General features: G+C 38.9%; 5 protein-coding genes across 9 annotated transcripts in view; 3 read left to right on the forward strand and 2 right to left on the reverse strand.

Moving 5' to 3' along the window:
- The window catches only part of mapk8ip2 (mitogen-activated protein kinase 8 interacting protein 2), a 61,682-nt gene extending 57,477 nt beyond the window's left edge, over positions 1-4,205 (reverse strand). Inside the window, exon 1 of one of the 3 annotated variants that reach the window (XM_061969143.2) lies at positions 3,912-4,205. In XM_061969143.2, coding sequence (XP_061825127.1) covers positions 3,912-3,976 — 65 coding nt within the window. In that variant the 5' untranslated portion in view covers positions 3,977-4,205. The remainder of the gene's footprint in view (positions 1-3,911) is intronic. The other 2 variants (XM_061969144.2, XM_061969145.2) reach the window with 2 other exon arrangements.
- A 4,714-nt stretch (positions 4,206-8,919) lies between these two features.
- On the reverse strand, positions 8,920-18,682 carry LOC133611956 (zona pellucida sperm-binding protein 3-like). Of its 3 annotated transcripts, none has more exons than XM_072913726.1 (8): positions 18,221-18,682; positions 18,019-18,137; positions 17,800-17,903; positions 17,546-17,720; positions 10,108-10,356; positions 9,711-10,033; positions 9,273-9,419; positions 8,920-9,150 (listed from the first exon to the last, which is right to left on the reverse strand). In XM_072913726.1, the coding sequence occupies exons 1-8, from the start codon at positions 18,626-18,628 to the stop codon at positions 9,089-9,091; spliced, it is 1,587 nt and encodes a 528-aa protein (XP_072769827.1). In that variant the 5' UTR covers positions 18,629-18,682; the 3' UTR covers positions 8,920-9,088. The 3 variants fall into 3 exon arrangements, with proteins under 3 accessions (XP_072769827.1, XP_072769826.1, XP_072769825.1); XM_072913725.1 differs by having other exon boundaries at positions 9,273-9,503; positions 9,651-10,033; XM_072913724.1 differs by having other exon boundaries at positions 9,273-10,033.
- A 16,257-nt stretch (positions 18,683-34,939) lies between these two features.
- Positions 34,940-50,424, forward strand: LOC133612018 (zona pellucida sperm-binding protein 4-like). The gene is made up of 8 exons (XM_061969234.2): positions 34,940-34,961; positions 35,032-35,216; positions 35,285-35,382; positions 44,597-44,754; positions 44,825-45,017; positions 45,089-45,275; positions 50,121-50,196; positions 50,322-50,424. Exons 1-8 carry the CDS (start codon positions 34,940-34,942, stop codon positions 50,414-50,416), a joined length of 1,014 nt encoding a protein of 337 aa, XP_061825218.1. The 3' UTR covers positions 50,417-50,424.
- Positions 50,425-61,184: 10,760 nt separating this feature from the next.
- Positions 61,185-82,035, forward strand: LOC133611332 (axonemal dynein light intermediate polypeptide 1-like). The gene is made up of 6 exons (XM_061968036.1): positions 61,185-61,620; positions 68,494-68,630; positions 68,702-68,871; positions 78,719-78,897; positions 79,063-79,227; positions 81,915-82,035. Exons 1-6 carry the CDS (start codon positions 61,540-61,542, stop codon positions 81,945-81,947), a joined length of 765 nt encoding a protein of 254 aa, XP_061824020.1. The 5' UTR covers positions 61,185-61,539; the 3' UTR covers positions 81,948-82,035.
- An 8,300-nt stretch (positions 82,036-90,335) lies between these two features.
- Positions 90,336-120,000, forward strand: part of chkb (choline kinase beta) — a 35,550-nt gene continuing 5,885 nt past the window's right edge. Inside the window, exons 1-8 of the mRNA XM_061969149.2 lie at positions 90,336-90,820; positions 101,124-101,232; positions 101,311-101,424; positions 103,291-103,424; positions 103,493-103,597; positions 114,082-114,140; positions 114,225-114,312; positions 119,759-119,867. Coding sequence (XP_061825133.1) covers positions 90,495-90,820; positions 101,124-101,232; positions 101,311-101,424; positions 103,291-103,424; positions 103,493-103,597; positions 114,082-114,140; positions 114,225-114,312; positions 119,759-119,867 — 1,044 coding nt within the window. The 5' untranslated portion in view covers positions 90,336-90,494. The remainder of the gene's footprint in view (positions 90,821-101,123; positions 101,233-101,310; positions 101,425-103,290; positions 103,425-103,492; positions 103,598-114,081; positions 114,141-114,224; positions 114,313-119,758; positions 119,868-120,000) is intronic.

Genomic DNA, 120,000 nt, shown 5'->3' on the forward strand with positions numbered 1-120,000 from the left:
GCCAGAGGTGTCACTGAGGGCCACATGGCAGTTATGTTTGGCCCCAGAGGGCCGCTTCTAACAGTCAATACTTTTATTACACCTTTTTTTGATGCATTTTATTAGTAGATTTTTAAAAAAAAACTAAAATGTAAAAAAAAATAAGTTGCAATAATGTCACCTGAAAATGTAGTGTATATTACTGTACATGTAGTGTATATTACTGTACATGTAGTGTATATTACTGTACATGCAGTGTATATTACTGTAAATGTAGTGTATATTACTGTACATGTAGTGTATATTACTGTACATGTAGTGTATATTACTGTAAATATAGTGTATATTACTGTACATGTAGTGTATATTACTGTACATGTAGTGTATATAACTGTACATGCAGTGTATATTACTGTACATGTAGTGTATATAACTGTAAATGTAGTGTATATTACTGTACATGTAGTGTATATTACTGTACATGTAGTGTATATGACTGTACATGTAGTGTATATTACTGTACATGCAGTGTATATTACTGTATATGTAGTGTATATTACTGTACATGTAGTGTATATAACTGTACATGCAGTGTATATTACTGTACATGTAGTGTATATGACTGTACATGTAGTGTATATTACTGTACATGTAGTGTATATTACTGTAAATGTAGTGTATATTACGGTAAATGTAGTGTATATTACTGTAATGTAGTGTATATAACTGTACAGGTAGTGTATATTACTGTACATGTAATTATATAACTGTACATGTAGTGTATATAACTGTAAATGTAGTGTATATTACTGTACATGCAGTGTATATTACTGTAAATGTAGTGTATATGACTGTACATGTAGTGTATATTACTGTACATGTAGTGTATATTACTGTGAATGTAGTGTATATGACTGTACATGTAGTGTATATTACTGTAAATGTAGTGTATATGACTGTAAATGTCGTGTATATTACTGTAATGTAGTGTATATAACTGTACATGTAGTGTATATTACTGTACATGTAGTATATATTACTGTAAATGTAGTGTATGTTACTGTACATGTAGTGTATATTACTGTACATGCAGTGTATATTACTGTAAATGTAGTGTATATTACCGTAAATGTAGTTTTTATGACTGTAAATGTAGTGTATATTACTGTACATGTAGTGTATATGACTGTAAATGTAGTGTATATTACTGTACATGTAGTGTATATTACTTTAAATGTATATTACTGTACATGTAGTGTATATTACTGTACATGTAGTGTATATTACTGTAACTGTAGTGTATATTACTGTGCATGTAGTGTATATAACTGTAAATGTTGTGTATATTACTGTAAATGTAGTATATATAACTGTAAATGTAGTGTATATTACTGTACATGTAGTATGTATTACTGTACATGTAGTGTATATTACTGTAAATGTAGTGTGTATATAACTGTAAATGTAGTGTATATTACTGTAACTGTAGTGTATATTACTGTACATGTAGTGTATATTACTGTAAATGTAGTGTATGTTACTGTACATGTAGTGTATATTACTGTACATGCAGTGTATATTACTGTAAATGTAGTGTATATGACTGTAAATGTAGTGTATATTACTGTAATGTAGTGTATATAACTTTACATGTAGTGTATATTACTGTACATGTAGTATATATTACTGTAAATGTAGTGTATGTTACTGTACATGTAGTGTATATTACTGTACATGCAGTGTATATTACTGTAAATGTAGTGTATATTACTGTAAATGTAGTTTTTATGACTGTAAATGTAGTGTATATTACTGTAAATGTAGTGTATATTACTGTACATGTAGTGTATATTACTTTAAATGTATATTACTGTACATGTAGTGTATATTACTGTAAATGTAGTGTATATTACTGTACATGTAGTGTATATAACTGTAAATGTTGTGTATATTACTGTAAATGTAGTATATATAACTGTAAATGTAGTGTATATTACTGTACATGTAGTATATATTACTGTACATGTAGTGTATATTACTGTAAATGTAGTGTATATTACTGTACATGTAGTGTATATTACTGTAAATGTAGTATATATAACTGTAAATGTAGTGTATATTACTGTACATGTAGTGTATATGACTGTACATGTAGTGTATATTACTGTAAATGTAGTATATATAACTGTAAATGTAGTGTATATTACTGTGCATGTAGTGTATATTACTGTAACTGTAGTGTATATTACTGTACATGTAGTGTATATGACTGTACATGTAGTGTATATTACTGTAAATGTTGTGTATATTACTGTGAATGTAGTGTGTATTACTGTACATGTAGTGTATATTACTGTAAATGGAAAAACAGTACTGCTGTTTTTATGGTTAAAAAAAAAGAAAAAGGCAGCTCAGTTGCCAGAATTTTACTGTAAAATGTACATTTGTTTTTTTTTTACTGTAAATAAAAAAAAAACTGCAATTTTACAGTAAAATGTTAGCACCTGAGCTGACAGTTTGTTTGTTACTTTTTTACCACAAATCAACAAGTGTATATTTTTGGGTGTATTACTGTAAATGCCAAAACGGTACCACAGTTTATTACAGTAAAAAAAAAAGTACAGGGTTTGTTTTTTTTCATTTAGAGAAAAATGGTGTAAAAAAGCACAGTAAATGTCACAATTTGAGCATGAAATCTATTGCTACTTTTACATTGCACTATTTGATGGATAACTTGCTTGGAAATCATGATTATTAGTATTTATTTCTATTTAAAACATGGTTTTGAATGTTTGATCATATATAATTAGACAATATCAACATCATTTATGCAGTACATATATATAATAATAATAATAATAATAATAATAATAATAGTAATAATAATAATAATAACAATAATAATAGATTTTATTTGTAAAAAGCACTTTACATTGAGTAAACAACCTCAAAGTGCTACAGTGTATTAAAAAATAAAATAAAAAGATAATAAAAAAATAAAATAAAAACTAGAACAGCCAAATAGCTACAACTAGTATGCATATATCTAAAATTAAAAAAAGTTTTAAAAAAAAAAGAAGGGTTTTTAAGCTTTTTTTTTAAAGCATCCACAGTCTGTGGTGCCCTCAGGTGGTCAGGGAGAGCGTTCCACACAGACTGGGAGCGGCGGAGCAGAAAGCCCCGGTCTCCCATTGTTCGTAGCTTTGTCCTCACTATTATTAGTATTAATTTCTATTTTAAAACATGGTTTGAATGTTTGATCATATATAATTAGACAATATTTAAGTTAACATCATTTACGGAGTACATATATTTATATAATTTTTTCTCTCCCAAAATAGAAAGAAAGAATACATTTAGTAAAAAAAAAGTGGCTTTCTGCTCCGCCGCTCCCAGTCTGTGGAACGCTCTCCCTGACCACCTGAGGGCACCACAGACTGTGGATGCTTTTAAAAAAGGCTTAAAAACCCTTCTTTTTTTTAAAAAAAAACATTTTTATAGATATATGCATACTAGTTCTAGCTATCAGGCTGTTCTAGTTTTTATTTTATTTATTTTTTTCAATACACTGTAGCACTTTGAGGTTGTTTGCTCAAAGTAAAGTGCTTTTACAAATAAAATCTATTATTATTATGATAAAAGTACTTAATTGATGCATATTATTTCCAGGGGCCAAATCTGGCCCCCGGGCCTTGACTTTGACACCTGTGCTTTAAGCGATGTTGTATGATAAATCCCCTCTGGCATCAATCACAATCAGGGCGTGGCCTGTTCGGCAACAACAACAACCATCACTTCCGGTCACATCTGCTGTGTTTATGGCAATATATTGTTCCTATTAATGATCGAAACCATTGTTTCCCGTCACATGACGTGGATGCTTAATCCACGAGCGTGAAAAGCCGCCCCATCCCCCCCACCCAGCGTGTTACCTGCAGCCCGGGGGGGAGAGGGAGTGGAAGGTGGAGAGGGAGAACATCTCAGCCCGGTCCGCCATCTTCTGACTCACAGCCGCTGCAGACAATCAAGAGCAGTCCATCCACGGCACGGCGGGTATCTCCTCCACGCACACGATCCACGGATCTTCAAAGCAGTGACCAGGGCCGCTCGGATCAGACCAGCTCGCTGGGCGTCATCGAGTCGTGCAGACGGGAGGAGGATTACGGCCGGAAACTGGGTGCAGCAGGTCCGCTGGGAAAAAACACGTCCGACACGGCGTCTGTGGATGCTGCGTGGGTCGGCAGTGCGGCGACAGGGAGGAGAGGAGAGGAGAGGAGAGGAGAGGAGAGGAGAGCGTCACAGAGTGGGATGCAGGAAGAGGGAGGAGAGGGATGCTCCACCGCCGGTGACGTCATCCAAAAATAAAGAGCACTGCGCGTTAAAATGTTGTTATTTATATATTTACAAACTTATTTGTTGTGTACATGAATATGTTTATATTCATTACAATTTATTTGTTCATTATATAATAGTATAGTACACACAGTGCAGTTACCCACATGTGCCACTAGAGGTCACTCACTGCCTAGCAATGTCCAGGCAGGAAGTTGTTGACGTGACGCCTCAATTCTACTTCCGCTAAGTAGCAGTGATGACAACAATAATAATAACAATAGTTGTCAACTTTTTTTCACTAAGTACCACCTCAGAAAAAAAATATATATATATATCTATTAGAGATGCGCGGTTTGCGGGCACAACCGCGGAGTCCGCGGATTATCCGCGGATCGGGCAGATGAAATTTTAAAAAATTTGATTTAATCCGCGGGTCAGGTCGGGCGGTTGAAAAAAAAAAAAAAAGATTTTAAATAGATTCAGGCGGGTGGCAGTTAAACCAATTGGGAAATATATATACATAGTTAAATGTTGTTACCCACATACGAAAAACGAGCAGGCACCTGCAGCATATGCCACAACAGAAGAAGAAAAAAAAAGAAGAGATGGACACTTTTACGGAGCGGAGAAGGGACGCCTCGCCGGGGTCCGGGACCGAGGCCCCTTCCCCCGAGAGGGCCCCACCGGGAGCCGTAGCTGAGGCGATCCGCGAGAAGGGCCCGACGCACGTCCAGGGTCACCACCGCGCCCACCGCACCGACACCCCGCCTCGTCCGCCTTCGCCGCGGCCGGCGTCACGCGCAGCAGGTAAGCAGCTTACCTGCCCGCCACCCCCGTGGCCGGGGGCTCGTAACAGGGGTCACTCCGCGCGCTCCGCCCGCGCAGCTTACCTGCCCGCCACCCCCGTTGCCGGGGGCGCGTAACAGGGGTCACTCCGCGCGCAGTGCGCTCACGAAAGGGGTGGGGCTCACCCTGGTTGATATAGACAGCAGGACGGTGGCCATGGAAGTCGGAACCCGCTAAGGAGTGTGTAACAACCCACCTGCCGAATCAACTAGCCCTGAAAATGGATGGCGCTGGAGCGTCGGCACCATACCCGGCCGTCGCCGGCAGCGAGACGCGCTTGGAGGTGCGCTCAGCGCGGCTCCCATATGATTGCGCACTGGTGTGCGTCTGGGCCGTGACAGCGTGGCACGCGAATGTCTGTGCTGCATTGGATCAGTCTCCTTTCTTTAACAGGCAAAAGCTTTATAACCTCACTAATGCCTTGCATCGTCTATATTAGATATATAACAACGGGCGGGTGCGGGCGGATGCGGTTCTGATTAAATGTTAGGTCGGGTGGATGGCGGATGGTTGACGACTTTCTGATGCGGTTGCGGATGAAATAATTGCCTATCCGCGCATCTCTAATATACATATATATACATATATATATATATATATATATATATATATATATATATATATATATATATATACATATACATATATATATATATATATACATATATATATATATATACATATACATATATATATATATACACATATATATATATATATATATATATATATATATATATATATATATATATATATATATATATATATATATATATATATATCTACATCCTGAAAAACTGTGTTTAGATAATTGATACTTCAAACTTGCATAAATAAATCTTAAGGAATATAAAATAACTTGGCTTCTGAGAGCTTCAAAATGTGATGAATAAAATGCTAAAGTTGTTGATAAACAAGCAATTATTTTAATAATTAAATATGGTCATTTTAAATGAATTATTAAGATAATTTAATTATTAATTATTTCCAATATGTCTATTTTAATGTGTAATTCTATGGTAAATATAGTAAAAATGTATTTAGTTTAAAAAAAAAAATATATATATATATATATTTATTTTTAGGTAAGATAAACATAATAATACAGTTTATCTCTAGTCTGGATGATTTAGTTCTTGTCACCCTGTTGTCCTCCCTTCATAAAAAAAGGCTGTCCTCACTCAGGTCCGCATAAAGCTGGAGGGGGCGTGGCCTCCAGCTCCAGCTGAAAATCGGGAGATTTTCGGGAGAATATTTGTCCCGGGAGGTTTTCGGGAGAGGTGCTGAATTTCGGGAGTCTCCCGGAAAATTCGGGAGGGTTGGCAAGTATGACTTAAACAAGTTGAAAAACTTATTTGGGTGTTACCATTTAGTGGTCGATTGTACGGAATATGTACTTCACTGTGCAACCTACCAGAGGTGTGGACTCGAGTCACATGACTTGGACTCGAGTCAGACTCGAGTCATGAATTTGATGACTTTAGACTCGACTTGACAAAATGTAAAAAGACTTGCAACTCGACTTAGACTTTAACATCAATGACTTGTGACTTCACTTGGACTTGAGCCTTTTGAATTGACATGACTTGACATGACTTGCTACTTTCCCCAAAACCCAAAGATGAAAAAGTTATTCGGGAGCGCTCCGTATTTTTCATTGTGTACTTGTCTATCAGCGTTGCGTGTGTCAGCTGGTGTGCGCTCAGTACAACAGCCAATCAAATTAGATCTACTTTGTTTTCATCACACAGCATTCATCCAATCAAATTGCAGGAAGAAGACATGTCCAAACCACACACCAGTGAACAAAAAATGATACCTAAAATAAATTCGTTTGGGTATAAAAATTACGTGGTGGTCAACACAAAACGGTTTGCAGTATGCAACACATGCGGTTCGAAAATTACTGATGATGAAGAGGCAACAACTTCCAACTTCGTCCGGCATTTGAAGTTGCACAAAGAACGGTAAGTTTTGAATGTAAGATAACGTTTATTGGCTAAGTAACGTGACTTTTATTTTCTGTGTAGTTAAATCAGTGAGGCTGTAAACTCACTGCTAACGTTATAACGTTATTGCAAACACGGGAATCTGTTGCAGTTCACTACCTTATTCATACTTTTTGTTCAGTGATTTTTTTCAAGCAGGGTTACGTTAGTTAATATATCACACGTAACGTTAGACGGCGGTCAGCAGCACCGCGTATTTTAGCCACCTAAAAAAAAGACAAAAATAGTCAAATAAAGGTCAGTTAAAATGTATACTATATTATGAATATGTGTACCGTTTTAGCTAGCTTTCTGACATACTGTTGGTTGTTTACCTCAGTGGTCCCCAACCACCGGGCCACGGCCCGGTACTGGTCCGTGGATCGATTGGTATCGGGCCGCACAAGAAATAATTTCTTTTTTTTTTCTTTTTTTAATTAAACCAACATAAAAAACACAAGATACACTTACAAGTAGTGCACCAACCCAAAACAACTCTCTCCCCCCTTTTGTTCTGGGCATTGAACATGAAGACTCTTCCTTCACTGTTCCGAGTGGCCATGAGAGTCTTGGCAGTGCCTGCCTCCAGTGCTCCAGTGGAGCGAGTTTTCAGCCATGGTGGCATCATACTACGCCCCCATCGTGCACAAATGACTGACAGACTCTTGGCTAATTTGGTCTTTTGCAAATGCAATGCAGCATAGGGCCCTGACATATAAAAAGTACAACTTTTTTGTTATGTTCACGTATATGTCATGTTTTTTCAATGTTAACACTTTTGTACAAATAAGTACATTTGCACTTTATTTTTCAATGTGTTTGTTCTGTAAAGGAATGAGTTAATGTTTAAAATGACTGGTTAATAGTGCTATTATAAAGTGCAATGTCAGCAGAATATTCTTTCCTGCAATTTAAAATGCACTTGTTTTAATAAATAAATACAGCGTTTGAAAAGCATACACAATCTGTGTTAATATATTAGTCTGTGGTTAAAAGGACTTGAAAGGACTCGAAACTCAAAATGCAGGACTTAGGACTTGTTGAGACTTTCCAGTCTTGACTTTGGACTTGACTCGGGGCTTGCCTGTCTTTACTCGGGACTTGACTCGGACTTGAGGGCAAAGACTTGAGACTTACTTGTGACTTGCAAAACAATGACTTGGTCCCACCTCTGCAACCTACTAATAAAAGTCTCAATCAATCAATCAAAACACATAGAATCATCATACTGCTGTGATTATATGCATCAAGTGTTCATTCAAGGCTGAGGCAAAATATCGAGATATATATCGTGTATCGCAATATGGCCTTAAAATATCGCAATATTAAAAAAAGGCCATATCGCCCAGCCCTAGTTTCAATGATGCCATTTCTGTTTGTCATGTATAATTTTGTCTATTTTGTGTTTATCCTTGAATAAACAGGTCAGTTTCTTGTTACCAACCATTGTGTATTATTCAAACTCCCCTAATTCAGCTGGCTAGTTGTTATCAAGAGTACTAAAACCCTTTTCAACATGATTCTGACAACTAAGTAGGCTAAATAACTTTAAACTTTAATACATGCTCGGATAGGCCAGTATCGGTATCGGATCGGAAGTGCAAAAACCTGGATCGGGACATCCCTAATGCAGATCACGACACCAGCGTTTCAAACAAACAATAGCAATTTTATTTCCATCAAATGGAAACATTTACAATCTGACTTGGGAAAAAAAAAAGTGGCTTTTATTAAATATTCATGTCATTACAAAGCGACAATGCAACAGAAGTGGCAATTTGAAAAGGTTTTATTCTTTGGGACACTGAATATTTTAACTGTTTTTTTTTCCCCCTCTTTCTTTTTGTTGAAACAGAGGTCATAGCGTTGTGCAGGGAATAACATCCAGTCAGTCATCAACAAATGAGAAGGTTTATTTGGATTTCCATGGAATGTTGGCTTTATTGCTGCTCTCCAATGGCGATGGGACCCAGCGTGACCGCACCTCTCCAGACTATCTCCTCTGAGAAAGAAAGACATGTTATCATTAATATATATTCTCTTATAAAAAAATATCTTAATATATATTTATATATAATACATTATCATAGCAATGATAACGAGCTGTCTAGAAATAGGACATACCTTCTGTCACGGAACGGCCCTTCCTTGAACCGCCGCCGGAGACCCAGGCACTGAGGGTTTTTTTAACCGGAGAGCTGACTGTTACACCGCCGCCAGTGCTCCAGCTACCTTGGCCTTGTTGTTGGCTGGGGGTCCAAGGTTTGCCACCTCCAGTGGTGGTTGAGCCCCCGGTGCCCCAGGTAGTGCCTGTTCCGCCCCCTGTGCTCCAAGAAGTGCTGCCACCCGAAGAACCTTGTTGTTGTTGGCTGGGGGTCCAGGGTTTGCCACCTCCAGTGCTGGTTGAGCCACCTCCAGTGGTGGTTGAGCCACCTCCCCCGGTGCCCCAGGTAGTGACTGTTCCGCCCCCTGTGCTCCAAGAAGTGCTGCCACCCGAAGAACCTTGTTGTTGTTGTTTGCTGGGGGTCCAGGGTTTGCCACCTCCAGTGGTGGTTGAGCCACCTCCAGTGGTGGTTGAGCCACCGCCCCCGGTTCCCCCGGTGCCCCAGGAACCGCCTGTTCCGCCCCCTGTGCTCCAAGAAGTGCTGCCACCCGAAGAGCCTTGTTGTTGTTGTTGGCGGGGTGGGATCCAGGGTTTCCCGCCTCCGGTGGTGGTTGAGCCACCGCCCCCGGTGCCCCAGGTAGTGCCTGTTCCGCCCCCTGTACCCGTAGAAGGATTCCAACCCGTGTTGCCACCGCTGTTCACTACACCTTGACCAGTAGACTGGTGTCCACCGCTACTACACGTGCTGCAAGCTGTATCCACTCCGCTGGCCTCCCTCCAGCTGCTCAGGAAAGGGTGACACAAGGAGTCGCTAGCACCTGTGCTCAAGGAAGTGTCTTGCTTTCGATCACTCACCCGTCGATGTAGGAGCAGGCCCTGTGCTCAGAATCAATGCTGTGGCTGGTGGACGTGGCTCTCAGGTAGCAGGTAATGTAGATCCTATTGGAGTAGTCAATGTCACCTTGTTTCCCCTTTCCACCTCCGCCTCCACCTCCGTCAGTGCCCAGGAACCTAAAGGCCTCCAACAAGAACCGAAGCTTGTTCTCGTCTGTGCGCTGCATGAATCTGGAGTTCGATCCCGTGATGCTGGCATCAACTAAACATCTGCAGGCAAGACAGTCCAGCAATGAGAAGCCATTGGAGAGAAAAACAAGCGACATCTTTTTTTGAACGTCCCAATGACTGCAAACTGGTTTTCTTGGTGATCTGCAGCCGTTTAGTCGCGTGCATCGAAGACTCAAAATGCATTTCTTTCAATATGCGTCATAACAAAAACGATAATATTAAAAAAAAAATGAATAGATGCTGATAGTCCAACTCATACTGACTGGTATACAAACATAATAAATACTGACTGGTATACACACATAATAAATACTGACTGGTATACACACGTAATAAATACTCACTAGTATACACACGTAATAAATACTCACTAGTATACACACGTAATAAATACTGACTGAAATGCACACATAATACATACTGACTGGTATACACACATAATAAATACTGACTGAAATGCACACATAATACATACTGACTGGTATACACACATGATAAATACTGACTGGTATACACACGTAATAAATACTGACTGTTATACACGTAATAAATACTGACTGGTATATACGTAATAAATACTGACTGGTATACACACATAATTAATACTGACTGAAATGCACACATAATACATACTGACTGATATACACACATGATAAATACTGACTGGTATACACACGTAATAAATACTGACTGTTATACACGTAATAAATACTGACTGGTATACACACGTAATTAATACTAACTGTATACACACGTAATTAATACTGACTGGTATACGCACGTAATTAATACTGACTGGTATATACATATAATAAATACTGACTGGTGTACACACGTAATTAATACTGACTAGTATACACACATAATTAATACTGACTGTATACACACGTAATTAATACTGACTGGTATACGCACGTAATTAATACTGACTGGTATATACATATAATAAATACTGACTGGTATACACACGTAATTAATACTGACTGGTATACGCACGTAATAAATACTGACTGGTATATACATATAATAAATACTGACTGGTATACACACGTAATAAATACTGACTGAAATGCACACATAATAAATACTGACTGTTATACACGTAATAAATACTGACTGGTATATACACGTAATTAATACTGACTGGTATACACACGTAATTAATACTGACTAGTATACACACGTAATTAATACTGACTGTATACACACGTAATTAATACTGACTGGTATACGCACGTAAATAATACTGACTGGTATACACACGTAATAAATACTGACTGGTATACACATGTAATAAATACTCACTAGTATACACACGTAATAAATACTGACTGATATACACACATAATAAATACTGACTGGTATACACACGTAATTAATACTAACTGGTATACACACGTAATAAATACTGACTAGTATACACACATAATAAATACTGACTAGTATACACACGTAATAAATACTGACTAGTATAGACACGTAATAAATACTGACTGGTATACGCACGTAATTAATACTGACTGGTATATACATATAATAAATACTGACTGGTATACACACGTAATAAATACTCACTAGTATACACACGTAATAAATACTGACTGTTATACACGTAATAAATACTGACTGGTATGAACATGTAATAAATACTGACTGGTATACGCACGTAATTAATACTGACTGGTATATACATATAATAAATATTGACTGGTATACACACGTAATTAATACTGACTGGTATACGCACGTAATTAATACTGACTGGTATATACATATAATAAATACTGACTGGTATAAACACGTAATAAATACTCACTAGTATACACACGTAATAAATACTGACTGAAATGCACACATAATAAATACTGACTGATATACCCACATAATAAATACTGACTGGTATACCCACATAATAAATACTGACTGGTATACACACGTAATAAATACTCACTAGTATACACACGGAATAAATACTGACTGAAATGCACACATAATAAATACTGACTAGTATACACACGTAATAAATACTGACTAGCATACACACATAATAAATACTGACTGGTATACACACGTAATAAATACTCACTAGTATACACACGTAATAAATACTGACTGGTATACACACGTAATAAATACTCACTAGTATACACACGTAATAAATACTGACTAGTATACACACGTAATAAATACTGACTGAAATGCACACATAATAAATACTGACTGGTATACACACATAATTAATACTGACTGGTAAACACACATAATACATACTGACTGATATACACAAATAGTAAATACTGACTGGTATACACAAATAGTACATACTGACTGGTATACACACATAATACATACTGACTGGTATACACACATAATACATACTGACTGGTATACACAAGCTATGGAGATGATATCAGTAGAAAAAACTGCATTTAGTTGAGATAATAATGAGTCATATATTGGAATATAGGATCCATTATTGAAATGAGTTTTAACTATTAAATGAACCTAAAATATGACTTATTTTATCTTTGTGGTAAATATTGGACACAATGTGTTGTCAAGCTTATGAGATGTGATGCAAATGTAAGCCACTGTGACACTATTGTTCTTTTTTTTAAATGTTTTAATTACATTATTTTATAAATGGCTGTGACGATAATGTCAATGAGGGATTTCTAATTGGACTTTTTATTAATATTGATACTGTTGTTGATATTATTCATTTTTGTTTGACGACATTTGGATTGTTTTGTGTCATGTGTGTGTGTCCTCTCAATTGATTGCTAGTCTGAATGTTGCTGGCCTGGGTTTGGTTTTGCAATTGGAATTGTATTATTATTGTGTTGTTGTGTATTATTTTGTTGGACTGATTAATTTAAAAAAATAAAAAAGTTCCTAAGCCAAAAAGAAAAATGTGTCTGCTATTTCGTTAAAAGATGCTGACACCGTGCATAGTGTGAATCAGTGAAATATTTTGTTTCATTATCTTGAAATTTCTCTAATGCCTTAAAATCCATTTTAAATGAAATGATTGCAAAGTCTGTGATACAGAAAGCGGCACTATCTACAACGCTAAATGGTTCATTTTTTTGGTGTCATTCCACTGACTAAAAGAAGAAAACATTCTTGAAGGGGCCCGATTATACATAACCAACATTTTATACCAGTTGGTACCTTTTGTGTATTGGAAATTAAACCATGGAGATATGTATAAAACAAACCAGCCATTCGGAATTGGAAACTAGTGACTTATTTTGCCTTTGTTATGTCAGCGGATATCTCCATATATGGTCGAGATTTACCCCAAGTCTACCATTTTTTATTAAGTTGTAGTCACTAAGTTCCTTCTTTTTCTCTGTCCTCTTGTTGTGGGGCAGACTGGCTCCTACATGCACATGCATACTAAAATCTTCTGATAAAAAGTAGCGTGTACTGTATTTTTCACTTTAGATGTGTAACATGTATTTGCCATTTTGTCATAGATCAAATATCTGTATATTCAGTGTTGAAGGATTACTTTCTACAACGTTCATAGTACTGTAGGACCCTGAAATTAATATTACTAATTCATATGATTTTACTTGTATTGTCATCACTTTAGATGTGTAACATGTATATGCCATTTTGTCATGGATCAAATATCTGTATATTCAGTTTTGAAGGATTACTTTCTACAACGTTCATAGTACCGTAGGACCCTGAAATTAATATTACTAATTAATAATATTTTACTTGATTGTCATCAGACTCATCACTTTAGATGTGTAACATGTATATGCCATTTTGCCATGGATCAAATATCTGTATATTCAGTGTTGAAGGATTACTTTCTCCAATGTTCACAGTACTGTAGGACCCTGAAATTAATATTACTAATTAATATGATTTTACTTGTATTGTCATCACTCTAGATGTGTAACATGTATTTGCCATTTTGTCATGGATCAAATATCTGTATATTCAACAGTGTTGGGTTAGTCACTGAAAACCAGTACGTAGTTAGAGTTACTAGTTACTTTATTTCAAAAGTAACTCAGTTACTTACACCAAAAAGTAATGCGTTACTGTGTAAAGTAAGTTTGCTGAAGGATTACTTTCTACAACGTTCATAGTACTGTAGGACCCTGAAATTAATATTACCGTATTTTTTGGAGTATAAGTCGCACCTGCCGAAAATGCATAATAAAGAAGGAAAAAAACATACATAAGTCGCACTGGAGCCCGGCCAAACTATGAAAAAAACTGCGACTTATAGTCCGAAAAATACGGTAGTTCTAACTTATATATCGGGTCAGTCGGTTTGATACGACAGCGCTAAAAACTACCAAATGGCTGACGAGGTTGAGACACGGTCGAAGGGGGGCTTGGCACGTAAATAAGACGGATCATTCTGAAGAGACGGTCGGAAAGTCGTCTGTAAAATAAAATCTACGCAAAATGTTGACCAAAGATGCACGGTTACATGTTACGCAGACCACAAGGAAGTGTTTTGAATGTAGAAACAGAAATCATAATATCCATCCATTTTCTTCAGCTTATTCGAGGTCGGGTCTTCCCTACGTGTCCTGGGCATACTTGCCAACCTTGAGACCTCTGATTTCGGGTATATTGACAGCTAGAATTCACCAAGTCAAGTATGTCATACATACCGTATTTTCTGCACTATAAGGTGCACCGGATTATAAGGCGCACCTTCAATGAATGGCCTATTTTAAAACGTCGTTCATATATAAGGCGCACCGCATTATAAGGCGCATAGAATAGAAGCTACAGGAGAGGCTGGGGTTACGTTATGCATCCCGTAGTTGCGAGACCTGTTGTGGCTCAATATTGGTCCATATATAAGGCGCACCGGATTATAAGGCGCACTGTCAGCTTTTGAGAAAATTGGGAGGTTTTTAGGTGCACCTTATAGTGCGGAAAATACGGTATATATGCATATATATATATATATATATATATATATATATATATATATATATATATATATATATATATATATATATATATATACATCCTGAAAATATGCAAACAAAACTGTGTTTAGATAATTGATACTTCAAACTTGCATAAATAAATCTTAAGGAATATAACATAACTTGGCTTCTGAGAGCTTCAAAATGTAATAAATAAAATGCTAAAGTTGTTGATAAACAAGCAATTATTTTAATAATTAAATATGGTCATTTTAAATGAATTATTATGATCATTTAAAATTAATTATTTCAAATATGTTTATTTTAATGTGTAAATTCTAAGGCTGGATGTAATAAGGAGTCAGAAAAAATACAAATAAAAATACAATTAATTTTGATGTTTTTAGCAAAATATAATAAAAATTTATTTATTTATTTTAAAAAATTTAATTAATAAATATATGTATTTTTAGGTAAGATAAACATAATAATACAATTTATCTTTAGTCTGGATGATTTAGTTCTTGTCACCCTGTTGTCCTTCCGTCGTGAAAAAAAGGCTGTCCTCACTCAGGTCCGCATGGAGCTGGAGGAGGCGTGGCCTCCAGCTCCGGCTGAAAATCGGGAGATTTTCGGGAGAATATTTGTCCCGGGAGGTTTTCGGGAGAGGCGCTGAATTTCGAGAGCCTCCCGGAAAATTCGGGATGGTTGGCAAGTATGGTCCTGGGTCTTCCCCGTGGCCTCCTGCCGGTCAGACGTGCCCTAAACACCTCCCTAGGGAGGCGTTCGGGTGGCATCCTGACCAGATGCCCGAACCACCTCATCTGGCTCCTCTCCTTGTGGAGGAGCAGCGGCTTTACTTTGAGCTCCTCCCGGATGACAGAGCTTCTCACCCTATCTCTAAGGGTGAGAAGCTCTGTCAGATACCTGCCATCTTTTCTTGGATGCTAGTTCATTAATGTTGGGGCTCAGGCTTTGAGCTGAGGCAACCTTCATTATCGAACGAAGGTGTTCATCAGTCATTATATCTCGTAGTCCACCCGGACCACAGTCTTTAACGTCCTCTACGAGCTGTCGTCACATCCGCTTTTCATCCATTCTAACAACGTGCTGGCCCAGTCACAAGATATGTGTGGCTTCTGTACGAACACACACGTGAATGCAACGCATACTTGATCAACAGCAATACAGGGTACACTGAGGGTGGCCGTATAAACAACTTTAACACTGTTAGAAATATACGCCACACTGTGAATCCACACCAAACAAGAATGACAAACACATTTCGGGAGAACATCCGCACCGTAACACAACAGAACAAATACCCAGAACCCTCAACCCGGCGGAGGAAACTCATTTTGGGCCGCTTGTACCCGTGATCTTGTCCTTTCGGTCATAACCCAAAGCTCATGACCATAGGTGAGGATAGGAACGTAGATCGACCGGTAAATTGAGAGCTTTGCCTTCCGGCTCAGCTCCTTCTTCACCACAACAGATCCATACAGCGTCCGCATTACTGAAGACGCCGCACCGATCCGCCTGTCGATCTCACCATCCACTCTTCCCTCACTCGTGAACAAGACTCCGAGGTACTTGAACTCCTCCACTTGGGGCAAGATCTCCTCCCCAACCCGGAGATGGCACTCCACCTTTTTACGGGAGAGAACCATGGACTCGGACTTGGAGGTGCTGATTCCCATCCCAGTCGCTTCACACTCGGCTGCGAACCGATCCAGTGAGAGCTGAAGATCTTGGCCGGAGGAAGCCATCAGGACCACATCATCTGCAAATAGCAGAGACCTAATCCTGCAGCCACCAAACCAAATACCCTCAACGCCCTGACTGCGCCTAGAAATTCTGTCCATAAAGGTTATGAACAGAATCGATGACAAAGGGCAGCCTTGGCGGAGTCCAACCCTCACTGGAAACGTGTCCGACTTACGGCCGGCAATGCGGACCAAGCTTTGACACCGATTATACAGGGAGCGGACCGCCACAATCAGACAGTCCGTTACCCCATACTCTCTGAGCACTCCCCACAGGACTTCCCGGGGTACACGGTCGAATGCCTTCTCCAAGTCCAATATTACAAACAGCACACAATTAAAGTGTGACTATGTGGATCAAATCCTCTGAAGAAGGACTACAAGGAGCTCTAATACAACCTGATCTACAGCAACCTTGTTGTATTGTGTTTGAATGTGTTCTACCCGTGGGGACCGTACGTCTGCACTGATTGGCACATAGATCAATCCAACTCAATTCCGGAATTCATATCAACATAAAGTTCTTTCAAGTGTGATCTTCCTTACCCGTCCTGAATGAAGCCATATCTGGGGTTGGAGTTAATATCAGGTGAGAGCGTAGCCACACAGCTGTCCACATAAACACGGAGGGGCACGTGGTAGAACTGCTTGACGGACGCCTCGATGAAAATCATGTCACCCAGGAAGTATTCAAAGCGAGGCCTCTCATACATCCAGTCGGCTGTTGGTCAAAATAGCAGAAGAGAGGTTAGAAGAAGTCTCCAAAAAGTACGCAGTAGGGACAATGGAAAAGCACTCACTGGTCATGAGGGTCAGACTGAAGTACAAGAACTCCTCGGACACCTTGATGGCAGAGTACGGAACCCAGTGTGGGTCGAGAGGTAGGCTGCTCACGTTGTGATTCCTAAAGATTTCATAAACAGAAAGGTCACACAAGGTAAAGCGGGATGTGTCGAGTCAAATGTTCCAACTACGGAGGCATGTGAAGGTAAGAATCTACAAGTCTAGTTTAGGCGCACCTCGGGTAGTGGCATTCTACAATCACAACAGCTTTGGGAGTCCTCACAATAGGGGTCCCCACTAACTGGCTGGGGCTGTAAAAGAGCTTGAATTGGTAGATGAGGGAGTCGTCGGTCATCTACGAGTCAAAACAAAAAAGAAAGTATGATTACAAACTACGGTCTTTAAAATCGTCCCACAATGGGTAAGAGTTTGGCTTACCCTTAACTCACTGCCGCAATTGTGCAGCTCAGACTCGTAAATCAGCACTTGAGCATTTGTGTCTTCCCCCACGGCACCGCAGTTTCCCAGGGTGAGGTCCTCAGGGTTGACTGCCTGGCCTATTCCAAAGAAGTCCTTCTTGACCTCCACATGTGCGTCCCTCTCCCGGCAGTCCACAGCGACGGTCGTAGGGGAGACGGGGTGCCTGATCTCAATGGTCACATCAACCTTGGGCGGAGGCTGAGGATCTTCAGGGTAAATCCAGGTGACCGGCTTTTCAAATGGGTTTTTTGACTGCTGGGAACCGGCATCGTCTTGTCTCCGATTTTGCATCGGGTACTGAGCGTCGCAGAAGCTGCCGACGAAGGCCAGTGCCAGGAGGCACACAGCGGTGCACTTCATCACCATGGCTTCGCAACAACAAGTGATCCTCACGAGGTGCTGCAAGGACGGAGGAAGGGTTCGCCTACTTTTATAAGCCCAACGGCCAGTCTGCTTCTGTTTGCTTCCCGCCCCTTTTGTTGGACCTTTCCCATGTGAGCTGATAAGCCAAAGTGTCCGCCATCATCCCCGCTTGGGTCCGTATCAAAACGCTACCATAGGTCCATGCCGTTCTCGAACACAAAAACACAAGGTGGATTCATAGACTCACAGAGCTCACTACAGAAAACACAAACGCAAAGAAACCAAATAAAACAAAAACAAGAATAAATAAGAGCAAGACACGTGTTTTCTCACGGCAATCCACAAAGAAAAGTAATGATAATAACAACAAATTACAATTACAAATAAGGTGTAAAAAATGCTCAAGTTAAAAAAACGAATGTACTGCAAAAGAATATAAGATTCTCTCCAGTATTAAAAAAAAAGGATACCAAGAAGACAGCGGTCACCAAAAGGTTATGTTGACAGTAGGTTAGGGTCACCTGCCCTCAACAGGACATGTCACACTCCTGATTTTTGCCAAAGTACATTTTTATAAAAAAATCAATAGTGGACCCAACCACTGTTGACTGGTGGAGGTTGCAAAACATCAGACCAGACTCAAAGTCACTCACACGTATAAAAGGGAACACCTGTTGGGTGCTGTGCCGTAACATCAACATTACAGTACCAGTGTATTAGCTATACCAACAAATGGCAGCTTTATCTGGGAATGTGCACACATACACTATACATTTATTACCAGAATTGGAACAGGACATGTTTTTAGGTATGCAGGGATGGAAACATCAGGACTAACATGAAGACTGGCTTATGGTCAGAAAACGTGTGCTCTTATCATTTTGGTGACTAAATCAACTTGACAATTCAACAACCCATTAATCGGAAAATATTCATTTCAATATTATTTGTAACTAGATGGGCAAATCTCAGCGTTCTGAGCTCCTGTTTTCAGGCCAGTGTTGTGCAGAGCTGAATCATTCTCTTTGGCAGGTTTAGTTCATCTTCCCATAGCTGACATCGGTCTTCTCAAGGCCTTCAATCGATTGCAACTGACCTGTTAAGATTGTCTTAGAAGACCTTTCACCTCTCATTTGAACAGGCGTCATTAGTTCATGATCACAGACTTACATAGGACAGATCTAGTCAGAGTGCTTAGTGGACCCCGACTTACCATGAATTGATTTACGTGGACCCCGACTTAAACAAGTTGAAAAACTTATACGGGTGTTACCATTTAGCTGTCAATTGTACGGAATATGTACTGAACTGTGCAATCTACTAATAAAAGTTTCAATCAATCATTCAATGCAGGATCCAAAGTATTTGACCTTCTGCAACAGACCTGGGCAAATGAAGGCCCGGGGGCCACATGTTAAGCTTTTCAATCTGGCCTGCCGGACATTCCAAAATATTTTTTTTTAGATGTTTAAGATGGAAAGTGTAGCTGCCATTATCAAGGTTCAAGGTTCAACTTTATTGTCCCCGCGGGTAAATTTGTCTTGGGCACAGTGCATCATTGCTTTCTTAACATACCCAAAAACAACAGAACAAAAACACAAGCACAGACACAACCACAACCATACAACTAACATTTAAACATCAGAACATGGAGCTTGATAGACATAGGTGGCACTTTGATGTAGGCATAAAATCTACAGTATGGAGATAAAGATAAAGTACCAATGTGCATTGCACTAGAGCTCATGGATAAAGTGCTGTGTGCTAAAGTGCTTAGTTCTAAAGTGCTATGTGCTAAAGTGCTATGGGCTAAAAAAGTGCTAACCTATGTATTAAAATTCTATTGCACATTGTTGGTCAGCTTAATGGAGGCTGGGACAAATGATAATTTAAGGCGGTTAAATTTGCATAGTGGGACCCGGAGTCTTCTCCCTGATGGCAGGGTTCCATATTCAGGAAAGAGTGGATGTTGTGAGTTGGAAATAATTTTCTTAGCTTTTTTCCTAACTGCCTGCTCATAGATGCTCTGTATAGGCTCATATTCTTTCCTCCCTACGATTTTCATTGCCGTTTTATGCATGCCGGCCAGTTTGCTTTTTAGCTTAACGGTTAGGTTGCCAAACCATGAGGTGATTCCGTATCTAATGATGCTCTCTACAATGGCACGGTAGAAAATCATCATGATGTGGCTGCTTACGCCGTACAATCTTAATCTTCGCAAAAAATATAGCCTCTGTTGCAGTCTATTGCACAGTTTGTCAATATGTGTCTTCCAGCAGAGAAGATTATCAATATGAACCCCTAAATATTTATATGAGGATACCTGGGTGATTTCCTGATTTTTGATGACCACTGGCTCATGGTGAGTCACTTTCCTCGGATCCAAAACCATTTCCTGTGTCTTGGTCACATTTAAAATGTGACCAATATGATGTGCAGTGATGTTTTCTAATGACCGTAAGTCTTTAACTATACTAAGTCTTTCAATGCTTGGAATCTGCGCTTTTGCATGATATTTTATTGACTAGTGTTGTCCTGATACCAATATTATTTCCATACTTTGATACTTTTCTAAATAAAGGGGACCAGAAAAAATTGCATTATTGGCTTTATTTTAAGCAAAAATCTTAGGGTGTGGCCCATTGGCGTTGTTAGGCCTATTTTAGGTTGAGCCCCCCTAAATAATTTGGCGTTTTTTGGGTTTTTTTTACAAATAAATGCCGACATATTCATTATAAAGTGGCCCAAATATGAGTTTAAATAAATAATCATATAACCTGTTATTATTCACTCAGTTTCCCCTCACTTCGTAGCGTAAGGTAGAGAGCCCTTTTCGTGCGTCGGTATCCAATCCATTCCACTTGTTCATATAGAAAATACCCACATCACTCAAATTCCAGCCCGCATTTTCTCTGCGACCTTGCTTGCGGTCCTGCAGGTGTACGAAGCACATTATCTTCCTTTACAATGAGTGAAGCTGCACAAAACCTTGTGTGTGCAATTGTAAATCATTTATTTTTTTAAGTTTTGTGTTTCTTGTAGAATCTATATAAAGTAATATACATAAGCCTATTGTTAAAATAATGGAAAAAACATCATTAAATATATTTGTTTTATTGTATTGTTACATTAATAGCTGTTGTATTATTATAGGATGGCTTGTTAAACATTTAATAGGATTTTCAGAGGGAGGAAAAACCAAGACATTTAATATAAAATGTAAAATTAATAAATACATAAAAAGAAAATATATGGTTAAAAGCCATCGTCCCGGGGAGCATTTCATTTCGTCCCGTGCATTTTTTTAAATAATAATAATAACAATGAATAATTTCTAAGTCTTTGTTAGCCGTTTGTGAAGTTTTGTGCTCGTGCGTAACATTCGGCTCGCATTCTGTGCATCTCCTGGAGGCAAAGCCCCCCCTGTCCTTAAAAGATAGTGACGCCCCTGGTACTTTTCAGAGGAGGTATGATTCATTAGTATTGCGGTACTATACTATTACCTGTATACCGTAGAAACCCTACTAGTTACTATGGTAATCTACGTCACAGCAGGTCAGACGAGGCACCAAGCAGTGTGGGTGGGGAGCGTTTCCACAGAGTGTTCCCAGAGCCTGAAATGTGGGTGTCAGGGACAGACGCGGAAGGAGATTTTTACAACAAAGTTCTAAAGCTTAGTGATATATCACATATATCAGATTGTAGATGTTTTTTTACCCTTCACGTTCATATTTCGCTGTGTTTGTTGCATTTTTGTTGCATTTGGCTTGATTGTAAAATATGTGGATAGAGAGGGGGTGTGACGTTCATATGTTGTCAATATTCATGTTTTATCCTTCATAGTTAATATTGTAACGTTCTTTATTTTCATGTACATTCTGGGTGTCTCATTCAGTAAAAAAAAATGTAAAATGTCATTCCGTTTTAAGGGGTGTGACCGTTCATATGTTCTCAATATTCAGGGTTTTATCGTTCATAGAAAAAAAAATTCCATTCCGTTTTTAAGGCAGTTTGTCATAACATTTTTTAGCATTCAATCAGACTTTATTTTTTTGTCACTCTCGCTATAAGTAAATAATTGTTTTTAAATCATATTTATTTTATTGTGTCTTCTGACCAGTAAGCATGTAGACCAGGGGTGTCAAAACTCAAATACAGAGTGGGCCAAAATGTAAACTGAACAAAGCCGCGGGCCAAGGTTGAACAAATGAACCTTTAATAGGGACCCAAACAAGTTTTGCATTGAATATTGAACAAGCAAGGCTTATATAAACGTTATAGTGACATGCAAAATCCAGTTTCAAATAATAATAATAATAATTAAAAAATATCAATGGCATATCAAATACAATTTAAATAACAATTGAATACCTCTTTTCTATTTGCAGCCTTCTGAGGTAAATATCAACATTAACTTTTTCCACAGGCTAATACATTTGAAAATAAAATAACGATGAATAAACCAACCATTCAGGACTTTAAACTGCTCAGTTTGCAACACACTGATCTAATCTGATGTGCCCAAGCCAGATACCTGCCATCTTTTCTTGGATGCTTGTTCATTAATGTTGGGGCTCAGGCTTTGAGCTGAGGCAACCTTCATTATCGAACGAAGGTGTTCATCAGTCATTATATCTCGTAGTCCACCCGGACCACGGTCTTTAACGTCCTCTACGAGCTGTCGTCACATCCGCTTTTCATCCATTCTAACAACGTGCTGGCCCAGTCACAAGATATGTGCGGCTTCTGTACGAACACACACGTGAATGCAATGCATACTTGATCAACAGCGATACAGGGTACACTGAGGGTGGCCGTATAAACAACTTTAACACTGTTAGAAATATACGCCACACTGTGAATCCACACCAAACAAGAATGACAAACACATTTCGGGAGAACATCCGCACCGTAACACAACAGAACAAATAGCCAGAACCCTTTTCAGCACTAACTCTTCGGGACGCTACAAGGTGTGTGGGGCGCGTGGGGGGTGTATTTTGTAGCGCGTTATGCTAACTATTATTAGGATGGACCAAGAGGCAGAGATTTGTCTTCCTTCCATCTTAACGACACAATGCTAACAAGGGTGATTGAATCCTAATGGCTGTTGTGCTGGCAGAGTTCCTTTTTCTTTGCATCTTAACAGCTTTAGATTATGAACCACAATAGACCAAAACCATTCTTGTTTGGGAACGCCCAAATCCTGTAGAACAGGCCTGGGCAATTATTTTGACTCGGGGGCCAAATTTAGAGAAAAAAATGTGTCTGGGGCCTGGTATATCTATTTTTAGGAAAACTAATACAAAACCTCACAATAAAGTCTGATTGAATGCTAAAAATGTTATGACAGACTGCCTTAAAAACGGAATGGATTTTTTTTCTTCTATGAACGATAAAACCTTGAATATTGAGAACATATGAACGGTCACACCCCTTAAAACGGAATGACATTTAACATTTTTTTACTGAATGAGACACCCAAAATGTACATGAAAATAAAGAACGTTACAATATTAACTATGAAGGATAAAACACTGTATATTGACAACATATGAACGTCACACAACCTCTCTATCCACATATTTTACAATCAAGCCAAATGCAAAATACACCCCCCCCCCCCCCCCCCCCCCCCACGCCCTCCACACACCTTGTAGCGTCCCGGAAGAGTTAGTGCTGCAAAGGGTTCTGGGTATTTGTTCTGTTGTGTTTATGTTGTGTTACGGTGCGGATGTTCTCCCGAAATGTGTTTGTCATTCTTGTTTGGTGTGGGTTCACGTGTGGCGTATATTTCTAAAAGTGTTCAAGTTGTTTATACGGCCACCCTCAGTGTGACCTGTATGGCTGTTGATCAAGTATGCGTTGCACTCACTTGTGTGTGCATGCAGAAGCAGCACATATTATGTGACTGGGCCAGCACTCGTTGGACTGGATGAAAAGCGGACGTGACGATTTTCGGGAAAAGCACTGAAATTTGGGAGTCTCCCGGGAGGGTTGGCAACTATGAGAATTAGCGGTGTTACCGCGGCACCGTCACTGTATATAATCGGCGGGCCAGCTCTAGTGTTAATTTGATATCGCCTCAAGGGCCAATTGAAATTACAATTGGCCCGCGGGCCAGAGTTTGACACCCATGATGTAGACACTTACAGCATGAGGAAGTTCACATTGACGCGATAATGGTAGCCTACATTTTCATTTTTATTACCGTTGTTTAAACAGTAATAGCAACTACTGGTAGCTATTGTAGACGAAGCAGCTCATTTCGACGGAACAATCTAAAAGTCTATGAGCATGAACTAATTTTGCTCGAATTAAAGGCGAAACGTCTTCTAAGACAATCTTAATAGTCCAATTCCATTTGATTCAACTCCCGGAGAAGACATTATCAATTTCAACCATAACTATAAAACAAGTGATTCTTAACCTGGGTTCGATCGAACCCTAGGGGTTCGGTCAAGACACACCCGACTCATCGTGTAAATAAAAACTTCTCCCTATCGGCGTATTACGGATACGGCAACAGCAGAAGTCAGACTGATTTGCAGGTGTGTAATTTGTTGTGAGTTTATGCACTGTGTTGGTTTTGTTCTTTGAACAAGGTGATGTTCATGCACGGTTCATTAGTTGCTTATTAACATGCAAATTAGTAACATATTGGCTCTTAACTAGTCATTATTAAGTACTTATTAATGTCAGGACTAGGACTATGGCGTGGTTTGTTCTCCCGTGGTGCAAATGAACATTTGGACCAAACATGGCGTGAAGGTGAAGACATTATTTATTTAAACACTATAACTACAAAAAGAACAAACTAAAGGTGCGCACAAGGCGGAAGTACAAACTTGACAAATGAAACCAAATACTTGCACGTGGGCAAAAAAACTAAGGACATGAACAAAAGTCGCTAACTGTGGCATGAATAGAAACAACTTACTTGGACATGGCATGAAGTGCGCAGAGGTAAACAAAGTGTGAAGCAGAGAGTCAGCGGTATGATGTCGCCAGGGAGACTTCCTGGCAACAATGGGTTTAAATAATAGTGACATGATTAAAGACAGGGCAGGTGAAAACTAATGGGTTGCTATGGTGACAAACAAGAGTGCACAATGAGTCCAAACGTGGAACAGGTGAAACTGATGGGTAACCATGGAAACAAGACAAGGGAGTGAAAAGCCAGAAACTAAAGAGTCCAATAACTAAACTAAACAAAACATGATTACACAGACAAGACAGAGCCCCTCCCTTAAGGACAGATACCAGATGTCCATAAAAAAAAAACAAAAAAAACAATGATCACTAGTCACGGGACATGACAATTAATGCCTTATTCGACATGGGCTTATTATAACCCTAACCCTTTAACCCTGGCCCTAACCCTCTAATCCTAACCCTAACCTCACCAAATAACTCTAAGTCTTTGTTACTTAGAATATGTTCCCCTAGTGTCCAAATAACTCTAAATTAAGTCTTTGTTGCTTAGAATATGTTCCCCGAGTGTCCAAATAACTCTAAATTAAGTCTTTGTTACTTAGAATATGTTCCCCTAGTGTCCAAATAACTCTAAATGTAGTCTTTGTTGCTTAAAATATGTTCCCCGAGTGTCCAAATAACTCTAAATTTAGTCTTTGTTACTTAGAATATGTTCCCCTAGTGTCCAAATAACTCTAAATTAAGTCTTTGTTACTTAGAATATGTTCCCCTAGTGTCCAAATAACTCTAAATTTAGTCTTTGTTGCTTAAAATATGTTCCCCGAGTGTCCAAATAACTCTAAATTAAGTCTTTGTTGCTTAGAATATGTTCCCCGAGTGTCCAAATAACTCTAAATTTAGTCTTTGTTGCTTAGAATATGTTCCCCTAGTGTCCAAATAACTCTAAATTTAGTCTTTGTTGCTTAGAATATGTTCCCCGAGTGTCCAAATAACTCTAAATTAAGTCTTTGTTGCTTAGAATATGTTCCCCTAGTGTCCAAATAACTCTAAATTAAGTCTTTGTTACTTAGAATATGTTCCCCTTGTGTCCAAATAACTCTAAATGTAGTCTTTGTTGCTTAGAATATGTTCCCCGAGTGTCCAAATAACTCTAAATTAAGTCTTTGTTGCTTAGAATATGTTCCCCGAGTGTCCAAATAACTCTGAATTAAGTCTTTGTTACTTAGAATATGTTCCCCGAGTGTCCAAATAACTCTAAATTAAGTCTTTGTTGCTTAGAATATGTTCCCCGAGTGTCCAAATAACTCAAAATTAAGTCTTTGTTACTTAGAATATGTTCCCCTAGTGTCCAAATAACTTTAAATTTAGTCTTTGTTGCTTAGAATATGTTCCCCGAGTGTCCAAATAACTCTAAATTAAGTCTTTGTTGCTTAGAATATGTTCCCCGAGTGTCCAAATAACTCTAAATTAAGTCTTTGTTACTTAGAATATGTTCCCCTAGTGTCCAAATAACTCAAAATGTAGTCTTTGTTACTTAGAATATGTTCCCCTAGTGTCCAAATAACTCTAAATTTAGTCTTTGTTACTTAGAATATGTTCCCCTAGTGTCCAAATAACTCTAAATTCAGTCTTTGTTACTTAGAATATGTTCCCCTACTGTCCAAATAACTCTAAATTAAGTCTTTGTTGCTTAGAATATGTTCCCCGAGTGTCCAAATAACTCTAAATTTAGTCTTTGTTACTTAGAATATGTTCCCCTAGTGTCCAAATAACTCTAAATTAAGTCTTTGTTACTTAGAATATGTTCCCCTAGTGTCCAAATAACTCTAAATTAAGTCTTTGTTGCTTAGAATATGTTCCCCGAGTGTCCAAATAAGTCTAAATTAAGTCTTTATTACTTAGAATATGTTCCCCTAGTGTCCAAATAACTCTAAATTAAGTCTTTGTTACTTAGAATATGTTCCCCGAGTGTCCAAATAACTCTAAATTAAGTCTTTGTTGCTTAGAATATGTTCTCCGAGTGTCCAAATAACTCTAAATTAAGTCTTTGTTGCTTAGAATATGTTCCCCTAGTGTCCAAATAACTCTAAATTAAGTCTTTGTTACTTAGAATATGTTCCCCGAGTGTCCAAATAACTCTAAATTTAGTCTTTGTTACTTAGAATATGTTCCCCTAGTGTCCAAATAACTCAAAATTTAGTCTTTGTTGCTTAGAATATGTTCCCCGAGTGTCCAAATAACTCTAAATTAAGTCTTTGTTACTTAGAATATGTTCCCCTAGTGTCCAAATAACTCTAAATTTAGTCTTTGTTGCTTAGAATATATTCCCCGAATGTCCAAATAACTCTAAATTAAGTCTTTGTTGCTTAGAATATGTTACCCTAGTGTCCAAATAACTCTAAATTAAGTCTTTGTTGCTTAGAATATGTTCCCCTAGTGTCCAAATAACTCTAAATTTAGTCTTTGTTGCTTAGAATATGTTCCCCGAGTGTCTAAATAACTCTAAATTAAGTCTTTGTTGCTTAGAATATGTTCTGCGAGTGTCCAAATAACTCTAAATTTAGTCTTTGTTGCTTAGAATATGTTCCCCGAGTGTCCAAATAACTCTAAATTAAGTCTTTGTTACTTAGAATATGTTCCCCTAGTGTCCAAATAACTCTAAATTAAGTCTTTGTTACTTAGAATATGTTCCCCTAGTGTCCAAATAACTCTAAATTAAGTCTTTGTTGCTTAGAATATGTTCCCCGAGTGTCCAAATAACTCTAAATTAAGTCTTTGTTACTTAGAATATGTTCCCCTAGTGTCCAAATAACTCTAAATTAAGTCTTTGTTACTTAGAATATGTTCCCCTAGTGTCCAAATAACTCTAAATTAAGTCTTTGTTGCTTAGAATATGTTCCCCGAGTGTCCAAATAACTCTAAATTAAGTCTTTGTTACTTAGAATATGTTCCCCTAGTGTCCAAATAACTCTAAATTTAGTCTTTGTTACTTAGAATATGTTCCCCTAGTGTCCAAATAACTCTAAATTTAGTCTTTGTTGCTTAGAATATGTTCCCCGAGTGTCCAAATAACTCTAAATTAAGTCTTTGTTGCTTAGAATATGTTCCCCGAGTGTCCAAATAACTCTAAATTAAGTCTTTGTTACTTAGAATATAATCCCCTAGTGTCCAAATAACTCAAAATTTAGTCTTTGTTGCTTAGAATATGTTCCCCGAGTGTCCAAATAACTCTAAATTTAGTCTTTGTTGCTTAGAATATGTTCCCCTAGTGTCCAAATAACTAAATTTAGTCTTTGTTGCTTAGAATATGTTCCCCGAGTGTCCAAATAACTCTAAATTAAGTCTTTGTTGCTTAGAATATGTTCCCCTAGTGTCCAAATAACTCTAAATTAAGTCTTTGTTACTTAGAATATGTTCCCCTAGTGTCCAAATAACTCTAAATGTAGTCTTTGTTGCTTAGAATATGTTCCCCGAGTGTCCAAATAACTCTAAATTAAGTCTTTGTTGCTTAGAATATGTTCCCAGAGTGTCCAAATAACTCTGAATAAGTCTTTGTTACTTAAAATGTTCCCCGAGTGTCCAAATAAATCTAAATTAAGTCTTTGTTGCTTAGAATATGTTCCCCGAGTGTCCAAATAACTCTAAATTAAGTCTTTGTTACTTAGAATATGTTCCCCTAGTGTCCAAATAACTCTAAATTTAGTCTTTGTTGCTTAGAATATGTTCCCCGAGTGTCCAAATAACTCTAAATTAAGTCTTTGTTGCTTAGAATATGTTCCCCGAGTGTCCAAATAACTCTAAATTAAGTCTTTGTTACTTAGAATATGTTCCCCTAGTGTCCAAATAACTCAAAATTTAGTCTTTGTTACTTAGAATATGTTCCCCTAGTGTCCAAATAACTCTAAATTTAGTCTTTGTTACTTAGAATATGTTCCCCTAGTGTCCAAATAACTCTAAATTAAGTCTTTGTTGCTTAGAATATGTTCCCCGAGTGTCCAAATAAGTCTAAATTAAGTCTTTATTACTTAGAATATGTTCCCCTAGTGTCCAAATAACTCTAAATTAAGTCTTTGTTACTTAGAATATGTTCTCCGAGTGTCCAGATAACTCTAAATTAAGTCTTTGTTGCTTAGAATATGTTCTCCGAGTGTCCAAATAACTCTAAATTAAGTCTTTGTTGCTTAGAATATGTTCCCCTAGTGTCCAAATAACTCTAAATTAAGTCTTTGTTACTTAGAATATGTTCCCCTAGTGTCCAAATAACTCTAAATTAAGTCTTTGTTACTTAGAATATGTTCCCCTAGTGTCCAAATAACTCTAAATTAAGTCTTTGTTACTTAGAATATGTTCCCCGAGTGTCCAAATAAGTCTAAATTAAGTCTTTATTACTTAGAATATGTTCCCCTAGTGTCCAAATAACTCTAAATTAAGTCTTTGTTACTTAGAATATGTTCTCCGAGTGTCCAGATAACTCTAAATTAAGTCTTTGTTGCTTAGAATATGTTCTCCGAGTGTCCAAATAACTCTAAATTTAGTCTTTGTTACTTAGAATATGTTCCCCTAGTGTCCAAATAACTCTAAATTTAGTCTTTGTTGCTTAGAATATGTTCCCCGAGTGTCCAAATAACTCTAAATTAAGTCTTTGTTGCTTAGAATATGTTCCCCGAGTGTCCAAATAACTCTAAATTAAGTCTTTGTTACTTAGAATATAATCCCCTAGTGTCCAAATAACTCAAAATTTAGTCTTTGTTGCTTAGAATATGTTCCCCGAGTGTCCAAATAACTCTAAATTTAGTCTTTGTTGCTTAGAATATGTTCCCCTAGTGTCCAAATAACTAAATTTAGTCTTTGTTGCTTAGAATATGTTCCCCGAGTGTCCAAATAACTCTAAATTAAGTCTTTGTTGCTTAGAATATGTTCCCCTAGTGTCCAAATAACTCTAAATTAAGTCTTTGTTACTTAGAATATGTTCCCCTAGTGTCCAAATAACTCTAAATGTAGTCTTTGTTGCTTAGAATATGTTCCCCGAGTGTCCAAATAACTCTAAATTAAGTCTTTGTTGCTTAGAATATGTTCCCAGAGTGTCCAAATAACTCTGAATAAGTCTTTGTTACTTAAAATGTTCCCCGAGTGTCCAAATAAATCTAAATTAAGTCTTTGTTGCTTAGAATATGTTCCCCGAGTGTCCAAATAACTCTAAATTAAGTCTTTGTTACTTAGAATATGTTCCCCTAGTGTCCAAATAACTCTAAATTTAGTCTTTGTTGCTTAGAATATGTTCCCCGAGTGTCCAAATAACTCTAAATTAAGTCTTTGTTGCTTAGAATATGTTCCCCGAGTGTCCAAATAACTCTAAATTAAGTCTTTGTTACTTAGAATATGTTCCCCTAGTGTCCAAATAACTCAAAATTTAGTCTTTGTTACTTAGAATATGTTCCCCTAGTGTCCAAATAACTCTAAATTTAGTCTTTGTTACTTAGAATATGTTCCCCTAGTGTCCAAATAACTCTAAATTAAGTCTTTGTTGCTTAGAATATGTTCCCCGAGTGTCCAAATAAGTCTAAATTAAGTCTTTATTACTTAGAATATGTTCCCCTAGTGTCCAAATAACTCTAAATTAAGTCTTTGTTACTTAGAATATGTTCTCCGAGTGTCCAGATAACTCTAAATTAAGTCTTTGTTGCTTAGAATATGTTCTCCGAGTGTCCAAATAACTCTAAATTAAGTCTTTGTTGCTTAGAATATGTTCCCCTAGTGTCCAAATAACTCTAAATTAAGTCTTTGTTACTTAGAATATGTTCCCCTAGTGTCCAAATAACTCTAAATTAAGTCTTTGTTACTTAGAATATGTTCCCCTAGTGTCCAAATAACTCTAAATTTAGTCTTTGTTACTTAGAATATGTTCCCCATACTAAAGTGTTACCAAAAACATATAACTTTGTCTTGAATTTGGAAAAAAAAACCATTTTATTTTTCACTAAAGAAGGGTTCGGTGAATGCGCATATGAGACTGGTGGTGTTCGGTACCTCCAACAAGGTTAAGAACCACTGCTATAAAAGGCTACCAGGTCACACTAAAACTCAGCAAAAACACTTTCCAGTTCTCTCTCTACTACTTGTTGTTTAAAAGGTGAGTCATTTTGTTTCATTTGATTTGGTCATACATTGGTTAAACTTCTCTTTGTATTTGTATGATAGTAAAGAATGCTCAAATGATAACCTAAAACATTGCCTGCGCGGTTGGTCGACCACACAATTCTTTTAGATCGCCTGAGAGACTGTGTGGGTGTCAGGGGGACTGCATTAGAGTGGTTCAGATCCTACCTGTCAGAAAGGTCCTTCTCTGTCAGGCTGGGGGACGCCACTTCTTCTTCTGCTTCGCTTTACTGTGGTGTCCCCCAGGGATCTATTCTAAGCCCCATCCTGTTCGCTCTATATCTCCTCCCTCTTGGAGAGATTTTTAAGAGGCATGGAGTGTCTTATCACTTTTATGCAGACGACTGCCAAATTTATATGCCTATTTCAAAAGGCCACGGCCCCCTGACACCCCTTCTCAACTGTCTATGCGACGTCAAGGCTTGGTTAGCCCAGAATTTTTTAATAATGAATGAGGGAAAAACGGAAATTTTAGTTTTTGGTCCGGCCCTCGCTGACTTGGGACCATTGCAAAATGATGTGCGTCCCAAAGTTACCAGCCTTGGCGTCAATATAGACAGCGATTTTAAACCTGACAAACAAGTCAATGGCGTTTTAAAATCGTGTTTTTATCATCTTTGTCTTTTAGCAAAGGTAAAACCGTTTTTATCTTTTAACCTTTTTGAACAAGTCGTGCGTGCTTTTATTTCAAGTGGCCTGGACTACTTTATGCTGGCATTAGCCAAAAAGCTCTCTCCCGGTTGCAGTTAGTCCAGAATGCGGCAGCACGACTTTTAACAGGGGCCAGGAGACGCCAGCATATAACCCCAATCCTTGAGGGTTTGCACTGGCTCCCTGTTCATTTTAGAATTGATTTTAAAACCTTGCTGTTTGTTTTTAAAGCTTTACATGGACTGGCACCTCAGTATATCTCGGACCTCATCCAAATTTACAATCCTGCGCGCGCTCTGAGGTCCGAGAGCCAGCTCCAGCTCGTGGTGCCCAAGACCAGACTTAAAACCAGGGGAGACAGGGCCTTCTCTGTGGTCGGCCCTAAGCTCTGGAACACTCTGCCCCTCCATGTTCCAACTGCTCCCACAGTGGCCTAGTGGTTAGAGTGTCCGTCCTGAGATCGGTAGGTTGTGAGTTCAAACCCCGGCCGAGTCATACCAAAGACTATAAAAATGGGACCCATTACCTCCCTGCTTGGCACTCAGCATCAAGGGTTGGAATTGGGGGTTAAATCACCAAAATGATTCCCGGGCGCGGCCACCGCTGCTGCCCACTGCTCCCCTCACCTCCCAGGGGGTGATCAAGGGTGATGGGTCAAATGCAGAGAATAATTTCGCCACACCTAGTGTGTGTGTGACAATCATTGGTACTTTAAATTTAACTTTAACTTTAAGTCTCGTCTTAAGACCCACTTTTATTCTCTGGCTTTTAACACTACGTGAGTTGTGTGGTCCTCTGTTGTCCTCTGTGTTTTTAAAATGTTGATTTCTATTGTGTTGTGTTGCCCGGAAAAGGGTGGAGTGCCATCTCCGGGTTGGGGAGGAGATCTTGCCCCAAGTGGAGGAGTTCAAGTACCTCGGAGTCTTGTTCACGAGTGAGGGAAGAGTGGATCGTGAGATCGACAGGCGGATCGGTGCGGCGTCTTCAGTAATGCGGACGCTGTATCGATCCGTTGTGGTGAAGAAGGAGCTGAGCCGGAAGGCAAAGCTCTCAATTTACCGCTCGATCTACGTTCCCATCCTCACCTATGGTCATGAGCTTTGGGTCATGACCGAAAGGACAAGATCACGGGTACAAGCGGCCGAAATTAGTTTCCTCCGTCGGGTGGCGGGGCTCTCCCTTAGAGATAGGGTGAGAAGCTCTGCCATCCGGGGGGAGCTCAAAGTAAAGCCGCTGCTCCTCCACATGGAGAGGAGCCAGATGAGGTGGTTCGGGCATCTGGTCAGGATGCCACCCGAACGCCTCGCTAGGGAGGTGTTTAGGGCACGTCCGACTGGTAGGAGGCCGCGGGGAAGACCCAGGACACGTTGGGAAGACTATGTTTCCCGGCTGGCCTGGGAACGCCTCGGGGTCCCACAGGAAGAGCTGGACGAAGTGGCTGGGGAGAGGGAAGTCTGGGCTTCCCTGCTTAGGCTGCTGCCCCCGCGACCCGACCTCAGATAAGCGGAAGAAGATGGATGGATGGATGGATGATTTCTATTTACTGTTTTAATTGGTTTTACCCTTTAAAATTGTTTTTAATCATATTTATTTTATATTGTTTTTAATTGTGTTTAATATTGTTGTGCAGCACTTTGGAAACATTTTGTTGTTTAAATGTGCTATATAAATAAAGTGGATTGGATTGGTAAGGGTTTTATTGATGATAACAGTTTGAGCCTGCAACAAGATACACTACTTCCTATGAGACATTATTTCATTAAAATATAGAAGTCACAGAACAGATTGTTTAACTTTAAAAGCTCAAAGTAGGCCACTTCTGTTTGTTTATGAATTATACTTGAACTATTTCAAACCCGGCAACTCGCCCCCTCAATACTGCCAGTGCACATTAGTTGTTATTCCATCGAACGTTTGGCAAAAGGTAGCCCATCAGGCTTCATTGTGCTGTACATTTCTGTCAAAGGCACCTGAGTGAAGATTGGACAATGTGTTTATTTTGTCAAGACCTGGATAGAAGACAGCATGACCGCCACAGCTGTGGGTCATCCAGACCTTGTGAAGGTTTTCATAGTGTCACAGCTCAAACAAGTCGGGATTGTATTCATACGAGGCCCAGGTTAACAATGAGCGCAAATTCCAATTCATGTCTACCAACAAGGCTGTGATTTTTCAAACAGGATCTTTAATGTTGTCTGGATACATCCCAACTTGTATCTCCAGCATTTAACTTGCACTTGAGTGGTCAGTGTGCGTAGGGAAAAAAAAATATGTCAACATGACCCATGCATGCCAGATAAAAGTCAGGGTGTTGTTGCTACGTTTTCTTACAGCGGGAGTGTTCACTGTGAATCCCTGGCAATGAAGTTGATCTGTCTGCAAACGCTCTCCCTGCTCATGGGCTGTCTGTCCGGAGCTCAAAAGTCCACTGACCAATGGCCTATGATGCCAACCGACCACAAAAATCCGGCAGAACTTTGTGAGGTGGAAGCCCGTCACAAGATAGCGTGCGGCTCTGCAAGCATCTCCCCTTCTGATTGTCACAACATTGACTGCTGCCACGATGGCCACATGTGCTATTATAGAAAATGTGGTAGGTACACGATCTTGCTTGTGTGACTGCTTACTGTATATAGTCAAGTCAATAAAATTGCTCTCTTCAGTCACTCTTCAGTGCACCAAGGACGGCCAGATGATAGTGGTGGTGGCCAGAGAAGTCACCCTGCCAAATATCGACCTAGAGTCCATCTCATTCAATGAAAACGGGCTAGGATGCGGCACAGTTGACACCACTTCAGCTTTTGCCATCTACCAGTTCCCCATCACTGCCTGTGGCACTGTCGTGACGGTGAGGCAGATTTGATCTATCACTTTCATTCGGAAAAAACTTGTAATGCTGCAAACCTTCTGTAGGAGGAGGCTCAAGATGTGGTAATATATAAGAACCGGATGTCGGCCTCCTTTGAAGTTGCTGTTGGACTGCGGGGAGCGATTACCAGGGACAGCCAATACCAGTATGTGGGTCTTTTATGACTATACTTATTAGACACTGCTTTAGGTGGGCATTTGGAAAATATTACAAATATTCAACTGCTACAAATACTAAGGAAAGTGTTTTCATGCAACAAAAAGCAAAACTGATTCTTTAAACAGAAAACTAGTTGAATTCACAGCACTTCTGCTGTTGCAGCCTTCATTTTCCCTCAGTTCTTATCCATCAACCAATCTTTTATCGTTCCAAATCCCGGATACTACATAACAATTCAACGTCATAAGACATTGACCAGGGGTCGGCAACCCAACATGTTGAAAGAGCCATATTGGACCAAAAATACAAAAACAAATCTGTCTGGAGCCGCAAAAAATTAAAAGCCATATAGGGCAGGGCCGACATCCGGGCAACTGAGCTACATACGGGTTCTTCGAGCCATAGCAACCTGACTGGCGTTGAAAACAAACCGTCGCCATTACTCTTTAACCTGTCGACCTGCGCTGATTAAACCCGTCATTCTGCCTCCAAAATGCCAAAAAACTGTGTTGTTTTTGGTTGTGCAAACCACAACTGGAAACAGGGAAAACAAAGGTCGTATTTTGTTCTGCCAAAGCGTGCTAAAAGCCCACAGAGACGAGACAAATGGCTCGCAGCTTTACACCGGGAAAACGAGGACGGTTCTCACTGGAGTCCCCCAAAATCCCGGGTCGTGTGTTCGGATCACTTCGTTTCTGGTAAATATAAGGAACAAAAATCCACCTTCTTAACCACAACTTGGCTATACCGTCCATGCTAATGTTGAACCCGTTGAATTTTTACTGAATAGCTGAAGTTGTTGTTGTTGCACAACAATAACATACGGTATAAAGGCTATTTCCAGTAATTCAGCAAATAATAAATCATAATACTGAACTGAATTTGAATGAGCTCTCTACAGATATAATAAATATACAGATACTGGTAGCCACCGTGTCATCCTTATTATCATTTATCAACATACCTTGGGTGATTTAACAATTTTTATGTGATTTATTCGTTATATAACAACCGAAGCTAACAACCGACCTGGTGCGCTTGTGAGGTAGACATAAAGATTTCCAAATTCCATGTCCGGCCATTGTGTAGGATTATCAGTCCACGCATCTGCTGGAAGGCGGTAAGGGCAATCGTTTAATCCAACTACAGAACATTTTAACTCGTATCTTAACCTAGCCTCACTGGAAAGACTATTTACATAATCATACGCCATTTAGAACAGTTTAAAATGCCGTGAAAACCTCGTTAAATGCCTTTTCTGTCAATGCTGTGTTCGCTGTGAGCTGGTTTGTTTTCAACGAATTCAATATGGCGACCGGTTTCTTCGGGGATTGGCAGGCGGAAGTGACGTAGGTCCGCCCTCGCCTATTACATACAGATAGTGTGTCATGAGATATAAATTGAATTAAGATGACTTAAAGGAAACTAAATGACCTCAAATATAGCTACAAATGAGGCATAATGATGCAATATGTACATATAGCTAGCCTAAATAGCATGTTAGCATCGATTAGCTTGCAGTCATGCAGTGACCAAATATGTCTGATTAGCACTCCACACAAGTCAATAACATCAACAAAACTCACCTTTGCGCATTCATGCACAACATTAAAAGTTTGGTAGACAAAATGAAACAGAAAAAGAAGTGGCATAAAACACGTCCTAGAAAGTCGGAGAAAGTTATATATGTAAACAAACTACGGTGAGTTCAAGGACCGCCAAAATTAGTAGGACAAAACGGCGCTCGCCAAATACTCGAATCAGTGAGGCATGTTTAATATAAACAGTGTGCTTTAAAACAATTAGGGAGGTTTGCGTCATGTTTGCCCTTCTACGGAAACCATATTAAAACAATTTTTCATACATTTTTGAAAAGGCTCCAGAGAGCCACTAGGGCGGCGCTAAAGAGCCGCGGGTTGCCGACCCCTGACATAGACGGTCAGAATAAGTAAGGGCAACTTATTTATATGGCACATTTCACAAAAGCCACAAAGTGCTTTACATATTTGGTCTCAAATACTCAGAAAGCACTGAAAATACTATGCTACAAATCAGGAGAATACAAGAAAAGTAGTCGGAAAAATATAAGCTATAGGTTAAAAAGTTCGTTTTAGCTTTATCTTCAATGACCTGCTAAAGTTCATAGTGTCTATGGCAGTGGTTTTTAACCTTGTTGGAGGTACCGAACCCCAACAGTTTCATATGCGCATTCACCGAACCCTTCTTTAGTGAAAAATAAAATGTTTTTCTTTTTCAAATTCAAGACAAAGTTATATGTTTTTGGTAACACTTTAGTAAGGGGAACATATTCTAAGTAACAAAGACTTAATTTAGAGTTATTTGAACACTCGGGGAACATATTCTAAGCAACAAAGACTAAATTTAGAGTTATTTGGACACCAGGGGAACATATTCTAAGTAACAAAGACTACATTTAGAGTTATTTGGACACTAGGGGAACATATTCCCCTAAATTTAGAGTTATTTGGTCACTCAGGGAACATATTCTAAGCAACAAAGACTTAATTTAGAGTTATTTGGACACTAGGGGAACATATTCTAAGTAACAAAGACTAAATTTAGATTTATTTGGACACTAGGGGAACATATTCTAAGCAACAAAGACTAAATTTAGAGTTATTTGGACACTAGGGGAACATATTCTAAGCAACAAACACTAAATTTAGAGTTATTTGGACACTAGGGGAACATATTCTAAGTAACAAAGACTAAATTTAGAGTTATTTGGACACTAGGGGAACATATTCTAAGTAACAAAGACTTAATTTAGAGTTATTTGGACAATAGGGGAACATATTCTAAGCAACAAAGACTTAATTTAGAGTTATTTGGACACTAGGGGAATGTATTCTAAGTAAAAAAGACTTAATTTAGAGTTATTTGGACACTAGGGGAACATATTCTAAGCAACAAAGACTTAATTTAGAGTTATTTGGACACTAGGGGAACATATTCTAAGTAAAAGAGACTACATTTAGAGTTATTTGGACACTAGGGGAACATATTCTAAGTAACAAAGACTTAATTTAGAGTTATTTGGACACTAGGGGAACATATTCTAAGTAACAAAGACTACATTTAGAGTTATTTGGACACTCGGGGAACATATTCTAAGCAACAAAGACTTAATTTAGAGTTATTTGGACACTAGGGGAACATATTCTAAGTAAAAAAGACTTAATTTAGAGTTATTTGGACACTAGGGGAACATATTCTAAGTAACAAAGACTAAATTTAGAGTTATTTGGACACTCGGGGAACCTATTCTAAGTAACAAAGACTAAATTTAGAGTTATTTGGACACTAGGGGAACATATTCTAAGTAACAAAGACTTAATTTAGAGTTATTTGGACACTAGGGGAACATATTGTAAGTAACAAAGACTAAATTTAGAGTTATACATGGAAACAAACTACGGTGAGTTCAAGGACCGCCAAAATTAGTGGGACAAAACGGCGCTCGCCAAATACTCGAATCAGTGAAGCATGTTTAATACAAACAGTGTGCTTTATAACAATTGGGGAGGTTTGTGTCATGTTTGTCCTCCTTCAGAAACCATATTAACACAAAAAATGTATTTTTTTCCCCTCATCTTTTTTCATACATTTTCGAAAAAGCTCCAGAGAGCCACTAGGGCGGCGCTAAAGAGCCGCATGCGGCTCTAGAGCCGCGGGTTGCCGACCCCTGCTAAATTTAGAGTTATTTGGACACTAGGGGAACATATTCTAAGTAACAAAGACTTAATTTAGAGTTATTTGGACACTAGAGGAACATATTCTAAGTACAAAAGACTTAATTTAGAGTTATTTGGACACTAGGGGAACATATTCTAAGTAACAAAGACTTAATTTAGAGTTATTTGGACACTAGGGGAACATATTCTAAGTAACAAAGACTAAATTTAGAGTTATTTGGACACTAGGGGAACATATTCTGAGCAACAAAGACTAAATTTAGAGTTATTTGGACACTAGGGGAACATATTCTAAGCAACAAAGACTTAATTTAGAGTTATTTGGACACTAGGGGAACATATTCTAAGCAACAAAGACTTAATTTAGAGTTATTTGGACACGAGGGGAACATATTCTAAGTAACAAAGACTAAATTTAGAGTTATTTGGACACTAGAGGAACATATTCTAAGTAACAAAGACTTAATTTAGAGTTATTTGGACACTAGGGGAACATATTCTAAGTAACAAAGACTACATTTAGAGTTATTTGGACACAAGGGGAACATTCTAAGCAACAAAGACTTAATTTAGAGTTATTTGGACACTCGGGGAACATATTGTAAGTAACAAAGACTAAATTTAGAGTTATTTGGACACTAGGGGAACATATTCTAAGCAACAAAGACTTAATTTAGAGTTATTTGGACACTCGGGGAACATATTCTAAGTAACAAAGACTTAATTTAGAGTTATTTGGACACTAGGGGAAAATATTCTAAGTAACAAAGACTTAATTTAGAGTTATTTGGACACTAGGGGAACATATTCTAAGCAACAAAGACTTAATTTAGAGTTATTTGGACACTCGGGGAACATATTCTAAGTAACAAAGACTAAATTTAGAGTTATTTGGACACTAGGGAACATATTCTAAGCAACAAAGACTTAATTTAGAGTTATTTGGACACTAGGGGAATATATTCTAAGTAACAAAGACTTAATTTAGAGTTATTTGGACACTAGGGGAACATATTCTAAGTAACAAAGACTTAATTTAGAGTTATTTGGACACTAGGGGAAAATATTCTAAGTAACAAAGACTTAATTTAGAGTTATTTGGACACTAGGGGAACATATTCTAAGCAACAAAGACTTAATTTAGAGTTATTTGGACACTCGGGGAACATATTCTAAGTAACAAAGACTAAATTTAGAGTTATTTGGACACTAGGGAACATATTCTAAGCAACAAAGACTTAATTTAGAGTTATTTGGACACTAGGGGAATATATTCTAAGTAACAAAGACTTAATTTAGAGTTATTTGGACACTAGGGGAACATATTCGAAGTAACAAAGACTAAATTTAGAGTTATTTGGACACTCGGGGAACATATTCTAAGCAACAAAAACTAAATTTAGAGTTATTTGGACACTAGGGGAACGTATTCTAAGCAACAAAGACTTAATTTAGAGTTATTTGGACAATAGGGGAACATATTGTAAGTAACAAAGACTAAATTTAGAGTTATTTGGACACTAGGGGAACATATACTAAGTAACAAAGACTACATTTAGAGTTATTTGGACACTAGGGGAACATATTCTAAGTTACAAAGACTTAATTTAGAGTTATTTGGACACTAGGGGAACATATTCTAAGTAACAAAGACTTAATTTAGAGTTATTTGGACACTCGAGGAACATATTCTAAGCAACAAAGACTACATTTAGAGTTATTTGGACACTAGGGGAACATATTCTAAGTAACAAAGATTTAATTTAGAGTTATTTGGACACTAGGGGAACATATTCTAAGCAACAAAGACTTAATTTAGAGTTATTTGGACACTAGGGGAACATATTCTAAGTAACAAAGACTAAATTTAGAGTTATTTGGACACTAGGGGAACATATTCTAAGCAACAAAGACTTAATTTAGAGTTATTTGGACACTAGGGGAACATATTCTAAGTAACAAAGACTTAATTTAGAGTTATTTGGATACTCAGGGAACATATTCTAAGTAACAAAGACTAAATTTAGAGTTATTTGGACACTAGGGGAACATAATCTAAGCAACAAATACTTAATTTAGAGTTATTTGGACACTAGGGGAACATATTCTAAGTAACAAAGACTACATTTAGAGTTATTTGGACACTAGGGGAACATATTCTAAGTAACAAAGACTACATTTAGAGTTATTTGGACACGAGGGGAACACATTCTAAGTAACAAAGACTACATTTAGAGTTATTTGGACACCAGGGGAACATATTCTAAGCAACAAAGACTTAATTTAGAGTTATTTGGACACTCAGGGAACATATTCTAAGTAACAAAGACTTAATTTAGAGTTATTTGGACACTAGGGGAACATATTCTAAGCAACAAAGACTAAATTTAGAGTTATTTGGACACTCGGGGAACATATTCTAAGCAACAAAGACTTAATTTAGAGTTATTTGGACACTAGGGGAACATATTCTAAGTAACAAAGACTAAATTTAGAGTTATTTGGACACTAGGGGAACATATTCTAAGCAACAAAGACTTAATTTAGAGTTATTTGGACACTAGGGGAACATATTCTAAGCAACAAAGACTAAATTTAGAGTTATTTGGACACTCGGGGAACATATTCTAAGTAACAAAGACTTAATTTAGAGTTATTTGGACACTAGGGGAACATATTCTAAGCAACAAAGACTTAATTTAGAGTTATTTGGACACTAGGGGAACATATTCTAAGTAACAAAGACTTAATTTAGAGTTATTTGGACACTAGGAGAACATATTCTAAGTAACAAAGACTTAATTTAGAGTTATTTGGACACTAGGGGAACATATTCTAAGTAACAAAGACTAAATTTAGAGTTATTTGGACACTCGGGGAATATATTCTAAGCAACAAAGACTAAATTCAGAGTTATTTGGACACTCGGGGAACATATTCTAAGCAACAAAGACTTAATTTAGAGTTATTTGGACACTCGGGGAACATAGTCTAAGCAACAAAAACTAAATTTAGAGTTATTTGGACACTAGGGGAACGTATTCTAAGCAACAAAGACTTAATTTAGAGTTATTTGGACACTAGGGGAACATATTGTAAGTAACAAAGACTAAATTTAGAGTTATTTGGACACTAGGGGAACATATTCTAAGTAACAAAGACTTAATTTAGAGTTATTTGGACACTAGGGGAACATATTCTAAGTAACAAAGACTAAATTTAGAGTTATTTGGACACTAGGGGAACATATTCTAAGTAACAAAGACTTAATTTAGAGTTATTTGGACACTCGGGGAACATATTCTAAGCAACAAAGACTTAATTTAGAGTTATTTGGACACTAGAGGAACATATTCTAAGTAACAAAGACTAAATTTAGAGTTATTTGGACACGAGGGGAACATATTCTAAGCAAAAAAGACTTAATTTAGAGTTATTTGGACACTAGGGGAACATATTCTAAGCAACAAAGACTAAATTTAGAGTTATTTGGACACTAGGGGAACATATTTTAAGCAACAAAGACTAAATTTAGAGTTATTTGGACACTCGGGGAACATATTCTAAGTAACAAAGACTAAATTTAGAGTTATTTGGACACTCGGGGAACATGTTCTAAGCAACAAAGACTAAATTCAGAGTTATTTGGACACTAGGGGAACATATTCTAAGCAACAAAGACTTAATTTAGAGTTATTTGGACACTAGGGGAACATATTCTAAGTAACAAAGACTTAATTTAGAGTTATTTGGACACGAGGGGAACATATTCTAAGTAACAAAGACTTAATTTAGAGTTATTTGGACACTAGGGGAACATATTGTAAGTAACAAAGACTACATTTAGAGTTATTTGGACACTAGGGGAACATATTCTAAGTTACAAAGACGTATTTAAGAGTTATTTGGACACTAGGGGAACATATTCTAAGTAACAAAGACTTAATTTAGAGTTATTTGGACACTAGGGGAACATATTCTAAGTAACAAAGACTTAATTTAGAGGTATTTGGACACTAGGGGAACATATACTAAGTAACAAAGACTACATTTAGAGTTATTTGGACACTAGGGGAACATATTCTAAGCAACAAAGACTTAATTTAGAGTTATTTGGACACTAGGGGAACATATTCTAAGTAACAAAGACTTAATTTAGAGTTATTTGGACACAAGGGGAACCTATTCTAAGTAACAAAGACTAAATTTAGAGTTATTTGGACACGAGGGGAACATATTCTAAGTAACAAAGACTAAATTTAGAGTTATTTGGACACTAGGGGAACATATTCTAAGCAACAAAGACTAAATTTAGAGTTATTTGGACACTAGGGGAACATATTCTAAGTAACAAAGACTTAATTTAGAGTTATTTGGACACTCGGGGAACATATTCTAAGCAACAAAGACTAAATTTAGAGTTATTTGGACACTAGGGGAACATATTCTAAGCAACAAAGACTTAATTTAGAGTTATTTGGACACTAGGGGAACATATTCTAAGTAACAAAGACCTAATTTAGAGTTATTTGGACACTAGGGGAACATATTCTAAGTAACAAAGACTTAATTTAGAGTTATTTGGACACTAGGGGAACATATCCTAAGTAACAAAGACTTAATTTAGAGTTATTTGGACACTAGGGGAACATATACTAAGTAACAAAGACTTAATTTAGTTATTTGGTGCTTGTTAGGGCCAGGGTTAAAGGGTTAGAGTTATAATAAGGCATTAATAAGTACTTAATAATGACTAGTTAAGAGCCAATATGTTACTAATTTGCATGTTAACAAACAAGTAATTAATGGTGAATATGTTCCCCATACTAAAGTGTTACCATGTTTTTTTTACTGGTGCACAAAATGAACCGTGCATGAACATCACCTTGTTCAAAGAACAAAACCAACACAGTGCATAAACTCACAACAAATTACACACCTGCAAACCAGTCAGCTGTTGCCGTATCCGTAATACGCCGATAGGGAGAAGATTGTATTTTCACGATGAGTCGGGTGTGTTTTGACCTCCGCCGAACCCCTAGGTCGACTCACCGAACCCCTAGGGTTCCATCGAACCCAGGTTAAGAACCACTGGTCTATGGATATTGTCTTTCATCCAGGTCATTGTATTCTCAGGATCAATCCATCGCAACTGGTTTGTCGTAGAAAACGTTTTGCCTTCTCATCCAAGAAGGCTTCATCAGTTCATGTTGCTATCGATTGAATAAAGTTCATAGTGTTATTTCTTAAATCAAATACTGGTACACATGCATAATTTAATGACCTCTATGGAAAAATTGTATTTTGCAAAAATGATATTGCAAACAAAGGGATAGGTGGTTCAATTATGATTACCACAAGACCGTCCAAATTGACCATTTGTACCTTGCAACCTTGTATTGGATTGCAGGTGTGCCCTAAAGTGGCCAGCGAGCATGTACTGTATATTCTAAGAAAAACATGAATTGTCCTGGTTCCTCGAAGGGTGCTTTTGCAGTGTAAATATGCGGGCTTGTCCACTGAAGCGCTGGTCGTTGAGGTGGACCAGCTTCCTCAACCGAATCCAGCTGCAGCTCCTGGGCCCTTAAATGTGGAGCTCCGGCTGGGCAGTGGAGTGTGCACAACCAAGGGTTGTGTTGAAGGTGAGCATAAAGGTGTTAGTCCGCATTGGAAATGACTTTGATTTAAGCGTTGACATTTTTCCGTACACAGAGGACGTGGCCTACAATTCTTTCTATGAGGACAGTGACTACCCGCTGGTAAAAGTGCTCAGAGAGCCGGTGTATGTTGAGGTCAGAATGCTGGCAAGGACTGACCCCAACCTGATGTTGACTCTTGGGCGATGCTGGGCCACTGCTGCCCCCCAGCCTCATAGCGTGCCTCAGTGGGACTTGCTGATTGATGGGTAAGAGTATGTTGAAGTCCTCACCTGATTTTGTAGATTTACTGTATGATCTCTTATCTCTCTGTGATCAGATGCCCTTACGTGAATGACAATTACCAGACCACTCAGGTTCCAGTTGGCCCCTCTTCAGGCCTCATGTACCCCACCCACCATAGGAGATTTATCTTCAAGATGTTCCATTTCTTGTCCACTGTGGTAAATTATTCCGGCAAGGGCGGAGTCAAAGATCCTGAAGTTACAAATCCTCTCAAGCGAAAGGTGGGTGATGCAAAAATAGGGATATATAATAGCTTTTCACAGACATCGTATCTTAATTAATCTCCCGGCACCACCGTTTCACCCTAAGGGGCATGTGATCTCAGTGTTTCCCACACATTCATTTATTTGTGGCGGCCCGCCACGAAAGAATTACGTCCGCCACAAATGGATTTTTCGTCTTTTGACTCGCTCGACCGCTCATAAAAGCAATGGGACTGTCTGTGAATGTTGCTTGTAGTTACAACTCCGGTGCAGTAGGTGGCGGTAGCCTACTATGCATTGTAACTCCGCCAATAGCACTTAATTCACCTGGTGGGCCAGAAGAAGAAGAAGAAGAGGGACGGACGGACGGACGAACGGGATCAAAATACGAGGGTAATATAGGTTATAGGTAGATAGGTTATAGCTGCATTGCTCGCGGCTCGTCATATATTTAACGTTAATCCGCGATTTCACCGAGCGTTTCACTGACGGTGAGCAGCCTGACGCTGCTTCATTAACACCGCCGCTGTTTGACTCGGGGGCCGGGGCAGACGCACGTAGTAACAGTCACCTGTTTTCATACCGACGAGCTAACGTGTCCAGGTTATAACCCTGTTGTCAATAAACACACGTGGACTGAAGCTAAATTGTCCACTGTCCACTGCAGCATGTGAATGCAATGAAAATAATACAATCTGAGCCAACCAGCTGTTAAAATGTTGTCCAGGTTAATGTTTTGGCCATTAAAGGCCCTTCATTTCAAGATTTCAACTGTGATCGGGCTTTAAACAGGTGGCTGACCTGTTCAGATGGGTGTAACTGCTACTGGTCAAATAATAAGAAATAGCATTTAATTTTACACGTATGCAATGCCATTTAAATGTAATTATAGATAATAATAAGAAATACTGTGTAGTGTTGTAAATAGTCAACGGGAAGAATTTTAGTAAGATATAAGCCATGAGCACTACACAGCCAGAAAAAAACCTAGGCAGGACAAGTAAAAATATTGGGGCAAGTAGATTTGAGAAGTCGGGCAAGTAGAAAAAAACCTTAACGTTGAACCCTGCATGTGTTGAGCTGCTGCCGCTTAAGGTTAGACGGCACTGTACATAGAGCGGTTCTGCTCGTTAGTAATAAATTCTATTGTTGGATGTTCACTCCTTCACACAGATGAGTATAGAAAAATATTTTCAACGGCCGAAAAGGGCTCGACTTGGAGAGGAGGTAGGCCTACAGTCCGGACCACAGGTGCGACCTGTTCAGCAGCAGCAGGAGGAGGAGGAGGAGGTTGACTGACTGTGGCAGGACACCTCTGCCTCTGTTTCACTTCATGTTGCTGGTAAATAATATGGTTGTAGTAGTAGGCTAAAGTTAAATTATTTAGTATTCACTAATTAAAGGGGCAGAGCTTTAAGAGACATTTTAGCTTTTATATTTTATAAGATGTATTTTTTGTAAGAACCACAATTAATAAATATATTTCAGTGAATCACTAATTGTTCAAATCTGTATATAAATATGTACATAAAATGTTGTAATTATATTCCAACTCCGCGTTCTTCTTGGTCATCGCCGCTACCCCCCGACCACACCACCACAAATAGATGCCTGTCCTGTGGGAAACACTGGATCTCACTAGTAAGTAAGTACATTTTATTTATAAAGCGCTTTTCACAGATAAAATTCCAAAGCGCTGTATAAAACAGAGGTGAAGTAAAACAACAATTAAATTAAAACAACAGGGGCAACATCATAAAAATGATTTAAAAAAAGTGGATTCAAAATGATACTTAAAAGGTGCATTAACTAAAAGCCTTACTAAAAAGAGAAGTCTTCAAATCTTTCTTAAAAGTGTCAACACAGTCAAGATCACAGAGGGACCGGTGCATGTTGTTCCAGAGTCTGGGAGCTATAGCCTGGAATGCCAGGTCTTCACGGGTTTTAGAATGAGTTTTTTGGGATCTTTAGAAGACCCTAGCCTGAAGAACGGAGGCTGCGCCCTGAAGAGTAGGGGCTAGAGATGCGCGGATAGGCAATTATTTAATCCGCAACCGCATCACAAAAGTCGTCAACCATCCGCATCCACCCGAACTAACATTTAATCAAAACCGCACCCGCCCGCACCCGCCCGTTGTTATATATCTAATATAGACGATGCAAGGCATTAGTGAGGTTATAAAGCTTTTGCCTGTTAAAGAAAGGAGACTGATCCAATGCAGCAGAGACATTCAATGCGTGCCACGCTGTCACGGCCCAGACGCACACCAGTGCGCAATCATCTGGGAGCCGCGCTGAGCGCACCTCCAAGCGCGCTCGCGCCACTCAAACTGCTGCAGGCAGCTGCGTTCTATCTTGTTTTAACATCCTGTGGCACTCTTCTGGGATCACGGCGGACGAAACTGCTCATGCTCAGGGTGTTTGTGGAGATTCGGGGTTTTGCACAAATGTGATGCACCATGTTAGATGTCCCGGTTTTGTGACTGTCGTAGACATAAACAGCGTCGCAGCTCTTGCAAATCACGTAGCCAGCATTACTATCATCCTGATTTACAACCTCATAAAAAAAGAGTCCACGCTGAACTTTTCTGGCCTTTTTTTCCCCTGGTCTTTAGTATTCCTTTTTTTAGTTTGTCGCGTACCACGTTTGCTGCCGGCGTTGCCATCTCTTTTTTTTTTTTCTTCTTCTGTTGTGGCATGCTGCAGGTGCCTGCTCGTTTTTCGTATGTGGGTAACAACATTTAACTATGTATATATATTTCCGAATTGGTTTAACTGCCACCCGCCTGAATCTATTTAAAATCTTTTTTTTTTTAATTTCAACCGCCCGACCCGACCCGCGGATAAAATCTAATTTTTTTTTATTTCAACCGCCCGACCCGCGGATAATCCGCGGATAATCCGTGGACTCCGCGGTTGTGTCCGCAAACCGCGCATCTCTAGTAGGGGCATAACAAGTCAGTGATGTACTGAGGGGCCCCACCATGCAACTGAAGAGTACGGAAAGTCAGGACTAAAATCTTAAACTCAATGTCAAATTTGACTGGAAGCCAACAAAGACTGGATAAATATGGGCTGTTCTGGGTGCACCTGTCAAAAGTCTGGCAGCTGCATTTTGTACCGTCCGAAGTCTCTTTAGCGTTGACTTGTTGAAAAGGGTGAAGAGAGAATTGCAATAGTCAATACCAGATGAAATGAACGTGTGAATGATAATTTCCAGATCCAATTTTGACAGCAAATTTCTCACTTTAGAAATATTTCTGAGGTGATAAAAACAGTTTTTGGTCAGTTGACGGCAGTGACCCTCCAAATGACCCTCTAAGAGGCTATAATTACTTTTTTAATGGCTGATACCACCAGGTATCGCACAAGACATTTTTATCACACTACGCACTGCCCACAAAAACAGATGTGGCATCGGTAAAGCTGACTTACAGTTGCATCTAAACCAAATGTGTTGTGTATTCATAGTTATTACTTTCCTAAAACGCATTTGTGCAAATAAACGACTCCTCTGCTACCCATCCATCCATCCATCTTCTTCCGCTTATCCGAGGTCGGGTCGCGGGGGCAGCAGCCTAAGCAGGGAAGTCCAGACTTCCCTCTCCCCAGCCACTTCGTCCAGCTCTTCCTGTGGGACCCCGAGGCCTTCCCAGGCCAGCCGGGAGACACAGTCTTCCCAACGTGTCCTGGGTCTTCCCCGCGGCCTCCTACCGGTCGGACGTGCCCTAAACCCCTCCCTAGGGAGGCGTTCGGGTGGCATCCTGACCAGATGCCCGAACCACCTCACCTGGCTCCTCTCCATGTGGAGGAGCAGCGGCTTTACTTTGAGCTCCCCCCGCATGGCAGAGCTTCTCACCCTATCTCTAAGGGAGAGCCCCGCCACCCGGCGGAGGAAACTCATTTCGGCCGCTTGTACCCGTGATCTTGTCCTTTCGGTCATAACCCAAAGCTCATGACCATAGGTGAGGATGGGAATGTAGATCGACCGGTAAATTGAGAGCTTTGCCTTCCGGCTCAGCTCCTTCTTCACCACAACGGATCGATACAGCGTCCGCATTACTGAAGACGCCGCACCGATCCGCCTGTCGATCTCACGATCCACTCTTCCCTCACTCGTGAACAAGACTCCGAAGTACTTGAACTCCTCCACTTGGGGCAAGATCTCCTCCCCAACCCGGAGATGGCACTCCACCCTTTTCCGGGCGAGAACCATGGACTCGGACTTGGAGGTGCTGATTCTCATCCCAGTCGCTTCACACTCAGCTGCGAACCGATCCAGTGAGAGCTGAAGATCCTGGCCAGATGAAGCCATCAGGACCACATCATCTGCAAAAAGCAGAGACCTAATTCTGCAGCCACCAAACCAGATCCCCTCAACGCCTTGACTGCGCCTACAAATTCTGTCCATAAAAGTTATGAACAGAATCGGTGACAAAGGGCAGCCTTGGCGGAGTCCAACCCTCACTGGAAACGTGTCCGACTTACTACCGGCAATGCGGACCAAGCTCTGACACTGATCATACAGGGAGCGGACTGCCACAATCAGACAGTCCGATACCCCGTACTCTGAGCACTCCCCACAGGACTTCCCGAGGGACACGGTCGAATGCCTTCTCCAAGTCCACAAAAAACATGTAGACTGGTTGGGCAAACTCCCGTGCACCCTCAAGGACCCTGCCGAGAGTATAGAGCTGGTCCACAGTTCCACGACCAGGACGAAAACCACACTGTTCCTCCTGAATCCGAGGTTCGACCATCCGGCGTAGCCTCCTCTCCAGTACACCTGAATAGACCTTACCGGGAAGGCTGAGGAGCTACTGTGCAGGAGCAAAAAAAAAACATATTTTTACTCTCCTCCAGGTGTACATCCACTGCTACGCATCTGTGTGTCAGCCGTCAGCCGAAAACACCTGTCATCCCAGGTGCTTCCGGACGCGTAAGTGCAAATCATTTAGAATATACACGAGTTCAGATATGATATATGATGTGTTATGTATTTGTGGACCTCAAAACTAACGGTAAAGGTGACACGCAATTACATGCGTCTTGTTTCCTACACAGTCAGGGACCTCGGCAGCGCCACTTTCCAAAAGACCAATGAGCAGGACAGCGCTTTGGTTACCAGTTTGGAGATTCAGTATATTGAGAGGAACTGAAGTGTGGCGTCGCATAACAACAAATATTTGCTCCTTGTTTGAAATAAACATCAATGTTACCAAAGGTGTTGTCATGAAAAGTTGATTTTTATTAAAAAGTTACACACAGGGAGAATGTATTAGACTGCATGATTTCATGTATCTGTTTACTTCCATTTGGTCTTCATCATGCCAAAGCCCTTTTTTTTGTGATTCTTTGTGCCGATGGCACAAATCTGTAAAAGAATAATACAGGTTACCCATTCAGTCAATAGCTTGATAATGGTGAGACACTTTCATATGATCCATCAATACACATATCCAAGACATCCATCCATCCGTTTTCTACCGCTTATTCCTTTCAGGGTCGTGGGGGGCACTGGAGCCTATCTCAGCTACAATCGGGCGGAAGGCGGGGTACACCCTGGACAAGTCGCCACCTCATCACAGGGACAACACAGATAGACAGACAACATTCACACGCTAGAGCCAATTTTAGTGTTGCCAATCAACCTATCCCCAGGTGCATGTCTTTGGAAGTGGGAGGAAGCCGGAGTACCCGGAGGGAACCCACGCAGTCACGGGGAGAACATGCAAACTCCACACAGAAAGATCCAGAGCGCAGGATCGAACCCAGGACCTTCGTATTGTGGGACAAACACACTTTATAAACGCAACATTTGGTAGTTTCGGGATTTTTTTGGTCAGTTAATAGAATATTGGATATAATCAGTTGTAGAAGTAATGGGCAGCACGGCAAACTATTTTGGCAGAGATGTTCATAGTGGCCTTGAAAAACGGAATTGTCCCATTTCTAGAAACCAAAGTACGTGTTCCATATTGAGCTGTCAAGGAACACACTTTGTCCTGTATTTTTAGTACTTTAGAATAAAAAAAATAGTCTGTACAGTATCAATATATGTCATCGACTACAGCTTTGACAAGAGTTTGAATCAGGCAAAGTAGAGTAGAGTAAAACAACTTGCACTGAGCCTAGTCTATAAAATTCGCTACACCTCCCTGATACCGAAGTACTTGTCAAACTACTTCCTACCGCCATAACTACAACACCAGGGGGAGCTCCACAAACCATGTTAAACCCAGATTCCGATCTAACAAAGGTCTTAACTCATTCTCCTTCTATGCCACATCAGTATGGAATGCACTCCCAACAGGTAAGGTCTATTCAGGTGTACTGGAGAGGAGGCTACGCCGGATAGTCGAACCTCGGATTCAGGAGGAACAGTGTGGTTTTAAACATATACGTAGTGAGTCCAGCTTCATGATAGTCACACTACACTTTATAATAGTGACACTATATTTAATATAATGACACTAAAGGGGTCTCCAACAGTGAGCTAATGATACAGTGACTCACCAAAGAGTCAAATATATGTGTTAAATTGAGACATTGTGCTTTTTTTTAATGATAAACTATCACAATATAGCATGAAGACCATGGCCACAGGTGATTTATTGAAATGTAACCACTCATATACATAAAAGGCAGATATCTCATATTTTCTTTTAGTAGTTCACAAAAGCTGGCTTGCAATGCGCGCTACATTTAGTCAATTTTCATTTAGTTAGTTGAGGTAAAAGCTGGCTTGCAATGCGCGCTATATTTAGTTAATTTTCATTTAGTTAGTTGAGGTAAAAGCTGGCTTGCAATGCGCGCTATATTTAGTTAATTTTCATTTAGTTAGTTGAGGTAAAAGCTGGCTTGCAATGCACGCTACATTTAGTCAATTTTCATTTAGTTAGTTGAGGTAAAAGCTGGCTTGCAATGCGCGCTATATTTAGTTAATTTTCATTTAGTTAGTTAAGGTAAAAGCTGGCTTGCAATGTGCGCTACATTTAGTTAATTTTCATTTAGTTAGTTAAGGTACAAGCTGGCTTGCAATACACGCTACATTTAGTTAATTTTCATTTAGTTAGTTGAGGTAAAAGCTGGCTTGCAATGCGCGCTACATTTAGTCAATTTTCATTTAGTTAGTTAAGGTAAAAGCTGGCTTGCAATGCGCGCTACATTTAGTTAAATTTCAATTAGTTAGTTAAGGTACAAGCTGGCTTGCAATGCACGCTACATTTAGTTAATTTTCATTTAGTTAGTTAAGGTAAAAGCTGGCTTGCAATGCACGCTACATTTAGTTAATTTTCATTTAGTTAATTAAGGTAAAAACTGGCTTGCAATGCGCGCTACATTTAGTTAATTTTCAATTAGTTAGTTAAGGTACAAGCTGGCTTGCAATGCGTGTTACATTTAGTTAATTTTCATTTAGTTAATTAAGGTAAAAACTGGCTTGCAATGCGTGTTACATTTAGTTAATTTTCATTTAGATAGTTAAGGTAAAAGCTGGCTTGCAATGCGCGCTACATTTAGTTCATTTTCTTTTACTTAATTTTCATTTAGTTAATTTTCATTTAGTTAATTAAGGTAAAAGCTGGCTTGCAATGTGCGCTACATTTAGTTAATTTTCAATTAGATAGTTAAGGTACAAGCTGGCTTGCAATGCGCGCTACATTTAGTTCATTTTCATTTAGTTAGTTGAGGTAAAAGCTGCCTTGCAATGCGCGCTACATTTAGTTAATTTTCATTTAGTTAATTTTTATTTAGTTAGTTAAGGTAAAAGCTGGCTTGCAATGTGCGCTACATTTAGTCAATTTTCATTTAGTTATTTAAGGTAAAAGCTGGCTTGCAATGTGCGCTACATTTAGTCAATTTTCATTTAGTTAGTTAAGGTAAAAGCTGGCTTGCAATGTGCGCTACATTTAGTTAATTTTCATTTAGTTAGTTAAGGTCAAAGCTGGCTTTCAATACGCGCTACATTTAATTAATTTTCATTTAGTTAGTTTAGGTAAAAGCTGGCTTGCAATGCGCGCTACATTTAGTTAAATTTCAATTAGTTAGTTAAGGTACAAGCTGGCTTGCAATGCACGCTACATTTAGTTAATTTTCATTTAGTTAGTTAAGGTAAAAGCTGGCTTGCAATGCACGCTACATTTAGTTAATTTTCATTTAGTTAATTAAGGTAAAAACTGGCTTGCAATGCGCGCTACATTTAGTTAATTTTCAATTAGTTAGTTAAGGTACAAGCTGGCTTGCAATGCGCGCTACATTTAGTTAATTTTCATTTAGTTAAGGTAAAAACTGGCTTGCAATGCGCGCTACATTTAGTTAATTTTCAATTAGTTAGTTAAGGTAAAAGCTGGCTTGCAATGCGCGCTACATTTAGTTAATTTTCATTTAGTTAGTTAAGGTAAAAGCTGGCTTGCAATGTGCGCTATATTTAGTTAATTTTCATTTAGTTAGTTAAGGTAAAAGCTGGCTTGCAATGCGCGCTACATTTAGTTAATTTTCAATTAGTTGGTTAAGGTACAAGCTGGCTTGCAATGCGTGTTACATTTAGTTAATTTTCATTTAGTTAATTAAGGTAAAAGCTGGCTTGCAATGCGCGCTACATTTAGTTAAATTTCAATTAGTTAGTTAAGGTACAAGCTGGCTTGCAATGCACGCTACATTTAGTCAATTTTCATTTAGTTAGTTAAGGTAAAAGCTGCCTTGCAATGCGCGCTACATTTAGTTAATTTTCATTTAGTTAGTTAAGGTAAAAGCTGGCTTGCAATGCGCGCTATATTTAGTTAATTTTCATTTAGTTAGTTAAGGTAAAAGCTGGCTGGCAATGCGCGCTACATTTAGTTAATTTTCAATTAGTTAGTTAAGGTACAAGCTGGCTTGCAACGCACACTACATTTAGTTAATTTTCATTTAGTTAATTAAGGTAAAAGCTGGCTTGCAATGCGCGCTACATTTAGTTAATTTTCATTTCGTTAATTTTCATTTAGTTAATTAAGGTAAAAACTGGCTTGCAATGCGCGCTACATTTAGTTAATTTTCATTTAGTTATTTAAGTTAAAAGCTGGCTTGCAATTCACGCTACATTTAGTCAATTTTCATTTAGTTAGTTAAGGTAAAAGCTGGCTTGCAATGCGCGCTACATTTAGTTAAATTTCAATTAGTTAGTTAAGGTACAAGCTGGCTTGCAATGCACGCTACATTTAGTAAATTTTCATTTAGTTAGTTAAGGTAAAAGCTGCCTTGCAATGCGCGCTACATTTAGTTAAATTTCAATTAGTTAGTTAAGGTACAAGCTGGCTTGCAATGCACGCTACATTTAGTCAATTTTCATTTAGTTAATTAAGGTAAAAGCTGGCTTGCAATGCGCGCTACATTTAGTTAAATTTCAATTAGTTAGTTAAGGTACAAGCTGGCTTGCAATGCACGCTACATTTAGTCAATTTTCATTTAGTTAGTTAAGGTAAAAGCTGCCTTGCAATGCGCGCTACATTTAGTTAATTTTCATTTAGTTAGTTAAGGTAAAAGCTGGCTTGCAATGCGCGCTATATTTAGTTAATTTTCATTTAGTTAGTTAAGGTAAAAGCTGGCTGGCAAAGCGCGCTACATTTAGTTAATTTTCAATTAGTTAGTTAAGGTAAAAGCTGGCTTGCAATGCGCGCTACATTTAGTTAATTTTCATTTAGTTAGTTAAGGTAAAAGCTGGCTTGCAATGTGCGCTACATTTAGTTAATTTTCAATTAGTTAAGGTAAAAGCTGGCTTGCAATGCGCGCTACATTTAGTTAATTTTCATTTAGTTAGTTAAGGTAAAAGCTGGCTTGCAATGTGCGCTATATTTAGTTAATTTTCATTTAGTTAGTTAAGGTAAAAGCTGGCTTGCAATGTCCGCTACATTTAGTCAATTTTCATTTAGTTATTTAAGGTAAAAGCTGGCTTGCAATGCGCGCTACATTTAGTTAATTTTCAATTAGTTGGTTAAGGTACAAGCTGGCTTGCAATGCGTGTTACATTTAGTTAATTTTCATTTAGTTAATTAAGGTAAAAGCTGGCTTGCAATGCGCGCTACATTTAGTTAAATTTCAATTAGTTAGTTAAGGTACAAGCTGGCTTGCAATGCACGCTACATTTAGTCAATTTTCATTTAGTTAGTTAAGGTAAAAGCTGCCTTGCAATGCGCGCTACATTTAGTTAATTTTCATTTAGTTAGTTAAGGTAAAAGCTGGCTTGCAATGCGCGCTATATTTAGTTAATTTTCATTTAGTTAGTTAAGGTAAAAGCTGGCTGGCAATGCGCGCTACATTTAGTTAATTTTCAATTAGTTAGTTAAGGTACAAGCTGGCTTGCAACGCACACTACATTTAGTTAATTTTCATTTAGTTAATTAAGGTAAAAGCTGGCTTGCAATGCGCGCTACATTTAGTTAATTTTCATTTCGTTAATTTTCATTTAGTTAATTAAGGTAAAAACTGGCTTGCAATGCGCGCTACATTTAGTTAATTTTCATTTAGTTATTTAAGTTAAAAGCTGGCTTGCAATTCACGCTACATTTAGTCAATTTTCATTTAGTTAGTTAAGGTAAAAGCTGGCTTGCAATGCGCGCTACATTTAGTTAAATTTCAATTAGTTAGTTAAGGTACAAGCTGGCTTGCAATGCACGCTACATTTAGTCAATTTTCATTTAGTTAGTTAAGGTAAAAGCTGCCTTGCAATGCGCGCTACATTTAGTTAAATTTCAATTAGTTAGTTAAGGTACAAGCTGGCTTGCAATGCACGCTACATTTAGTCAATTTTCATTTAGTTAATTAAGGTAAAAGCTGGCTTGCAATGCGCGCTACATTTAGTTAAATTTCAATTAGTTAGTTAAGGTACAAGCTGGCTTGCAATGCACGCTACATTTAGTCAATTTTCATTTAGTTAGTTAAGGTAAAAGCTGCCTTGCAATGCGCGCTACATTTAGTTAATTTTCATTTAGTTAGTTAAGGTAAAAGCTGGCTTGCAATGCGCGCTATATTTAGTTAATTTTCATTTAGTTAGTTAAGGTAAAAGCTGGCTGGCAATGCGCGCTACATTTAGTTAATTTTCAATTAGTTAGTTAAGGTAAAAGCTGGCTTGCAATGCGCGCTACATTTAGTTAATTTTCATTTAGTTAGTTAAGGTAAAAGCTGGCTTGCAATGTGCGCTACATTTAGTTAATTTTCAATTAGTTAAGGTAAAAGCTGGCTTGCAATGCGCGCTACATTTAGTTAATTTTCATTTAGTTAGTTAAGGTAAAAGCTGGCTTGCAATGTGCGCTATATTTAGTTAATTTTCATTTAGTTAGTTAAGGTAAAAGCTGGCTTGCAATGTCCGCTACATTTAGTCAATTTTCATTTAGTTATTTAAGGTAAAAGCTGGCTTGCAATGCGCGCTACATTTAGTTAATTTTCAATTAGTTGGTTAAGGTACAAGCTGGCTTGCAATGCGTGTTACATTTAGTTAATTTTCATTTAGTTAATTAAGGTAAAAGCTGGCTTGCAATGCGCGCTACATTTAGTTAAATTTCAATTAGTTAGTTAAGGTACAAGCTGGCTTGCAATGCACGCTACATTTAGTCAATTTTCATTTAGTTAGTTAAGGTAAAAGCTGCCTTGCAATGCGCGCTACATTTAGTTAATTTTCATTTAGTTAGTTAAGGTAAAAGCTGGCTTGCAATGCGCGCTATATTTAGTTAATTTTCATTTAGTTAGTTAAGGTAAAAGCTGGCTGGCAATGCGCGCTACATTTAGTTAATTTTCAATTAGTTAGTTAAGGTACAAGCTGGCTTGCAATGCACGCTACATTTAGTCAATTTTCATTTAGTTAGTTAAGGTAAAAGCTGCCTTGCAATGCGCGCTACATTTAGTTAATTTTCATTTAGTTAGTTAAGGTAAAAGCTGGCTTGCAATGCGCGCTATATTTAGTTAATTTTCATTTAGTTAATTAAGGTAAAAGCTGGCTTGCAATGCGCGCTATATTTAGTTAATTTTCATTTAGTTAATTAAGGTAAAAGCTGGCTTGCAATGCGCGCTACATTTAGTTAATTTTCATTTCGTTAATTTTCATTTAGTTAATTAAGGTAAAAACTGGCTTGCAATGCGCGCTACATTTAGTTAATTTTCATTTAGTTATTTAAGTTAAAAGCTGGCTTGCAATTCACGCTACATTTAGTCAATTTTCATTTAGTTAGTTAAGGTAAAAGCTGGCTTGCAATGCGCGCTACATTTAGTTAAATTTCAATTAGTTAGTTAAGGTACAAGCTGGCTTGCAATGCACGCTACATTTAGTCAATTTTCATTTAGTTAGTTAAGGTAAAAGCTGCCTTGCAATGCGCGCTACATTTAGTTAAATTTCAATTAGTTAGTTAAGGTACAAGCTGGCTTGCAATGCACGCTACATTTAGTCAATTTTCATTTAGTTAATTAAGGTAAAAGCTGGCTTGCAATGCGCGCTACATTTAGTTAAATTTCAATTAGTTAGTTAAGGTACAAGCTGGCTTGCAATGCACGCTACATTTAGTCAATTTTCATTTAGTTAGTTAAGGTAAAAGCTGGCTTGCAATGCGCGCTACATTTAGTTAATTTTCATTTAGTTAGTTAAGGTAAAAGCTGGCTTGCAATGCGCGCTATATTTAGTTAATTTTCATTTAGTTAGTTAAGGTAAAAGCTGGCTGGCAATGCGTGCTACATTTAGTTAATTTTCAATTAGTTAGTTAAGGTACAAGCTGGCTTGCAATGCACGCTACATTTAGTTAATTTTCATTTAGTTAATTTTCATTTAGTTAATTAAGGTAAAAGCTGGCTTGCAATGCGCGCTACATTTAGTTAATTTTCATTTCGTTAATTTTCATTTAGTTAATTAAGGTAAAAACTGGCTTGCAATGCGCGCTACATTTAGTTAATTTTCATTTAGTTATTTAAGTTAAAAGCTGGCTTGCAATTCACGCTACATTTAGTCAATTTTCATTTAGTTAGTTAAGGTAAAAGCTGGCTTGCAATGCGCGCTACATTTAGTTAATTTTCATTTAGTTAGTTAAGGTAAAAACTGGCTTGCAATGTGCGCTACATTTAGTCAATTTTCATTTAGTTATTTAAGGTAAAAGCTCGCTTGCAATGCGCGCTACATTTAGTTAATTTTCATTTAGTTAGTTAAGGTAAAAGCTGGCTTGCAATGTGCGCTACATTTAGTCAATTTTCATTTAGTTATTTAAGGTAAAGCTGGCTTGCAATGCGCGCTACATTTAGTTAATTTTCAATAAGTTAATTTTCATTTAGTTAATTAAGGTAAAAACTGGCTTGCAATGCGCGCTACATTTAGTTAATTTTCATTTAGTTAGTTAAGGTAAACGCTGGCTTGCAATGTGCGCTACATTTAGTCAATTTTCATTTAGTTTTTTAAGGTAAAAGCTGGCTTGCAATGCGCGCTACATTTAGTTAATTTTCATTTAGTTAGTTAAGGTAAAAGCTGGCTTGCAATGCGCGCTACATTTAGTTAATTTTCAATAAGTTAATTTTCATTTAGTTAATTAAGGTAAAAACTGGCTTGCAATGCGCGCTACATTTAGTTAAATTTCAATTAGTTAGTTAAGGTACAAGCTGGCTTGCAATGGACGTTACATTTAGTTAATTTTCATTTAGTTAATTAAGGTAAAAACTGGCTTGCAATGTGCGCTACATTTATTTAGTTTTCATTTAGTTAGTTAAGGTAAAAGCTGGCTTGCAATGCGCATGACATTTAGTTAATTTTCATTTAGTTAGTTAAGGTAAAAGCTGGCTTGCAATGTGCGCTACATTTAGTCAATTTTCATTTAGTTATTTAAAGTAAAAGCTGGCTTGCAATGCGCGCTACATTTAGTCAATTTTCATTTAGTTATTTAAAGTAAAAGCTGGCTTGCAATGCGCGCTACATTTAGTTAATTTTCATTTAGTTAGTTAAGGTAAAAGCTGGCTTGCAATGCGCGCTACATTTAGTTAATTTTCAATAAGTTAATTTTCATTTAGTTAATCTTCATTTAGTTAATTAAGGTAAAAACTGGCTTGCAATGCGCGCTACATTTAGTTAATTTTCCTTTAGTTAGTTAAGGTAAACGCTGGCTTGCAATGTGCGCTACATTTAGTCAATTTTCATTTAGTTATTTAAGGTAAAAGCTGGCTTGCAATGCGCGCTACATTTAGTTAATTTTCAATTAGTTAGTTAAGGTACAAGCTGGCTTGCAATGCGCGCTACATCTAATTAATTTTCATTTAGTTAATTAAGGTAAAAGCTGGCTTGCAATGCGCGCTACATTTAGTCAATTGTCATTTAGTTAGTTAAGGTAAAAGCTGGCTTGCAATGCGCGCTATATTTAGTTAATTTTCATTTAGTTAGTTAAAGTAAAAGCTGGCTTGCAATGCGCGCTACATTTAGTTAATTTTCATTTAGTTAGTTAAGGTAAAAGCTGGCTTGCAATGCGCACTACATTTAGTTAAATTTCAATTAGTTAGTTAAGGTACAAGCTGGCTTGCAATGCACGCTACATTTAGTTAATTTTCATTTAGTTAGTTAAGGTAAAAGCTGGCTTGCAATGCACGCTACATTTAGTTAATTTTCATTTAGGTAATTTTCATTTTGTTAATTAAGGTAAAAACTGGCTTGCAATGCGCGCTACATTTAGTTAATTTTCCTTTAGTTAGTTAAGGTAAACGCTGGCTTGCAATGTGCGCTACATTTAGTCAATTTTCATTTAGTTTTTTAAGGTAAAAGCTGGCTTGCAATGCGCGCTACATTTAGTTAATTTTCATTTAGTTAGTTAAGGTAAAAGCTGGCTTGCAATGCGCGCTACATTTAGTTAATTTTCATTTAGTTAATTAAGGTAAAAACTGGCTTGCAATGCGCGCTACATTTAGTTAATTTTCATTTAGTTAGTTAAGGTAAAAGCTGGCTTGCAATGCGCACTACATTTAGTTAAATTTCAATTAGTTAGTTAAGGTACAAGCTGGCTTGCAATGCACGCTACATTTAGTTAATTTTCATTTAGTTAGTTAAGGTAAAAGCTGGCTTGCAATGCACGCTACATTTAGTTAATTTTCATTTAGGTAAATTTCATTTTGTTAATTAAGGTAAAAACTGGCTTGCAATGCGCGCTACATTTAGTTAATTTTCCTTTAGTTAGTTAAGGTAAACGCTGGCTTGCAATGTGCGCTACATTTAGTCAATTTTCATTTAGTTTTTTAAGGTAAAAGCTGGCTTGCAATGCGCGCTACATTTAGTTAATTTTCATTTAGTTAGTTAAGGTAAAAGCTGGCTTGCAATGCGCGCTACATTTAGTTAATTTTCATTTAGTTAATTAAGGTAAAAACTGGCTTGCAATGCGCGCTACATTTAGTTAATTTTCATTTAGTTAGTTAAGGTAAAAGCTGGCTTGCAATGTGCAATTTAGTCAATTTTTATTTAGTTATTTAAGGTAAAAACTGGCTTGCAATGCGCGCTACATTTAGTTAATTTTCCTTTAGTTAGTTAAGGTAAAAGCTGGCTAGCAATGTGCGCTACATTTAGTCCATTTTCATTTAGTTATTTAAGGTAAAAGCTGGCTTGCAATGCGCGCTACATTTAGTTAATTTTCAATTAGTTAGTTAAGGTACAAGCTGGCTTGCAATGCGTGCTACATTTAGTTAATTTTCATTTAGTTAATTAAGGTAAAAACTGGCTTGCAATGCGTGTTACATTTAGTTAATTTTCATTTAGATAGTTCAGGTAAAAGCTGGCTTGCAATGCGCGCTACGACCACACGGGGCGCTGCCTCAGCTAGCATGACGTGTGCTAGCGTGGCTAACTACGACAAAACGTGTTGGCGGTAAATACCCCAAAGTGTTCCGTTACCGTCACCAGATGGCGTCTTTATCATCTTTATTTTCAGACTTGTGTTCGGCTTGCGGGAGAAAGCCCGCCATGAGGTTATAAACATCGCTAGTAAGAAGAAGCTAGGTTTGGGGGAAACGCTTCGTCGCGTCGAATGACGCCGTCGATTAGTAATGACGTCGTCAAATAGTAATGACGTCAGAGTCACCGCCGCTTTGTATGATCTCATATTTCAAACACTTCACTCTCGAGCTGCCGACAAGGGCGACTGACGCCTTCAAACGAGTGGAAGCTGTCAAAAATGAGACATTTTAATGGACATTTTGTCTTTATGAGTTGCGAAGTCGGAACCAACTTGCTGCACCTTCCGCTTTAGATGTTTTTTAGATGTATTATTGATGTTTTTAGATGTGTTATTGATGTTTTTAGGGCACCATGTTCGAACCCCCCGAGACGCTCCTCAAATATGAGACCCCAGTTTTAATCAGCAAAACCACAGACAAGAAATCTTCAAAGGTGAGTTGACTATGTTTAGTTGTGATGCCGACACTTGTTATTTAAAAGGGCTCCATACGCCAATAAGGATATTGTTATTGTAACCTATTTTTATGGACTTGCCTCTTTGTGATATTAAGTTATAAGCTGTTATACGGTACATGCTTTGAGCTCTTATTTTGAAAGCGCGAAGAGCGGAAGTGGTGACACGTTGTGGTGGAGCGGAGTTTTGAAAACAAACGAAATAAAGTGGTCCTGGTGTATAACTTCGTGTTTGTTATTTTGTAGTTGTATACAGTATAGGCGACACATATAAACCCTAGGTTATAGAGATGCGCGGATAGGCAATTATTTCATCCGCAACCGCATCAGAAAGTCGTCAACCATCCGCAATCCACCCGATCTAACATTTGATCAGAACCGCATCCGCCCGCACCCGCCCGTTGTTATATATCTAATATAGACGATGCAAGGCATTAGTGAGGTTATAAAGCTTTTGCCTGTTAAAGAAAGGAGACTGATCCAATGCAGCACAGACATTCGCGTGCCACGCTGTCACGGCCCAGACGCACACCAGTGCGCAATCATATGGGAGCCGCGCTGAGCGCACCTCCAAGCGCGTCTCGCTGCCGGCGACGGCCGGGTATGTGCCCAACGCTCCAGCGCCATCCATTTTCAGGGCTAGTTGATTCGGCAGGTGGGTTGTTACACACTCCTTAGCGGGTTCCGACGTCCATGGCCACCGTCCTAGCTGCTGTCTATATCAACCAGGGTGAGCCCCACCCCTTTCGTGAGCGCACTGCGCGCGGAGTGACCCCTGTTACGCGCCCCCGGCAACAGGGGTGGCGGGCAGGTAAGCTGCGCGGGCGGAGCGCGCGGAGTGACCCCTGTTACGAGCCCTCGGCCACGGGGGTGGCGAGCAGGTAAGCTGCTTACCTGCTGCGCGTGACGCCGGCCGCGGCGAAGGCGGACGAGGCGGGGTGTCGGTGCGGTGGCCGCGGTGGTGACTCTGGACGTGCGTCGGGCCCTTCTCGCGGATCGCCTCAGCTACGGCTCCCGGTGGGGCCCTCTCGGGGGAAGGGGCCTCGGTCCCGGACCCCGGCGAGGCCTCGGGGGCCTTCTCCGCTCCGTAAAAGTGTCCATCTCTTTTTTTTTTTTTTCTTCTGTTGTGGCATATGCAGCAGGTGCCTGCTCGTTTTTCGTATGTGGGTAACAACATTTAACTATGTATATATATTTCCGAATTGGTTTAACTTCCACCCGCCTGAATCTATTTAAAATCTAATTTTTTCTATTTCAACCGCCCGACCCGACCCGACCCGCGGATAAAATCTAATGTTTTTAAATTTCATCCGCCCGATCCGCGATAATCCGCGGACTCCGCGGTTGTGCCCGCAAACCGCACATCTCTACTAGGTTACATGACCCGCAAAAGAAAGACGTGTAATTACCGTAATGTTCGGAAAGTCCGCTAGCTTCATCTCAGTTAGCCGCAGCTAGCAACGGCGGAGCTTCCGTCTTGTCAGAAAACGCGAAGACTTCTTTCATCTTGCTGCTGTCTTCTGATTTATGTGGAATAAAGACGAGAACAACTTTATTTAGTTTGTTTTCAAAACGCCGCTCCGCCACAACGTGTCACCACTTCCGCTCCCAGCGCCTTCAAAATAAGAGCTCAAGGCATTTCCTGTATAACACAGACCTGGGCATTTATTTTGACTCGGGGGCCACATTTAGAGAAAAAAAAACGTGTCTGGGGGCCGGTAAATCTATCTTTCTATGTATATCTGGGGCGGCATGGCGTAGTGGGTAGAGCAACCGTGCCAGAAACCTGAGGGTTGCAGGTTCGCTCCCCGCCTCTTACCACAAAAAATCGCTGCCGTTGTGTCCTTGGGCGGGACACTTCACCCTTTGCCCCCGGTGCCACTCACACCGGTGAATTGAAGGATAGGTGGTGGTCGGAGGGGCCGTTGGCGCAAATTGCAGCCACGCTTCCGTCAGTTTACCCCAGGGCAGCTGTGGCTATGAAAGTAGCTTACCACCACCAGGTGTGAATGATTGATGGGTTCGACATGTAAAGCGACTTTGGGTACTTAGAAAAGCGCTATGTAAATCCCAGTTATTATTATTATTATTATTATATATACTGTGTGTATATATTAGAGATGCGCGGATAGGCAATTATTTCATCCGCAACCGCATCACAAAAGTCGTCAACCATCCGCCATCCACCCGAACTAACATTTAATCAAAACCGCACCCGCCCGCCCATTGTTATATATCTAATATAGACGATGCAAGGCATTAGTGAGGTTATAAAGCTTTTGCCTGTTAAAGAAAGGAGACTGATCCAATGCCGCAGAGACATTCAATGCGTGCCACGCTGTCACGGCCCAGACGCACACCAGTGCGCAATCATCTGGGAGCCGCGCTGAGCGCACCTCCAAGCGCGCTCGCGCCACTCAAACTGCTGCAGGCAGCTGCGTTCTATCTTGTTTTAACATCCTGTGGCACTCTTCTGGGATCACGGCGGATGAAACTGCTCATGCTCAGGGTGTTTGTGGAGGTTTGGGGTTTTGCACAAATGTGATGCACCATGTTAGACGTCCCGGTTTTGTGACTATCGTAGACATAAACAGCGTCGCTGATTTTCAACCTCATAAAAACGAGTCCACGCTGAACTTTTCTGGCCTTTTTTTCCCCTGGTCTTTAGTATTCCCTTTTTTAGTTTGTCGCGTACCACGTTTGCTGCCGGCGTTGCCATCTCTTTTTTTTTTTCTTCTTCTGTTGTGGCATATGCTGCAGGTGCCTGCTCGTTTTTCGTATGTGGGTAACAACATTTAACTATGTATATATATTTCCGAATTGGTTTAACTGCCACCCGCCTGAATCTATTTAAAATCTAATTTTTTTTCATTTCAACCGCCCGACCCGACCCGCGGATAAAATCTTTTTTTTTTTTTTTCTTCAACCGCCCAACCCGCGGATAATCCGCGGACTCCGCGGTTGTGTCCGCAAACCGCGCATCTCTAGTATATATATATATATATATATATATATATATATATATATATATATATATATATATATATATATATATATATCCATCCATCCATTTTCTACCGCTTATTCCCTTCGGGGTCGCGGGGGGTGCTGGAGCCTAACTCAGCTACAATCGGGCGGAAGGCGGGGTACACCCTGGACAAGTCGCCACCTCAACGCAGGGCCAACACAGATAGACAGACAACATTCACACTCACATTCACACACTAGGGCCAATATATATTAATATATAAATATGCACACACACACACACACACACACACACACATAAGCTGTGAAAATGTGCTGTACAGTATGTGTGTTTGGGTCCTAATACAAATACAAAACCTCACAATAATGTCTGATTGAATGCTAAAAACACTATGACAGACCGCCTTAAAAAACGGGATGGAATTTTACATTTTCTACTGAATGAGACACCCAGAAAGTACATGACAATAATGTGGGATTTACAATATTAATAACTATGAAGCATAAAACACTGAATATTGACAACATATGAACGTCGATCCTCTTTTACTTCTCACACCCCTTCTCGATCTACAATATTTACAAACAAGCGAAACACAACGAAAATGCAACAATATGAACGTGAAGAGTAAAAACACCCGCCTACAATCTGATATGATATCACTTTTATTGCAGAACTTTGTTGTCAAAATCTCCTTCCGCGTCTGTCCCTGACACCCACATTTCAGGTTCTAGAAACACTCTGTGGAAGCACTCCCCACCCACACTGCTTGGGGCCTCGTGGCTGACATTACCATAGAAACTAATTAGATGACCATAGTAACTAACTAGATGACCATATTAACTAATTAGATTACCATAGTAACTAAGTAAATGACCATAGTAACTAATTAGATTACCATAGTAACTAGTATATCATGCAAAAGCGCTCATTCCAACCATTGAAATACTTAGTATAGTTGAAGACTTACGGCCATTAGAAAACATCACTGCACATCATAATGGCAGCTACACTTTCCATCTTAAAGATCTAAAAAAATTATTTCGGAATGTCAGGCGGACCAGATTGAAAAGCTCAACGGGCCACATGTGGCCCCGGGCCTTAGTTTGCCTGGATCTGGTATAACAGCTTATAACAGGAACTTAACACCACAAAGAGGAAAGTCCATAAAAATAGGTTACATAATTTACTTAACCCTTGTGTGGTGTTCGGGTCTGCGGGACCCGTTTTCATTTTTGTATTAAAAGAAAAATGATACAATTAATTAACTTTTCAAACTGAGACTCACTGACTTTGGCTCATTTTCTGTGAAGAACATATATCAGAATACATATTTAATGACCACACACTATACACCCCACCTACACATTTCTATTACATATAAGATGTCCGGGTCCACTGGACCCGGGGCTAATAGAAGTGTGGAAATTGATGTTCTGTGTACCACACACTAGGGATGTCCCGATCCAGGTTTTTGCACTTCCGATCCGATACCGATATTGTTTTTGCATTTCCGATCCGATACCGATACTGACCGATACTGGCCTATCCGAGCATGTATTAAAGTTTAAAGTTATTTAGCCTACTTAGTTGTCAGAATCATGTTGAAAAGGGTTTTAGTACTCTTGATAACAACTAGCCAGCTGAATTAGGGGAGTTTGAATAATACACAACGGTTGGTAACAAGAAACTGACCTGTTTATTCAAGGATAAACACAAAATAGACAAAATTATACATGACAAACAGAAATGGCATCATTGAACTAGGGCTGGGCGATATGGCCTTTTTTTAATATTGCGATATTTTAAGGCCATATAGCGATACACAATATATATCTCGATATTTTGCCTTAGCCTTGAATGAACACTTGATGCATATAATCACAGCAGTATGATGATTCTATGTGTTTTGATTGATTGATTGAGACTTTTATTAGTAGGTTGCACAGTGAAGTACATATTCCGTACAATTGACCACTAAATGGTAACACCCCAATAAGTTTTTCAACTTGTTTAAGTCGGGGTCCACTTAAATTGATTCATGATACAGATATATACTATCAGATATATACTATCATCATAATACAGTCATCACACAAGATAATCACATTGAATTATTTACATTATTTATAATCCAGGGTGTGGAGGGGGGCGCCGGATGTAAGTGTCAAAAAGACAGCCAAAAGAGTTTGATATGAGAATAAATCTAAAGTTAAAATATAGGGTAGGAAATGTAGTCTTGATTTTCAACATTTTCTTTCAAGGCTTGCATGTCTACATTAAAACATTCTTCTTCATACTGCATTAATATATGCTACTTTTAAACTTTCATGCAGAGAAGGAAATCACAACTAAAAAAAATCACAAATTTTTTCATACGGTGTTGATGTGGAAATTTTTGCCTCGGCATTTTGATGGTGTGGGCGTGTGACACCGAATGGAGATAAGCGTCTCGACAGACGTCACAATATTTGAACAATGATGACGAAAACTGTTTTCTCTGTCGTGTCCGTGTGTCGAAAATTGTTATGCGCTTATTTTTTTATTTGATTTTGTGCGTGGCATAGATTTGCTATGCGCAGAGGACGCTTAAACAGTGCGCAATTGCACAGGCGAGCACCTTTAGAGGGAGCGTTGCTCGCACGGCTGCGCTAGCATCACAGCTAACGTTAGCCATGCTGCTACCTCTCTGCTCGGGGAGGACGTATGCGTATGTGACGTATGACGTGACAGTATGTGACGTGTGTAAGAAGGTGCACTTGCTGTCTGTGAGAGGGAGACACAGGAAAGAGTGAGAAGAGCCTGTCGTGTAATGCCAGCAGCTAAAAGCAACTACGTGAGAATCCACAGACCTGTGGATGTGTTGAAGGTGTGCAGGAAAATGCGGAACGAAAAATGGGGAGCAGCAGAAAAGTGGAATGTATTATTTAAATAGGTGCGTTGGAAAACACGGACCGGAGTTTTTTTTAAAACTGGATCTGGATCGGCATTTTCTCATGCCTTGCCGATACGCAATTTTTGGCAAATATCGGCAGCCGATCCGATCCAAATATCGGATCGGGACATCCCTACCACACACACACACACACACACACACACACAGCAGGCCTAAACAGGAGGAGGACAGAGTGTAGGTACACAGAACATCAGAGGGTCAAATGTGCGAGAAAATGAGAGCAGACAGTGTTGACAAACAATGTTGTGTGTGAACCGCAGGTGCAGAAGCACAAAAGAAGAATCCCTGTGGGATGCAGAAACTGGCAGAGAAATTTTCCGTGCAACGTTCATATTGTTGTTACTCAGCCAGCGTTTGTGGGTCTGATGGACCCGTTGCATTTTGTGGCTTTTAATGCCTCACAATCAAACACTTTTATGTTAAAATACTGGGATACGGTAAACATCTGTTCAGTATTTTAACATAAAAGTGTTTGATTGTGAGGCATTAGAAGCCACAAAATGCAACGGGTCCATCAGACCCACAAACGCTGGCTGAGTAACAGCAATATGAACATTACACAAGGGTTAACAAGCACAATTTGTGCCAACGTACCTGAAAAGTACACAAAAAAAACAAATTCTACCCACCCAGCCTACTTACAATACAGCAACACGTAGAAATCAAGTTCAATAAAACTACAAAAACAATGCAATCTGACTCTTTAGGCTACAAAACAGCATGCCTTTTAAAATGTACAGCAGATGACAGAAATAAACAAACACCTCTTCAGTTAAGTTTGAAGGTAAAACTGATTTTTATTTCCTACAGCGAGTCTGGAGTGAGCAGAAAACACCGCAAAATATGCAGTAGTTTTCCCCACCTGGTTTAAAAAGCCTGTTTAACGATAAAAAAAATATTCACATAGGGGGGCCGACCTTTTAAAGTGAGCTCTCAGCCGCACGCTGACTCCCCCGTGCCGCCCCCTCCTAAAGCCAAGTCATCTGCAGCGGAAGCCACCAGGCAACAAAATGAGGACATACTCAACCTCATCTTCCCACCCAGGTACTGTGTACAAACATTCCATAGCATATGCAGCCATTCCACACGCAATATCTCACTCTTGTGCGCTGCAGGGAATGGATGGAGGGAAACCAACTGTGGGTGCAGCAGGTGTCCAGTGCGCCGTGCACCCGAGCGGACGTGGTCAACCTTGAGGAACTGTTGGACAGGAAGCTGCAGCAACGGCGTGCCATAGAGACCGGAATCTGCCCTGTGCGAAGAGAGCTTTATACACAGTGCTTTGGTAAGGATCAAGCTGTGTCCTACTGCAAACTATGTCCGTGAAAATGTATAAAAATAGACAATTTCATCCTGACAACAATTTAAAAATAAACCCTGTCTTTTTTAAAAAGTCCGAAAATTATGTGACACGATTCAATAAAGTAAAGTCCAACACTCGTGCCAGGCGGACAACCTCCGCTCAAGCGGAAGCTTGTCCCTTCTTTAGACCGCCCACAAGCTCATTGATTGGCTTTTGGGCGCCGCTTTCCTGCCGACGTGACAATGATTGACAGCATGCGGCAGCTGACCAATCGGCGGTCAGATGCGAGAAAACAGAAAGTCGTGATAGAATACAGTTTTATTGTCATTATTACAGTGAACAGGTTCAAAGAACAACGAAATTGGAGCAGATCCCCTAAGGTGCATACACAATAATTTAGTAATATAAATAGTAAAAAAGAAGATATGTATCTATATATACAGTATATGTATATATCCACACACATGCATATATCCATACATATGCATATATATACATATACACATATATATATACATACATATACATACACACACATATATATATACATACACATATATTTATATACATATACATACACACATATATATATATATACACACATATACATATATATACACACATATATACACATACATACATATACATATATACACATATACACATACATATATACACACATATATACACATACATATATATACATATACATACATATGTAGTTTGCCAGAAAGACTCATGTCAGAGCCATCAAAGCAAAAATGCCAAAGTAATGTGTAAATAATGTCAATAAGTAAATGAACCATCTGTGGTTGTGAAGTGAACACTAGTAAGGTTGTAAATACTGTATAGAGTAGGCTAACCCATGTGGTTCCTGTGGATGTGAACATAAATACTGTAGAGACTAAATAACATAGTGACTGAAACAGACAAAAATAATGTGTATATAATGTCAATAAGTAGATGAACCATCTGTGGCTGTGAAGTGAACACTAGTAAGGTTGTAAATACTGTATAGAGTAGGCTAACCCATGTGGTTCCTGTGGATGTGAACACAAGTTGTAGTGACTAAATAACATAGTGACTGAAACAGACATAGTAATGTGTATATAATGTCAATAAGTAGATGAACCATCTGTGGCTGTGGAGTGAACACTAGTAAGGTTGTAAATACTGTATAGAGTAGGCTAACCCATGTGGTTCCTGTGGATGTGAACACAAGTTGTAGTGACTAAATAACATAGTGACTGAAACAAACATAGTAATGTGTAAATAATGTCAATAAGTAGATGAACCATCTGTGGCTGTGGAGTGAACACTAGTAAGGTTGTAAATACTGTATAGAGTAGGCTAACCCATGTGGTTCCTGTGGATGTGAACATAACTACTGTAGTGACTAAATAACATAGTGACTGAAACAGACAAAAATAATGTGTATATAATGTCAATAAGTAGATGAACCATCTGTGGCTGTAAAGTGAACACTAGTAAAGTTGTAAATACTGTATAGAGTAGGCTAACCCATGTGGTTCCTGTGGATGTGAACATAACTACTGTTGTGACTAAATAACATAGTGACTGAAACAGACAAAAGTAATGTGTATATAATGTCAATAAGTAGATGAACCATCTGTGGCTGTGAAGTGTACACTACTAAGGTTGTAAATACTGTATAGAGTAGGCTAACCCATGTGGTTCCTGTGGATGTGAACATAACTACTGTAGTGACTAAATAACATAGTGATTGAAACAGACAAAAGTAATGTGTAAATAATGTCAATAAGTAGATGAACCATCTGTGGCTGTGAAGTGAACACTAGTAAGGTTGTAAATACTGTATAGAGTAGGCTGACCCATGTGGTTCCTGTGGATGTGAACACAAGTTGTAGTGACTAAATAACATAGTGACTGAAACAGAGAAAGTAATGTGTAAATAATGTCAATAAGTAGATGAACCATCTGTGGCGGTGAAGTGAACGCTCGTAAGGTTGTAAATACTGTATAGAGTAGGCTAACCCATGTGGTTCCTGTGGATGTGAACATAACTACTGTAGAGACTAAATAACATAGTGACTGAAACAGACAAAGTAATGTGTATATAATGTCAATAAGTAGATGAACCATCTGTGGCTGTGAAGTGAACACTAGTAAGGTTGTAAATACTGTATAGAGTAGGCTAACCCATGTGGTTCCTGTGGATGTGAACACTAGTTGCAATTACTGTAGCCACTAAATAACTTAGTGACTGAAACAGACATAGTAATGTGTAAATAATGTCAATAAGTAGATGAACCATCTGTGGCTGTGAAGTGAACACTAGTAAGGTTGTAAATACTGTATAGAGAAGCCTAACCCATGTGGTTCCTGTGGATGTGAACAGTAGTTGTAATTACTGTAGTCACTAAATAACTTAGTGACTGAAACAGACATAGTAATGTGTAAATAATGTCAATAAGTAGATGAACCCTCTGTGACTGTGAAGTGAACACTCGTAAGGTTGTAAATACTGTATAGAGTAGGCTAACCCATGTGGTTCCTGTGGATGTGAACATAACTACTGTAGAGACTAAATAACATAGTGACTGAAACAGACAAAGTAATGTGTATATAATGTCAATAAGTAGATTAACCATCTGTGGCTATGAAGTGAACACTAGTAAGGTTGTAAATACTGTATAGAGTAGGCTAACCCATGTGTGGTTCCTGTGGATGTGAACACAAGTTGTAGTGACTAAATAACATAGTGACTGAAACAGACAAAGTAATGTGTAAATAATGTCAATAAGTAGATGAACCATCTGTGGCTGTGAAGTGAACACTAGTAAGGTTGTAAATACTGTATAGAGTAGACTAACCCATGTGGTTCCTGTGGATGTGAACAGAAGTTGTAATTACTGTAGTCACTAAATAACTTAGTGACTGAAACAGACATAGTAATGTGTAAATAATGTTAATAAGTAGATGAACCATCTGTGGCTGTGAAGTGAACACTAGTAAGGTTGTAAATACTGTATAGAGTAGGCTAACACATGTGGTTCCTGTGGATGTGAACACAAGTTGTAGTGACTAAATAACATAGTGACTGAAACAGACAAAAGTGATGTGTAAATAATGTCAATAAGTAGATGAACCATCTGTGGCTGTGAAGTGAACACTAGTAAGGTTGTAAATACTGTATAGAGTAGACTAACCCATGTGGTTCCTGTGGATGTGAACACAAGTTGTAGTCACTAAATAACATAGTGACTGAAACAGACAAAGTAATGTGTAAATAATGTCAATAAGTAGATGAACCATCTGTGGCTGTGAAGTGAACACTAGTAAGGTTGTAAATACTGTATAGAGTAGGCTAACCCATGTGGTTCCTGTGGATGTGAACACAAGTTGTAGTGACAAAATAACACAGTGACTGAAACAGACATAGTAATGTGTAAATAATGTCAATAAGTAGATGAACCATCTGTGGCTGTGAAGTGAACACTAGTAAGGTTGTAAATACTGTATAGAGTAGGCTAACCCATGTGGTTCCTGTGGATGTGAACACAAGTTTTAGTGACTAAATAACATAGAAACAGACATAATGATTCATTTGGATGAATGGGATATGTATTTATGTCAAGTCTGTCCATCATTTTTCAATTCTTTGAACACTAAAACAGCCACCGCCCCTGTTGTCACCCCACCAGGACACCGTCCGAGACCCCCGGCTTTATTTCCAGTCTTTTTCCATTCAGTTCAAATCACATGATGTTTAGTAGATGTTTAGGCGTCTCGTACTGGCAGTTTTTCCAAATGTAGAATTGACAGAATGGAGAAAGTCTTGCCTCACAAAAGGGTTGTGAGTGAAGGGGAAAATTCCTCAAAATGTGCAGTTTCCCTTTTTATGAAACTCTATTAGCGTGTAAAATGTCTATGACTAAACTAAAGGGTGCTTAACCGGACAGACATATGAATGATATATTTATGATGGCAGCAGTCATGTCAGACATTATTCGTGCGGGGTCTTTATGCGGAGAGTGGGGAGAAGGGAGTCTGATTCTTGTCCAAGTTGGGCAAATATTTAAGTAGGGGATAGCCCACTATTGTTTTGTCATTTTGTTATTTTGCATTAAGAAAATAAATAATTTATCCTGTAGTCTTAAAGGGGAACATTATCACCAGACCTATGTAAGCGTCAATATATACCTTGATGTTGCAGGAAAAAAGACCATATATAATTTTTTAACAGATTTCCGAACTCTAAATGGGTGAATTTTGGCGAATTAAACGCCTTTCTAATATTCGCTCTCGGAGCGATGACGTCACATCGGGAAGCAATCCGCCATTTTCTCAAACACCGAGTCAAATCAGCTTTGTTATTTTCCGTTTTTTCGACTGTTTTCCGTACCTTGGAGACATCATGCCTCGTCGGTGTGTTGTCGGAGGGTGTAACAACACGAACAGGGACGGATTCAAGTTGCACCAGTGGCCCAAAGATGCGAAAGTGGCAAGAAATTGGACGTTTGTTCCGCACACTTTACCGACGAAAGCTATGCTACGACAGAGATGGCAAGAATGTGTGGATATCCTGCGACACTCAAAGCAGATGCATTTCCAACGATAAAGTCAAAGAAATCTGCCGCCAGACCCCCATTGAATCTGCCGGAGTGTGTGAGCAATTCAGGGACAAAGGCCCTCGGTAGCACGGCAAGCAATGGCGGCAGTTTGTTCCCGCAGACGAGCGAGCTAAACCCCCTATCAACCCTAGCTTCCCTGGCCTGCTGACATCAACTCCAAAACTGGACAGATCAGCTTTCAGGAAAAGAGCGCGGATGAGGGTATGTCTACAGAATATATTAATTGATGAAAATTGGGCTGTCTGCACTCTCAAAGTGCGTGTTGTTGCCAAATGTATTTCATATGCTGTAAACCTAGTTCATAGTTGTTAGTTTCCTTTAATGCCAAACAAACACATACCAATCGTTGGTTAGAAGGCGATCGCCGAATTCGTCCTCGCTTTCTCCCGTGTCGCTGGCTGTCGTGTCGTTTTCGTCGGTTTCGCTTGCATACGATTCAAAGCGATATGGCTCAATAGCTTCAGTTTCTTCTTCAATTTCGTTTTCGCTACCTGCCTCCACACTACAACCATCCATTTCAATACATGCGTAATCTGTTGAATCGCTTAAGCCGCTGAAATCCGAGTCTGAATCCGAGCTAATGTCGCTTTCCCTTGCTGTTCTTTCCGCCATGTTAGTTTGTGTTGGCTTCACTATGTGACGTCACAGGAAAATGGACGGGTGTATATAACGATGGTTGAAATCAGGCACTTTGAAGCTTTTTTTAGGGATATTGCGTGATGGGTAAAATTTTGAAAAAAACTTCGAAAAAAAATAATAAGCCACTGGGAACTGATTTTTAATGGTTTTAACCATTCTGAAATTGTGATAATGTTCCCCTTTAATAATCCTAAACAAACCACGCCCCCTTCTTGATCCTGTGTTTTAAGGAGTACTATTTTGTGATTGATTGATTGAAACTTGTATTAGTAGATTGCACAGTACAGTTCATATTCCATACAATTGACCACTAAATGGTAACACCCGAATAAGTTTTTCAACTTGTTTAAGTCGGGGCCCACGTTAATCAATTCATGGCACAAATATATACTATCAGCATAATACAGTCATCACACAAGTTCATCATCAGAGTATATAGATTGAATTATTTACAATGTGGGGGTTAGGTTGCTATCAGCATATTTCAGTCATCATACAAGTTTATCATCTGAGAAATGGACGTTGTAACTGTCAGGTTCAAACACTGATGACATCTATTAATCAGACAAGAAGCAAGGAACCATGCAGAGACAGAGTTCAATTTAGCTCATGAGGAGAACGCATGGAGCTGCACACTTAGTCACAGTCTCGCCCTACGCTCTAAGGTTCAGCTCCCGCGTGCTGTCGTCTTATCTTCGTTGAGGTCCTTGAAGTCCTTTGCTGTTAACGGGCTGAAACAAAGATAACATCTGCGGCTGAGACCACCCCTTTGACAAGAAGTTTCGTCCTTGCACAGATACAAAAGTCTAACTTGAGCACAATAGCTAATAACTAAAGCAACAGACTTTAAGCATACTAAAGTTGTGTGATTGATTGATTGATTGAAACTGTTATTAGTAGAATGCACAGTACAGTACATATTCCGTACAATTGACCACTAAATGGTAACACCCCAATAAATGTTTCCACTTGTTTAAGTCGGGGTTTAAGTTATACTTGTTCTTATGCTTTCTGAGCTCACTATGTTCACTGCTCACTCTACATATCCTACCAAGTCTGACCCACACTGTTACTGTTAGAATAATCATGTACAAACCCTGTTTCCATATGAGTTGGGAAATTGTGTTAGATGTAAATATAAACGGAATACAATGATTTGCAAATCATTTTCAACCCATATTCAATTGAATGCACTACAAAGACAAGATATTTGATGTTCAAACTCATAAACTTTTTTTTTTTTTTTGCAAATAATAATTAACTTAGAATTTCATGGCTGCAACACGTGCCAAAGTAGTTGGGAAAGGGCATGTTCACCACTGTGTTACATGGCCTTTCCTTTTAACAACACTCAGTAAACGTTTGGGAACTGAGGAGACACATTTTTGAAGCTTCTCAGGTGGAATTCTTTCCCATTCTTGCTTGATGTACAGCTTAAGTTGTTCAACAGTCCGGGGGTCTCCGTTGTGCTATTTTAGGCTTCATAATGCACCACACATTTTCAATGGGAGACAGGTCTGGACTACAGGCAGGCCAGTCTAGTACCCGCACTCTTTTACTATGAAGCCACGTTGATGTAACACGTGGCTTGGCATTGTCTTGCTGAAATAAGCAGGGGCGTCCATGGTAACGTTGCTTGGATGGCAACATATGTTGCTCCAAAGCCTGTATGTACCTTTCAGCATTAATGGCGCCTTCACAGATGTGTAAGTTACCCATGTCTTGGGCACTAATACACCCCCATACCATCACACATGCTGGCTTTTACACTTTGCGCCTATAACAATCCGGATGGTTCTTTTCCTCTTTGGTCCGGAGGACACGGCGTCCACAGTTTCCAAAAACAATTTGAAATGTGGACTTGTCAGACCACAGAACACGTTTCCACTTTGTATCAGTCCATCTTAGATGAGCTCAGGCCCAGTGAAGCCGACGGCGTTTCTGGGTGTTGTTGATAAACGGGTTTTCGTCTTGCATAGGAGAGTTTTAACTTGCACTTACAGATGTAGCGACCAACTGTAGTTACTGACAGTGGGTTTCTGAAGTGCTCCTGAGCCCATGTGGTGATATCCTTTACACGCTGATGTCGCTTGTGGATGCAGTACAGCCTGAGGGATCGAAGGTCACGGGCTTAGCTGCGTACGTGCATTGATTTTTCCAGATTCTCTGAACCCTTTGACGATATTACGGAGCGTAGATGGTGAAATCCCTAAATTCCTTGCAATAGCTGGTTGAGAAAGGTTTTTCTTAAACTGTTCAACAATTTGCTCACGCATTTGTCGACAAAGTGGTGACCCTCGCCCCATCCTTGTTTGTGAACGACTGCGCATTTCATGGAATCTACTTTTATACCCAATCATGGCACCCACCTGTTCCCAATTTGCCTGTTCACCTGTGGGATGTTCCAAATAAGTGTTTGATGAGCATTCCTCAACTTTATCAGTACTTTTTGCCACCTTTCCCAACTTCTTTGTCACGTGTTGCTGGCATCAAATTCTAAAGTTAATGATTATTTGCACACAAAAAAAATGTTTATCAGTTTGAACATCAAATATGTTGTCTTTGTAGCATATTCAACTGAATATGGGTTGAAAAGGATTTGCAAATCATTGTATTCTGTTTATATTTACATCTAACACAATTTCCCAACTCATATGGAAACAGGGTTTGTACATGATTATTCTAACAGTAACAGTGTGGGTCAGACTTGGTAGGATATGTAGAGTGAGCATTGAACATAGTGAGCTCAGAAAGCATAAGAACAAGTTTATACATTTGATTATTTACAATCCGGGGAGTGGGATGTGTTAGGCTAGGGTTGTAGCTGATCTTGGCAATGCTTGTTATCTGTTAGGTCTTTGTATTGCATATCTAAGATGTAACTCTCTCTATGTTTCAATGGATGTCCTGATCTTGCAGGCTGCAAAACAAGTTGACCTTCGGGTACTAGTAAAGTAACTAACCTAACCTGGTCGCCGGCCTTTGCACAGATCAGCTGGCTTTCTTTCACGAGTGCTGTGAAAAGAGCTCAGGCTGGTCGTCATTAAGGCTGAAACGACGCGTCGACGTAGTCGACGTCATCGGTTACGTAAATACGTCGACGCCGTTTTTGTGCGTCGGCGCGTCGTATATTTACGTCACACTACTGTCATGGCGGAGCGCAAAGCAGACGATGCAAGCGAGGGGAAAAAGCACGCCAAAAGTCGTCAAAAGTGTGGGAGTATTTCAATAAACGGCCTAATAATGTTGTATGCACACTGTGTCGAGCGGAAATGGCCTATCATAGCAGCACAACGGCTATGAAGGAACATTTGAAAAGAAAACCGACAGCGTTCTTGCCATCACCATCAACTAGTCAATCGTCCGCGTGCGTATACGTTGTCATCATTACACAAAAACATGAATGTGTCATTTGTATCTGCGTTGTGAATTCATAAACTAAAGCACCGTTTCGCTCTGAGAGGCGCGTTTGGCGTGCCTGTTCAGTGTTTACAAAGACTCGCTCCTCTTTAACGCTGTGGAGAGGCGGGGCCGGCGAGCGAGCGGCGAGGTGGGGCGCGCCGGGAGCGACGCCGCAATCGTGCCCAGGTGCGCGATCCGCGCACCTGGGCACGATCATCCAATCTCCTCTCGCTGAAGAAAAGGGGAGCAGCAGAGAGAGAGGGAAGAGAGACTGGAAGGAGCCAGAGTGAAGCTGACGTGGAGCGAGAGAGGAGGAGAGACAGAGACAGGGGACGACGAGCGAGCGAGGAAGAGGAGCCGAAAAGCGAGGAAAGAAAGAGAAAAGAGTTGGAAGAGAAAAGACTTTGTGTAAAATTAAAAGATTGTAAACCTGACAAAGCCGTCTGGCGTTCAGTCTGTCGGTCCTGAAAGAACCCCACGGCACAAAGACGTGTCACAAACGCTAACGTTAATTAGTTGTGCAAATACCTTTTACAACATTAACAGTTACATATACTATGTACAAACCAACAATTAACTTTCACTTTAATCATACTATCATTGTTGTGTTATTAAGCAAAATAAGCAATACTTTTACTTTTGTTGAAATGTTTACACTGTACACTTTTTTTGTATTGGATGTTTATCTTTATTTTTGCACATTTTAAAGCAAAATAAGCAATACTTTTAATTTTGAAATGCTTATACTATTGCAGAATATTAAGATTTGCACTGGATGTTTACTTTTATATTTGCACATTAAAAAGCAAATAAGCTACTTTTAATTTTGTTAAATGTTAAAAGTTTTAAATGTTTACATTGTTACAGAATATTTTGTCATGTTGTTGTCAATGTTGACTGAGTGGCCATACCTTTTTTTTTGTAAATAAAAGCCATGCCTTTTGAAAAAACTGGCCTACATTTATTTTTTCCTCTTCATTTTAAATTAAAAAAATAATCGGTAAAAGGAAAAATAATCTATAGATTAATCGAAAAAATAATCTATAGATTAATCGAAAAAATAATCTATAGATTAATCGATAGAAAAATAATCGTTAGCTGCAGCCCTAGTCATCATTATTAGGAGGAACTTAAAGTTGTGGGAACTAAGCCGCTCTTCTTCTCTCTCCAAGATGAACTGATCAGACAGGTGACCATCAATTGTGCGGAGAGGGGTCACTTGCTGTTGCGGGTCAGAGACGAGATCCAGATGACTATCGCCGCGTACCAGACCTTCTATGAGAGCAGTGTTGTTTTTGGCATGAGGAAAGCTTTGCAGGCTGAACAGGACAAAGTGGACATGGAGAAAAGGGTACATCATAGATTTATTAAACCGTGTACTTGCTGCAGTTGAGTAAGTCAATGACCACTAGATGAGGAACTATTGTAACGATATCCTATCTTATTTAGTATTTTCCTGCTGTCTACTTGATACCTGATGTGAAGTCAGTCAGTTTCCTATCCTTTTCATTCCTAGATAGCTGAGTTGGAGAAGAATAAGACGGAGCTGGAGAAAGAATTGCGGGATGAAAAGGCCAAATGTGACGCCATTGAAAAGACAGAAGAAGAAAAACATGAAGTGCAGGAAAAGAAATATACGGAGCAGATTCAGTTCTTGAAGAGAACCAACCAGCAGCTGAAGGTGATGCATTATAGTCACATGACATGATGTTTACCTTCATTGTAGTCACATACCTTCATTGTAGTCACATGACATGATGTTTACCTTCCTTGTAGTCACATACCTTCATTGTAGTCACATGACATGATGTTTACCTTCATTGTAGTCACATGACATGATGTTTACCTTCATTGTAGTCACATGACATGTTTACCTTCATTGCAGTCACATGACATGATGTTTACCTTCATTGCAGTCACATGACATGATGTTTATCTTCATTGTAGTCACATGACATGTTTACCTTCATTGTAGTCACATGACATGATGTTTACCTTCATTGTAGTCACATGACATGATGTTTACCTTCATTGTAGTCACATGGCATGTTTATTTTTATTGTAGTAACATGACATGTTCACCTTCATTGCAGTCACATGACATGATGTTTACCTTCATTGTAGTCACATGACATGATGTTTACCTTCATTGTAGTCGCATAACATGATGTTTACCTTCATTGTAGTCGCATGACATGATGTTTACCTTCATTGTAGTCACATGACATGATGTTTACCTTCATTGTAGTAACATGGCATGATGTTTACCTTCATTGTAGTCACATGACATGATGTTTACCTTCATTGTAGTCACATGACATGTTTACCTTCATTGTAGTCACATGACATGATGTTTACCTTCATTGTAGTCACATGACATGTTTACTTTCATTGTAGTCACATGATATGTTTACCTTCATTGTAGTCACATGACATGATGTTTACCTTCATTGTAGTCACATACCTTCATTGTAGTCACATGACATGAAGTTTACCTTCATTGTAGTCACATGACATGATGTTTACCTTCATTGTAGTCACATGACATGTTTACCTTCATTGTAGTCACATGACATAATGTTTACCTTCATTGTAGTCACATGACATGTTTACCTTCATTGTAGTCACATGACATGATGTTTACCTTCATTGTAGTCACATGACATGTTTACCTTCATTGTAGTCACATGACATGATGTTTACCTTCATTGTAGTCACATGACATGTTTACCTTCATTGTAGTCACATGACATGATGTTTACCTTCATTGCAGTCACATGACATGATGTTTACCTTCATTGTAGTCACATGACATGATGTTTACCTTCATTGCAGTCACATGACATGATGTTTACCTTCATGGTAGTCACATGACATGATGTTTACCTTCATGGTAGTCACATGACATGATGTTTACCTTCATTGTAGTCACATGACATGATGTTTACCTTCATTGTAGTAACATGACATGTTTACCTTCATTGTAGTCACATGACATGTTTATTTTCATTGTAGTCACATGACATGATGTTTACCTTCATTGCAGTCACATGACATGATGTTTACCTTCATTGTAGTCACATGACATGATGTTTACCTTCATTGCAGTCACATGACATGATGTTTACCTTCATTGTAGTCACATGACATGTTAACCTTCATTGTAGTCACATGACATGATGTTTACCTTCATTGTAGTCACATGACATGTTTACCTTCATTGTACTCACATGGCATGATGTTTACCTTCATTGTAGTCACATGACATGATGTTTACCTTCATTGTAGTCACATGACATGTTTACCTTCATTGTAGTCACATGACATGTTTACCTTCATTGTAGTCACATGACATGATGTTTACCTTCATTGTAGTAACATGACATGTTTACCTTCATTGTAGTCAGATGACATGTTTATTTTCATTTTAGTCACATGACATGATGTTTACCTTCATTGTAGTCACATGACATTATGTTTACCTTCATTGTAGTCACATGACATGATGTTTACCTTCATTGTAGTCACATGACATGATGTTTACCTTCATTGTAGTCACATGACATGTTTACCTTCATTGTAGTCACATGACATGAAGTTTACCTTCATTGTAGTCACATGACATGTTGTTTACCTTCATTGTAGTCACATGACATGATGTTTACCTTCATTGTAGTCACATGACATGATGTTTACCTTCATTGTAGTCACATGACATGTTTGCCTTCATTGTAGTAACATGACACGATGTTTACCTTCATTGTAGTCACATGACATGATGTTTACCTTCATTGTAGTCACATGACATATTTATTTTCATTGTAGTCACATGACATGATGTTTACCTTCATTGTAGTCACATGACATGTTTGCCTTCATTGTAGTAACATGACATGATGTTTAACTTCATTGTAGTCACATGACATGATGTTTACCTTCATTGTAGTCACATGACATGATGTTTACCTTCATTGTAGTCACATGACATGATGTTTACCTTCATTATAGTCACAGGACATGATGTTTACCTTCATTGTAGTAACATGACATGTTTACCTTCATTGTAGTCAGATGACATGTTTATTTTCATTTTAGTCACATGACATGATGTTTATCTTCATTGTAGTCACATGACATGATGTTTACCTTCATTGCAGTCACATGACATGATGTTTACCTTCATTGCAGTCACATGACATGATGTTTACCTTCATTGTAGTCACATGACATGATGTTTACCTTCATTGTAGTCACATGACATGATGTTTACCTTCATTGTAGTCACATGACATGTTTACCTTCATTGTAGTAACATGACATGATGTTTACCTTCATGGTTCACTCTAACTCTCTGTATGTCCCATTTAGGCCCAGTTGGAGGGGATCGTGACGCCTAAATAACTTCCCTCTTATGGAGTGTCAAATGTATTTTTTCATGAATGACTCTAGTTGAGTATTAACTTATTTGAAATTAAATGTTTTCATAAAAGACTTGTGTAAAATTTAGTCAAGTCAAGAAATGTGGAATTAACTTGATGACCACTCAGTGTTTTTTTCTGCTGTAAACATTTCTGCAGCAAGTGTGACTCAGTGAGCGTGTTTAATGTGTGTAGAATGTTGTGGACGCAGGCATTGTTGTGTTTTAGTGTTGCTAAGGAAGGTGAGGCACATTGGGGCGTGTGCATGTTGCATAGTGAAAATGAGTTCTATAATAATAATAATAATAACAATAATAGATTGTATTTTAAAAGCACTTTACCTTGAGCAAACAACTTCAAAGTGCTACAGTGCATTTAAAAAAACAAAACAACGCTAGAACCACAAATAGCTGCCCCCAACAAGTAAAATAAATAGTAAAAAAAATGAAAACTACAACAGCCTAATAGCTAGAACTAGCACACACATATCTAAAAAAAAGGCTTTTTTAAAAAGAAGGGTTTTAAGCTTTTTTAAAAAGCATCCACAGTCTGTGGTGCCCTCAGGTGGTCAGGGAGAACGTTCCACAGACTGCGTTGATGTAAGTGTCAGTGAACAGAGTGTAGGTGTGTCACATGACAGTGTCGGTGTGTCACACATGACAGTGTAGGTGTGTCACATGACAGTGTAACACCTACACAACAAACACACAAAAAACTAAAAAAAAAAGGCTTTTTTAAAAAAAGGCTTAAGCTTTTTTTTTTAAAGCATCCACAGTCTGTGGTGCCCTCAGGTGGTCAGGGAGAGTGTTCCACAGACTGGGAGCGGCGCAGCGTCCTAGGTGACGTTGATGTAAGTGTCAGTGAACAGAGTGTAGGTGTGTCACATGACAGTAGGTGTGTCACATGACAGTGTAACACCTACATAACAAGCACACATATATCTAAAAAAAGGCTTTTTTTAAAAGAAGGCTTTTTAAGCCTTTTTTTAAAAGCATCCACAGTCTGTGGTGCCCTCAGGTGGTCAGGGAGAGCGTTCCACAGACTGGGAGCGGCGCAGCGTCCTAGGTGACGTTGAAGTAAGTGTCAGTGAACAGAGTGTAGGTGTGTCACATGACAGTGTCGGTGTGTCACACATGACAGTGTAGGTGTGTCACATGACAGTGTAACACCTACACAACAAACACACATATCTAAAAAAAAAAGGCTTTTAAAAAAAAAAGGCTTTTTAAGCTTCTTCTTTTTTTTAAAGCATCCACAGTCTGTGGTGCCCTCAGGTGGTCAGGGAGAGCGTTCCACAGACTGGGAGCGGCGGAGCGTCTGAGGGGACGTTGAAGTAAGCGTCAGTGAACACAGTGTAGGTGTGTCACATGACGGTGTAGGTGTGTCACACATGACATGCATAAAATATTTTGTTTTAAAGGTTGTCACTATTACTGGAGCCACTTGGCTTACTGGGAATTTCAAGTTGTACTTTCTTCCTGATAAAAATCTACTTCTGGCTCACATCATTGCAGTCGTCACAAAGGTTGCCTCAAAGTTTTCATTCCACCACTTGACCAACGCAGCCAAATCTACAATCCTGATTACAAAACAAGATCTTTTACATTTTTGTTCAACGGTGTGCACATTCTTTATCATGGAGATAACAGACAATCCATAGTCCAACCATCAGTTCATAATAAAACTGTACATAAGTTTAAAGTCTAAACAGGTTTCAAATATAATGCTGTCAAATTATATATATATATATTTTTTTTTTTAATCAGATTACTCACATTTTGGAATTCAGATTAATCCTGATTAATTATTCGCTTGCATAATTAAAATTTGATTGAAAAAAGACCACAACATTTGCACACAAATGCAATTTTGCTGTCAGAATGTCACCCAGGAACGTTTTTGCGACGTGTTACTTGAATGCATATAATTTATTTCCACAAAACTTGGCAGCAGTTTTATCTAAAGTCCTTCCAGGATGCATGTACAAATAAATTACCTGTGATTAATCACACGAGTTGACAGCCAATAGTTTATAAACAATATGTCATGACTTGGTCCATGGGTTTAGTTTTTCCAGAAGGCAACGGAAAGTTGGCTCGGGCGAGACGGGAATGTGAGTGCATGATTGTTCATTACTATCAAAAAAAGTACAAACGAAAAGCGCGCGCAGTGACGGAGAACAAACTATGAAACCAAAAGACTATAGCAAAAAAAAAGTACAAACGAAAAGCGCGCACAGTGGTGGAGAACAAACTATGAAACCAAAAGACTATAGCATTAATAAACAAAAACTTACTTGGCTTGGACTAAAGTTGCAGCATGAAAGATGGACATGAAAAAATAAGTGTCAGGAATGTGAAGAGCATAAATGTGGGGGATGTCGCCAGAAAGCCAAACTGAAAACAATGAACTTAAATACTACAGGCATGATTAACGAAAACAGGTGCGTGATTCAAAACGTGAAACAGGTGCGTGACGTGACAGGTGAAAACTAATGGGTTGCTATGGTGACAAACAAGAGTGCACAATGAGGCCAAACGTGGAACAGGTGAAACTAATGGGTAACTGTGGAAACAAGACAAGGGAGTGAAAAGCCAGAAACTAAAGAGTCCAATAACCAAACAAAACAAAACATGACTAAAACAAAACATGATTACACAGACATGACACAATAAAACATTGGTCAAGTGACTTCTTCGTAGTTTAGAGTCAAGAAAAGAAAATTCCAGATTCAAATAACAAATCATTGGACCATTGGGAAACTGACATATTTTTCTGCATGCTTTGAATGGGAAAAAAGGAGCACCAGCAAATTAATACCTTAACATCAAACAAATATTAGAGTTTGTAATTTAATAAGAAATCAAAACTATTTTAAAATATTGTATTCGTAGTGGTTCAGCATGCAGGGCGGCCATCCAGAAACCTTTTCTGCCATCTTAGTCGCTGCCCTTGTGTCCTTGGGCAAGTCACATCACCCACCTTGCTCTCAGGTAAACCACCAAACTTTGTGTTTCTTCTTGTGGCCAAACAGCTCCATTTTTGTTTCATCTGACATCACATGGACAAAGATAAGACCTTCTGGAGGAAAGTTCCGGGTCAGATGAAACAAAAATGTAGCTGTTTGGCCACAATATATATGAAAAAAAGAGTTGTAGAAATGATTGGACACCCTTTTGAAAAACCTTTTTTTTTTGTAGTTTTAGTAAAGAATGGTAACTTTCATTAAACAGTACAATTATATCTTAGTACTTTATATACTCGTAATTATAAATGTACATATAAAAAAGTCAATTAGTCGAAACAGCGGAGCTGACGTCTGGTCACTTATAGCCAGGGGTGCCGAAAAGGGGGGGTAAAGGAGACAAATTCTAGGGGCCCATGATGGAGGGGGGCCCAGAGAGGCCCCTAATGATGATGAAATTATAATACAGAAAAAATAATGACACTGTGTTGGGGGACCTGTAAAGATTCTTTTCATGGGGCCCAAAATCCCTAGCGGCGCCCCTGCTTATAGCATATAAGAATATTCTATTACTGTTAAGCAAGCTATGAATAATAAAACACGCCAAATTTTGATTGATTGAAAAACGTGTCCTTTATCATAGCTACACGTATGGCAAAAAAAGCACGTGAAAATCAGTGGTATTCAGTGAGGTAGTGATGGGTCCGGCAACACCGATGCATCGGCGCATGCGTCGAGCTCATAGAGCGAAACCCTGTGTCGGTGCGCGTACCGCTTTTAGAAAGTCACGTGACCGATCATGAGCTGTTTTGGTCACGTGACCGATACGCCAACTGTGTCGCACTGACGCCTCCTCTGTGACCTGTGAGCGGCTCTTTTCTACAGCCGGAGAAATAATAACTAAGAGAAATCGTCTAAAATGTAATACGTCGGAAAAACTTTTTTTTTTTTAATAAAAATGTGTAAAAAAATGTAAGTCCACAATCATCCACAACACGTTCTCTTAGATTTCCATGTTATGATACATGTTCACATTATTGATTGACTGTATCTAAAAAAGATAAAAAAATATATTTTTATTTAAATGAAGATATGAAATAATCCTAAATGAAATACAATGACTTGGTTTATATTATTGTATATACTAGAGCAGGGGTCACCAACGCGGTGCCCGCGGTCACCAGGTAGCCCGTAAGGACCAGATCAGTCGCCCGCTGGCCTGTTCTAAAAATAGCTCAAAGAGCAGCACTTACCAGTGAGCTGCCTCTATTTTTTAAATTGTATTTATTTACTAGCAAGCTGGTCTCGCTTTGCTCGACATTTTTAATTCTAAAAGAGACAAAACTCAAATAGAATTTGAAAATCCAAGAAAATATTTTAAAGACTTGGTCTTCACTTGGAATAAGCGGTAGAAAATGGATGGATGGATGGGTCTTCACTTGTTTAAATAAATTCATTTATTTTTTTACTTTGCTTCTTATTACTTTTAGAAATACAATTTTAGAGAAAAAAATACAACCTTAAAAATGATTTTAGGATTTTTAAACAAATATACCTTTTTACCTTTTAAATTTCTTCCTCTTCTTTCCTGACAATTTAAATCAATGTTCAAGTAAAAAAAAAATTTTATTGTAAAGAATAATAAATACTTTAGCTTCTGTTTTTTTGACGAAGAATATTTGTGAAATATTTCTTCAAACTTACTATGATTAAAATTCAAAAAAATTATTCTGGCAAATCTAGAAAATCTGTAGAATCAAATTTAAATCTTATTTCAAAGTATTTTGAATTTCTTTTAAAATTGTTGTTCTGGAAAATCTAGAAGAAATACTGATTTGTCTTTGTTAGAAATATAGCTTGGTCCAATTTGTTAAATATTCTAACAAAGTGCAGATTGGATTTTAACCAATTTAAAACATGTCATCAAAATTCTAAAATGTATCTTAATCAGGAAAAATTACTAATGATGTTCCATAAATTCTTTTAATTTTTTCAAAAAGATTCAAATTAGCTAGTTTTTCTCTTTTTGTCGGTTGAATTTTGAATTTTAAAGAGTCGAAATTGAAGATAAACTCTGTTTCAAAATGTTATTTTAATTTTTTTCGTGTTTTTTCCTCTTTTAAACCGTTCAATTAAGTGTTTTTTTCATCATTTATTCTGTACAAAAAACCTTCCGTAAAAGGAAAAAAAAATGTACGACAGAATGACAGACAGAAATACCCATTTTTTTATATATATAAATTTATTTATTTAGCTATTCTTGTTTAAATCACACTTACGTGTAACTTACAAATGACAATATATTTATTTATTTAAGTGTGTATCAAACTGGTAGCCCTTTGCATTAATCAGTACCCAAGAAGTAGTTTTTGGTTTCAAAAAGGTTGGTGACCCCTGTACTAGGTCATAAAATCAGTGTCAGTTGAGTCGGTCCATAGGTTGCCTGTAGGGATTTTTAATGTCCAGCAGATGTCAGTATTTAGTGACACAGTATCGACGCAGTATCAATACAGTTTTGCAATGTGTCGAAACGCTTCATGACGCCTCATCAACCCATCACTAGCGCGCACAGTGGTGGAGAACAAACTATGAAACCAAAAGACTATAGCATTAATAAACAAAAACTTACTTGGCTTGGACTAAAGTTGCAGCATGAAAGATGGACATGAAAAAATAAGTGTCAGGAATGTGAAGAGCATAAATGTGGGGATGTCGCCAGAAAGCCAAACTGAAAACAATGAACTTAAATACTACAGACATGATTAACGAAAACAGGTGCGTGATTCAAAACGTGAAACAGGTGCGTGACGTGACAGGTGAAAACTAACGGGTTGCTATGGTGACAAACAAGAGTGCACAATGAGGCCAAACGTGGAACAGGTGAAACTAATGGGTAACTGTGGAAACAAGACAAGGGAGTGAAAAGCCAGAAACTAAAGAGTCCAATAACTGAACAAAACATGACTAAAACAAAACATGATTACACAGACATGACACAATAAAACATTGGTCAAGTGACTTCTTCGTAGTTAAGAGTCAAGAAAAGAAAATTCCAGATTCAAATAACAAATCATTGGACCATTGGGAAACTGACATATTTTTCTGCATGCTTTGAATGGGAAAAAGGAGCACCGGCAAATTAATACCTTAAGATCAAACAAATATTAGAGTTTGTAATTTAATAAGAAATCAAAAGTATTTTAAAATATTGTATTCGTAGTGGTTCAGCGTGCAGGGCGGCCATTCAGAAACCTTTTCTGCCATCTTAGTCGCTGCCCTTGTGTCCTTGGGCAAGTCACATCACCCAACTTGCTCTCACTAAGCTTCGATACATTATTCTTGTGGCCAAACAGCTCCATTTTTGTTTCATCTGACATCACATGGACAAAGATAAGACCTTCTGGAGGAAAGTTCCGGGTCAGATGAAACAAAAATGGAGCTGTTTGGCCACAATATATATGAAAAAAAGAGTTGTAGAAATTATTGGACACCCTTTTGAAAACCCCTTTTTTTGTAGTTTTAGTAAAGAATGGTAACTTTCATTAAACAGTGAAATTATATCTTAGTACTTTATATACTCGTAATTATAAATGTACAAATAAAAGTCAATTAGTCGAAACAACGGAGCTGACGTCTGGTCACTTATAGCCAGGGGTGCCGAAAAGGGGGGGGGGGGGGGGGTAAAGGAGACAAATTCTAGGGGCCCATGATGGAGGGGGGCCCAGAGAGGCCCCTAATGATGATGAAATTATAATACAGAAAAAATAATGACACTGTGTTGGGGGACCTGTAAAGATTCTTTTCATGGGGCCCAAAATCCCTAGCGGCGCCCCTGCTTATAGCATATAAGAATATTCTATTACTGTTAAGCAAGCTATGAATAATCAGAGGTGGGTAGTAACGCGCTACATTTACTCCGTTACATCTACTTGAGTAACTTTTGGGATAAATTGTACTTCTAAGAGTAGTTTTAATGCAACATACTTTTACTTTTACTTGAGTATATTTATAGAGAAGAAACGCTACTTTTACTCCGCTACTTTTATATACATTCAGCTCGCTACTAATTTTTATCGATCTGTTAATGCACGCTTTGTTTGTTTTGGTCTGTCATAGTGCCTGCGTTTCAACAAATACAGTCACTGGTGACGTTCACTCCGTTCCACCAATCAGATGCAGTCACTGGTGACGTTGGACCAATCAAACAGAGCCAGGCGGTCACATGACCTGACTTAAACAAGTTGAAAAACTTATTGGGTTGTTACCATTTAGTGGTCAATTGTACGGAATATGTACTGTACTGTGCAATCTACTAATACAAGTTCCAATCAACCAAAGTGTGAAGGAAAAAAAGACCCTTTTTTTATTTCAACCGTACATCCCGTCAAAAGCCTAAAGACTGACTGCACAGTTCCTGTCTTCACAATAAAAGTGCTGCTCCATCGCGACTGCGCTTTCAAAATAAGAGTCTCCGAAAGCCAGCGCAAACAAGCTAGCAAGCTACGGAGTTTGCCGCCAATGTATTTCTTGTAAAGTGTATAAAAACGAATATGGAAGCTGGACAAATAAAATGCCAAAAACCAACCACTTTCATGTGGTATTAGACAGAAAGGAGGAACTTTTTTTCTCCTCCATTTGAAAACGTGGACGCTATCAGCACAACTGTCTGATTCCAATCAATGCAAGTCATCAGAATCAGGTAATACACCAACTTATATTCTTGTCTTCATGAAAGAAAGGAATCTATATGTGTTAAACATGCATGTATATTCATTAAAACACCTTTAACATGTAAACAAAAACGGCAAAATAAATAAATATAAATTATATACTGTATATATGTGTGTGTATATATATATATATATATATGATATGTGTGTGTATGTTACTCATCAGTTACTCAGTACTTGAGTAGTTTTTTTACAACATACTTTTTACTTTTACTCAAGTAAATATTTGGGTGACTACTCCTTACTTTTACTTGAGTAATAAATCTCTAAAGTAACAGTACTCTTACTTGAGTACAATTTCTGGCTACTCTACCCACCTCTGTGAATAATAAAACACGCCAAATTTTGATTGATTGAAAAACATGTGTCCTTTATCATAGCTACACGTATGGCAAAAAAAAGCACGTGAAAATCAGTGGTATTCAGTGAGGTAAAATGAATTAAATGCGCTGACAGTTCATTGCTCCTGCCAAATGAACTGCACTGAGTGGAGCGGATCACCACTCCAAGATGGCGGCCCCGCGTCTCGTCAGCGCCAGTAGGCAGTAGCGCTCCATGCTGCGTACCCTTATAACATGTCTATGATTGAGTTGAGTGCTAGTGACGTCAGAGTCCAGCCACCAGGCCAGGACCAATCAGCTCCTCGCATGAAGCGGGAACTGAACTGTGATTGGCTGGTGAGAGTCGGAGTCGGGTGCTAGCTAGGAGGCGGTGATGCTGCTACTTTAGCCTCCATGCGGCTGTCACTAAGCGGCTGTCTCCTCCACACTTAGTCCGCAGGAAGCTGCTACTATCTCACTCCGCTTCTCCTCCACACTTAGTCCGGAAACGCGCCATGCAGTCAGGTGGCACCGACAGCGGCCGAGTCCACACTCCGGAAGCGGAACTTTCCCCCGACGTCCTTCCGACCAGCGCCGACGTTGAGCGGCTGCCGACGGGCTACGAGTTGCGCCTTCTCGTCCACGAAAGGACGTCGCGAACCCCGAGTCCTTTGTTAGGGTCCAACTGTGATGACGACTCGGAGGCAGAGTCCTTCAAGGGCGGGAGGACCGAGGAGGTGGACCGGGAGACCAAGGAGAGGGCGTTCGCCTGGTGTCGGGACTTCCTGTCCGGAACGTGGAAGACCATCCAGCTGGTGGACTTTCAAATAAGCATCGTCAGGTAATTCATTCCCGCCCTGCTGGTCGTTCTGCGAGCCTAAGTCGTCCGGCATGAGAGACGAGCGTGCTAGGTATCGAGCTAAGAGCTGTCAAGGATGTTTGCCAAGGTAGACATGGCCCACACACACTGGATAGCCTCCAGCCTTCTACAGTTTTAAACTGCATTAAATAATAATAATAAAAAGCACTTTACATTGAGCAAACAACCTCAAATTGCTACAGTGTATTAAAAAGATAATACAAATAAATAAAAGAACAGCCTAATAGCTAGAACTAGTATGCATATATCTTCTTTTTCAAAAAGAAGGGTTTTTAAGCCTTTTTTAAAAGCATCCACAGTCTGTGGTGCCCTCAGGGGGTCAGGGAGAGCGTTCCACAGACTGGGAGCGGCGGAGCAGAAAGCCCAGGTCTATATATCTGGTCTCATTAGAAGGATGTGGTGTGTGTGTAGAATGTTGTGGACGCAGGCATTGTTGTGTTTTAGTGTTGCTAAGGAAGGTGAGGCACATTGGGGGCGTGTGCATGTTGCATAGTGAAAATAAGTCCTATAATAATAATAATAATATACTGTATTTTATTTGTAAAAAGCACTTTACATTGAGCAAACAACCTCAATTGCTACAGTGTATTAAAAAATAAATACAAAGATAATACAAATACAAACTAGAACAGCCTAATAGCTAGAACTAGTATGCATATATGTATATATATTTTTTTTTTAAAGAAGGGTTTTTAAGCCTTTTTTAAAAGCATCCACAGTCTGTGGTGCCCTCAGGTGGTCAGGGAGAGCGTTCCACAGACTGGGAGCGGCGGAGCAGAAAGCCCCGGTCTATACATCTGGTCTCATTAGAAGGATGTGGTGTGTTTGAGGAATATTGTGGACGCAGGCATTGTTGTGTTTTAGTGTTGCTAAGGAAGGTGAGGCACATTGGGGGTGTGTGCATGTTGCATAGTGAAAATAAGTCCGATAATAATAATAATATTAATATACTGTATTTTATTTGTAAAAAGCACTTTACATTGAGCAAACAACCTCAATTGCTACAGTGTATTAAAAAATAAATAAAAAGATAATACAAATAAACACTAGAACAGCCTAATAGCTAGAACTAGTATGCATATATATATATATATATATTTTTTTTTTAATTTTTTTTTTTTTTTTTTTTAAAGAAGGTTTTTTAAGCCTTTTTTAAAAGCATCCACAGTCTGTGGTGCCCTCAGGTGGTCAGGGAGAGCGTTCCACAGACTGGGAGCGGCGGAGCAGAAAGCCCGGTCTATATATCTGGTCTCATTAGAAGGATGTGGTGTGTGTGTGTAGAATGTTGTGGACGCAGGCATTGTTGTGTTTTAGTGTTGCTAAGGAAGGTGAGGCACATTGGGGGCGTGTGCATGTTGCATAGTGAAAATAAGTCCTATAATAATAATAATAATATACTGTATTTTATTTGTAAAAAGCACTTTACATTGAGCAAACAACCTCAATTGCTACAGTGTATTAAAAAATAAATACAAAGATAATACAAATAAAAACTAGAACAGCCTAATAGCTAGAACTAGTATGCATATATATATATTTTTTTTTTTTCAAAGAAGGTTTTTTAAGCCTTTTTTAAAACATCCACAGTCTGTGGTGCCCTCAGGTGGTCAGAAAGAGCGTTCCACAGACTGGGAGCGGCGGAGCAGAAAGCCTCGGTCTATATATCTGGTCTCATTAGAAGGATGTGGTGTGTGTGTAGAATATTGTGGACGCAGGCATTGTTGTGTTTTAGTGTTGCTAAGGAAGGTGAGGCACATTGGGGGCGTGTGCATGTTGCATAGTGAAAATAAGTCCTATAATAATAATAATAATATATTTTATTTGTAAAAAGCACTTTACATTGAGCAAACAACCTCAATTGCTATGGTGTATTAAAAAATAAATACAAAGATAATACAAATAAAAACTAGAAAAGCCTAATAGCTAGAACTAGTATGCATATATCTAAAAAAAAAAGAAGAAAAAAAAGGCTTTTTTAAAAATAAGGGTTTTTAAGCCCTTTTTAAAAACATCCACCGTCTGTGGTGCCCTCAGGTCGTCAGGGAGAGCGTTCCACAGACTGGGAGCGGCGGAGCAGAAAGCCATGGTCTATATACAGGTAAAAGCCAGTAAATTTGAATATTTTGAAAAACTTGATTTATTTCAGTAATTGCATTCAAAAGGTGTAACTTGTACATTATATTTATTCATTGCACACAGACTGATGCATTCAAATGTTTATTTCATTTAATTTTGATGATTTGAAGTGGCAACAAATGAAAATCCAAAATTCCGTGTGTCACAAAATTAGAATATTGTGTAAGGCTAATACAAAAAAGGGATTTTTAGAAATGTTGGCCAACTGAAAAGTATGAAAATGAAAAATATGAGCATGTACAATACTCAATACTTGGTTGGAGCTCCTTTTGCCTCAATTACTGCGTTAATGCGGCGTGGCATGGAGTCGATGAATTTCTGGCACTGCTCAGGTGTTATGAGAGCCCAGGTTGCTCTGATAGTGGCCTTCAACTCTTCTGCGTTTTTGGGTCTGGCATTCTGCATCTTCCTTTTCACAATACCCCACAGATTTTCTATGGGGCTAAGGTCAGGGGAGTTGGCGGGCCAATTTAGAACAGAAATACCATGGTCCGTAAACCAGGCACGGGTAGATTTTGCGCTGTGTGCAGGCGCCAAGTCCTGTTGGAACTTGAAATCTCCATCTCCATAGAGCAGGTCAGCAGCAGGAAGCATGAAGTGCTCTAAAACTTGCTGGTAGACGGCTGCGTTGACCCTGGATCTCAGGAAACCGAGTGGACCGACACCAGCAGATGACATGGCACCCCAAACCATCACTGATGGTGGAAACTTTACACTAGACTTCAGGCAACGTGGATCCTGTGCCTCTCCTGTCTTCCTCCAGACTCTGGGACCTCGATTTCCAAAGGAAATGCAAAATTTGCATGGTTGGGTGATGGTTTGGGGTGCCATGTCATCTGCTGGTGTCGGTCCACTCTGTTTCCTGAGATCCAGGGTCAACGCAGCCGTCTACCAGCAAGTTTTAGAGCACTTCATGCTTCCTGCTGCTGACCTGCTCTATGGAGATGGAGATTTCAAGTTCCAACAGGACTTGGCGCCTGCACACAGCGCAAAATCTACCCGTGCCTGGTTTACGGACCATGGTATTTCTGTTCTAAATTGGCCCGCCAACTCCCCTGACCTTAGCCCCATAGAAAATCTGTGGGGTATTGTGAAAAGGAAGATGCAGAATGCCAGACCCAAAAACGCAGAAGAGTTGAAGGCCACTATCAGAGCAACCTGGGCTCTCATAACACCTGAGCAGTGCCAGAAACTCATCGACTCCATGCCACGCCGCATTATCGCAGTAATTGAGGCAAAAGGAGCTCCAACCAAGTATTGAGTATTGTACATGCTCATATTTTTCATTTTCATACTTTTCAGTTGGCCAACATTTCTAAAAATCCCTTTTTTGTATTAGCCTTAAGTAATATTCTAATTTTGTGACACACGGAATTTTGGATTTTCATTTGTTGCCACTTCAAATCATCAAAATTAAATGAAATAAACATTTGAATGCATCAGTCTGTGTGCAATGAATAAATATAATGTATAAGTTACACCTTTTGAATGCAATTACTGAAATAAATCAAGTTTTTCAAAATATTCAAATTTACTGGCTTTTACCTGTATATCTGGTCTCATTAGAAGGTTGTGGTGTGTGTGTAGAATATTGTGGACGCAGGCATTGTTGTGTTTTAGTGTTGCTAAGGAAGTTGAGGCACATTGGGGGCGTGTGCATGTTGCATAGTGAAAATAAGTCCTATAATAATAATAATATATTTTATTTGTAAAAAGCACTTTACATTGAGCAAACAACCTCAATTGCTACAGTGTATTAAAAAATATAAAAAAATATAATACAAATAAACACTAGAACAGCCTAATAGCTAGAACTAGTATGCATATATCTTTTTCTTTTTTTTAAAGAAGGGTTTTTAAGCCTTTTTTAAAAGCATCCACAGTCTGTGGTGCCCTCAGGGGGTCAGGAAGAGCGTTCCACAGACTGGGAGCGGCGGAGCAGAAAGCCCCGGTCTATATATCTGGTCTCATTAGAAGGATGTGGTGTGTGTGTAGAATGTTGTGGATGCAGGCATTGTTGTGTTTTAGTGTTGCTAAGGAAGGTGAGGCACATTGGGGGCGTGTGCATGATGCGTAGTGAAAATAAGTCCTATAATAATAATAATAATAATATATTTTATTTGTAAAAAGCACTTTACATTGAGCAAACAACCTCAATTGCTACAGTGTATTAAAAAATAAATAAAAAGATAATACAAATAAAAACTAGAACAGCCTAATAGCTAGAACTAGTATGCATATATCTTTTTTTTAAATTTTTTTTTAAAAGAAGGTTTTTTAAGCCTTTTTTAAAAGCATCCACAGTCTGTGGTGCCCTCAGGGGGTCACGGAGAGCGTTCCACAGACTGGGAGCGGCGGAGCAGAAAGTCTCGGTCTATACATCTGATCTCATTAGAAGGATGTGATGTGTGTGTAGAATGTTGTGGACGCAGGCATTGTTGTGTTTTAGTGTTGCTAAGGAAGGTGAGGCACATTGGTGGCGTGTGCATGTTGCATAGTGAAAATAAGTCCTATAATAATAATAATAATATACTGTATTTTATTTGTAAAAAGCACTTTACATTGAGCAAACAACCTCAATTGCTACAGTGTATTTAAAAATAAATAAAAAGATAATACAAATAAAAACTAGAACAAACTAATAGCTAGAACTAGTATGCATGTATCTTTTTTTTTTAAGAAGGGTTTTTAAGCCTTTTTTTAAAGCATCCACAGTCTGTGGTGCCCTCAGGGGGTCAGGGAGAGCGTTCCACAGACTGGGAGCGGCGGAGCAGAAAGCCCCGGTCTATATATCTGGTCTCATTAGAAGGATGTGGTGTGTGTGTAGAATATTGTGGACGCAGGCATTGTTGTTTTAGTGTTGCTAAGGAAGGTGATGCACATTGGGGGCGTGTGCATGTTGCATAGTGAAAATAAGTCCTATAATAATAATAATAATAATAATGTACTGTATTTTATTTGTAAACAGCACTTTACATTGAGCAAACAACCTCAATTGCTACAGTGTATTAAAAAATAAATAAAAATATAATACAAATAAAAACTAGAACAGCCTAATAGCTAGAACTAGTATGCATATATCTTTTTATTTTATTTTTTTAAAGAAGGTTTTTTAAGCCTTTTTTAAAACATCCACAGTATGTGGTGCCCTCAGGTGGTCAGGGAGAGCGTCGTGTTTTAGTGTTGCTAAGGAAGGTGAGGCACATTGGGGGCGTGTGCATGTTGCATAGTGAAAATAAGTCCTATAATAATAATAATAATGTATTTTATTTGTTAAAAGCACTTTACATTGAGCAAACAACCTCAATTGCTACAGTGTATTAAAAAATAAATAAAAAGATAATACAAATAAAAACTAGAACAGCCTAACAGCTAGAACTAGTATGCATATATATATATATATATATATATATATATATATATTTTTTTTTTTTAAAGAAGGTTTTTTAAGCTTTTTTTAAAACATCCACAGTCTGTGGTGCCCTCAGGTGGTCAGGGAGAGCGTTCCACAGACTGGGAGCGGCGGAGCAGAAAGCCTCGGTCTATACATCTGGTCTCATTAGAAGGATGTGGTGTGTGTGTAGAATGTTGTGGACGCAGGCATTGTTGTGTTTTAGTGTTGCTAAGGAAGGTGAGGCACATTGGGGGCGTGTGCATGTTGCATAGTGAAAATAAGTCCTATAATAATAATAATATATTTTTTTTGTAAAAAGCACTTTACATTGAGCAAACAACCTCAATTGCTACAGTGTATTAAAAAATAAATAAAAAGATAATACAAATAAAAACTAGAACAGCCTAATATCTAGAACTAGTATGCATATATCTTTTTTTTTTTAAAGAAGGGTTTTTTAGCCTTTTTTAAAAGCATCCACAGTCTGTGGTGCCCTCAGGTGGTCAGGGAGAGCGTCAGGTTTGACACTCATAAGAAAAATAATTTAGCTGGCAGCGTTTCCGACAGGACTGCAATCTGTCTGTCACCTAACGAAATAAACGTATTGTCTGCAGATAAACTGATAAATAATGTAAACAATGGCAGCAACTGGATGGAAATCTGAATAATTCCAAGAATCTGTGGCGGGAAACACTGACTTTAAACCCGTTTAAAACACAATTAACTTCTATAAAAAGGAGCATTTGCTTGTTATTAGTACACCCTGAGATGGATCAATGATTGGCAGTAACATCAATTTTCATGCAGCATTTTTTTTGTCTACCACATTTTCTCGACTGGGTGCTGAGGAGGAATGTCACTGTCACTGTGTCATAGGTCAACTCCAGACATGTGATGATGAGCACTGCTGCAATCAGTCAACCTTTATCTGAATGGAGGTGTCCGTGTCATAAGATTGTAGCACAAAGTGTTTTTGCAGATACAAGTCAAAGTGAATAGACACACTAAGTTTATGTATGCTGACATGACTAAAAAGCTATGCAGGTAAAAGCATACCTGGTGTAGAGTGGTACAATATAGCGGTACTGGTGTAGTACTGGTACTAATTAATCAAAACCAGTACTATACTCTGTTTGAAAAGTACCGGTTCCCCATAATTTATTTATTTATTATTTTTAACGGGCATTACGGTGCGTGGTCACGTGGTGACATTGCTGGTTTTACGAGCAGAGGAGCAGGTTGGGCAGCGCACGCACACTGAGTACTTACAAGCAGACACAGTGTGTAGACAGAAAAGGGGGAGAATGGACCATTTTGGTGTAAAAGGTAAAGATAAAGGTGAAGTTATAACACTGAAACACCCTCAGGAAGAGGTGCTTTAAGACATGACCAGTTAACGTCCATCTTGGCCTCCATGGCGACAAATAAAGTATGTTTCTTACAAGTAGCATTATCACTGGAGGATGAGGAATAGCTAAACATGCTTCACTACACACCGTAGGAGGATACAATAGCTCACCGGCGTCACAATGTAAACAAATGCCATGGGTGGATCTACACCTGACATCCACTGTAATGATACCAAGTACAAGAGCGTATCTAGTTGATACTATGATTACATCAATATTTTTTATTGTCACAAAATCTTTTTTCCTTTATTTTTAAATTCATATTATGTTTATAAAGTCAGTAAATATGTCCCTGGACACACGAGGACTTTGAATATGACCAATGTATGATCCGGTAACTACTTGGTATCGCATCGATACCTATATGTGTGGTATCATCCAAAACTAATGTAAAGTATCAAAGAAGAGAAGAATAAGTAGGGATGTCCGATAATATCGGCAGTCCGATATCATCGGCCGATAAATGCTTTAAAATGTAATATCGGAAATGATCGGTATCGGTTTCAAAATTATCGGTTTCGGTTTCAAAAAGTAAAATGTATGACTTTTTAAAACGCCACTGTGTACACGGACGTAGGGAGAAGTACAGAGTGCCAATAAACCTTAAAGGCACTGCCTTTGCGTATCGGCCCAATCTCATATCATCTACGGCTTTTCACACACACAAGTGAATGAATCGCATACTTGGTCAACAGCCATACAGGTCACACTGAGGGTGGCCGTATAAACAACTTTAACACTGTTACAAATATGCGCCACACTGTGAACCCACACCAAACACATTTTGGGAGAACATCCGCACCGTAACACAACATAAACACATCAGAACAAATACCCAGAACCCCTTGCAGCACTAACTCTTCCGGGACGCTACAATATACACCCCCCGCTACCCCCACCTCAACCTCCTCATGCTCTCTCAGGGAGAACATGTCCCAAATTCCAAGCTGCTGTTTTGAGGCATGTTTAAAAAAAAAAAGCACTTTGTGACTTCAATAATAAATATGGCAGTGCCATGTTGACATTTTTTCCCATAACTTGAGTTGATTTATTTTGGAAAACCTTGTTACATTGTTTAATGCAAAAAAAAAATTAGGCATAATAATGTGTTAATTCCACGACTCTATATATCGGTATCGGTTGATATCGGAATCGGTACTTAAGAGTTGGACAATATCGGATATCGGCAAAAAAGCCATTATCGGACATCTGTAAGAATAAGTGATTATTACATTTTAACAGAAGTGTAGATAGAACATGTTAAAGCAGAAAATAAGCAGATATTAACAGTAAATGAACAAGTAGATTAATAGATCAATTTTTACAGTTTGTCCCTCATAATGTAGACAAAATAATAGGTGTATAAATGACACAATATGTTACTGCATACGTCAGCAGACTAATTAGGAGTCTTTGTTTGTTTACTTACTACTAAAAGACAAGTTGTCTAGTTTATTTAAGGACTAAATTACAATAATAAACATATGTTTCATGTACCCTTAAGATTTTTTGTTCAAATAAAGACAATAATGACATTTTTTGTGGTCCCCTTTATTTAGAAAAGTATCAAAATACAGTTTGTTACCGGTACCAAAATATTGGTATGGGCACAACTAGGGATGTCCCGATCCGATATTTGGATCGGATCGGCCGCCGATATTTGCCAAAAAATGCGTATCGGCAAGGCATGGGAAAATGCCGATCCAGATCCAGTTAAAAAAAAAACTCCAACGCACTTATTTAAATAATACATTCCACTTTTCTGCTGCTCCCTAATTTCCGTTCCGCATTTTCCAGCACACCTTCAACACAGCCACAGGTCTGTGGATTCTCACGCAGTTGCTTTTAGCTGCTGGCATTACACGACAGGCTCTTCTCACTCTTTCCTGTCTCCCTCTCACAGACAGCAAGTGCACCTTCTTACACACGTCACATACTGTCACGTCATACGTCACATACTGTCACGTCATACGTCACATACGTATACGTCCTCCCCGAGCAGAGAGGTAGCAGCATGGCTAACGTTAGCTGTGATGCTAGCGCAGCCGTGTGACCAACGTTCTCTCTAAGGTGCTCGCCTGTGCAATTGAGCACTGCTCAAACGTCCTCTGCGCATAGCAATTATATGCCACGCACAAAATCAAATAAAAAAATAAGCGCATAACAATTTTCGACACACGGACACGACAGAGAAAACAGTTTTCGTCATCATTGTTCAAATATTATAACGTCTGTCGAGACGCTTATCTCCATTCGGTGCCACACGTCCACACCACCAAAATGCCGAGGCAAAAATGTCTACATCAACACCGTATGAAAAAATTAGTGATTTTTTTAGTTGTGATTTCCTTCTCTGCATGAAAGTTTAAAAGTAGCATATATTAATGCAGTATGAAGAAGAATGTTTTAATGTAGACATGCAAGCCTTGAAAGAAAATTTTGAAAATCAAGACTACATTTCCTGCAAATGGGTGCATTTCTACCCTATATTTTAACTTTAGATTTATTCTCATATCAAACTCTTTTGGCTGTCTTTTTGACACTTACATCCGGCGCCCCCCTCCACACCCCGGATTATAAATAATGTAAATAATTCAATGTGATTATCTTGTGTGATGACTGTATTATGATGATAGTATATATCTGATAGTATATATCTGTATCATGAATCAATTTAAGTGGACCCCGACTTAAACAAGTTGAAAAACTTATTGGGGTGTTACCATTTAGTGGTCAATTGTACGGAATATGTACTTCACTGTGCAACCTACTAATAAAAGTCTCAATCAATCAATCAAAACACATAGAATCATCATACTGCTGTGATTATGTGCATCAAGTGTTCATTCAAGAAGGCAAAATATCAAGATATATATTGTGTATCGCAATATGGCCTTAAAATATCGCAATATTAAAAAAAGGCCCTAGTTCAATGATGCCATTTCTGTTTGTCATGTATAATTTTGTCTATTTTGTGTTTATCCTTGAATAAACAGGTCAGTTTCTTGTTACCAACCATTGTGTATTATTCAAACTCCCCTAATTCAGCTGGCTAGTTGTTATCAAGAGTACTAAAACCCTTTTCAACATGATTCTGACAACTAAGTAGGCTAAATAACTTTAAACTTTAATACATGCTCGGATAGGCCAGTATCGGTATCGGTATCGGATCGGAAGTGCAAAAACAATATCGGTATCGGATCGGAAGTGCAAAACCCTGGATCGGGACATCCCTAGGCACAACCCTAACCTGATGTCTAGTGATGAAGATGATGCCTCCTGAATGTCTGAGATGTAATGCTCTGTGTTTATTGTTGTTTTGCAGCGGTGGGCTCAGTAATCTGCTGTACCTCTGCGGCTTGCCTGAAAATGTAAAAACTGTAGGAGGGGAGCCTCGCCAGGTGCTCCTCAGAATCTACGGCGCCATCCTTCAGGTGGGTCAATAACCACGGAGAACCACCCGAATTTCAATATGAAAGCGAGTGTGAAGGTGATGATTGTTTGTGTTACAGGGGGTGGACTCTTTGGTGTTGGAGAGCGTCATGTTCGCCATACTGGCAGAACGTACTCTCGGGCCCAAACTGTACGGCATCTTCCCAGAAGGCCGCTTGGAGCAGTACATTCCTGTATGTTTGAACACCAGTCTGTTAATTAGATTCTAGTTCAATGTACAAAACCCAAAAGCAGTGAAGTTGTCACGTTGTGTAAATGGTAAATAAAAACAGAATACATGCAAACTTATATTCAATTGAATAGACTGCAAAGACAAGATATGTCATGTTCACACTGGTAAACTTTATTTTTTGCAAATATTAGCTCATGTGGAACTTGATGTCTGCAACGTTTTTCAAAAAAGCTGGCACAAGTGGCAAAAAAGACTGAGAAAGTTGAGGAATGCTCATCAAAGACTTATTTGGAACATTCCACAGGCGAACAGGCTAATTGGGAACATGTGGGTGCCATGATTGGGTGTAAAAGCAGCTTCCATGAAATGCTCAGTCATTCACAAACAAGGACGGGGCGAGGGTCACCACTTTGTCAACAAATGCCTGAGCAAATTGTTTTAAGAACATTTCTCAACCAGCTATTAAAGTTAAAGTTAAAGTACCAATGATTGTCACACACACACACTAGGTGTAGCGAAATTATTCTCTGCATTTGACCCATCACCCTTGATCACCCCCTGGGAGGTGAGGGGAGCAGTGGGCAGCAGCAGTGGCCGCGCCCGGGAATCATTTTGGTGATTTAACCCCCAATTCCAACCCTTGATGCTGAGTGCCAAGCAGGGAGGTAATGGGTCCCATTTTTAATAGTCTTATGACTCGGCCGGGGTTTGAACTCACAACCTACCGATCTCAGGGCGGACACTCTAACCACTAGGCCACTGAGTAGGTCCACTAGGCCACTGAGTATTGCAAGGAATTTAGGGATTTCACTATCTACACTCCGTAATATCATCAAAAGGATCAGAGAATTTGGAGAAATCACTGCATGTAAGCCATGATGTTACGGACCTTAGATCCCTGCATCAAAAAGCCACATCAGTGTGTAAAGGATATCACCACATGGGCTCAGGAACACTTCAGAAAGCCACTGTCAGTAACTACAGTTGGTCGCTACATATGTAAGTGCAAGTTTAACTCTACTATGCAAAGCCAAAGCCATTTATCAACAACACCCAGAAACGCTTCGCTGGGCCCGAGCTCATCTAAGATGAACTGATGCAAAGTGGAAAAGTGTTCTGTGGTCTGACGAGTCCGCATTTCAAATTGTTTTTGGAAACTGGATGTTGTGTCCTTTGGACCAAAGAGGAACATAACCATCCGGATTGTTCTAGGCGCCAAGTGTAAAAGGCAGCATCTGTGATGGTGTGGGGGTGTATTAGTGCCCAAGGCATGGGTAACTTACACATCTGTGAAGGCACCATTAATGCTGAAAGGTATATAAAGATTTTGGAGCAACGTTATCATGGACGCCCCTGCTTATTTCAGCAAGACAATGCCAAGCCACGTGTTACAACAGCGTGGCTTCATAGTAAAAGAGTGCGGGGTACTCGACTGGCTTGCCTGTAGTCCAGACCTGTCTCCCATTGAAAATATGAAGGCTAAAATATGAGAAGGGAGACTGTTGAACAACTTAAGCTGTACATCAAGCAAGAATGGGAAATAATTCCACTTCAAAAATGTGTCTCCTCAGTTCCCAAACCTTTACTGAGTGTTGTTAAAAGGAAAGGCCATGTAACACAGTGGTAAAAATGCCTTTTTTTGCAATGTGTTGCTGCCATTCAATTATAAGTTCATGATTATTTGCAAGAAAAAAAGAAGTTTCTCAGTGTGAACATGAAATATCTTGTCTTTGCAGTCTATTCAATTGAATATAAGTTGAAAAGGATTTGTTGTAACGTGACAACTTCACTGCTTTTGTAGCTGCTGAACAAACAATTGATCTACCAGAAGACAGACTCCCAGATGCATTGAATGTGTTGTTTCCAGAACACCCGCATGTGCACCAGTCAACTGTCAGAACCCAACATCTCCGCTGAGATTGCCACCAAGATGGCGCGGTTCCACAAAATGGTTATGCCTTTTAACAAAGAGCCCACGTGGCTCTTCAGCACCATTAATAGGTAAACACCGGCCGTCCCTCCCATCTTTCTCATCATATGTTTATTCTCAGCTTTGCGTGCTCCACCAGGTACATGGACCAGGTGATGGCCTTGACCTTTACACGTGACGCCCATGTGAAGAAGTACAAGAAGCTCATGAAGCTCAACCTGCCGACTGAGCTCAAGAACCTCCGGTGGGTTTGACTCCCGTTTTATTCCATCGCTTGGAGTTATCTAGTTAATATATGTTTAGCATGAATCATGTTTTGACTGTACATCAGGGGTGTCAAACAGGTTTCATCCGGCCTATGGGATGAGTTTGTTAAAGGGGAACATTATCACCAGACCTATGTAAGCGTCAATATATACCTTGATGTTGCAGAAAAAGACCATATATTCTTTAACCGATTTCCGAACTCTAAATGGGTGAATTTTGGCGAATTAAACGCCTTTCTAATATTCGCTCTCGGAGCGATGACGTCACAACGTGGCGTCACATCGGGAAGCACAAACACAGAGTCAAATCAGCTCTGTTATTTTCCGTTTTTTCGACTGTTTTCCGTACCTTGGAGACATCATGCCTCGTCGGTGTGTTGTCGGAGGGTGTAACAACACGAACAGGGACGGATTCAAGTTGCACCAGTGGCCCAAAGATGCCAAAGTGGCAAGAAATTGGACGTTTGTTCCGCACACTTTACCGACGAAAGCTATGCTACGACAGAGATGGCAAGAATGTGTGGATATCCTGCGACACTCAAAGCAGATGCATTTCCAACGATAAAGTCAAAGAAATCTGCCGCCAGACCCCCATTGAATCTGCCGGAGTGTGTGAGCAATTCAGGGACAAAGGACCTCGGTAGCACGGCAAGCAATGGCGGCAGTTTGTTCCCGCAGACCCTAGCTTCCCTGGCCTGCTGACATCAACTCCAAAACTGGACAGATCAGCTTTCAGGAAAAGAGAGCGGATGAGGGTATGTCTACAGAATATATTAATTGATGAAAATTGGGCTGTCTGCACTCTCAAAGTGCATGTTGTTGCCAAATGTATTTCATATGCTGTAAACCTAGTTCATAGTTGTTAGTTTCCTTTAATGCCAAACAAACACATACCAATCGTTGGTTAGAAGGCGATCGCCGAATTCGTCCTCGCTTTCTCCCGTGTCGCTGGCTGTCGTGTCGTTTTCGTCGGTTTCGCTTGCATACGGTTCAAACCGATATGGCTCAATAGCTTCAGTTTCTTCTTCAATTTCGTTTTCGCTACCTGCCTCCAGTGTTGGGTTAGTTACTGAAAACCAGTAACTAGTTACAGTTACTAGTTACTTTATTTCAAAAGTAACTCAGTTACTAACTCAGTTACTTAAACCAAAAAGTAATGCGTTACTGTGAAAAGTAACTATTTAGTTACTTATATATATTTTTTAATTTTTTTAAGGCCCTTTTTAATGCCCTTTTAGCCTTCATTTCAGTACTGTTATTGCACTGGAGAATAATACAATCTGTTGATCAACTTGACATGCATTTGCAACTTAACATACATAAGTAACAAACAGCATAATAACAACATAGCTGTAAAACAAGAAAGGCACACACTACATACATAAAGCCTAACCAGGCGTTTTTTTATCTCAAGGATTCTGAAATAAAATCATGTCTGAAGCCCAGAACACTCTACACATTTCCCCACTTAGTTTAGAGAAAAGGAAATATTAGCCTGGCCCACTAGTATCCCTCTTTAGGTTTGTGAACTTTATAGTCTAAACATTTAGAGTGATGTGATAATCAAACACTCTAAAAGTCTAAAATGAAAGAGTATATAAGAGAATTGACAGAGTGTGTGTACCTTCAGTGTGCAGTGCCTCATTAAAATCCAGCCGCTGTTGGAGGTGGAGGTGAAGTGTGTGTCTCTTTACTAGCTTCGTCGAAGCATGTTGTTTTTGTAGCTGTTTCAGCATATTTGAAACTTACATTCAACTAAAATGTTATTTTCTTTGTGGTCGATAAAAGAAACGTACTGAAAATATCTCCATTTTAAGAAACTCTGCTTATGGGTTCGCCATGACGTCTTGATAGTAGACACAGACACGTCCCCTACCACACACACACACACACACACACACACACACACACACACACACACGTACACACAGACAGCGCACGGCGCGCCTCTTTTTTGTCGCCTCTTCAGCAGCGCTGCAACACTCAGATCTTCTCAGTTTCTAGCCGATACTGCGTTATTTTGCGTTATTTTTTATGTAGTAACGCATCATGTAGTAACGGTAACTGAGTTACTGAATATAAAAAATAACGCGTTAGATTACTAGTTACCGCCGATAGTAACGGCGTTAGTCCCAACACTGCCTGCCTCCACACTACAACCATCCGTTTCAATACATGCGTTATCTGTTGAATCGCTTAAGCCGCTGAAATCCGAGTCTGAATCCGAGCTAATGTCGCTATAGCTTGCTGTTCTTTCCGCCATGTTTGTTTGTGTTGGCTTCACTATGTGACGTCACAGGAAAATGGACGGGTGTATATAACGATGGTTAAAATCAGGCACTTTGAAGCTTTTTTTTAGGGATATTGCGTGATGGGTAAAATTTAGAAAAAAACTTCGAAAAATATAATAAGCCACTGGGAACTGATTTTTAATGGGTTTAACCCTTCTGAAATTGTGATAATGTTCCCCTTTAAGTATGGAAAAAGAGCCAACATTTTTGAATGAAAGAAACCGCTGTTCTAAATGTGTCCACTCGATGTCGCAATAGCAATTCTTTGTAGATGATGCTACATATGTAATAAAAAATAAACCACATGTTAGTACATCAGTCGAGGAAAATGAGCAAACTACACAAATAACATCCATTTTTGTATTTTTGATGGATTAAAAATCAACGCCAATGACCCCAAAAGTGTTAAGCGGTAGAAAATGGATGGATGGAGTTTAGTTTAGTTTTTTAAGGATCCCCATTAGTCTACACTGCAGTGTAGTCTACACTGCAGTGTAGACTACCGCACCTAAAAACCTCCAATTTTGTCAAAAGGTGACAGTGCGCCTTATAATCCGGTGCGCTTTACATATGGACCCATATTGAGCCACAACAGGTCTCGCAACTACGGGGTGCATAACGTAACCCCAGCCTCTACTGTAGTGTCTAAATATATTTTAACCGCCTTATTTAGCTTCATGACAAGGAAATGTGGCTCTCAGTTCTGAAACACTTTAAAACTACAGCTGCCATTATAAAAAGTAAAATATTCAATCTATTACACCAGAATCTGAATAGAATAAAGTGAAAAGTAGATTCAATAATAAAGGTATCGCTGAGGTCTGAGATGATGCAACAAGCACCATTAAAACATTACAATTGTGCAATGGTGTGTAAATATTAATATTTGACTGCCATTAGAAAGTGCTCCAAGGACTATTATCTCTGTCACACAGAAACAATAATTACATAATTTGATTACAATATTTAATAGCTTTTCGAATTTAGCTGGCTTGTTTTGCGCTTGTTTCTATTGCACAACAGCTGACCTTTGTTCCAATGCCTTCTTGACTAAATAGTCCACCAAGCTAACAATCAACACGCGCAGCACAGAGCGTCTTTATCAAATGTTATGATGCAAACAAGCGGATAAAACTGTTCCAACAAGTGTGTGCCTCGGCCTACTTGCTGATAACGTGTCAACTTCAACTCTTCATCTTACACTCATAGCTGAAAATGGCCTGAAAAGTAACTTCTGGGTTGAACTGCTGGTAGGGCTGGGCGATATGGCCTTTTATTAATATCTCGATATCTTTAAGCCATGTCACGATATATATCTCGATATTTTGCCTTAGCCTTGAATGAACACCTGATGCATATAATCACAGCAGTGTGATGATTCTATGTGTCTACATTAAAACATTCTTCTTCATACTGCATTAATATATGCTCATTTTAAACCTTCATGCAGAAAGGGAAACCACAATTAAGTCAATTTAACAATACTGTATTTATTAAACAGTTATTAAGCAGTGGCACAAACATTCATGTCATTTCAAAACAGAAAGTGCAAGATTGTCAGAGACATTTTAAAACAAGCTATTAGTGCACTTTTGTGCATGATGCATACTTGCCAACCCTCCCGAATTTTCCGGGAGACTCCCGAAATTCAGCGCCTCTCCCGAAAACCTCCCGGGACAAATATTCTCCCGAAAATCTCCCGATTTTCAGCCGGAGCTAGAAGCCACGCCCCCTCCAGCTCCATGCGGACCTGAGTGAGGACAGCCTTTTTTCATGACAGGAGGTCAACAGGGTGACAATAACTAAATCATCCAGACTAGAGATCAATTGTATTATTATGTTTATCTTACCTAAAAATAAATATATTTATTAATTAAAAAAAAAAAAAAACTAAATACATTTTTACTATATTTTGCTAAAAACATCAAAATTAATTGTATTTGTATTTGTATTTTTTTCGTGACTCCTTATTACATCCAGCCATAGAATTATACATTAAAATAAACATATTTGAAATAATTGATTTGAAATTATCATAATCATTCATTTAAAATGACCATATTTAATTATTAAAATAATTGCTTGTTTATCAACAACTTTAGCATTTTATTCATTACATTTTGAAACTCTCAGAAGCCAAGTTATGTTATATTCCTTAATATTTATTTATGCAAGTTTGAAGTATCAATTATCTAAACACAGTTTTGTTTGCATATTTTCAGGATGTAGATATGTAGATATATATATATATACATATATATATATATATGTATATATATATATATATATATATATATATATATAGATGTATGTATATGTATATATATATATGCATATATATATATATATATAGATGTATGTATATGTATATATATATATATATATACATATATATATATATATAGATGTATGTATATGTGTGTATATATATATATATATATATATATATATATGTGTGTATATATATATATATATATGTGTGTATATATATATATATATATGTGTGTGTGTGTATATATATATATATATATATATATATGTATGTATGTATGTATGTATGTATGTATGAAATACTTGACATGGTAAATTCTAGCTGTCAATATACTCCTCCCCTCTTGACCACGCCCCCACCCCCCACCTCCCGAAATCGGAGGTCTCAAGGTTGGCAAGTATGGCATGATGTCACTAAGATGACATATCAAAACAACACTAAATTAAAGTGCACTTTTTGTACAGAACGCAACTACAATAGTTTAAAACAAAAAGTGCACTTTTGTGCATGTTGTCACACAAGATATTTCAATAAGTGTTAAATAAAAATGAGCTGCATAATAGGAAATCAAATGGTTTATGTCAGGGGTGTCAAACTCAAATACAGAGTGGGCCAAAATTTACAACTGAACAAAACCGCGGGCCAACGTTGAACAAATTAACCTTTTAATAGGGACCTAAACAAGTTTTGCATTGAATATTGAACAAGCAAGGCTTATATAACTTTATAGTGACATGCAAAATCGAGTTTCAAATAATAATAATAATAATTCAAAAATATCAATGGCATATCAAATACAATTTAAATAAAAAATTGAACAGCTCTTTTCTATTTGCACTTCTGAGGTAAATATCAAAATAAGCTTTTTCCACAGGCTAATAATACATTTGAAAATAAAAAAACAATAATGAATGAATCAAACATTCAAGCCTTTAAGTAGCAAGAGAAAGTGCATGAATATAACGTTAATTATTGCTCAGTTTGCTACACTGATTTGCTTTAACACTGAATATGGAACAAGCAACGCTTTTATAACTTAATAGTGCAAAATCGACTTTCAAAAAACAAAGGAAAAGGTGAGGTGGGCGAGGTTGAAGGGGGCGGGGTTTGGTGGTAGCGGGGGGTGTATATTGTAGCGTCCCAGAAGAGTTAGTGCTGCAAGGGGATCTGGGTATTTGTTCTGTTGTGTTACGGTGCAGATGTTCTCCCGAAATGTGTTTGTCATTCTTGTTTGGTGTGGGTTCACAGTGTGGCGCATATTTGGAACAGTGTTAAAGTTGTTTATACGGCCACCCTCAGTGTGACCTGTATCGCTGTTGATCAAGTATGGATTACATTCACTTATGTGTGTGTTTAAACCGCATATAATGTGTGACTGGGCCGGCACGCTGTTAGTATGGAGGAAAAGCGGACGTGACGACAGATTGTGGAGGACGTTGAAGGCAGAGACTTTAAGGCACGCCCCCAATATTGTTGTCCGGGAGAAATTCGGGAGAATGGTTGCCCCGGGAGATTTTCGGGAGGGGCACTGAAATTGAGAGTCTCTCGGGCGGGTTGGCAAGTATGAGTATTAGCGGTGTGTAACACCGCCACTGTATAATACCGGCGGGCCAGCTCTAATGTTAATTTCATATTGCCTCAAGGGCCAAATGAAACTACACGGCGGGCCAAATTTATGTCCTTTGCTATGTGGTAGGTTCCTGCGGACGTTATCTACTTCTGTTGTTGACTAATTTTGTCATACGGTGTTGATCTGGAAATGGTTGCTTCGGCATTTTGTGGGTATGGCACCGAACGGCATACTTGCCAACCTTGAGACCTCCAATTTCGGGAGGTGGGGGGTAGGTGCGGTGGGCGTGGTTGGGGCGGGGGCGTGGTTAAGAGGGGAGGAGTATATTTACAGCTAGAATTCACCAAGTCAAGTATTTCATATATATACCGTATTTTCCGCACTATAAGCCGCACCTAAAAACCACACATTTTCTCAAAAGCTGGCAGTGCGGCTTATAACCCGGTGCGCCTTATATATGGATTAATATTAATATTTATTTTCATAAAGTTTAGGTCTCGCAACTACGGTAAACAGCCGCCATCTTTTTTTCTCGTAGAAGAGGAAGCGCTTCTTCTACGGTAAGGAACCTCCAAGGTAAGCACCTGCCCCCGTAGAAGAAGAAGCGCGCGGATATTACGTTTCATTTCATTTGTGTGTTTACATCTGTAAAGACCACAAAATGGCTCCTATTAAGAGACACACGTACAACGCAGAATTCAAACTCAAGGCAATAAGTCACGCAGTAGAACACGGAAATAGAGCAGCAGCGAGAGAATTGAACATAAATGAATCAATGGTGCGTAGGTAGAGGAAACAACAAGATGACCTGCGCCACTAAGACAGGGAGACAGCGCCGGACGACATACGCTAACATCTGCCAGTGGATTGTAAATGCCTGGGCGGATATATCGGTCTCAACTGTGGTCCGAGCTTTCCGGAAGGCAGGATTCACGGAACTGCTGGACAACAACAGCAACATTGACTCTGATGACTTCGACGAGACAGAGCCGGCCATTTTGGATGCCGTTTTCGCCCAACTTTTTAATTCAGACACTGAAGAAGAATTCGAGGGATTTATGGATGAGGAATAACTTCAGAAAGTGGGTTTTAAATGTTTATTTTGTGTGTTGTGTGACATTAACGTTAGAGCAACGTTGAGTTATTGATGTTGCTATTACTCTGCACTAATTTGAGTGTTACTATTTTTGTGATTGCACATTTGCACATTACATTTTGGGGGTGAACAGAGTTGTTAGAACGCTGGTTTGTAATATATTATTAAAGTTTGACTGACCTATCTGACTGTTTTTTTTGACATTCCTTTTAGCGCAGCGTAGGCGCGGCTAATAACCCGGGGCGGCTTATAGGTGAACAAAGTTTTGAAATATGCCATTCATTGAAGGTGCGGCTAATAACCCGGGGCGGCTTATAGTGCGGAAAATACGGTATATATATATATATATATATATATAAGAAATAATTGACTTTCAGTGAATTCTAGCTATATATATATATATATATATATATATATATATATATATATATATATATATATATATATATATAAGAAATAATTGACTTTCAGTGAATTCTAGCTATATATATATATATATATATATATATATATATATATATATATATATATATATATATAAATAAAATAAATACTTGAATTTTAGTGTTCATTTATTTACACATATACACACACATAACACTCATCTACTCATTGTTGAGTTAAGGGTTGAATTGTCCATCCTTGTTCTATTCTCTGTCACTATCTTTCTAACCATGCTGAACACCCTCTCTGATTACACATTGCTGTGTGGCACGCACAAAAGGGCTTTCATCAAATGCACTAGATGGCAGTATTGTCCTGTTTAAGAGTGTCACAACGTTGCTGTTTACGGCAGACGGACTGCTTTACGGTAGATGTTCTTTATATTGTGGGAAAGCGGACTCAGGTCCGCATGGAGCTGGAGGGGGCGTGGCCTCCAGCTCCGCCTGAATTTCGGGAGATTTTCGGGAGAAAATTTGTCCCGGGAGGTTTTCGGGAGAGGCGCTGAATTTCGGGAGTCTCCCAGAAAATCCGGGAGGGTTGGCAAGTATGCCGAACGGAGATGTTGACATGCAGAGTTTCAAGCACTCTTCATTCTCTAGCGGGTGACTTTTCAAATGATGCTACAAATTAGCAGTAGGTGCTACTATTTGTAGCAACGCTTTTGCCGCATACTTGTTCGACATCTTCCCGCTTGAAGCCAAACCCCCGCCAGACGATGGACCCCGTGCTGTTTTTCTTGGGACCTAAATCTTCCTTCATTTGTTACCAGATTCGCACCTTCTTTCTCTCGTATTACCACTCGCACCACTCCGCTAGCATCACAGCTCATGTTACCCATGCTGCTACCTCTCTGCTCAGCGAGGGCGTATGACACGACAGTATGTGACGTATGTAAGAAGGTGCGCTTGTTTTACGTCTCTGTGAGAAGGAGAGACAAGATAGAGTGAAAAAGGCCTGTAGTGTAATGCCCGCAGCTAAAAGCAACTGCGTGAGAACGTATACTCGAATATCACGATATAGTCATTTTCTATATCGCACAGAGACTAGGGATGTCCCGATCCGATATTTGGATCGGATCGGCTGCCGATATTTGCCAAAAATTGCGTATCGGCAAGACATGGGAAAATGCCGATCCAGATCCAGTTTAAAAAAAAAACTACGGTCCGTGTTTTCCAACGCACCGATTTAAATAATACATTGCACTTTTCTGCTGCTCCGTAATTTCCGTTCCGCATTTTCCAGCACACCTTCAACACATTCACATGTCTGTGAATTCTCACGCAGTTGCTTTTAGCTGCTGGCATTACACGACAGGCTCTTCTCACTTTTTCCTGTGTCTCCCTCTCACAGACAGCAGCGCACCTTCTTACACACGTCACATACTGTCACGACACACGTCACATACTGTCACGTCATACATCACATACGTGTACGTCCTCCCCGAGCAGAGAGGTAGCAGCATGGCTAACGTTAGCTGTGATGCTAGCGCAGCCGTGCGAGCAACGCTCCCTCTAAGGTGCTCGCCTGTGCAATTGCGCACTGTTTAAACGTCCTCTGCGCATAGCAAATCTATGTCACGCACAAAATCTAATAAAAAAATAAGCGCATAACAATTTTCAACACACCGACACGACAGAGAAAACAGTTTTCGTCATCATTGTTCAAATATTGTGACGTCTGTCGAGACGCTTATCTCCATTCGGTGCCACACGCCCACACCATCAAAATGCTGAGGCAAAAATTTCCACATCAACATCGTATGAAAAAATTGGTGATTTTTTTAGTTGTGATTTCCTTCTCTGCATGAAAGTTTAAAAGTAGCATATATTAATGCAGTATGAAGAAGAATGTTTTAATGTAGACATGCAAGCCTTGAAAGAAAATTTTGAAAATCCTGCAAATAGGTGCATTTCTACCCTATATTTTAACTTTAGATTTATTCTCATATCAAACTCTTTTGGCTGTCTTTTTGACACTTACCCTCCACACCCTGGATTATAAATAATGTAAATAATTCAATGTGATTATCTTGTGTGATGACTGTATTATGATGATAGTATATATCTGATAGTATATATCTGTATCATGAATCAATTTAAGTGGACCCCGACTTAAAAAAGTTGAAAAACTTATTGGGGTGTTACCATTTAGTGGTCAATTGTACGGAATATGTACTTCACTGTGCAACCTACTAATAAAAGTCTCAATCAATCAATCAAAACACATAGAATCATCATACTGCTGTGATTATATGCATCAAGTGTTCATTCAAGAAGGCAAAATATCGAGATATATATCGTGTATCGCAATATGGCCTTAAAATATCGCAATATTAAAAAAAGGCCATATCGCCCAGCCCTAGTTTCAATGATGCCATTTCTGTTTGTCATGTATAATTTTGTCTATTTTGTGTTTATCCTTGAATAAACAGGTCAGTTTCTTGTTACCAACCATTGTGTATTATTCAAACTCCCCTAATTCAGCTGGCTAGTTGTTATCAAGAGTACTAAAACCCTTTTCAACATGATTCTGACAACTAAGTAGGCTAAATAACTTTAAACTTTAATACATGCTCGGATAGGCCAGTATCGGTATCGGATCGGAAATGCAAAAACAATATCGGTATCGGATCGGAAGTGCAAAAACCTGGATCGGGACATCCCTAACAGAGACAAACCCGCGATATATCGAGTATATCGATATATCGCCCAGCCCTAACTGCTTGTGTATTGTGAGCATAAAGATCTAGTAAGTGAATACATCAAAGTGTTTGCTGTTGTTCTTCACAGTGCATTGCTGGCAGCGACTCCATCCCCCGTGGTCTTCTGCCACAACGATGTTCAAGAAGGTAAAGTAATAACTTCCTGTCACATGACTCTGTACTCATTAGTGTGCAGGATGGATATTTATGTGTACTGTTGTGTCTCCTAAGGTAATATTCTGATCCTGCACCGAGGGGAGCGAAGTTCAACAGATAGACTGATGCTGATTGACTTTGAGTACAGCAGCTACAACTACAGGTGATGTCCCGGCGCTGTCATCAACTCACTCTTTGAAATCCTCTCGTGATGGGATCATGTTTTGTTTTAGTTTAAGACTCCATTAGTTCTGTTTCAACACCCCTGGCTTTGTGTTTCTTGGTTGCCAGCAATGTTCCCTCTAAGGTGCGCGCCTGTGCAATTGCGCACTGCTGAAGCGTCCTCTGCGCACGGCAGATCTATGCCACGCACAAAATCAAATAAAAAAATAAGCGCATAACAATTTTCGACACGACACGGACACGACAGAGTAAACAGTTTCCGTCATCATTGTTTAAATATTGTAACGTCTGTCGAGACGCTTTGAGGACATGAATTCCATCCATCACTTTACTGAGCAAAACTCTTTATTGTCGGCCATAAACACATCACCAAAATATTAGTAAATAAAATGATATCTAGCAAAAGTGGTCATTTTCTGCAGTACAAACCAGACCAAAAGCAACTTTGTTATATCAACAGCAGCCGCTCGCTCTTTCTCACTTGTGCCAACACATGCACATATGGCACTTAGCCAGTGATGCGTTTACAAAAAGTCGGACAACTCCAACACCACACATAAAGTGTAATTCCAGGTCGTTACACTATGATTTACCAATCAAATGTGTGCTTATTCTAGTGTCATTTATTAGGAATCTTAATTTATAAATATTAATCATGAAATGCTGTTAGTATATTAAATAAATACTAATAAAAATATATTTTTTACAAACAGGAAGTTGCGGGAATGTACACATGATCCCCTGCGTACATCTCATTGTGCAACATGTGAATGTTTTAATGGGAACTAAATGCAATGTCTGAAAGGGGTACAAATTATTTCCAAAGCAGGACCTCCACCCAGACAAACAATACAAGTACACAGTTCATGAAAAACAATATTTGTTGTTACTGTCATTGTAAGTGGGCCTAAACACTTATATTAGAAAATAACCTCATGGAAAAGACTGCTGTCATTTGATTATAATAATAAGAGAATGTTGTCTGTCTATCTGTGTTGGCCCTGCGATGAGGTGGGGACCTGTCCAGGGTGTACCCCGCCTTCCGCCCGAATGCAGCTGAGATAGGCTCCAGCACCCCCCGCAACCCCGAAAGGGACAAGTGTGCTGCTGGTGTAGCCACAGTGTGCACGTCTGATGGGCTCCACTGAATGCTCAGGGAGTTTTTGCGTTTGCTCACACACATGAAAAATTAGAGGGAACATTGGTTGCCAGAGGTGCTGATTATTTTCACCTGCCTCTGATTAGTGTTCGGGACGCTCACCTGCTCCCAGGCACTAATCAGAGAGCTATTTATTCCTGCTTTTCAGTTTATTCTTGTATTCCTGACTGATATATGGAATATAAATCGTCTTCCTCCCTGCACGATCCGCACATAACCATGCGACCACAGCGTAACAGAAAAGCCTGTCGATAGCATGGGAAGCTATGGCGAAGCTTAGCACAGGAACAAGAGTCAAAAAGGTATTCAAACTAGAGATGTCCGATAATATCGGCCGATAAATGCTTTAAAATGTAATATCGGAAATTATCGGTATCGGTTTCAAAAAGTAAAATAAATGACTTTTTAAAACGCCGACTGCAGCATGAGAGGTTTACTGGCGACGCTTGATGACCTCATCAAACCGCCGCGAGCGCAGCATAACAACAACAAGAGTGTGTTGTTGCCGGTGCTGTAGCCGTGGCGAACAAGCGAGCTCGCTCGGTGACTGACTGACGACACCATGTCTATGGATTTGGGATTATTTTAAAGTGTCTCTGGCAGATAAAAAACTGGCAATTTGCAATGACTGCAAAAAGTTGGTTATGCGAGGACGAACCAAGACGTATTCCTTTTAATACGAGCAATTTGATCTCCCACCTCCTCAAGAATCGTAAGGAGATACACGATGAATATAAGCGGAAGATGGATGTGAGCCCAGTTTATAATTCCCTGTTATACAGTATACCAAGCAGTCTTGCACTAAATTAGGACTATGTTGTTGTTTACTTTATTACTCTATTATACTCTGGACTGAAGCTGTGTGCCTTCATTGTTTTTGTAGCTGAAAATAATGCACTTTGTGAAAATCAAAGTATAGTATTTCCCATAGTTGTAGAGCAGGGGTGCTCATTACGTCGATCGCGAGCTACCGGTCGATCTCGGAGGGTGTGTCAGTCGATCACCAGCCAGGCATTAAAAAAATAGTCCTAAAAATGAGCGATCATAAATCTTCACTATGACGTCACTTTCGTCACTTGATTGACATTCACGGCACCCGAGGGTCTTCTGAAATGACGCTGGCTGCTGCCAGCTCATTAAAATTACCGACTGGAAGGCGAGAAACACTTTATTTCAACAGACTCTGGCGCCGTACCTGTCGTCAAAACTCCAAAGACCGACTGCACAGTTGCGCTAACAAAACAAGAGTCTCAGAAATCTGGCGTGCACAAGCTAGCAAGCTACGGAGTTTGCCGACAATGTGTTTCTTGTAAAGTGTATACAAAGGAGTACGGAAGCTGGATAAATAAGATGCCAAAAACCAACCACTTTCATGTGGTATTGGACAGAAAGGAGGACTTTTTTCTCCTCCATTCGAAAATGCGGACCTTATCAGCACCACTGTCTGATTCCAATCAATGCAAGTCATCACAATCAGGTAATACACCAACTTATATTCTTGTCTTCATGAAAGAAAGGAATCTATATGTGTTAAACATGCCTGTATTATCTTTAAACACCTTAACTTGTTAACAATATTAACTATATGTGTTAAACATGCTTGCATTATCTTTAAACACCTTTAACTTATTAACAATATTAACTATATGTGTTAAACATTCTTGTATTATCATTAAACACCTTTAACTTGTTAACAATATTAACTATATGTGTTAAACATGCTTGTATTATCTTTAAACACCTTTAACTTATTAATAATATTAACTATATGTATTAAACATGCTTGTATTATCATTAAACACCTTTAACTTGTTAACAATATTAACTATATGTATTAAACATGCTTGCATTATCATTAAACACCTTTAATTTATTAACAATATTAACTATATGTATTAAACATTCTTGTATTATCTTTAAACACCTTTAATTTATTAACAATATTAACTATATGTATTAAACATTCTTGTATTATCATTAAACACCTTTAATTTATTAACAATATTAACTATATGTGTTAAACATGCTTGCATTATCATTAAACACCTTTAACTTATTAACAAAAACATATATTTCATAAATAAGTAAATATAAATTATATATATGAATGAGGTAGATCCCCACGACTTGATGAATTGAAAAGTAGCTCGCCTGCAGAAAAAGTGTGATCACCCCTGTTGTAGAGGGTATCAGGATTATTTCAGGGAGAGCATGTCCCAAATTCCAAGCTGCTATTTTGAGGCATGTTGAAAAAATAATGCACTTTGTGACTTCAATAATAAATATGGCAGTGTCATGTTGCCACTTTTTTCCATAACTTGAGTTGAAGTTGTTCTCTTATTTTGGAAAACCTTGTTACATTGTTTAATGCATCCAGCGGGGCATCACAACAAAATTAGGCATAATAATGTGTTCATTCCACGACTGGATATATCGGCATACCTGCCAACTACTCCGGTTTTCCCATAATTAGTACGGTTTTCATCAACCTCTTCTGGGTTACGGTTGCAGTGATAAAAAAATACGGTTTTTCATTAATTAAAAACAATTTTTTTTTTTTAAGTTTTATTCACGAAATCGCGTAACAACAATGACAATCGACACTGCTTCCCGTAACTTCCTATCGAGCCATTCCGAATGCCATGCGCGAGGCTATTTATAGCACCGCTGCCAAGCACGAGGCACCAGTTGCCATTGTTTCCAAACGAGCGAACGATCATGGAATCAGCCGGAGAAAAATCGCAAACGAGTCTTAAACCGAAAAGAAAACTGCAGTCATTCCGTGAAGAATATTCAAAAGCCTATCCGGGAATAATTATCCGTTCCAAAAAGGGTGAAAACTACGCGAATTGCACCTTGTGCAGACAAGATTTTTCGATCGGACACGGAGGAATTAGCGATGTAAAAGACCACGTTGGGACAAAAAAACACAAGTCTAATGCCGTTGCTAGCGATACAAGTGGAAAACTTTCAACGTTTTTCGTCGCCCAAACAGATTCTTTGGATGTGATAAATGCCGAAGTTTTATTTACGGAGGCAATAATTGAGCAAACAAAAAGGTAATGACACCAATGTTATCTATTGGAATTGTTTAGTACTGTTATACTGTCAAAAGTGTTTATACTATTTATGCTTTCAAGTCCAAGTTGAAAAAATCTTGTTAAATGTTGACAGCATAACTACCAAAATACAGAAGTATGTCCTTAATATTTTTGCAGTGCTATTTCTGTTGAAAAGTTAAAATGATTACATTAGAGATGTGATGTGCCACTTTTTAAGTGTCTGATGGCTTAAATTAATTTTCATGAATTTTTCATATTTTGAATTATTTTGAAAGGCTTACAAAAAAACTACATTTGAATTGTAATTCCATGCTATTGACAGGACTATTAATTTTAATGAAGTTAGCTTACCATGTTTACAGTATGATAATTGTGATAGAAATGTGAATTTTAGGCACAGAATATTGTTTACAATTGAACAAGGCAGTAGATTATACAAGCTTGGACAGAAAGTTAATAATGACACCAATTTTTTTTTTTAATGGAATTGTTTAGTACTGTTTTACCATTTGTTTACTGTAAAAAGTGTTTATATTGTTTATACTTTCAATTAACAAATTGAAGTCTTGTGAAAGGTGGACAGGATAACTAGCATTAACTGTCAAAATAATTTCAAACTATTGAAGTTAGCTTACAGAATAAACATGTCAATCAACCCATATGATTTTTGCTGTAATATTTTTGTTTTGAAAAGTCACTGTGACTGATAGAAAAGTGATGGTTTTAGCAACATTTTAACCTGTCTGAATGCTAATAATCATTTTGCGTCGGGGGGGCTTCGCCCCACTGAACCCCCCACTAGGACTTTGTCCTGGAACTACCGGGGCCTGCGGCCCCTGGACCCTGGCTACTAGGTTTTTCTGATTTCAAAAGTTGGCAGGTATGTATCGGTATCGGTTGGTATCGGAATTAAAAGTTGGACAATATCGGATATCGGCAAAAAAAGCCATTATCGGACATCTCTAATTCAAACGTAACTTGTTGCATGAAGCAAACAAAGCAACAAGCAGGAATAAATAGCTCTCTGATTAGTGCTCAGGAGCAGGTGAGCGGCAGGTGAAAATAATCAGCACCTATGGCGACCAAGAAACACAAACCCAGGGGTGCTGAAACAGAACTAAGGGAGTCTTAAACTAAAACAAAACATGATCATCACACCTGTTTTCTTTTAGCTGAGTTGAGATTTTTTTGTGGGTTTATTTTAGGGGCTTTGATTTCGGAAACCATTTCTGCGAGTGGATGTATGACTACACCTACAACAAGTGGCCCTTCTACAAAGCCACACCAGATGATTACCCCAGCAGAGAGCAACAGGTCAGTCATTTCAACAAAGGGCCTAGACGGAACCAACATAAAATAAACTTCACTTCCTCGGTGAAGAATCACGTGTGAGTTTGACTCTTAAAGGGGAGCTGCACTTTTTTGTCATTTTGCCAGTCATTCAAAA

The sequence above is a fragment of the Nerophis lumbriciformis genome, linkage group LG08, assembly GCF_033978685.3.
Source record: "Nerophis lumbriciformis linkage group LG08, RoL_Nlum_v2.1, whole genome shotgun sequence".
Classification (NCBI taxonomy): Eukaryota; Metazoa; Chordata; class Actinopteri; order Syngnathiformes; family Syngnathidae; genus Nerophis; species Nerophis lumbriciformis.

Bases quoted from the DNA above. Each gene is read 5' to 3' on its own strand.
- LOC133612018 (XM_061969234.2), top strand. From the start codon at position 34,940: ATGTGCTATTATAGAAAATGTG. The intron at 34,962-35,031 runs GTAGGTACACGA...TGCTCTCTTCAG, and splicing joins GTGCTATTATAGAAAATGTG to TCACTCTTCAGTGCACCAAG. The intron at 45,276-50,120 runs GTGGGTGATGCA...ACTCTCCTCCAG, and splicing joins CAAATCCTCTCAAGCGAAAG to GTGTACATCCACTGCTACGC.
- LOC133611956 (XM_072913724.1), bottom strand. From the start codon at position 18,628: ATGGTGATGAAGTGCACCGCTGTGTGCCTCCTGGCACTGGCCTTCGTC. The intron at 17,904-18,018 runs GTGCGCCTAAAC...TGAAATCTTTAG, and splicing joins GTAGAATGCCACTACCCGAG to GAATCACAACGTGAGCAGCC. The intron at 10,034-10,107 runs GTGAGTGATCGA...TTTCCTGAGCAG, and splicing joins GCCTGCTCCTACATCGACGG to CTGGAGGGAGGCCAGCGGAG.
- LOC133611332 (XM_061968036.1), top strand. From the start codon at position 61,540: ATGTTCGAACCCCCCGAGACGCTCCTCAAATATGAGACCCCAGTTTTA. The intron at 61,621-68,493 runs GTGAGTTGACTA...ATATTCACATAG, and splicing joins CAGACAAGAAATCTTCAAAG to GGGGGCCGACCTTTTAAAGT. The intron at 78,898-79,062 runs GTACATCATAGA...TTTCATTCCTAG, and splicing joins AAGTGGACATGGAGAAAAGG to ATAGCTGAGTTGGAGAAGAA.